This window comes from Chrysemys picta, chromosome 13 (genome assembly GCF_011386835.1).
Source record: "Chrysemys picta bellii isolate R12L10 chromosome 13, ASM1138683v2, whole genome shotgun sequence".
Classification (NCBI taxonomy): Eukaryota; Metazoa; Chordata; order Testudines; family Emydidae; genus Chrysemys; species Chrysemys picta.
Genome location: NC_088803.1, coordinates 20,807,256 through 20,951,434, shown reverse-complemented (window position 1 = coordinate 20,951,434; position 144,179 = coordinate 20,807,256). Strand labels below are relative to the sequence as shown.

The 144,179-nt window shown below is 44.1% G+C and overlaps 3 protein-coding genes and 2 pseudogenes across 3 annotated transcripts; 2 read left to right on the top strand and 3 right to left on the bottom strand.

The window, feature by feature from the left end:
- Positions 1 to 19,529: 19,529 nt before the first annotated feature.
- Positions 19,530 to 20,607, bottom strand: LOC101942244 (olfactory receptor 6N1-like). Its single transcript, XM_005309032.3, has one exon. The coding sequence runs from the start codon at positions 20,605 to 20,607 to the stop codon at positions 19,630 to 19,632; it is 978 nt and encodes a 325-aa protein (XP_005309089.2). The 3' UTR covers positions 19,530 to 19,629.
- Positions 20,608 to 24,350: 3,743 nt separating this feature from the next.
- Positions 24,351 to 28,345, bottom strand: LOC101942513 (olfactory receptor 11A1-like; annotated as a pseudogene).
- Positions 28,346 to 51,944: 23,599 nt separating this feature from the next.
- On the bottom strand, positions 51,945 to 101,181 carry LOC101942789 (cytosolic phospholipase A2 gamma-like). The gene is made up of 15 exons (XM_065565606.1): positions 101,025 to 101,181; positions 100,589 to 100,705; positions 92,770 to 92,921; positions 84,380 to 84,578; positions 80,693 to 80,810; positions 77,193 to 77,333; positions 73,674 to 73,727; positions 71,290 to 71,355; positions 67,268 to 67,306; positions 66,086 to 66,205; positions 65,585 to 65,714; positions 63,581 to 63,672; positions 60,635 to 60,789; positions 59,485 to 59,653; positions 51,945 to 55,141 (listed from the first exon to the last, which is right to left on the bottom strand). Exons 1-15 carry the CDS (start codon positions 101,046 to 101,048, stop codon positions 54,975 to 54,977), a joined length of 1,743 nt encoding a protein of 580 aa, XP_065421678.1. The 5' UTR covers positions 101,049 to 101,181; the 3' UTR covers positions 51,945 to 54,974.
- Positions 101,182 to 142,352: 41,171 nt separating this feature from the next.
- On the top strand, positions 142,353 to 143,297 carry LOC101943068 (olfactory receptor 5V1-like). The gene has a single exon (XM_005309034.4). The coding sequence runs from the start codon at positions 142,365 to 142,367 to the stop codon at positions 143,295 to 143,297; it is 933 nt and encodes a 310-aa protein (XP_005309091.3). The 5' UTR covers positions 142,353 to 142,364.
- Positions 143,298 to 143,974: 677 nt separating this feature from the next.
- LOC135975171 (olfactory receptor 5AP2-like) overlaps positions 143,975 to 144,179 on the top strand; it is an 8,264-nt pseudogene continuing 8,059 nt past the window's right edge.

Here is a 144,179-nt window from a genome sequence, read left to right as displayed (position 1 = left end):
AACTTCCTTTTCAAAACAGTCCACATTTCAATTCTGACTTCCCCCTGCTGGTTGCGGTCCCAATGGTTGAGTCAAGACACCAGATAGCAGTGGCATTCGGGGAAAATTTTCCTAAGGGCCTGAGCTGAAGCACACTGGAAATATTCCTATTGTCTGGTATCTTTACGGCTGAACACATCTTAGCCTCAGAACTCATGAGCATGATTGTGTATTATTTTACCTGCAGTGTCTGAGGTTATCACTTCCTGGGCTCCTATGAAAACCCCAGCCAAAGGCCATTGCTGGCCTTATACCTAATTTTCACATACTTACATTGCAGAGCTCAGCAGATTCCAGCCGAGTGGAAACTATAATTTAATTCTAGGGACCTGGTTTTATTCCTGGCTCATCCACTCCCAGATGCTGGGCTTGCCCTTTCCTCTCTCTGTGGCTCTGTTCCCGCCTCTGTGAAATTGTTGTCGACACTACCACTTACCATTCTCTTAATATGATTTGAGGTTTATGAAACAAGAGCTCTGCAGATGCTCCATGGCTTTCATGTAAAGTGGAGATGATACTTAAGACATGTGACAACGTTCTTTAATATCGCTGTTAGTGAGTGCTGTATAACTTATAAATGCCATAATGCTGCCATGAGAGCATGCATAACTTTCAATGCACAATTGGAAGAGAACCTAGCCATGCCTCAGTCACAGCATACTTTTATATTTCCATCTCAATTTCTGCAGAAATGGCATCAATTGTTTTTTAACAGCACGGAACATTTTTAGATATTTCCATTTTTAACTTCACACCCCAGAGATCTCTCAAATCTCTTCTGCAAAGAATCAGATAGTGTGTTCATTTATCTTCCAGGATATGCACCATTATTTCTGAGAGCCTTGTGACAACTAAAAATTATGGATAACATTTTCAAAAGTGCCCAAGGCCAGATTTTGAGAACTATCCCTGCACTTAAACCTGCAGTTAGGACTCTCAGTAACTTTGAACATCTGGCCCTGAAACAGCATGCTAACAAGCCTAGGTGGGACCACTATATTAAGGAGGTCTGCCAATACTTCTGTGGCTAAGGTTGCTGTGACAGTGTGGGGAATCCATGTTTGTCCAGTTGTTAATTCCATTTGGTTTTATGAATGTTTTTTTTTTTTACTGTAATCATCTTCCTGGATGAGCTCATCTCTATTGTATCAGGAAACATGCAACTGGTTGTGGAGAAGCTATGCCTGGAAGCAGTGACAAAGTCATCAAGGGCCATCAATACTTAATGGCTCACCCCTCACCCTGGAGTGAAGCAGTGGGCGTTTGTTCAGAGACAGTGAGCTAGGAACAGTGACCAGTCACTACCTAGATCACAGGGCTACGCAGAACATGGGATTCAGAAGCTGGATAATGTGACAACAATCCAGAGTGTGTTCAGCAAGGGCAACAGGACCAGGATATCACGGTTGCCTCTAGGTTTCCACTGAGATTAAAATTTGAAATTGCTCCATTAAACAAACCCATAGGGATATTCAGTAATCCAAAAAAGAGAACACACCCCTCGCAGGGTCTGTTGATTTCTGTAGTCACCTGTTAGATACAAGGCTTCTGATGACCATTAGAGATTTGCTATTAAAAGCACAGCTGTCATGGCTTGTTATTTCACCCTCCCCATGTTCGTAGCCCCATTGCTGCTGCCAAAAAGCACAGACAGGACTGTAATTTGGCAATATGATGTAATGATGTAACATACATGGAAATAGAGAAAGATGGTCTTCACACATATAATCTGGCACACAATTAGTGCCCAAAGCCATACATGCCCTCACCCACCACACAATAAAACGCACAACTAGAACCCAAAATTTCAACTTGCAAAAAAAGACTTTGGAATACTTTCATACGTGCGCACATGTGCAAACAGGCACATGCATAAAAACTTCTTCAGATGTGTAATCAAGAGACTCTAATAATTTTCCATTGTGTGCAGGAGCATGACTCATATACATTGTGAACATGAAATGCAAGAAATTGGGACAACCAGAAGGAAATTAACCCAGTTTGGAATTTTGACTTAATCCAGAATGAATGGGCTCAGGTTTTTGAAATGCTGAAAGTTTTTCAATGGGACTTATTCACCTAATTGCCATAGAGGGATATTTTCAATGGCAAAAATCAGGCAGATGGGTTGAAATTCCAAACTTCTATATAGTAAGATTCCAGGATTGTGATTCTGTGTGTCATTCTGAAACATACAAAGCCTAAAAACCAAAAGGAATATATGCATCCGAAGAAGTGGGCTGTAGTCCACGAAAGCTTATGCTCTAATAAATTTGTTAGTCTCTAAGGTGCCACAAGTACTCCTGTTCTTTTTGCGGATACAGACTAACACGGCTTCTACTCTGAAAAAAGGAATAGTGTAAAAGATGGAAGCACAGACTCACAGCTAATGATGAGTACAAAAGAATACCACAAGTACGTAGCGACAAAATCAGAAAGGCTAAGGCACAAAATGAGTTACACCTAGAAAGGGACATAAAAGGGAATAAGAAGAGGAATTGTAAGTACATTAGGAGCAAGAGAAAGATGAAGAAAAGTGTGGCTCCTATAGTGGACAGGAAAAGAGAACTAATAATGTATAACATCAAGAAGGCTGACAAATCAACACAACCATGTGCACACTAAAACAACTATCACACACAATAACCCCAAGAACACACAGCCCCTTACTGCAGTGCACATCTGCACAAATCAACACAAATGTCCTAATACAACATAAGAAACACAGAAATCAACACAATCATGCACACAACATAACCAACACAAACAATAACCCCAGACATCACTCTGAAAACTAGAATGTTTGTTGAGTCCACATGAAAGGATGGAAACATTTACAAGCACAGTTGAGAGCTCTTTCTGTTTAGATTATCACCAGGTCCAATTATCACTGGGATTCACAGTCTGTTATCACCCTGTTTTTAAGTTCTCAGCCATTTTGGTGCTTTTTAACACACATGAGTTTACAAATTACACTCCTGTGACAGCACAGGCTTTCAGCTACTAGAGAAGATTGCCTTCAATCTGCTTGGCATAGTGACCTGGCTGACAGGGCAGCTAAAAAGCAGGTAACATTTAGAAGAAGAAGGACCTCTGAGAAATTTGAAAAGATTAGCTCTAATTTTTAAAAGGTCTTCATTCATCCCTAGTGGATGTAAATCAAGATGTTGCTCTCCTTTGCCCTCCTTGCCTGGCTTCCTCTCTTCTTTACCCGCCCATCCAATTTCTTTAACTTTCTGTTCTTCTTCTTCTTCTTTTCGTCTATTCACCCATAACTTTTGTTTGTGTGTGTGTGTGGGGGGGGTGTCAATAAAATAGATATGGAAATAAATCTATAAAGAAAAATAAATGTGCACATTTAGAAGTGAATTACAGTAACTGAGTTTACATGAAAAATAAAATGAAGATTTAAGTTTTTTGAGAAGTTAATTAGGGAACAAGTCCACTCTCACTTACCCTAGTATAAATCAGGAATGACTGCAGTGAAACCAGTAGAGATGCACTGCTATAAAACAGGTTAGTGAGAGGAAAATGACACCAAAAGAGAGGCAGCGTCTTCTTTAATTTTTAATGTCTCTCTATAAATTCCTGCCCAGTGCAGCTGCACAGACACAGATTATCACTTTCACAGCAGCATTCCCCATGTGCATTGCAATCACCTCCATATATATTTTGGTGACCATGTGGGAATTGTTCCTAAAGAGCATCTGCTGTGATGTTGCCCAGCACCCTGAGCCGCCCTTAGTAGCAACTGACAAAGAGGTCAGCTTCCCAGAACAACACGAGGTTTTCTTCGCCATCTGATACAGGGATGGGATTTAGAACAAAGAGCTTCAATCTGTGGTGATGGAAGAGCTGAGGAGGGGTCGGCTGGTCATCAGACAAAGCAGCAGAGAGGTCAATATGATTGTGGTTCCAAAGCCATTACTCTGCAGTGACTGTGTTCTCGAGTTGTGCTCTGCCATGTTGCTGCCATGTGATGCTGGCATGCCGATGCAGCATGAGAATGCAGATGTTGTCAAAGGGCACTCAGCCTGGGGCACCCTCCATCACCCTCATTGCATGCTAGGAAGCAGTTTCAATCCTACTGTATCTCCAGTATCTTTGACGGAGTTGGACCATCTTTACCTCTTACCTGTTCCTTCTTTCCTTCAACATTTCAGGCTCTCTCTCAGTCTTTCCGCATACTGGAGAGAAGACAGATTTTTCCCCTCTTCCTCCTCCTGCATACTGCCTATCTTCTTTCCGCCTTCATCTCCCAGCCCTTCCAGGGCTGCGATCCGCCCTCCACAGTGCATGAAAAGTTCAAACCTGCTGTGTGCAGTCTGGCCATCAGGCAGAACATGTCCCCTGGCTGGGATCTGGATACAGTTGTATTGTTACTTCAGAACCCCCTGTCCTTTCCTATGTATCACCCTCAATAGAAGGGATTGCTCTTTACCAGCCAGCCATTTTTCTGCCGCCATTCTGCCATTCCGCCATTCTTGAGTGGGCCTGACTGGTATATAAGGGCAGTCAGCAGCGAACCAGCTGAGCGGCGAACAGCAGAGGCTAACAGCAGGAGTTTGCCTGGGAGCTGTCCAAGAGGAGGTACGCTAAGTGCTGCATTAGGGGGGCTGTGTTGGTGAGTATCTGAGTGCCTGCTGCTGGGACAGTTGGTCAGTTTGACCGTGTGCTTGATTGCTTGCTTGTTTGTTTGAAAAGTGTGAATTGGGAGTGCTTTGTTCCAGGTGGGCCTTGAGTGGGCCTGACTGGTATATAAGGGCAGTCAGCAGCGAACCAGCTGAGCGGCGAACAGCAGAGGCTAACAGCAGGAGTTTGCCTGGGAGTTCGCGTGGGGAGAGCGCACTGAGGCTCTCATCTGCAGGTTTCTCCGAGTAGTTCCTGCAACAGTTGAGGAAGCTCCTAAGAGGACGGTGATATGGAAGGTGAGCGATCAGCTGTTGTAACCTGCACAGGTTGTGCCATGTTTGTCTTTCTTCCGCAGGACAGAAGTGACTTTGTCTGTACAAAGTGCAAGCTGGTCTCCATATTGGAGGAGAAGGTTCGAGGGCTGGAGAAACAAGTATCGACTCTGCGTTGCATAAGGGAAAATGAAGATTTCCTGGACAGACGTCAGGAGATGCTTCTACGGCCACAATGTTCTGAAGATTCAGAGCAGGCGCAGCAGGGACAGAAGGATTGTGAGGAGGTTTGGCAGCATGTGACCTCCAGAAGAAGAAAGAGGAGCGTCCATGCACTAGCAATGGAGATACAGGTGAGCAATCGTTTCCATGTTCTCTCTACAGGTGCTAATGCGGAGAGTGGACTAGATGGCCCATCTGAGGGAAGGGAGCAGAAGGAGACTCCACCGATTGGAAGGCAAAAGATGCACTGTCCTAGGGATGCGGGTTCCACGACCACCACTCCCAAGAGGAGGAGGAGGGTGGTGGTGGTCGGGGACTCCCTCCTCAGGGGGACTGAGTCATCTATCTGCCGCCCTGACCGGGAAAACCGAGAGGTCTGCTGCTTGCCAGGAGCTAGGATACACGATGTGACGGAGAGACTGCTGAGACTCATCAAGCCCTCGGATCGCTACCCCTTCCTGCTTCTCCACATGGGCACCAATGATACTGCCAAGAATGACCTTGAGCAGATCACTGCAGACTACGTGGCTCTGGGAAGAAGGATAAAGGAGTTTGAGGCGCAAGTGGTGTTCTCGTCCATCCTCCCTGTGCAAGGAAAAGGCCGGGGTAGAGACCGTCGAATCGTGGAAGTCAACGAATGGCTACGTAGGTGGTGTCGGAGAGAAGGCTTTGGATTCTTCGACCATGGGATGGTGTTCCAAGAAGAAGGAGTGCTAGGCAGAGACGGGCTCCACCTAACGAAGAGAGGGAAGAGCATCTTCGCCAGCAGGCTGGCTAACCTAGTGAGGAGGGCTTTAAACTAGGTTCACCGGGGGAAGGAGACCAAAGCCCTGAGGTAAGTGGGGAAATGGGATCCTGGGAGGAAGCACAAGCAGGAGAGCGCAAGAGGGGAGGACTCCTGTCTCATGCTGAGAAAGAGGGACGATCATTGAGTTATCTTAAGTGCCTATACACAAATGCAAGAAGCCTGGGAAACAAGCAGGGAGAACTGGAAGTCCTGGCACAGTCAGGGAACTATGATGTGATTGGAATAACAGAGACTTGGTGGGATAACTCACATGACTGGAGTACTGTCATGGATGGATATAAACTGTTCAGGAAGGACAGGCAGGGCAGAAAAGGTGGGGGAGTTGCGTTGTATGTAAGAGAGGAGTATGACTGCTCAGAGCTCCGGTATGATACTGCAGAAAAACCTGAGTGTCTCTGGATAAAGTTGAGAAGTGGGAGCAACAAGGGTGATGTCGTGGTTGGAGTCTGCTATAGACCACCAGACCAGGGGGATGAGGTGGACGAGGCTTTCTTCTGGCAACTAGCAGAAGTTGCTAGATCGCAGGCCCTGGTTCTCATGGGAGACTTTAATCACCCTGATATCTGCTGGGAGAGCAATACAGCGGTGCACAGGCAATCCAGGAAATTTTTGGAAAGCGTAGGGGACAATTTCCTGGTGCAAGTGCTGGAGGAACCAACTAGGGGCACAGCTTTTCTTGACCTGCTGCTCACAAACAGGGAAGAACTAGTAGGGGAAGCAAAAGTGGATGGGAACCTGGGAGGCAGTGACCATGAGATGGTCGAGTTCAGGATCCTGACACAAGGAAGAAAGGAGAGCAGCAGAATATGGACCCTGGACTTCAGAAAAGCAGACTTTGACTCCCTCAGGGAACAGATGGGCAGGATCCCCTGGGAGAATAACATGAAGGGCAAAGGGGTCCAGGAGAGCTGGCTGTATTTTAAAGAATCCTTATTGAGGTTGCAGGAACAAACCATCCCGATGTGTAGAAAGAATAGTAAATATGGCAGGCGACCAGCTTGGCTAAACAGTGAAATCCTTGCTGATCTTAAACGCAAAAAAGAGGCTTATAAGAAGTGGAAGATTGGACAAATGACCAGGGAGGAGTATAAAAATATTGCTCAGGCGTGCAGGAGTGAAATCAGGAAGGCCAAATCACACTTGGAGTTGCAGTTAGCAAGAGATGTTAAGAGTAACAAGAAGGGTTTCTTCAGGTATGTTAGCAACAAGAAGAAAATCAAGGAAAGTGTGGGCCCCTTACTGAATGAGGGAGGCAACCTAGTGACCGAGGATGAGGAAAAAGCTAATGTACTCAATGATTTTTTTGCCTCTGTCTTCACTCACAAGGTCAGCTCCCAGATTGCTGCACTGGGCAGTACAGCATGGGGAGAAGGTGACCAGCCCTCTGTGGAGAAAGAAGTGGTTCGGGACTATTTAGAAAAACTGGACGTGCACAAGTCCATGGGGCCGGATGCGCTGCATCCGAGGGTGCTAAAGGAGTTGGCGGGTGAGATTGCAGAGCCATTAGCCATTATCTTTGAAAACTCATGGCGATCGGGGGAGGTCCCAGATGACTGGAAAAAGGCTGATGTAGTGCCCATCTTTAAAAAAGGGAAGAAGGAGGATCCGGGGAACTACAGGCCAGTCAGCCTCACCTCAGTCCCTGGAAAAATTATGGAGCAGGTCCTCAAGGAATCAATTATGAAACATTTAGAGGAAAGGAAAGTGATCAGGAACAGTCAGCATGGATTCACGAAGGGGAAGTCGTGCCTGACTAACCTAATTGCCTTCTATGATGAGATAACTGGCTCTGTGGATGAGGGGAAAGCAGTGGATGTGTTATTTCTTGACTTTAGCAAAGCTTTTGATACTGTCTCCCACAGTATTCTTGCCACCAAATTAAAGAAGTATGGGCTGGATGAATGGACTGTAAGGTGGATAGAAAGCTGGCTAGATCGTCGGGCTCAACGGGTAGTGATCAATGGCTCCATGTCTAGTTGGCAGCCGGTTTCAAGTGGAGTGCCCCAAGGGTCGGTCCTGGGGCCGGTTTTGTTTAATATCTTTATTAATGATCTGGAGGATGGTGTGGACTGCACTCTTAGCAAGTTTGCAGATGACACTAAACTAGGAGGCGTGGTAGATACACTAGAGGGTAGGGATCGGATACAGAGGGACCTAGACAAATTAGAGGATTGGGCAGAAAAAAACCTGATGAGGTTCAACAAGGACAAGTGCAGAGTCCTGCACTTAGGACAGAAGAATCCCATGCACTGCTACAGACTAGGGACCGAATGGCTAGGTAGCAGTTCTGCTGAAAAGGACCTAGGGGTCACAGTGGACGAGAAGCTGGATATGAGTCAACAGTGTGCTCTTGTTGCCAAGAAGGCTAACGGCATTTTGGGCTGTATAAGTAGGGGCATTGCCAGCAGATCGAGGAACGTGATCGTTCCCCTTTATTCGACATTGGTGAGGCCTCATCTGGAATACTGTGTCCAGTTTTGGGCCCCACACTACAAGAAGGATGTGGAAAAATTGGAAAGAGTCCAGCGGAGGGCAACAAAAATGATTAGGGGTCTGGAGCACATGACTTATGAGGAGAGGCTGAGAGAACTGGGATTGTTTAGTCTCCAGAAGAGAAGAATGAGGGGGGATTTGATAGCAGCCTTCAACTACCTGAAGGGGGGTTCCAAAGAGGATGGAGCTCGGCTGTTCTCAGTGGTGGCAGATGACAGAACAAGGAGCAATGGTCTCAAGTTGCAGTGGAGGAGGTTTAGATTGGATATTAGGAAAAACTATTTCACTAGGAGGGTGGTGAAACACTGGAATGCGTTACCTAGGGAGGTGGTGGAGTCTCCCTCCTTGGAGGTTTTTAAGGCCCAGCTTGACAAAGCCCTGGCTGGGATGATTTAGCTGGGAATTGGTCCTGCTTTGAGCAGGGGGTTGGACTAGATGACCTCTTGAGGTCCCTTCCAACTCTGATATTCTATGATTCTATGATTCTATGATTCTATGATTCTATCGCCTGGAAACAGCCTCTGCAATATGTGTTCTCCACAACAGCCACCCATAGCAACCCCCAAGTCCTTTCAAAGTCAACACCAAATGTTGAAGGTCTGACTGAATTCTTATTCAGGCAAACTTCCTATGATGTTAATGGTGCTACTTGCATTACTCATATTGAGGATCAAGGATTCACAGGCAAGTGAATTTTGTCCCCTGTCCTAACCCATACCCTGACACCTAATGTAACTCAATTTATAGCACAAGATTAACATTATTCAGGTCTACAAACTTGTCCCATAGTCGAGTGCAGCAGTAGTTGCTGTGAATGCTGCAGGCATGCTGGCTCCAGTATCTCATCTTTGGTTGCTCAGGAAGACCTTTGCACTTTAGTGGATGTGGTAACCTAGTATAAAATGCACCATTTATGTGCACAAGTTTCTGTCTCCCTCTAGTGTTTGGACAAAACAAATACAGCACCCTGTCACGAATTGACATGCAAAGAATGTTATTACTTTAGGCCAAGTGTTAGAGGTCTGAGTTTTTTGTTACAGGTGATTCAGGATTCAATAAATTTCATAGATAGATAGATAGATAGATAGATAGATAGATAGATAGATACCTCCCATACACATCTGTTTTATACATTTCTGGTTATAAAATGTGCAGATGACACCAAACTGAAAGGGGTTGCAAGCACTTCGAGGACAGCTTGAGAATTCTGAGTAGTATAAGGACCCTACCGTCAATCAAACCCTACCCTGCCCCTTGACCCCTTAAGCCCAACCCCTTGATCCTTTGGTCCCTCCCACCTGTCACCGGAAGTCCCACCCCATGGGGGTATTCCTTCCGGGGTCAAGGTGCCACCTGACTGGAAGCAAGGTGTGTCATGTGACCCCTCTAAGAACTCCCACCACCACCCTCTACCAATCAGGAGGGGTTTCGTCCCGATAGGACCGCCCAGAGAGGCGATTTTGACCAATTAGGGTGACTTCTGGGGTGGGGGTGACCCGCCCGGAAGTGGGTCATGTGACCCCTCTAAGAACTCTCCCCACCACCCTCTACCAATCAGGTGGGGTTTCGTGCCAACAGGACCGCCCCGAGAGGAGATGTTGACCAACCAGGGTGACTTCTGGGTTGGGGTGACCCCTCCGGAAGGGAGTTGTGTGACCCCACTAAGAACACCTCCCAAGGCCCTCCGCCAATCAGAGTGCAGCACCATTACCCCCATAAAGCCCAGCGTCAGACAGAGGAGGCCGCCATCTCTTACCAAGGACACGTGTTTTTGAAAGCGCGGAAAGGCTGCTGAGAGGAACCATGGACTCCTTCACCACCCCAGTGAGAACGTCGGACATTGTTTTAACCCCAACCACCTTTGACCTTGTGTGGAGCAAGCGTTGCATTAGCGACAGTTTCGAGGAGGAGGAGGGAGCGATCGAGGGGAGCCCTTTGGCCCAGACGTTGCTGGATACGCCGGAACCCGACCCCGAAACCCTCGTGAGACAGTCCAATGAACGTGATGGCCTCTCTTTGTCCACCCCCTCAAAGGTGGAAGGCAATCGCGGCTCGGTGGAGGCACCGGCGAACAAAGTGAACGGAAAAGACGGCACTCAGGTAAAATGAATGATTAAGAAGCGGTGGTCGAGGAGGGGTGGGTAATGGGGTAGGAACCGGGGGTTGCGTAAATTTAAAAAAAAACAAAAAAAAAACCAAGCAGTGGGGGTGCTTACGCGGTTTCTTTTCTGAAAATCTCTCAACAGGTCGACGATGCCTTTTTAGAGGCCTTTAAGAACTTACACATTGGAAGCCCTGTGGGAGTAAACATATCGTGCGTCAGCTGCTTTTGCTCATGTCTGAGACACAGATCTCAAACCGAAGAGGACAAAATGGAAGAATGAACCATCTGAGACTCCCTTATGGTAGGGGTCATGGCATCCATTTTTACAGGTGGTTGTAAAAATGGCCGTGTTAAACCAGGTGATTAATAAAACTTATTTAAATGTGTCAATATGAATGTGTTCCCTTTCATACTTGTGGTAGTAAAAGACGGTACCGGTAACAGTCATGTCTACACAGACGGCTCTGTTAAAGAACATATATTATGCCCCCGGGGAAGTTGGGAGCTTCGGCGGGGTCAACCCTCTTTTTCAAGCGGCCAGAAAGCATAGTAAAACAGAAGACAGGTAAACAGAAGACAGGTAACAGCATGGCTTTCAGACCAGGATGCTTACACTTTACACAAACCGGCTCGAATACGTTTTAAAAGAAACAAGACCACTGTTTCAGAGGTGGATGCGCAGTGGCAGGCAGATTTGGTGGATATGCACTGGTTCTCCAAACACAACAGCAGTTTTAAGTACATCTTAACAGTGATAGACATTCTATCCAAATATACCTGGGCCTTAGGCCTAAAAGACAAGACGAGTGGTGAGGTATCCAAGGCCTTTAAAGCTATTTTCAGTGAAGGTCGCATGCCTCAAAAATTACAAACCGATCGGGGGAAAGAATTTTTAAACAAACCTTTAAGTGGATTGTTAAAGCGGCATGGAGTTTACCATTTTGTTACCAATAATGAAGTCAAAGCAGGGATTGTGGAGCGATTTAACAGAACTTTAAAAACTAGAATGTGGAGATATTTTACAGCCCATAACACCTTTCGCTACATTGACGTCTTACCTGACTTTATAAAGAGTTACAACCAGATCTTTCACAGAACTATACGTACCAGACCCGTTGATGTTAACCCTTCAAATTCTTTGAAGGTATGGAAAACGGTTTACGGAGATGGTTTTAAAATAAAACCGGTTGTTGCCCCTTTTAGAAAAGGTGACCACGTGAGACTATCTAAAACCAAAGGCGCTTTTGAAAAAGGTTATGAACAGACGTTTACCGATGAGATATTCATAGTGGATGAAGCCTTAACCAGGGGCCAGAGACCTGTATACCGCTTAAAAGATTACAAGGGTGAGGCAGTTACTGGATCTTTTCACCTTGAAGAATTACAAAAAGTAAACCCCAAACGAGACAGGATTTACAGAATTGAAAAAGTTCTAGCACAGAAAGGAAAAGGGAGAAAAAAGCAGCTACTGGTGAAATGGTTGGGGTGGCCTGATAAGTTTAACAGCTGGGTGGAAGCTTCTCAACTCTGTGACATCTAGACACGAACAAACAAACAAACAAAAAAGATTCCTTCTGCAAGGACAGAGAAAGAGAGAAAAAAATGAGTGATGGCGGGTTTTACATTACTTTGCCCAGCAATGCCATCTCTGCAGTTTTTCCCCAAAACACCATCTCGAACTTTACAATACGGCTAATTAAGCCCTTGGATCTCCCGGGTGACTGGGAGGTGGGGTTAGTGGAAATACAATACCCGCACAGCTGGAATACTATCAATGAAGACACCCCTTTCGAAATTACCTTTGGAGCTACAACGTGGAATTTCATCCTACGACGAAGTTATTACTCGACCATACCCGAATTACTGGAGCATATGAACAGCAACGTGGCTCGTCATCCCGGACCGCCTGAAGTGGTCATGAACTACGACCCTGTGGGTAGAAAAGTGAGACTTAAATCTACCGATTTTATGTACGTGTTTTCTACTGACAGGGAGCTAGCTAACATTCTGGGTTTGGGCCACAAACGCAACGTCCAAAAATTCCCCTTCTCGGCAGACATCACAGGAGGTTTTAACTCCTTGTATGTATACACGGATATCGTAGAACACCAGTTTGTGGGGGACTTTTCTGTTCCCCGTTACGCTGTGTCCCGGTCCGAGGAAGGAACAACGAGTTTGTTACTATTACCTACGACAAACCTCATTACGTCCCTGTCAGTAAACACCACATTGACACCATTACCATTGAAATAAAGACAGATCAGAACAGACATGTCTCATTTTGCTTCGGCAAGTTGATCGTCAAGCTGCATCTGCAGCCGCAGAGAGAACGAGGTTTCTAAAAAAAAAAAAGCAAAACCCTATTATGGCGATCCCAAAAAATTATGGCGACCCCACCATCTACAGGAACTATTACAAAGCCCAGGCTGGATACGCCCTTCCTGGACATCATGGGGCCCCCGTGATGTACGGAGCGGGTGTGGGTGGTATATTTCATAGCCTCTTTCGAAATGCCGTACTGCTTTTGAGGAGGGGGCTAGAGATTATTAAACCCCACGTAAAAACTGCCACTCAAAACATAGCTAAAGATGTGGTAGGTCACGTCTCCCGGGCTGTTCTGGAGAAGGTGGGGAATACAGCTTCACAGGAAGGATCGGGGCTGATGTACATTAAAAGGAGGAAGAGAAAGAGAAATATGTCATACCTGCGACGCACAGGTCCCCCGAAACCCTTTAAAAGAAGGGCTTTGACACGCAGGGCCGGCCATAAGCGAAAGTCCAAGAGGAAGCCTGGACGAAAGAGGAGACGCGCTCTGCCTGATAAAAGAGACATATTTTAATCAACATGGCTTTTGTTCACTGCGGGTCTGAAGAGTGCACCAAATCCGAACTAGACTTGTTTCAAATAGCCCCTACGCAGACCAGCATCGAGAAAAGCATCTACATCGAGGTGCCGCCTCTATCGGCCATTACGGAGTCTGCCCCCATTGACTTTTTTATAAAAGGGAATGGCATAGATTATATGAATTTAAACAACACGCTGCTGTACCTGTGTTGCAAGATTGTAAAAGGAGACGGAACTGAACTCGCCGTGGACGCCGAAGTGGGTCTGGTGAATTACCCCGTGGCCTCTATTTTCAGTCAGTTGGATGTCACGCTGGGAGACCGCCTCATAAGCCAAAACAACAACTGCTACCCTTACAGGGCCTTTATAGAATCGGTGCTCAATTACAGCGACGACACCCTCGCCACGCAATTTTCCGCCGGCCTGTTTTACAAAGACACTGCTGGACAACATGAAGAAACAGAGTTGATTGGAGGGAATCTAGGGTTTGTGAGGAGTGCAAAGCTGACGGCCGCGAGCAGAATGGTAGAGCTCCTGGGCCATTTACACAGTGACCTGTTTTTTCAAGAAAAACTTTTGTTAAACGGAGTGGATGTGAAAATTAAACTGACACGCAGTAAAGACGCTTTCTGTTTAATGGGCAGTGCGGCTGAAGGCTTTAAACTGCGCATTGTATCAGCGTCCCTTTTTGTGAAGAAAGTACGGGTGGCCCCGGGAGTCCATCTGGGGCACGCGGAGGCCCTGCTTACCGCTAATGCTAAATACCCCATGGACTGTGTGGGAATGAAAGTGTTTAGCATCCCCGCGGGAAGCAGGGTCAGTAACCAGGAGAACCTGTTCTTGGGACAGTTACCCAAAATGCTTGTCCTAGGGTTAGTGGATAACGATGCCTTTAGCGGAAATTATGCTAAAAATCCCTTCCATTTCCCTGCTCATGAGAGATCCCAGACTCCGGCTTCTGACCTAGCCTGCCTCCTGATGCCTGCCTCTTGGTTTGCACTCTGGCCTTTCTTGGATTCTGACCCTCTGGTACCCGACTTGGACTGACTCCCAATACCCACTCTCACCAGTCGTTCTTACTCCCCAGGACCCTATGGTGACAAATATTGTGTCCAGATATTTGATGGGCTGTGAGTGGGAAGGATCAGGGAATGGCAGAATGTTAGTTTCCAGCCCCAGTGACTTGGCCAGCAGCAAATAACAACTGCCAGGGAGCCGGGGGGAAGCAGAGAGGAGGGAACTGAGCCTTCCTGAATCAGAAACCCTTCCCTTGGCTGGTCCTGGGACTGTGTAGCAGAGACACACCACCCCTCTGATGACGCACAAGAACAGGTAGCTTGTGTGAATAACACTCATGGGGGTCAAGGCGTCAATGAGAACTCTTGGCCCACCTGCACATTGACCTTCCCTTAATCAGTCATTTCAGGTAACAGAACTGCAACATTCAAATTAGCAGGAGATGAAGAGTGGGGATTGGTTGATTTAATTCTGATGTCACTGGGGTCCCATTTAAAAGTGACCTGAGCTATTTACCAGAGCTTGTCAATGAGCAAAATGTATTCCTAATCTAATGATTTGGCGGAACTTCTCTTAACAATTTAGCTGCATTATAACCTAATGTTTTCAAATGTGGCCTACACACATATTTCAAATGAGTTTTAACATTACGGAAAGTGTGAAGAGTAAGTTTTATTCCACTCTAAAGGTCTCTCATGACAAAGCTACAGATGACAAATGCCAAATTTCTTAAGGATCCCAATTATAAAATTTTATTCTCATGAACTAATTAAAACATTTACTTGCAAAGCCATCCACTCTTAGAGAATAATAATCCAAATTCAGCGAGGATGCACAGTATTCTTCACACATTACAGTGGGAGTAAGTGAATAGTGAATGTCTAAGGATATAGCTTCGTGTCCTAATTTTCCTCCAAAACAAGTCAGATGGCCACAGGTAGGCAACACCCAGACTCTACACAAGTCCTGATTCTGATGAGTTCAACAGTCACAGAAAGATAAATATGGGCTACTCATGTGAGGCAGAATTTGCAAGATGATATCCCCTGATTAACTCATTAATATACACATATGTATTAGCTTAAAATCACTGAATTCTTGTAAAGTCGTCAATGAGAACTCTTGCCCGCCTGTACAGTTACCTTCTCTCAAGGAGTCATTTCAGGTAATAGAACGTTACGGCGGCATTGTCGAGGATTATCCAGCCCTCTGACTACTACCCCATGCTACTCATCCATGTGGGCACAAATGATACTGCACGGTGTGACACTGAGCGGATCAAGAGTGACTACAGGGCTCTGGGAGTACGGGTGAAGGAGTTTGGAGCGCAGGTGGTATTCTCTTCAATTCTTCCTGTCAAAGGTAGGGGCCCGGGCAGAGACAGATGCATCATGGAGGTAAATGCCTAGCTGCGAAGATGGTGTCGCCAGGAGGGCTTTGGCTTCCTAGACCACGGGATGCTATTCGAGGAAGGACTGCTAGGCAGAGATGGCGTTCACCTTTCGAGGAGAGGAAAGACCCTATTCGGACACAGACTGGCTAACCTAGTGAGGAGGGCTTTAAACTAGGTTCGACGGGGACAGGTGAGCAAAGCCCACAGGTAAGTGAGGAACATGGAGACCGGGGAGATGGGTTGGAAACGAGAGGGAGTGTGGGCTATATTGGCAGAGAGAAAGGAGGGTCAGGACAAAACTGGGAGGAAAGGTCAAACCAGTATCTTAGATGCCTATATACAAATGCGAGAAGTATGGGGAATAAGCAGGAAGAACTGGAAGTGCTAATAAATAAATACAACTATGACATTGTTGGCATCACTGAAACTTGGTGGGATAATACACACGATTGGAATGTTGGTGTGGATGGGTACAGCTTGCTCAGGAAGGATAGACAGGGGAAAAAGGGAGGAGGTGTTGCCTTATATATTAAAAATGTACACACTTGGACTGAGGTAGAGATGGACATAGGAGACGGAAGTGTTGAGAGTCTCTGGGTTAGGCTAAAAGGGGTAAAAAACAAGGGAGATGTCATGCTAGGAGTCTACTACAGGCCACCTAACCAGGTGGAAGAGGTGGATGAGACTTTTTTCAAGCAACTAACAAAATCATCCAAAGCCCAAGATTTGGTGGTGATGGGGGACTTCAACTATCCGGATATATGTTGGGAAAATAACACAGCGGGGCACAGACTATCCAACAAATTCTTGGACTGCATTGGAGACAACTTTTTATTTCAGAAGGTTGAAAAAGCTACTAGGGGGGAAGCTGTTCTAGACTTGATTTTAACAAATAGGGAGGAACTCGTTGAGAATGTGAAAGTAGAAGGCAGCCTGGGTGAAAGTGATCATGAAATCATAGAGTTCACAATTCTAAGGAAGGGTAGAAGGGAGAACAGCAAAATAGAGACAATGGATTTCAGGAAGGCAGATTTTGGGAAGCTCAGAGAGCTGATAGGTAAGGTCCCATGGGAATCTAGACTGAGGGGAAAAACAACTGAGGAGAGTTGGCAGTTTTTCAAAGGGACACTATTAAGGGCCCAAAAGCAAGCTATTCCGCTGGTTAGGAAAGATAGAAATTGTGGCAAAAGACCACCTTGGCTTAACCACGAGATCTTGCACAATCTAAAAAATAAAAAGGAGTCATATAAAAAATGGAAACTAGGACAGATTACAAAGGATGAATATAGGCAAACAACACAGGAATGCAGGGGCAAGATTAGAAAGGCAAAGGCACAAAATGAGCTCAAACTAGCTACGGGAATAAAAGGAAACAAGAAGACTTTTTATCAATACATTAGAAGCAAGAGGAAGGCCAAAGACAGGGTAGGCCCACTGCTTAGTGAAGAGGGAGAAACAGTAACAGGAAACTTGGAAATGGCAGAGATGCTTAATGACTTCTTTGTTTCGGTCTTCACCGAGAAGTCTAAAGGAATGCCTAACATAGTGAATACTAATGGGAAGGGGGTAGGTTTAGCGGATAAAATAAAAAAAGAACAAGTTAAAAATCACTTAGAAAAGTTAGATGCCTGCAAGTCACCCGGGCCTGATGAAATGCATCCTAGAATACTCAAGGAGCTAATAGAGGAGGTATCTGAGCCTCTAGCTATTATCTTTGGAAAGTCATGGGAGACGGGAGAGATTCCAGAAGACTGGAAAAGGGCAAATATAGTGCCCATCTATAAAAAGGGAAATAAAAACAACCCAGGAAACTACAGACCAGTTAGTTTAACTTCTGTGCCAGGGAAGATAATGGAGCAAGTAATTAAGGAAATCATCTGCAAACACTTGGAAGGTGGTAAGGTGATAGGGAACAGCCAGCATGGATTTGTGAAGAACAAATCATGTCAAACCAATCTGATAGCTTTCTTTGATAGGATAACGAGTCTTGTGGATAAGGGAGAAGCTGTGGATGTGGTATACCTAGACTTTAGTAAGGCATTTGATATGGTCTCGCATGATATTCTTATCGATAAACTAGGCAAATACAATTTAGATGGGGCTACTATAAGGTGGGTGCATAACTGGCTGGATAACCGTACTCAGAGAGTTGTTATTAATGGTTCCCAATCCTGCTGGAAAGGTGTAACGAGTGGGGTACCGCAGGGGTCTGTTTTGGGACCGGTGCTGTTCAATATCTTCATCAACGACTTAGATATTGGCATAGAAAGTACTCTTATTAAGTTTGCGGATGATACCAAACTGGGAGGGATTGCAACTACTTTGGAGGACAGGGTCATAATTCAAAATGATCTGGACAAATTGGAGAAATGGTCTGAGTTAAACAGGATGAAGTTTAACAAAGACAAATGCAAAGTGCTCCACTTAGGAAGGAAAAATCAATTTCACACATACAGAATGGGAAAAGACTGTCTAGGAAGGAGTACGGCAGAAAGGGATCTAGGGGTTATAGTGGACCACAAGCTAAATATGAGTCAACAGTGTGATGCTGTTGCAAAAAAAGCAAACATGATTCTGGGATGTATTAACAGGTGTGTTGTGAGCAAGACACGAGAAGTCATTCTTCCGCTCTACTCTGCTCTGGTTAGGCCTCAGCTGGAGTATTGTGTCCAGTTCTGGGCGCCGCATTTTAAAAAAGATGTGGAGAAATTGGAAAGGGTCCAAAGAAGAGCAACAAGAATGATTAAAGGTCTTGAGAACATGACCTATGAAGGAAGGCTGAAAGAATTGGGTTTGTTTAGTTTGGAAAAGAGAAGACTGAGAGGGGACATGATAGCAGTTTTCAGGTATCTAAAAGGGTGTCATAAGGAGGAGGGAGAGAACTTGTTCACCTTAGCCTCTAAGGATAGAACCAGAAACAATGGGTTTAAACTGCAGCAAGGGAGGTCTAGGTTGGACATTAGGAAAAAGTTCCTAACTGTCAGGGTGGTTAAACACTGGAACAAATTGCCTAGGGAGGTTGTGGAATCTCCGTCTCTGGAGATATTTAAGAGTAGATTAGATAAATGTCTATCAGGGATGGTCTAGACAGTATTTGGTCCTGCCATGCGGGCAGGGGACTGGACTCGATGACCTCTCGAGGTCCCTTCCAGTCCTATAATCTATGAATCTATGAATCTATGAAAACTGCCGTATGGAAATTACCAGGAGAGAAAGAGTGAGGATCGGCTGAGTTACTTCTGATGTTACCATGGCCCCACTTAAGAATGAATTTCAGCTATGACATTGCTATATGCACCAGTTATTCCAAATCTAATGATTAGACACAACCTTTCTTAACAATTTAGCTTTATTAAAACAAAATGAAGCCTACATACATATTTCAAATGCGTTCTAATTGAACTGCATTTTGATTCCAGTTTTAAAATCACTCTGGACAAATCAGGAGAGAGGATAAATGTGAACTTTCTGAAAGAGCACATTTTGAATTATTTCATTAGCATGAAGTAATTCTCATATTAATTTGAAAGTCATCCACACACAAAGAATAAGTACTATATGTTCAAGGAGGATACTCTGTATGCTTCAGAGATGAGAGTGCAAATGGGGGTGCAGTGCGTGTCTCAAGATTTGGCTTGGTGTACTAATTTTTCTCCAAAACATGTCACATGACCATAAGTCGAATAAGTAGAATCTGCCCTTGGTCACAAGAAGTCCTGATCATGCTAGTCTAGAGTTCCACTGGCACAGAAAGCTGAATTAGGGCTACACATGAGTCAGAGTTTGCAGGTTCATATATCTATGATTAGCCTGAAATGCCTGTACTCCTGTAAAAGACAAAAAATCTAAGGAGAGCTTTTCTCAAGGCTTCCTTTACTTCCTTGTTTCTCAGGCTGTAGATGAGGGGGTTGACCAAAGGGGTCAGGACTCCATAGAAAACAGAACACACTTTGTTCAAGACCCTCAGTGCATCAGAGTCCGATAGTAGATACACAATGATGAGGGTTCCATAGAAAATTGTCACCACAATGAGGTGGGAAGAGCAGGTGGAAAAGGCCTTTTGTCTCCCAGTGGTGGACGGGATTCTCAGGATAGTGGTGATGATACTAACATAAGATGCAAGGGTCAACAGAAATGGAGGAAATGTGAATAGGGAGGAATGTATGACAGCCGAAACCTCCAGCCAGTGAGTGTCACTGCAGGACAGTTTCATTATTGGACTAAAATCACAAAAGAAATGGTCAATTTCGTTGGGGCCACAGAATGTTAATTGTGAAATCACAGATATTAAAAAAGCAACAGACACAAATCCACCTATCCATGACCCGACCGCTAGCTGGAGGCACAACCTGCCATTCATCAGGGCTGCATAGTGCAGAGGTTTGCATATCGCTAAATACCGATCATAAGACATCACAGATAGTAGACAACATTCTGTGCCTGCCAGAGAACCAAAGAAATATAATTGTATGATGCAGCTGGTAACAGAAATGGTTCTGTCCCCAGTCAGGAGACTGTCCAACATCCTAGGCAGCATGGTAGAGGTGTAGCTGGTCTCCAAGCAGGACAAGTTCCCCAGGAAGAAGTACATTGGGGTATGCAGGTGCTGATCAGTCACTACTAGCACAACAATGAGGATGTTCCCAGCCATGGTCACAATGTAGATCACTAGGAACAGCAGGAAGAGAAGAACGTGAAGTCCAGGGAGATCCCCAAATCCCAGGAGGATGAATTCTGTCACGGTAGTTTGATTTCCCTGGCATTTGTTTCCTGTGGGTTTCATCTAGGGGAAATAAAACAAATTCTGCCATTTAGAGTCTAGCTTCCACTGCAAAATTGTCAGAATTTCATTTCTGGCTTCTCTCTGCTTGTTGCCATCCCAATGGTTGAGTGAAGACTCCAGATAGCAGAGGCATGCTGGGTAAAATTTCAAAATGGCCTAAGTTAATTGACATTGGAAATGTTACTGCTGTCTAGTATTTCTATGGTTAAACACATCTCACCTTCAGCTTCCTGATCATGTCTATGTGTTACATTAGCCACAATATCTGAAATTATCCACTCCACTGGAATCTGGAGTGGACAGTAGAATTTGATTGCAGAAACCTGGGTTTTATTCCTGGCTTTTTCTTTCCCTGACCTTGGGCTTACACTTCCTTTCTCTGAGGCTCTGTTCCCTCCATTACAAAATAGTTGATGGTGATAGCACTTACCGTTTTCTTAATGTGTCTTGAAATTTAGAGATCTTTCTCTCTCAAATCGTAGAACTGGAAGGGACCTTGAGAGGTCATCTAGTCCAGTCCCCTGAACTCATGGCCGGACTAAGTATTATCTAGACAGTCCCTGACAGGTGTTTGTCTAACCTGCTCTTAAAAATCTCCAATGATGTAGATTCCACAACCTCCCAAGGCAATTTATTCAAGTGCTTAACCACTCTGACAGTTAGGAAGTTTTTCCTAATGTCCAACCTAAACCTCTCTTGCTGTAATTTAAGCCCATTGCTTCTTGTCCTGTCCTCAGAGGTTAGGAAGAACAATTTTTCTCCCTCCTCCTTGTAACAATCTCTTATGTACTTGAAAATTGTTATCATGTCCCCGCTCAGTCTTCTCATTTACAGACTAAACAAACCCAATTTTCAATCTTCCCTCATAGGTCATGTTTTCTAGACCTTTAATCATTTTGGTTGATCCTCTCTGGCCTTTCTCCAATTTGTCCACATCTTTCCTGAAATGTGGTGGCCATAACTGGACACAATACTCCACTGATGCCTAATCAGAGCGGACTAGAGAAGAATTATTTCTCATGTCTTGCTTACAACACTCCTGCTAATACATCCCAGAATGATGTTCGCTTTTTTTGCAACAGTGTTACACTGTTGACTCCTATTTAGCTTATTGTACATTATGACCCCCCAGTTACCTTTCCACAGTACTTCTTCCTGAGCAGTCATTTCCCATTTTGTATGTTTGCAACTGATTGTTCCTTTCTAAGTGGAGTACTTTGCATTTGTCCTTATTGAATTTCATCCTATTAACTTCAGCCCATTTCTCCAGCTTGTCCACGTCATTTAAAATTATAATCCTGTCCTCCAAAGCACTTGCAACCCCTCCCAGCTTGTTATCATATGCAAACTTTATAAGTGTACTTTTTATGCCATTATCTAAATCAGGGGTGGGCAAAATATGGCCCGTTGGCCAAATCCAGCCTGTCTAACATTTCTGACCATCCCGCCAGGCTCTTTGGGTGCGTCCTCACAAGCTCCAGGACGCTAAAAGTCCCGCAGTGCAGCAGGGCGCTCAGACAGGCTTTCTGCCTGCCATGGCCCCACGCCACTCTTGGAAGAGGCCGGATGCTGCTGGTATGTCTCTGCACACCCCCCCAGCATTACCCTCAGGGATCCCATTGGTTGGAAACCGGACAATGGGAGCTGCAGGAGCGGTGCTTGCAGGTGCCGGCAGCGCACAGAGACCCACTGCCTCCCTCCCCCCAAGGGGCATACAGAGACATGCCAGCAGCAGCTGGCTGCTTCTGGGAGTGGTGTGGGGCCACGGCACTGAGCGCTCCACTGCACCGCCGGCCGGGAGCCACCTGTGGTTAATGCCTCCTGACCAATTCATGCACCTCGCACCCCCTCCCACACCCCAACCCTATGCCTCAGGTCAGAATCCCCTCCTGCACCCAAACTCCCTCCAAGACCCTGCACCCTCTCCTGCACCCCAACACTCTGCACCAGCCCGGAGCTCCCGCCTGCACCTAAACTCCGTCCCAGACCCCGCAGCACCTATATTAATATAGTAGACATGTGCGGCCCATGATTACTTACCAAAATTCGTGGAGTGTCCCCCCTGTGAAAATTGTTGCCACCCCAATCTAAATCATTGATGAAGATATTGAACAGAACCGGACACATGACTGATCCCTGTGGGAAACCACTCGTTATGCCCTTCGAACATGACTGTGAACACTGATAACTACTCTCTGTTATTATTCCCCACCCCCCCATTGAGTAATGGGCCTATCCTGTCCCTGGTCTTCCTCTTGATTCTAATGTATTTGTAGAATGTTTTCTTGTTACCCTTTATGTCTCTAGCTAGCTTGATCTTGTTTTGTGTCTTGACCTCACTAATTTTCTCCCTACATATTTATATTATTTGTTCATATTCATCCTTTGTAATTTGACCTAGTTTCTACTTTTTCTAGGACTCTTTTGATTTTTAGATTATTGAAGATCTCCTGGTTAAGCCATCGTGGTCTATTGCCATACTTCCCATCTTTCCTACGCAGAGGGATAGTTTGCTCTTGTTCCCTTAATAATGTCTCTTTGAAAAACTGCCAACTGTCTTCAATTGTTTTTCCCGTTAGACTTGCTTTCTATGGGATCTTACCTACCAACTCCCTGAGTTTTCTAAAGTCTGCCTTCTTGAAATCCACTGTCTTTATTTTGCTGTTCTCCCTCCTACCGTTCCTTAGAATCATGAATTCTACCATTTCATGATCACTTTCACCCAAGCTGCGTTTCACTTTCAAATTCTCTAACAGTTCCTCCCTATTTGTCAAAATCAAATCTAGCCTCTCCCCTAGTAGCTTTCTCCACCTTCTAAAATAAAAAAAAATTGTCTCCAATACAGTCCAAGAAATTTTTGGATAATCTGTGCCCTGCTGTGTTATTTTCCCAACAGATGCCTGAGTAGTTGAAGTCCCCCGTCACCACCAAGTCCTGTACTTTGGATGATTTTGTTAGTTTTTAATATGTAAGGCCAAACCTCCTCCCTTTTTTCTTTGCCTGTCCTTCCTGAGCTAGCTGTACACATTTTAACCAATATTCCAGTCATGAGTATTATCCCACCAGGTCTCTGTGATGCCAACTATGTCATAGATGAGGTCATTTACTATCATTTTGAATTCTCCCTGCTTATTTCTCATACTTCTTGCATTAGTATACTGACATCTAAGATACTGATTTGACACCCCCTCCCCCAGTTCTGTCCTGTCTCTCCCTTATCCCTGATAAAACAGCTCATGCTCCCCCCCAAATTCTGACCTTTCTCCCAAGTCTCCAAATCTCCCCTAAAGGCTAATCAGATAGCATGTTCATTTCTCAGCAAGGATACAGAACCTGGGGCCACCCAGAAGATAATAAACCCCTCTTAGAATTTTGACCTAATGCAGAATACAGAAGCTGAGGATTCTGAAATGCTGAAAGTAATTTCAATGGGACATATTCATCGAATAGCCACAGAGATAAATTGTCAGTGAGAAAAATGGGGCAGATTGGTTGAAATTCCAAACATTGCCCATGACTGACTTGGTGACTATCTCTATAATAAGATTCCAGGATGGTGACGCCATGTGTCATTCTGAAGTATATTAAACCTGAAAAACCAAAAGGAATCTGGTAAAAGGTGGAAACATGGACAAATAGCTGAGGACCAGTACAAAAGTATACGACAAACACATTGGGAGAAAATAAGAAACGCTAAGGCACAAAATGACTAAAACCCAAAAAGAAGAATAATTATAAGTACATTAGTTAGGAAGGTGAAAAATAGATGACATCAAGAAGGCTGATAAATCAACACTATCACCCTCACAATAAAACAACTATCCCACACAATAAACCTGAGCACACATAGTCTCTCAGAGCAGCACACACCCACATAGATCAACTCAAATCTGCCAGCACAACAGAATCCCCACACAAATCATCACAAGCACTCACACTGCAACTCAACCAGCATACCCAATAAACCCAATCACACATAATCCCTAACTGGAACACAAATCCCTTATTTACCGCACACAAATATCAACACAAATGTCCCAGTATAACACAATCCAAACAGAAATCAACAGAAATAACTACACAGCTATACCAGCAAACCCAATATCCCCAAACATCACTCTGAACACCAGACTGTCTATTGAGTCTGTATCACATGATGCAAAGAGCTACAAGAATGGTTCAGAACTCTTTCCCTTTAGCTTGTCCCCAGGTTCCATTATCACTGGGATTCATGGTCTGTTATTGGCCAGTTTTTAAGGTCTCAGCCATTTGGGGGCTTTTTAACACAAATGAGTTTCCAAATTACCCTTGTGTGACAGAAGAGGTTTTCAGCTCCTAGCAAAGAGCTAAGCTGATTGCCTCCAGGGTAGAAGCCTGGCACAGTGACAGGGCAGCTAAAGAGAAGGTAACATTTGGAAGAAGAAGGATCTCCGACAAATGTAGAAAAAACAGCTCTAACTTTTAAAAGCTTGTAATTAATCACTAATGGATGGAAACTAAGATGTTGCTCTCCTTTCCCCTCCATGCCTTCCTTTCTCCTTCTCTTTCCCTCCCATTGAGACCGTTTACCATTCTTTTTTTATGTTTTGTGGGGGAAATCAATAAAATATAAACCAATCAATAAATATAGAGAAATGTGCACATTTAAAAGTGCATTACAATAACTGGTTAACATGGAAAATGAAATTAAGATTTAAGCATTTTAAGGAGTTAATTGGGAAACAATTCCTCCCGCACTTACCCCAATATAAATCAGGAAAAACTGCACTGAAGCCAAGAGAGATGCACTGCTCAAAAGCTGGGGTAAATGAGAGAATGACACCAAAAGAGAGGTATCTTCTTCTTCCTCGTCTTCTTCTATTGTTTAATGTCCCTATATAAAGTCCTACCTAATGCACCTACACAGACACAGATTATCACTTTCACAGCACCATTCCCCATGTGATGATTTGCAATCACTTCTATATGGTTTGGTGCCCACATGGGAATTGTTCCCAAAGAGAATCTACTGTGGTGTTGCCAGGCAACCTGAACCACCTTAGTAACAAATGGCAAAGAGGTCAGCCTTCCGGAACAACACAAGGTTTTCTCTTACGTCTGATAAAGGGATAAGTTTAGAATGGACAGCTTCAATCTGTGGGGGTTGGAAAAGCTGAGACCGAGCTGACTGGTCATGAGTCAAAGCAGCAGAGAGACCGAATATGATTGTGGTTCCTAAGGCATTGCATTGCAGTGACTGTGCTGTAGAGTGGTCCCATGCTGCTGTAATGTGATGTGGACATGCAGATGCAGCATCCGAATGCAGATATTGTAAAATCTCAGCCAGCCTCATGCCCCACGGTTACAGGTGACCCTCAATGAGCCTGATGCAATCAGACCTTCATTACCTCTTTCCTTCAACATTTCAGTATGTCCCTCACTCTTCCTGCATGGGGGAGAGAAGGCAAATGTTTCTTCCTCCTGAATGGGTGTCTTTGTTCCCTTCTTCATCTCCAAGCCCTTCCTAGGGTGTGACCCTCCTTCCACAATTCATGAATAGTTAAAACCATGTTGTATACTGTGGCCAGCAGGAAGAACAAGGCCCTGTGTGGTGTCTTGTAGAGATGTTCTGTTTCTTCAGCACATCCTGAACTTTCCATTCTATCACATTCAATAATAGGGATTGCTCCTCTTTTCCAGCCAGCCATCTCTTCTCCTTATGTCTACCACAGCCTGGAAAGTGCCTCTCCAATACGTTCTCTCCATGATAGAGATGTACAGCAACTCCCAAATGAGTGCCACACATTGAGGGACTGACTGAATTCTTACTGAGACAAACTTCTAGTGAGGTTAATTGAGCAACTCACATTGGTCACAATGAGGCCCGAGGACTCACAGACGATTGGATTTTGACCCCATGTCCTAATCCATTCTCCCTGAAACTTAATATGTAAAGGTGTATAGCACAGGTTTGACATCCCTCAGCTCTAGAAACTTGTTCCATAGCTGAGGGCAATTGGAATGTCCGTGCATGCTGCAGCCATGCTGGCTCCCATCTCTCCTGTTTGGTGGATCAGTAAGAATTCAGACAGTTTTGTGAATGTGGTGCCATAGTGTAAATATATAAGCTTGTATGAACAACACTCATGGGGGCCAAGGCATCAATGAGAACTCTTGGCCCACCTGTCTATTTACCTTCCCTTCTTCACTAATTTCAGGTCATCAAACTGAAACATTCATATTACAGGAGATGAAGAGTGGGGATTGGCAGATTTACCCCTGATGTCACCATGGTCCCAGTACGAAGTATCCTGAACTACTGACCTGACCATGAGTAAAATTTATTCCTAATCTGGTTATTTGACAACATTCTTCTTAACCTAGAGCTTCATTACCACCTAATGTCTTCAAATGTAACATACACACATATTTCAAATGAGTTCTAACATTAAAGAAAGTGTGAAGAGTATCTTTTAGTCCAGTTTTAAGATCACGCGGGACAAAACTAGAGATGACCAATGCTAAATTTCTTAAGGATCTTATTTTAATTATTTTATTCTCATGAACTAATTAAAATATTTACTTGCAAATTCATCCACTCTCAAAGGAGAATAATCCAAATGCAGGGAGAATGCACAGATTTCTTCAGACATGAGTGTCAGTCTGAAGGTGCAGTGAATATCTAGGGATATGGCTCAGTGTCCTAATTTTCCTCCAAAATGAGTCAGATGGCTGCAGGTAGGCAACACTCAGACTCTACACTTGGATTCAAGAAGTTCTGATTCTGAGAATCATGCTGTATTCATTTAAAAAACAAAAATCTAAGGAGAGCTTTTCTCAAGGCTTCCTTTACCTCCTTGTTTCTCAGGCTGTATATGAGGGGGTTGAGCAATGGGGTCAGGACTCCATAGAAGACAGAGAACACTTTGTTCAGGTCCCTCAATGCATCAGACTCGGAGACCAAATACACCATGATGAGAGTCCCATAGAAAATTGTCACCACAATGAGGTGAGAGGAGCAAGTGGAAAAGGCCTTTTGCCTCCCGGTGGTGGAAGGGATTCACAGGATGGTAGAAATGATATAAACATAGGATGCCACCGTCAATAGAAATGGAGGCAGGGTGAATATGGAGGAAGATATGAAACTAGCAACTTCCAGCATGTGGGTGTCAGTGCAGGAGAGTTTTATTATTGGACGAAAATCACAAAAGAAATGGTCAATTTCATTGGGGCCACAGAATGTTAATTGTGAAATCATAAATATAAAGATGGAAACAGACATAAATCCCTCTATCCACAACCCAACTACTAGCTGGAGGCACAACCTGCCATTCATAACTGCTGCATAATGCAGAGGTTTGCATATCGCTAAATACCGATCATAAGACATCACAGATAAGAGAAAACATTCTGTGCCTGCTAGAGAACCAAAGACATATAATTGTGCAATGCAGCCCATAACAGAAATAGTTCTGTCCCCAGTCAGGAGACCAGCCAGCACCCTGGGCAGGATGGTGGAGGTATAGCAGGTCTCCAGGCAGGACAAGTTCCCCAGGAAGAAGTACATGGGAGTGTGAAGGTGCTGATCAGTCACAACTAGCACAATGATGAGGATGTTCCCGGCCACGGTCACAGCATAGATCACTAGAAACACCAGGAAAAGAAGAATATGAAGTTGAGGGAGATCCCCAAATCCGAGGAGGATGAATTCCGTGATGTTCATTTGATTTCTCTCATGTATGTTTGTCATCAATTTCATCTAGGAGAAATAAAAGAAATTTGCAATTGAGAATCTAATGTCCATTATAAAACAGTCATATTTTCAATACTGGCTTTTCCCTGCTGGTAGCCATCTCAACAGTTGAGTCAAGAATCCAGAGGGTGTTGGCATTTGAGGTAAAAGTTTCAAAAAAAGGCCAATGTTAATTGACATTGGAAATGTAACTACTGTCCGGTATCTCTATGGCTAAACACATCTCACCTTCAGCTTCCTGAACATGTCTGTGTATTACTATAGCCACAATATCTAAGGTTATCATTGTAGATTAAGGGGAATTAAATGTCACTCCATTGGCTTCATATGGAAACCTCAGAATAATCCTGTTGCTGGGCTGATACTTCATTTACACATATTTGCACTGCAGAGTCCATCTTGCCCTGAGACACCGTGTGAAAGAACCTAGGATGGATAGTTTGATTAAGGAGGTCTCCCAATGCTTCCTTTGCTATGGTTTCTGTGACAGTTTGGGGAACTTCTCTTTGTCTATTTTATCATTCCATTTAGTTTTGTAAATGTCATTTCTAACTGGAACCATCATCCTGGATGGGATTAACTCTTTTGTAGAAGGAAACATGGAATAGGTCATGGGGAAGCCATGCCTTGGTAGCAGTGACTATGGTATCAAGGGCCATCAACACTGTATGTCTTGCACCTGGTGTAAGAGTGGGAGTGTTGAGAGATCCATGTCTACGAACATTGGCCAGATATTCCTCATATCCAAGTGCATCAGCAGCACATGGGATTTAGAGGTTCGATCCAATCATAACAATCTGGTGTCTGTTTCAAGAAAGTAAATGATCCAGGATGTTATGTCTCAAGCTAAGTTTCCCTTTGACCAATATTTGGAATTGGCCCAACAAAGAAACCCATAGGGGATTCATTAATCCAAAGTGGTGAGTTTGTGGTCTGTTTGTTGTGTGCTTGCTGCTTCACTGACATTATAATGTGGTCTAGGGTTTTTTTTTGGTGGGGGGTGGGTCTGTGTGCTCAGCCTTGGTGCCTGCTAGACATGTCTGTAGACTTCCTAATGAGGCTTTGATCCCTAGATCCTTCAGCTCCCATTAACCCATAGCCAGGGGGTGAAGCTATTCAGGGAGAACAGAGATTTAAAAAGCCAGCTCCCAAATGATCAGAGAAGCAGCAAAAAGGGGAGATTTGCAAGGGAGTTTAGAGAGGGAGTGGGAGAGCTAGATACATAGCCATGCTGTGTTGCCCAGTATCCTGTCTACCGACAGTGGCCAATGCGAGGTGTCCCAGAGGGAGTGAACCTAACAAGTAAAGATCAAGTAATCTCTCTCCTGCCATCTATCTCCACCCTCTGACAAACAGAGGCTAGGGACACCCTTCCTGGCTAATAGTCATTAATGGACTTAACCTCCATGATTTATCTAGTTCTTTTTTGAACCCTGTTATACCTATCTCATAGAGCTGGAAGGGACCCTGAAAAGTCATTGAGTCCAGCCCCCTGCCTTCACTATCAGGACCAAGTACTGATTTTTGCCCCAGATCCCTAAGTGGCCCCCTCAGGGACTGAACTCACAACCCTGGGTTTAGCAGGCCAATGCTCAAAACACTGAGCTATCACTCCCCCATAGTCCTAGCCTTCACCACCTCCTCAGGTAAGGAGTTCCACAGGTTTACTGAGTGCTGTGTGAAGAAGAACTTCCTTTTAATTGTTTTGTACCTGCTGCCCATTAATTTCATTGGTGGCCTCAAGTTCTTATATTATGGGAACAAGTAAATAACTTTTCCTTATTCACTTTCTCCACACCACTCATGATTTTATATAACTCTATCATATCCCCCTTAGTCTCCTCTTTTTCAAGCTGAAAAGTCCTAGTCTCTTTAATATCTCCTCATATGGGACCCGTTCCAAACCCCTAATAATTTTAGTTGCTCTTTTCTGAACTTTTTCTAATGCCAGTATATCTTTTTTGAGATGAGGAGACCACATCTGTATGCAGTATTCAATATGTGGGCGTACTGTAGAACTGATGAATGAAATTGTTTTTAGTTGTTCACTTTATTAATGTAACTTCATAAGTAAAGTTTATGAATGAAACAACATTCAAAACCGATTACCCCAATACCTGGCTAACTGACAATTAAGAAGCTTGTTAAGAGCCACAGTTGTTCAGCCTGCTGCCTTTGTAAGTTTCACTATCAATTCAATTCCTGCTTAAATCACTGAGGCTACATCTACACTACGGGGGGAGTCGATTTAAGATACGCAAATTCAGCTACGTGAATAGCATAGCTGAATTCGATGTATCGCAGCCGACTTACCCTGCTGTGAGGACGGCGGCAAAATCGACCTCTGCGGCTTCCCGTCGACAGCGCTTACTCCCACCTCCGCTGGTGGAGTAAGAGCGTCGATTCGGGGATCAATTGTCGCGTCCCGTTGGGACGCGATAAATCGATCCCCGAGAGGTCGATTTCTATCCGCCGATTCAGGCGGGTAGTGTAGACCCAGCCTGAGACTTGGACTGTTTCAGTATTCAGAGTAGCAGCCGTGTTAGTCTGTATCCGCAAAAAGAACAGGAGTACTTGTGGCACCTTAGAGACTAACAAATTTATTAGAGCATAAGCTTTTGTGGACTACAGCCCACTTCTTCGGATGCATATAGAATGGAACATATATTGAGAAGATATATATACACACATACAGAGAGCATGAACAGGTGGGAGTTGTCTTACCAACTCTGAGAGGCCAATTAAGTATTCTCACACTTCTTATCAACCTGTCTGTACTGGGCTAGCTTGATTATCACTTCAAAAGTTTTTTTTCTCTTACTTAATTGGCCTCTCAGAGTTGGTAAGACAACTCCCACCTGTTCATGCTCTCTGTATGTGTGTATATATATCTTCTCAATATATGTTCCATTCTATATGTATCCGAAGAAGTGGGCTGTAGTCCACGAAAACTTATGCTCTAATAAATTTGTTAGTCTCTAAGGTGCCACAAGTACTCCTGTTCTTTTTGCGGATACAGACTAACACGGCTGATACTCTGAAACCTGTCATTATGCAAGGCACTGCATTTAGCCGTATGGAGTGGAAATCCATCAACCTAATGAAAAAACTCGTACAGATACAGACAGACATCATCTTCCTTTCCAAATGCAAGCAGATGGACATCATACCAAAAGGACTAAAGGTAAAAAATCCATTACAATCTACATATCACACAGACTATGCTGAGAGACTGTGTCACACACTCTCAAAGAAACTGCGAAACCACCTAATCAGCATCCTATACAGCAAACAGGGAAAGATTAAGAATGAGCTCTCAGAACTGGATACTCTCATAAGAAACCAACCTTCCACACAAACTTCCTCATGGATAGACTTTACAAAAACTAGACAAGCCATTTACAAGACAAACTTTGCCTCTCTACAAAGGAAAAAGGACACTAAACTATCTAAACTGCTACATGCCACAAGCAGCCACAACAGTAGTTCCCTTAACCCACCCAGCAATATTGTTAATCTTTCCAGCTATACTCTTAGCCCAGCAGAAGAGTCTGTCCTATCTCGGGGCCTCTCCTTTTGTCCCTCCAGACCCATGAATATGATACAGTTCTGCGGTGACCTAGAATCCTACTTTCGACGTCTCCGACTCAAAGAATATTTCCAACATACCTCTGAACAGCATACTAACCCACAGAATCCCCCCTACCAGCACTACAAAAAAAAGGATTCTGCGTGGACTCCTCCGGACGGTCGAAACAACAGACTGAATTTCTACATAGATTGCTTCCGTCAACGTGCAAAGGCTGAAATTGTGGAAAAGCAACATCACTTGCCACATAACCTCAGCAATGCTGAACACAACGCCATCTACAGCCTCAGAAACAACCCTGACATCATAATAAAAAAGGCTGACAAAGGAGGTGCTGTCGTCATCATGAATAAATTGGAATATGACCAAGAAGCTGCTAGACAGCTCTCTAACACCACATTCTACAGGCCATTACCCTCTGATCCCATTGAGGATTACCTAAAGAAACTACACCATATGCTAAAAAAACTCCCTGACAAAGCACAGGAACAAATCTGTACAGACACATGCCTAGAACCCCGACCAGGGGTATTATATTTGCTACCCAAGATCCATAAACCTGGATATCCTGGACGCCCCATCATCTCAGGCATTGGCACCCTAACATCAGGCTTGTCTGGTTATGTAGACTCTCTCCTCTGACTCTACGCTACCAGCACTCCCAGCTATCTTCGAGACACTACTGACTTCCTGAGGAAACTACAATCCATCGGTGATCTTCCAGAAAACACCATCCTGGCCACTATGGACGTAGAAGCCCTCTACACCAATATTCCTCACAAAGATGGACTACAAGCTATGAGGAACAGTATCCCTGATAATGTCACAGCTAACCTGGTGGCTGAACTTTGTGATTTTGTCCTCACCCACAACTATTTCACATTTGGGGACAATATATACCTTCAAGTCAGCGGCACTGCTATGGGTACCCGCATGGCCCCACAATATGCCAACATTTTTATGGCTGACTTAGAACAACGCTTCCTTAGCTCTCGTCCCCTAACGCCCCTACTCTACTTGCGCTACATTGATGACATCTTCATCATCTGGACCCATGGAAAAGAAGCCCTTGAGGAATTTCACCATGATTTCAATAATTTCCATCCCACCATCAACCTCAGCCTAGATCAATCCACACAAGCGGTCCATTTCCTGGACACTACTGTGCTAATAAGCGATGGTCACATAAATACCACCCTATACCAGAAACCTACTGACCGCTACACTTACCTACATGCCTCCAGCTTACATCCAGGACACACCACACAATCCATTGTCTACAGCCAAGCTCTAAGATATAACCGCATTTGCTCCAATCCCTCAGATAGAGACAAGCACCTACAAGATCTCTATCAAGCATTCTTAAAACTACAATCCCACCTGCTGAAGTGAAAAAACAGATTGACAGAGCCAGACGAGTACCCAGAAGTCACCTTCTACAAGACAGGCCCAACAAAGAAAATAACAGAACACCACTAGCTGTCACCTTCAGCCCCCAACTAAAACCTCTCCAGAGCATCATCAGAGATCTACAACCTATCCTGAAAGATGATCCTTTACTCTCACAGATCTTGGGAGACAGACCTGTCCTCGCTTACAGACAACCCCCCAACCTAAAGCAAATACTCACCAGCAACCACACATCACTGAACAAAACCACTAACCCAGGAACCTATCCTTGTAACAAACCCCGATGCCAACTCTGTCCACATATCTATTCAAGTGACATCATCATAGGACCTAATCACATCAGCCATACCATCAGGGGCTCGTTCACCTGCACATCTACCAATGTGATATATGCCATCATGTGCCAGTAATGCCCCTCTGCCATGTACATTGGCCAAACTGGACAGTCTCTACGCAAAAGAATTAATGGACACAAATCTGACATCAGGAATCATAATACTCAAAAACCAGTGGGAGAACACTTTAACCTGTCTGGTCATTCAGTGACAGACCTGCGGGTGGCTATATTACAACAGAAAAACCTCAAAAACAGACTCCAACGAGAGACTGCTGAGCTGGAATTGATATGCAAACTAGACACAATCAACAAAGGATTGAATAAGGACTGGGAATGGCTGAACCATTACAAACATTGAATCTATCTCCCCTTGTAAGTATTCTCACACTTCTTATCAACCTGTCTGTACTGGGCTAGCTTGATTATCACTTCAAAAGTTTTTTTTCTCTTAATTAATTGGCCTCTCAGAGTTGGTAAGACAACTCCCACCTGTTCATGCTCTCTGTATGTGTGTATATATATCTTCTCAATATATGTTCCATTCTATATGCATCCGAAGAAGTGGGCTGTAGTCCACGAAAACTTATGCTCTAATAAATTTGTTAGTCTCTAAGGTGCCACAAGTACTCCTGTTCTTGTTTCAGTATTGTAACTTCTGTTCACCATTCATTACACTTGCCTACATTGTAACTTCTGTTCACTGTTTGCCATCCACTACACTTGTCTATATTGTAACTTCTGTTCACTGTTTGCCATATTGTAATTCAAATCCCATTTTAAAACACTTACTCCATTTTGTAAAAGCTGGCTCCCACCTTCATTTTTGCAAACCCTGCTGTAATCTTACTAGTTTAGGTTAGGTGTGTGAATGAGGTATGTATGGATGATGGAATCAACCTCCAGCACCAGCCTGTCCTGATGAAATAGAGTTCAAACACCAACGGCTGAAGATGCAGACAACAGCCCTAACAAAGTAAGAAAAGTCCACCCCAAAAAGAAAAGAACAAAGGTACAATAGAAGGATCATCAAAGCCAGGTCCGAGGCTGAAAGTCATGTCTGCAATTGACGGGTGATCAATCACCAAACCCAGAGGCAGCGTGACACAGCAAGACCTATAGACTCTGGATTCAAACTAAAGCCTACAAAAAGGATGGGTGAGATGGAAGATTTTGGAGGGTAACATTCTGCTGCCAACATGGAAGGGCATCGGCGCATGTCCAACAGAGACCCAGCCTTCCTTGTGCCCGGCTTTCCTGGCCAGTTAGCCACCAAAAGCTACGAACCCAAGCTGCAAACTCAAGCCACAAACTCAAGCTATGTTCAGGACTGGTAACTATACAGCAGCTGCAGAACATCTGATGGATGTTTGTGTGTGTGGATGTGTGTGTGTGTGTATAGGTATTAGTTATTGGTCATAAATCAAATTGTGTTATCATAATAAATGTGGCAACTTTGTCTTGCCCTCTGAAAAGATCCTGTGTAGTTTTGTCTGCATAACAGTATCATGGATTTATATAAGGGCAATACGATATTCTCTGTCTTATACTCTATCCCTTTTTAATAATTCCTAACATCCTGTTTGCTTTTTTGACTGCCACTGCACACCTGATAAGCATTCTCTAAACTTAGGGCAATACACCCTCCCCCATTCCTTCCACCCCAAAAAACACAGAGAAACAGTACCCAACAAAAAAAGCCGCAAAAGAAAAAATAATGCAGGCAAAAGTCCAGCAGCAGAGTCGGAGCTATCCAGTTCATAAATTAAATAAATGAAATAAATAAATTTATTGCACTGAATGCAGCATGTACCATTACCTGCCTTGTGAGCAGATGGGGTATATGTGCATTTGGTGCAAAGGAGCTTACAACCCTCAGAGACTGAGTATGGGTTCTGGATACCAGAGTGGCTGAACTGCAGGAGCTAAGGGAGATATAGAGGTACATAGATAAGACTTTCTGGAGCACAGTAGAGCAGTTCCACACTCAGTCTGACAGCTTCTGTGCTGTTGAGGAGGATGAAAGTCTTGGGGAAGGAGAACACCAAAGTGGAGCAGAGAGAAACTATCCCATAGTTGGGACCCTCCTTCCAGATGATGTCATGGCATCCTCTTGTACTGATGATACCTGTCCTAGGGAGGGATACACACTCACTAAGAAGATCCAGGAGGATTTGACCATTAGAGACATAGATAGTTGGGTAAACCACATGCTGAATTGCCTGCCAGTTGTGAAGGATGCTAATCGCTCAACACACCCAGACAGGCTTATGTGCAATGCTGGGGAGGAGCCCATGGTTGTGGTAACACATAGGTGCCAATGACAAAGGAAAAGATAGAAGAGAGTTACTGCAGGCCAAATTGAGACAGATAATTTAAGAGATTAAAGTCCAGGACCTGGTAGCATTCTCTGAAACATTTCCATTTCCTCCGAAGCGCCAGTCAGACAGGCAGAACTTCAGGGTCTCAATGAGTGGATGAGATGATAATATAGAGAGGAGTGGGTTAGATTTATTAGGAACTGAAGAGCTGTTTGGGGAAGAAGGAGACTATAGCGGAAGGATGGTATCCACCTAAACCAAAATGGCACCATATTGCTTGCTTGTAACATTAAAAATGTTGTAAAGGAGTTTTTAAACTAAGGGCTTGGGAAAATAAACAGGTGCATTACAGAAACTTGATGGAATTGTATAGTATAGAAATGGCAGAGTAGGTCATGCAATTGGGGGAATGGCACTATCTGTGAAAGAAAGTGTAGTAGATTGAAATGTAGTCAAAAATCTTAAATGAATCAGACTGTACTCTAGAATCTCTATGGATAGAAATTCCATGCTTGAATAATAAGAGTATAACAGTAGGGATATACTAATGACCGCCTAACCAAGAAGGTGAATGTGACATGCTCAGGGAGATTAGAGAGGCTATAAAAATAGAAAACTCAATAATAATGGGGGAACTTCACAAAAATGAGGATGCTGGTTCAAAGTAAATTAAAAGGAACTGTCTCCAAAGTAAAATGCCTTCAGGCTGCATGGGAACTTTTTCAAAACACCATAATAGAGGCTTGAATTAAATACATACCCCAAATAATAATAATAATAATAAAAAAACCATAGTAAGAGGGCCACAAAAAGTGCCATCATTGCTAAACAACAAAATAAAAGAAGCAGTAGAGGCAAAGGTAATTTTTGGGGGAAGACTCAACATGCTTTTTGTAAAGGGAAATCATTCCTCACCAATCTACTAGAATTATTTGAGGGGGTCAATAAGCATGTGAATAAGGGGGATCCAGTGGATATAGTGAACTTTGATTTTCAGAAAGCCTTTGACAAGCTCCCTCATGAAAGGATCTTAAGCAAAGTAAGCTGTCATGGGATGAGAGGGAAGGTCTTCTCATGGATCAGAAACTGGTTAAAAGCTAGGAAACAAATGATAGGAATAAATGGTCAGTTTTCAGAATGGAGAGAGGTAAATAGTGGTGTTCCCTAGCAGTGTGCACTGGGACCAGTACTATTCAACATATTCATAAATGATCTAGAAAAAGGGGTAAATAGTGAGGTGGCAAAATTTGCAGATGATACAAAACTCAAATCCAAAGCAAACTGTGAAGAGCTACAAAGAACATAAGAACGGCCATACTGGGTCAGACCAAAATTCGATGTAACCCAGTATCCTGTCTTCCGACAGTAGCCAATGTCAGGTGCCTCAGAGGGAATGAACAGAACAGGTAATCATCAAGTGATCCATCCCATGTCACCCATTCCCAGCTTCTGGCAAACAGAGGCTAGGGACAGCATCCCTGTCCATTCTGGCTAATAGCCATTGATGGACATATCCTCCATGAACTTATCTAGCTCTTTTTTGAATTTGAAAGGAATCTCACAAAACTGGGTGACTGGGCAATAAAATGTCAGCTGAAATTGAATGTCAATAAATACAAATTAATGCACATTGGAAAATATAATCCCAGCTATACATATAAGATGATGCGGTCTAAATTACTCAAAAAAGATATCTTGGACTCAGGGGGAGGGATAGCTCAGTGATTTGAGCATTAGCCTGCTAAACCCAGCATTGTGAGTTCAATCTTTGAGGGGGACACTTAGGGAACTAGCGTAAAAATATGTCTAGGGATTGGTCCTGCTTTTAGCAGGGGGTTGGACTAGATGATATTCTGAGGTCCCTTCCAACCCTGATATTCTATGATTCATTGTGGATAGTTCTCTGAAAACATCCACTCAATGTGCAGTGCCAATCAAAAAAGCTAACAAAATCTTGGGAATCCTTAAGAAAGGGATAGATAATAAGACAGAAAATATCATATAGCCTCTATATAAATCCATTGTACCCCCATATCTTGGATATGCATGCAGATGTGGTTGCCACATCTCAAAAAAGATATATTGGGATTGGAAAAGGTTCAGAAAAGGGTAACAAAAATGATTAGGGGTATGGAACAGCTGCAGTATGAGGAGAAATTAATAAAACTGGGACATTTCAGCTTGGAAAAGAGACAACTAAGGGGGGATATGATAAAGGTCTATAAAATCATGAGTAATGTCATTTACTCCTTCTCATAACACCAAATGAAATTAATAGGCACCAGATTTAAAACAAATGAAAGGAAGTATTTTTTCACACAATGCACAGTCAACCTGTGGAACTCCTTGCCAGAGGATGTTGTGAAAGCCAAGGCTACAACAGGGTTAAAAAAAGAACTAGATACATTCATGGAGGATAGATGCATCAATGGCTATTAGCCAGGATGGGCAGGGATGGTGTCCCTAGCCTCTGTTTGCCAGAAGTTGGGAATGGGCAGCAGGTAAGGATCTCTTGATGATTACCTGCTCTCTTCAGTACCTCTGGTGCATCTGGCACTGGCAGAAGACAGGATACTGGGCTATATGAACCTTTGATCTGACCCAGTATGGCTGTTCTTATGTTCTTATATACTTATGTTCTATAAAAACTGGAAGTTAAATTCTACTGGGCAAAAGAGGAAGGAGCATAAACTCAAGTGTGCAAGTGTAATTAGGCAGGCCAAGAAAAGAATTTGAAGAGCAACTAGCCAAAAACTCAAAAACAACATAAAAATAGCAGCAAAATTGTTTCTAAGTACATCAGAAGCAGGAAGTCTCCTAAACAATTAGTGGGATTACTGGCCGATCAAGTGCTAAAAGAGCACTCAAGGAAGATAAGACCATTGTAGATAAACTAAATGAATTCCTTTCTTCAGTCTTCATGGTAGAGGATGTGAAGGATATTTCTGCACCTGAGCCATTCTTTTTAGGTGACAAATCTGAGGAGCTCCCAGATTGAGGTGTCACTTGAGGAGATTTTGGAACAAATTGATAAATTAAACAATAATAAGTCATCATAACCAAATGGTATTCACCCAAGAGGTTGGAAGGAACTCCATTGTGAAATTGCAGAACTATTAAGTGTGGTATCATTTAAATCAGCTTCTGCAACAGATGACCGGAGGATAGCTAATATGACATAAATATTTTTTTAAAAAGTCTCCAGAAGAGATTGTGGTAATTACCGGCTGGTAAGCCGAACTTCAGTATCAGGCAAATTGGTTGAAATTATGGTAAAGAACAGAATGACCAGACACATAGATGGACTTGATTTGTTGGAGAAGAGTCAAAATGCCTTTTTAAAGGGAAATCATGCCTCAACAATTTATTAGATTTATTAGAATTCTTTGAGGAGTTCAACAAGCATGTGGAGAAAGGTGATCCAGTAGATATAGTGTACTTAGACTTTAAGAAAGACTTTGAAAAGTTCCGTAACCAAAGTAAGTAGTTATGGGATGAGAGAGAAGGTCCTCTCAAGGATCAATAACTAGTTAAAAGATAGGAAACAAAGGGTGGGCGTATGTAGCAGGAAGAAACCCTGAGACATAAGCCATTGTATGAGAGACCTGCTTACAAAATCTGGAAAAAAACAAGGCTGATATTGCAAAAGCACACATTCCTAAAAAGTGCTAAGTACAGAGTACTCACGCCAATTAGTGCTTATCCCTTATTCATGAACCCAGCGCCTTAAAAAATCAAGCCTATACCTAGAACCCAATATTTCAGAATTCAGACAAAGACTTTGGAATAGTTCCACGCACACAGAGGCACACAACCCCAGGCACACAGTTATAGAGGTCTGCGTGTCCTAGTCAGGAGAATCTAGTAATTTTCGAGTGGGTGCAGGAGCATGACTCACATACAGGGGAAACATGAAATGCAGAACCTGGGGCCACCCAGAAGATAATTAGCCCATCTTAGAATTTTGACCGAATGCAGAAGCTGAGGATTGTGAAAGGCTGAAAGTCATTTCAATGGGACATATTCACCGAATTGCCATAGACAAAAAATTTCAATGGAAAAAATGGGGCAAATAGGTTGAAATTCTAACCTTTCTTGGTGACTGACATGGTGACAGTCCATACAAATAAGATTCCAGCATTGTGACTGTGTTCCATTCTGATTCATATTAAGCCTGAAAATCAAAATGGAGCTGTACAAAAGGTGGAAAAATGGACAAACAGATAAGGATGACTAGAAAAGTATACAACAAGGATGTAGGAGCACAATCTGAAAGGCTAAGGTGCAAGATGACTTGCACCTAGCAAGGGACATAAAAGACAATAAGAAAAGGAATTATAAGTACATTAGCAGCAAGAAAAGAAATGAAAGAGCAGGCCAACTACTTAGTAGGGGACATTAGCTTATAACGAATGACATCAAGAAGGCTGACAAATCTGCACAACCACCCTCTCAATAAAACAACTATCTCACACAATAACCTCAAACACACATAGCATCTCACTGCAGCACACACCCACACAGATCAACCCAAATCTGCCAGCACAACAGAACCCCCACAGAAATCATCACAACCATTCACACTGCAATTCAACCAGCCTACACAGTAAACCCAATCACACATAGCCCACTACCGAAACACAAATCACTTATTTACCACACACAAAAAGCAACACAAATGTTCCAGTACAACACATTCTACACATAAATCAATACAAACAAATACACAGCTTCACCAGCACACACAATAACCCCAAACATCGCTCTGAACACCAGACTGTCTATTGAGTCTATATCACATGATGCAAAGAGTTACGAGAATGGTTCAGAAATCTTTCTCTTTAGCATATCTTCAGGTTCCATTATCAGTGCGATTCACCGTCTGTTGTTGGCCAGTTTTTTAGTTCTCATCCATTTTTGTTTTTTGTAATACACATGAGTTTCCAAATTACCCTGGTGTGACTGCACAGGCTTCCAGCTACTAGCGGATGAATAAGCCAACTGCCTCCAGTGATAGAAGCCTGCCACAGTGACCTGGCTGACAGGACAGCTAAAGAGTAGGTAACATTTTTAAGAAGAAGGTCCTCAGACAAATTTGGAAAAAATAGCTCTAGCTTTTAAAAGCCTTTGATTAATCACTAATGGATGAAAACTGAGATATCACAATCCTTTCCCCTCCGTGCCCGCCTACCTCCCTCTTTTTGCCTCTCATCCAAATCCTTTAACTTTCTGTTCTTTTTTGTCTTCTTTCTATTTTCCCAACAATTTCATTTTCTGTGGGAAATCAATAAAATATAAATAAATCAAGAAATATAAAGAAATGTGCTCACTTAAAAGTTCATTACAATGACTGGGTTAACATGGAAAATAAAAATGAAGATTTAAGCATTTTAAGGAGTTAATTTGGGAAACAATTCCTCTCCCACTTACCCCAGTATAAATCAGGAATAGCTGCACTGAAGCCAAGGAAAATGCACTGCTTGAAAACTGGGGTAAGTGAGAGGAGAATGACACCAAAAGAGAGGTGGCTTCTTCTTCTTCTTCTTTTCCTCCTATTGTTTAATGTCCCTCTATAAAGTCCTACCTAATGAACCTGCATAGACACAGATTATCAATTTCACAGCACCATTCTCCATGTGCTGCGTTACAATCGCCTCTATATGCTTTGGTGCCCACATGGAAATTGTTCCCAAAGAGAATCTACTAGGCATTGTGGCATTGCCAGGCAACCGGAGCCACCGTGGTAACAAACAGAGAAGAGGTCAGCCTTCTGGAACAACACAAGGTTTTCTCCTATGTCTGATAGAGGGATTGGTTTAGAATGGACAGTTTCAATCTGTGGGGGCTGGAAAAGCTGAGACCGAGCTGACTGGTCATCAGACAAAGCAGCAGAGAGGCCTGATATGATTGTGGTTCCCAAGGCACTGCTTTGCAGTGACTGAGCTGTAGAGTGGTGCCATGGTGCTGTTATGTGATGAGGACAAGCCGATGCAGCATCAGAATGAGGAGAGATTAATCAGACTGGGACTTTTCAGCTTGGAAAAGAGATAACTAAGGGGGGGTATGATAGAGGTTTATAAAATCATGACTGGTGTGGAGAAAGTAAATAAGGAAGTGTTATTTACTCCTTCTCATAAGACAAGAATTAGGGGTCACCAAATGAAATTAATAGGCAGCAGCTTTAAAACAAACAAAAGGAAGTATTTTTTCAACCTGTGGAACTCCTTGCCAGAGGATGTTGTGAAGGCCAATACTATAACGGAGTTCAAAAAAGAACTAGATAAGTTCATGGAGGATAGGTCTATCAATGGCTATTAGCCAGGATGGTCAGGGATGGTGTCCCTAGCCTCTGTTTGCCAGAAGCTGGGAATGGGTAACAGGGTGTGGATCACTTGATGATTATCTTTTCTGTTCATTCCCTTTGGGGCACCTGGCATTGGCCACTTTCAGAAGCCAAGATACTGGGCTAGATGGATTTTTGGTCTGACCCAGTATGGCCGTTCTTATGTTCTTATGGTAATATATTTTCAATATCCCAAAGTTACTAAATCTCTTCTGCTCTGATACACATGATTTGGATGATTCTCTTGGGGCTTTTGTCTGATTCATCTCCTTCTTTTTAATATTTGTGTTCTACATTTGCTGCTCAGAGTTCCTTCTATGTAAGGCCAATATAAATCTTTTTGCCATCTGCCCATCATCTATGGTCATAATTTTTATGTTCCTTAGCATGGTTATATCACATGATATCCAAGCTCAGAGTAGTCTCTGAGCCATGGCCTGTTATGTATATTTCTGTATTTTTATTTTAATATAATATAAAATTCAAAGCAAAATGAATCAAAAAGATATAGTTGAAACAAAATGTTCTGCCATAATCAAGACAAAACAAGAGAGTCAAAAAGTTGTTGAGATTGACACTTTCCAACAAACATTTGTGTTTCGATAGAACTGCATTTCCTGAGGAAGGTCACGTTTAAATCATCATCCTATTCTTCACTCCCTCACAGCCCTACTTTCATGCTAAGCACTTATGCATAAAGAAGTGGGCCTGCACGAGGTCTGAGATGTCCTGTGCACTGGCCTAACCAGACACCATGGACAAGCATAGGACATGGACTGCATATTTACAATACCTTGATAGAGAAAGGATAAGAACACACTGTCAGTGGGTAGGAACCACAGCCATTGTTCCAACATGACCATGGTTAGAAGTCAGGAGTCCCTGGTTTCCCATTCCGCCCTGTGTCTCTGTTTTCACATTAGTTTGATGACATTTTAGAAACACACAGCATAATCAAGTTAAGTGTTGCCTCTGGTCCTCCACTTCTGAGATGTGCAGGGTTCCAGGGAATTAATCCCCAAAAGATCTTAAAGAATGGACACGGATAGAACACTCCCCCAAAGCTACATGCCTTTGCTGCAAGTGAAGACTACAATTAGCTATACACAGCTCATCTGAAGACAGCAACAGAGGCTTAGGCCAATAGATAATGCTGAACAATCCATTTCCCTTATTGACCAGCAGAACCTTGAAGTTGGAGGAGGAAACACATTATAAATCAGGTGTCATCTACAAATTCCATCCCAGTAAGTTTAATTTAAGTCATCACATTTTATTTTATTTTTAAAATAAATGAAATTAAATTAAACACTGTACATCTCAAAGATAGCATTAACTCTTTCCTACTTCAAAAGTGATTTAACTCTGACTTCCTGATACTAACTTTAAAGAAGGAAGATAGAGTATGCCAATGGACAGGGACTAAGCTGGGAGCATTGCAGTGGAGAGGGACTAGAATGTTTTGTAACCAATAGAGCTAATTAAAAAAAATATGGAATGGTTTCCTATTGGAAAGTTATGTTTTTTTTGAAATCTCAGTGTTTCATAGGTATGTATCAAGATTAATGACATTTTTGATGGGAAAATTTTGACATGATTTGAAATCAAAAGGGAGTATTTTATTCAACTTTCTCATGCTATTTCATTCTAAATTGAATATTGTATTTAATGAAACCCATGTCTGCATCTCCATCATCTCAGGACCTTCTGCCTGCTGTGTTCTATTGAGTGGTGACTCCAGTGCTGAATCCAGGTATAGCCTGAGAAACAAGGAGCTAAAAGCATCTCTGAAGAAAATTATAAGCAAAATATTTCAATTAGTCCCTCACTCTGGTCTTAGTAGGTGTCTCTCTCTCTAGAGGTACGTTCACACTGCACACTTCTTTCAGGAATCAGATGCCTCTTAAACATTTTGCTAGGATTTTCAAAGGAGCTTATGAGTGTTAAGTGAGCAATATAACTTTCTCTGAGTGCAATAGTAGCCTATTTTATTAGTTTTATAAATTCTCAATATAGAATCATAGAAGTGTAGGACTGAAAGGTTTGTGGTCTAACCACTGGGCGATGAGATGTTCTGATATGGGGGCTGCCTCACTCTCTTTTGTTGAAGCTGTTCCACTGTGGATAAGAGAGACACTGGGTCCAAGAGACATTGAGAGAGCATGAGAATGACTCTATAGCCTGACAGTTAGAGCACTTACCTAGGAAGGGAGTGTGACGGGATCCCCCCAAGGGTGCAGCCTGGGACTGTGGGACCACTTAACTCTCTCCAACCTGGGCTGTCTCTCACAATGCCTTGCTAGTGACCAGCAGCAAGCCCCTCCAGGCACTGTGATCACTCAGCGCAACAGCATGTGGAGCCACACATCCAGCTGGATTGCATGAATGCTCCCAGAGCCACTCATGAATCACACAGAGAAAGACACCAGAGCCAAATCCCTCCAGCTCCCAGCACTGTACCTCAGGAATATACCGTTTTGCACTGCTCAAGATGGGCAGTGCAAATGTATTAATTGGTTCACCACTTCAGCAATGGAAAGTGGACATACACCAGCCTTTGTCAAACCTGAGCAGCTTTGTCCCACACTTCATACAAACTCTCTGGTAAAGATAAGCAATTAAACAAATTTATTGACTATAAAAGGTAGATTTTAAATGATATTAAATGATAGGCAAAAAGTCAGAGTTAGTTACCAAAAGAAAAGAAAATATAAGCACTCACTCTAGGGGGCGGAGCTTGGCTGATCAAGGGGCCCATAAAAGCGGCCACCCAGCCAGGCAGCGGTACAGCTGCGAGCAGCGGCAGCAAACAGGGCGGCTAACAGGGGAGTTTGAGAGGGAGTTCTCATTGGAGGAGAAGGTACCTGTATTTGCATCTGTCCTTGTTGTTCTTGTGTGTTCTTGTGTGTTTGTTTGTAGGGGCCGGCAGGGGCTGGGTGCTGGGAAGGACGCCGAGCCCTGAATAGGGGGCGGAGCTTGGTTGATCAAGGGGCCCATAAAAGCGGCCGCCCAGCCAGGCAGCGGTACAGCTGCGAGCAGCGGCAGCAAACAGGGGAGTTTGAGAGGGAGTTCTCATTGGAGGAGAAGGTACCTGTATTTGCATCTGTCCTTGTTGTTCTTGTGTGTTTGTGTTTGTTTGTAGGGGCCGGCAGGGGCTGGGTGCTGGGAAGGACGCCGAGCCCTGAGTAGGGGGCGGAGCTTGGCTGATCAAGGGGCCCATAAAAGCGGCCACCCAGCCAGGCAGCGGTATAGCTGCGAGCAGCGGCAGCAAACAGGGGAGTTTGAGAGGGAGTTCTCATTGGAGGAGAAGGTACCTGTATTTGCATCTGTCCTTGTTGTTCTTGTGTGTTCTTGTGTGTTTGTTTGTAGGGGCCGGCAGGGGCTGGGTGCTGGGAAGGACGCCGAGCCCTGAGTAGGGGGCGGAGCTTGGCTGATCAAGGGGCCCATAAAAGCGGCCGCCCAGCCAGGCAGCGGTACAGCTGCGAGCAGCGGCAGCAAACAGGGGAGTTTGAGAGGGAGTTTGCAGGGGAGGCAGGAGGGCGCGGTGTGGTCTGTACCCCATTCCCCCAGGTGTCGTGGGCAGGAACCCCAGCAGCCATGAGCCAAGCAGCAGCAGCGGACAGAATGCAGATGGCGACATGTGGGAGCTGTGGTATGTATATAGTCCTAGCAGGAGACCTGGAACTAAGGTATGTGTGTATGAAGTGTCGCCTGATAGTGTTACTGGAGGAAAAGATTAAGGGGCTGCAGATGCAGGTAGATACCCTGGTGGAGTTTAGGCGGGGGTTTGAGCAGCTGATGGAGGAAAGGCAAGGGGGGGCTGAAGGACAATGCCCTGTGGCGGAGGTAGAGGCAGAGGTAGAGGACGGTGAGAGGGGAATGGAGGGGGGAGAACATGGGAGGTGGAAGCATGTGACTGTGAGAAGTAGGCCAAGGAAAAGAAGGGCCAGTGAGGGGGGAATAGAACTCAGGAATAGGTTCGAGTGTTTGGATAGCGAGGTGGAGGGGCAGCAGGTGGCGACTGAAGGTGGGAGGGTGAGGAAGAAGAGAAGAGCAGCTAGTCCAAGAGAGAGAGGGGAGGAGTTGATGGAGACAGCACCAATTCTGGGCCCCGGGAGGATTCAGGAAGGCATAAGGGGGAGCATAAGGGAAGATAGGAACAGGCACAGGTCAGGACTAGAGGGATCGGAGACTAGATTACTAGATCGCACTGTTGCCAGGCGACGGCAGGTGTATGTGATTGGAGACTCTTTACTGAGGAGATTGGACAGGCCTGTGACCAGGGCCGACCCGGAGAACAGAAGGGTGTGCTGTCTCCCGGGCGCAAAGATCCGCGATGTGGACCTGCGGTTGAAAAGGATCCTAAAAGGAGCAGGTAAGAACCCCTTGATAATCCTTCATGTGGGAACGAATGACACGGCTAGGTTCTCGTTAGAGAGGATCAAGGGAGATTGTGCCAGGCTGGGGAAGACGCTCAAGGAGATAGAGGCTCAGATTATCTTTAGTGGGATTCTGCCCGTTCCGAGGGAAGGGCAGCAAAGGGCTGATAGGATTGTGAGAATAAATAGTTGGCTAAGGGAGTGGTGCTATAAGGAGGGCTTTGGGATGTATGGCCACTGGGAGGCTTTCGGGGACAGACACCTGTTCTCGCGGGATGGGCTTCACCTGAGTAGGGAAGGAAATAGACTTCTGGGAGGGAGGCTGGCTCATCTAATCAAAAGAGCTTTAAACTAGGAAGTTTGGGGAGACGGTTGGGAGATGCACAGTTAATCTCCACGCCAGATTCCAGTATGGAAAAGGTGAGTAAAAGGAGAGGAGACATAGCCGGGGAGATGAGATTGGACATAGGAAGGAGAGGGGGGACGGACACAAGGAGGCCCGCAACATATAGTGCTGCTAATGGGAGACGGGCTAAACGACATACATTAGGGTGTTTATACACCAATGCCAGAAGCCTAGGTAATAAAATGGAGGAACTGGAGCTCTTGGTCCAGGAACTGAAACCGGATATCGTAGGAATAACGGAAACGTGGTGGAATGGCAGTCAAGACTGGAACACAGGTATGGAGGGGTATGCGCTGTTTAGGAAAGACCGGAACAAAGGTAAAGGTGGGGGGGTGGCCTTGTATGTCAATAGTGAAATAAACTGTAAAGAAATAATAGTGGATGGATTAGATAACACAGAATCTGTCTGGGCAATACTCACACTGGGTAATAGGACTACTAGAGCCTCTCCGGGGATAGTGCTTGGAGTGTGCTATAGACCGCCGGGATCGACCCAGGATATGGATAAGGAACTATTTAATGTGTTTAGAGAAGTAATTACTAACAGAAACTGTGTAATTATGGGGGACTTTAACTTCCCGGATATAGATTGGGGAACAAACGCTAGTAGCAATAACAGGGCTCAGATGTTCCTAGAAGTGCTTGCTGATCAATTCCTCCATCAAGTGGTAACTGAACCGACGAGGGGGGAGGCCATTTTAGATTTGATTCTGGCAAGTAGTGAGGACCTTGTTGAGGAAGTGGTAGTAGGGGACAATTTGGGCTCCAGTGATCATGAGCTAATTCGGTTTAAAATACATGGAAGGAGTAACAGAATTAAATCAAAGACTAGGGTTTATAATTTTAAAAAGGCCAATTTTAACAAACTAAGGGGACTGGTAAGGGAAGTGGACTGGGCAAACGTATTAATGGATTTAAAAGCAGAAGAAGCCTGGGATTACTTTAAGTTAAAGATGCATGAGCTGTCGGAGGCCTGTATTCCAAAAAAGGGAAAAAGATTACTAAGCAAGAGATTTAGACCGAGCTGGATGAGCGACCGACTCAAAGGGGCGATTAGGAAAAAACAGAAAGCGTATAAAGAGTGGAAGAGGGGAGGGATCAGTAAGGAAATGTACCTAAGTGAAGTCAGAGAATGTAGAGATAGAGTGAGAAAGGCCAAAGGCCGTGTAGAGTTGGAACTAGCGAGGGGAATTAAAAGCAATAGTAAGAGGTTTTACAGCCACATAAATAGGAAGTGAGCAAAGAAAGAAGAAGTGGGACCGCTGAAGTCTATTGCCGGAGAGGTGATTAAAGACAATCTAGGCATGGCGCAATATCTTAATGAATATTTTGCATCGGTGTTTAATGAGGCCAATGAAGGTATTAGGGATACTAGCACCACTATAGAGCGGCATTCGGGATGGGGGATTACCGTATCCGAGGTGGAAACAAAACTTGAACGCCTTAATGGGGCTAAGTCGGGAGGACCGGACGATCTACATCCGAGAATATTGAAGGAATTGGCGCGGGAAATAGCAGGCCCGTTAGCGATAATATTTAATGAATCTGTAAACTCGGGGGTGGTCCCGTTAGACTGGAGAATAGCTAATGTGGTTCCTATTTTCAAGAAAGGGAAAAAAAGTGATCCGGGTAACTACAGGCCTGTTAGTCTAACATCTGTAGTGTGCAAGGTGTTAGAGAAAATTCTGAAAGAGAAACTAGTTGAGGACCTGGAGGGTAGTGGCAATTGCGATAAATTACAACATGGTTTTACGAAGGGCAGATCGTGCCAAACGAATCTGATCTCCTTCTTTGAGAAAGTAACGGATTTATTAGATAAGGGAAATGCGGTGGACCTAATATACCTGGATTTCAGTAAAGCGTTTGATACTGTACCCCAAGAGGAATTATTGGTTAAACTGAAAAACATGGGGATCGATATGAAAATCCAGAAGTGGATAAGGAATTGGTTACTGGGGAGAAAGCAGCGGGTTGTATTAAAGGGTGAACTGTCGGGCTGGAGGGAGGTTACTAGTGGAGTTCCTCAAGGTTCGGTTTTGGGACCCATTTTATTTAATGTATTTATAACTGACCTCGGAACCGATTGCAGGAGTGGGCTGATAAAATTTGCGGATGATACGAAGGTGGGAGGCGTTGTAAATTCGGAGGAGGACAGGGATATCCTGCAGGGAGACTTGAATGAGCTTGTGAATTGGAGTATCAGAAATAAGATGAAATTTAATAGTGAAAAGTGTAAGGTGATGCATTTGGGGATGACTAATAACAATTTTAGTTACAAGATGGGGACGCATTGGTTAGAAGTAACGGAAGAGGAGAAGGACCTAGGGGTTCTTGTAGACCGCAGGATGACTATGAGTCGACAATGTGACGTGGCGGTGAAAAAAGCCAATGCGGTCTTGGGATGCATTAGGCGAGGTATATCTAGTAGGGATAAGGAGGTCCTGCTTCCGTTGTACAAGGCGCTGGTGAGACCTCATTTGGAGTACTGTGTGCAGTTCTGGTCTCCCATGTTTAAAAAAGATGAACTCAAACTGGAACGGGTGCAGAGAAGGGCCACTAGGATGATCAGAGGAATGGAAAAGCTGTCGTACGAAAGGAGACTAGAGGAGCTTGGGTTGTTTAGTCTGACAAAGCGAAGGCTGAGAGGGGATATGATTGCTATCTTTAAATATATTAGAGGGATTAATACAAGGGAGGGAGAAGAATTATTCCAGCTTAGTACTAACGTGGATACCAGAACGAATGGATACAAACTGGCCGTGGGGAAGTTCAGACTTGAAATTAGACGAAGGTTTCTGACCGTCAGAGGGGTGAAATATTGGAACGGCCTACCGAGGGAAACGGTGGGGGCGACGGACCTGTCTGGTTTTAAGATAAAGTTAGATAAGTTTATGGAGGGAATGGTTTAATGGTAAAACATAGTAGTCAAGGAAAGCCAAGCAATGGTGGGTAAATAGTATAATGGCTAACGGGGTCGGGCTGGAGACTCTTGCCTATATGCTCGGGGTCTTACTGATCGCCACATTTGGGGTCGGGAAGGAATTTTCCTCCAGGGCAGATTGGCTGAGCCTCTGGAGGTTTTTCGCCTTCCTCCGCAGCATGGGGCAGGGATCTCTAGCAGGAGGGTCTCTGCCGATTGCAGTCACTAAAAACAGGATTGGGGACTTCAACAGCAGAGTCCAGGGAAGGGGTAGGGACGGTTTTATGGCCTGCAGCATGCAGGGGGTCAGACCAGATGATCATAATGGTCCCTTCTGACCTTAAAGTCTATGAGTCTATGAGTCTATGAGTAAACTCTCAACCCTATTAGATGGGTAATAGCTAGATTAAGCAGTTTTTCTTACCGTACTGGATATTGTAGTCCTTAATATAAAGATTTGTACCTTAAATATGGGCCAGTCTCCTCTGTTGGAGTCTCAAGTCTTGTTCCATGTCTTTGTTGCTTGCAGCATAGGTGGGTGAAGGAGAAAGGCCCATCTTGTGGCCACTGTGTTCTTTTTATAGCCTCAGTCCCATGTGCTTGGGAAGCACAGGTCCAGGCATGTCTGGGGGCATTGCTGAGTCTCCAGACAAGGTTGAGCAATTCCCCTGTTGTGGCCTCATGCAGGTGGGTCATTGAATTGTAGCTCGTTTGCTGGACAATGTTTGTTGATGGGTTGTTTGTCACCCCGACCGTTGTTGCCTCTGGGGCAATATGTGGCTGCTTCCCCAGCTTACAACATGTTTTAGTGACAATCATGCAACACAATTCTCATAACTTCATATGCATTAATGATACACCTATATGGACAGAGAACTGATTTTCAGCAGATCATAACCTTTTCCCTGATACCTCACAAGGCCTGCTTTATATGTAAGATCACGATTATATAAAAATGAGGAATATGGGGGGGTTACAGGGTGCTCCCCCAAGGTATAGAATGTCACAGGGAGTGGCCCAGAATCCTGCCCCCTTGATCTTTTGTTATTTAGCCGCAATGGAATAGCTTCAGTAGTAATCACTGGGGGTGCTACATGTCTGAATATCCCATAGCCCAGTGTTTTCAACACTCCCCTGAGAGGTTGCAGATCTCTGCTGAAATACTTTCTCCCCCTCAGGCAGAGGGGGGACTTCAAAGGGGGGGGTTTCTTACATCCCAGGGCAGTGCTCTAATCACTGAGCTAAAAGTCATGAGTTGGTTCCTCTTCCCCCCACTCCGGCTTCTTCCAAAAAACACGTTAAGCTCCGAACTCAAAGAGAGGGTTCAGAGCTGAGCATCCCAAGCTAAGGTAGGTGCTGAACATCCTAAGAGGCTTAGCACACAGTCCTCTCCTTGGCATCTCCCATGGTCTAGCTTGGCCAGCTCCCAGGATGGGATATCTTATATGGAGCCCATTCTTAGGTGTCTATTCCTGCCCTTTCATTGCATAGGGCCTGGGCACCTCATTCAGGATTTGTGGATCCCAGTGATTTTCTAGGCACCTGCAATTTATGTCTCAGCATTACAATGCCTAATGGCTGGTCTACACTGAAAAGGTACATCAACAGAGATGTAGCTATTCTGACCTAATGCCTGGTGTCGACAGCACTAGGTTGACGGAAGAATTCTTCCTAGCTTCTGCCTCTAGAGCAGAATGACCTACAGGACCCCTCTCATCGCTGTAGTGAGTGTCTACACTGAAGTGCTACAGCTGTGCCACTGTAGCATTTTAAGCATAGACATAGCCTATGTCCCTTTGTGAATTTAGTTCTTTGTGCTCCCACTTACTATGGAAGAATCAGACAGTGGTGGAAAAAAGTGAGACTATTTCTAGCACTGAGACACATAGGGTGACAAATTATAGGACGTTATAGTTTATTTATTTAATATTCATCATGCAGAAGGAAAGAGGGTTGTAAAATGTTATTGTCACACACAGCACAAGAACAACTATTTGGAAATTAACAAGCAATAAATTTTACCATTATAAATAACAGGCCAGATTCTAACAGAGTAAATGTGAAGTAACATCATCAGCTTCAGTAAAAACAATGAGGAGTCTTTGTGGCACCTTAGAGACTAACAAATTTATTTTGGCATAAGCTTTCATGGGCTAAACCCCACTTCATCAGATGCATGGAGTGGAAAATACAGGAGCAGGTATAAATACATGAAAATATTCGATTTGCCTTACCAAGTGTCAGGTCAGTCTAAGGAGACAATTCAATTGACAGCAGGATACCAAGGGAAGAAAAATAATTTTTGAAGTGGTAATGAGAGTGGCCCATTCCAGACAGTTGACAAGAAGGTGTGAGTAACAATAGGGGGAAATTAGTATTGCGGAAATTAGGTTTAGGTTTTGTAATGACCCAACCACTCCCAGTCTTTATTCAGGCCTAATCCTAAATAAATGTGTTAGTCTCTAAGGTGCCACAAGGACTCCTCGTTGTTTTAGCTGATATAGACTAATACGGCTACCACTCTAAAGCTTCAATAAAGTTACTCATCATTTACCAGGCATGTATATAAAATTGGAAGATTGCTCACAGCTGGGCGCAAACTTCCGTTCTTCCTTACCCTTTGTAAACTAGGAAATCCCACAGTGAAATCTTGCAGACACATTTGTTTGCTGGGCAACTGTAATATTATGATTCCGAAGAGTGTAAATTTCTGTGTTAGTGTGGTGCCATTTGATCACTGACAAACTAACATGCATGTTTGTGTGTCTTACAAAATCTATCTATCTATCTAAAAAGGACTTGGCTCCCAGCTACCATATTATGTACCTAAAGCACAGCATCAGGCCTCACTTGGATTCACCAAACCTCCACTCAGTTGTCACTGGACCCTGTAGACATCTTTTCTCAGTCGACACCTAAGTTTTGGCAGTAAGAGTTCCCTAGATGCTCTGAGCATACGCATGGCTGCCCTGCTCTAGGCATACTGATGCCTAATCCCCACAGCAGTGTGGGAACTGGGAGAAGACAGGCGTTCCTCCACATAGCTCACCTGCAGGTCCACTTTTGTAGGCTGTAGAACTGGGGAACTGCGAGCCATCAGGCTTCTCATAAGAACATAAGAACATAAGAATGGCCATACTGGGTCAGACCAAAGGTCCAGCTAGCCCAGTATCCCTTCTTCTGATAGTGCCGAATGCCAGGTGCCCAGAGGGAATGAACAGATCATTGAATGATCCATTCCTTTCTCAGTGTCTGGCAAAAAGAGGCTAGGGACACCATCCCTGCCCATCCTGGCTAATAGCTATTGATGGACCTATCCTCCAAGAACATAGCTAGTTCTATATTGAACCCTGTTATAGTCTTGGCCTTCACAACATGCTCTGGCAAGGAGTTCCACAGGTTGACTGTGCGTTGTGTGAAAAAATACTTCCTTTTATTTGTTTTAAATCTACTGCCTATTAATTTCATTTGGTGACCCCTAATTCTTGTGTTATGAGAAGGAGTAAATAACACTTCCCTATTTACTTTCTTCACACCAGTCATGATTTTATAGACTTCTATCATATCCACCCTTAGTCATCTCTTTTCCAAGCTGAAAACCCTAATAATTTTTGTTGCCCTTTTCTGAACCTTTTCCAATTCCAATATATCTTTTTTAAGATGGGGCGACCACATCTGCATGCAGTATTCAAGATGTGGGCGTACTATAGATTTATATAGAGGCAGTATGATATTCTCTGTCTTATTATCTATCCCTTTCTTAATGATTCCCAACATATTGTTCACTTTTTGGACTGCCACTGCACATTGAATGGATGCATTCAGAGAACTATCGACAATGACTCCAAGATCTCTTTCTTGAATGGTAACAGATAATTTAGACCCCATCATTTTATATGTATAGTTGGGATTATGTTTTCCAACGTGTATTACTTTGCATTTATCAACATTGAATTTCATCTGCCATTTTGTTTCCCTGTCAACCAGTTTTAAGAGATCCTTTTGTAGCTCTTCGCAGTCTGCCTGGAATTAACTATTTTGATTAGTTTTGTATCATCTTCAAATTTTGCCACCTCACTGTTTACTCCTTTTTTCAGATCATTTATGAATATGTTGACTAGGACTGGGCCCAGTACAGACCCTTGGGGGACACCACTATTTACCTCTCTGCATTCTGAAAACTGACCATTTATTCCTACCCTTTGTTTCCTATCTTTTACCAGTTACCAATTCATGAAAGGACCTTTCCTTCTCATGCTTGCTTTCTCTCTGTCTGGCCAAAATTGTCTTTAATCCACAGTGCAATGCCTTGAACAGGGGGATTTAAGACTACCCCGCCATCAGACTACCCCACTGCCCAGTGATGAGGGCACCCACCTCATAAGTAGCATATATTCTTCAAATCCCTTCCCCCATGAGGCAAAGAGAGAAATTGACCCGCGGTCTTCTCCATCCCAGGTGAGTATGCTACTGACTGGGCTAACAGTTATGAGGGAGGCCATCTTCCTCCTTCTCACATCACGGCTCAGGCTCCATTGGTGAGGTAGGCAGAGGAATGCCTGTCTTTCACAGGTCAGGAATCACTCTGGGGTTTAGGAACCTGGACACCAAGATGGTGGCTGCAGTGCACATGCCCCAAGGCTGAAACATAGGCATCTAAGGATATTTCATTGCAACAACTTAGGTGCCAAGGGAGTTTAGGCACTACAGGATTTCGCAGCAGCTGAACAAGAGTTTTGTGAATCCCAGGGGGGCCTAAATGTGGGACTGAGGCACCTAAAGTGGCAAATAGGTTCCTAAATCCCTTTGTGAATCTAACCCAGGGAAACTAACTCATTCTACTGCAGTTAGGTTTGAAATAGTCACATTGCCGCTCAGGTCCAGGCTCAGATTTTCTGTCCTTCTTGAACACGAGCAAAACAGAGACATGGTTTTAAAACTTCTTGGTGGAGGAGGACATAATCTGCTGGATCTCCTCCCGAATCCTCTCCTTGTTGTTGGATATGTTCATCTTCGCTCTTTTGAGGAGTTCTTTGACATCATCCTCTTTGTAGGAAAAATGAAAGGTGGAATACCTCTCTCTGAAGTCATGTATTTTATCTAGAAATAAAAGGGGTGAGTAAGTGCCAAAGAGAGGAAAACAGTGGTACTGTTTTACACGTTTACAAATTCCAGAAGCATAGAATCCAGGTATCTAAAGAGGCAGGGGAACAACATGGCCAACTCCTGAGGTTTTCATAGAATCATAGAAATGTCAGGCTGAAAGGACCTCAAGAGGTCACTAAGTCCAGCTTCCTGTGCTGACACACGAGCAAGTGATCCTACACCATCCCTAACAGGTGTTTGTCCAAGCTGTTCCTAAAATCTGCTATGGTGATTCCACTACATCCTTTGGAAGCCATTCCAGAGTGTAACTAACCTTAGACACTGGAGAAAGTGGCATGAAGTGATTGGGAAGGGGACAAGGTTGCCTGGAAGCCATGGGGCAAAGTTGTGCACGGTCCCTAGGACTCAGATTTGGTGCCATAGACTTGATATAAGAACAATGGACTTTTATTTGTGGGACCCTGGTACCTGAAAGGGGTGGATTTACATTGTGACCTGGCTGAAGGGACATGTCCTGGGAAAAGGTGATTCTCCAGCATAGGTGCCAACTCCATGGGTGCTTCGGGACTGGAGCACTCACGGGGAAAAACGTATCGGGTGCTCCACAGCCACTGGCAGCCAAGCTCCCCCCTCCTCGCCTCCTTCTCCTCCCCCACCGAGCACGCCGCGTTCCCACTCCTCCCACTCCCTCCCAGTGCTCCCCCCCCACTGCCTAACAGCTGTTTGGCGGCGCTTAGGACTTTCTGGGAAGAAGGGAGAGGAGAGGGGATGCGGCACACTCAGGGGAGGAGGTGTAGAAGAGGTGGGGGGTGGGGACTTGGGAGAAGGGGGTGGAATGGGGGGCGCGGACTTGGAGGAAGGGGGCGGGGTGGGGCAAGGGTCAAGCCCCCACCGGGCAGAGGGGAAGTCGGTGCCTATGTCCACCAGACCGGCCATCAGCTGGGGGCTGTAGATGGGGAAAGAGCTGCTATGCCACCCCTGGCCACAAGGAGGTGCTTTACTGGTGAGTTCCCCCTTCCCAACTCTTTCAGTTTATCTACTTTATTTCCCTTCCCTTTGAAAACTAGGGAAAATGCAGAGTAATCTGCCAGCTACGTTTGTTTGCTGGGCAGCTGTAAGGTTGATGGGAGTTAAATCCTTTTGAGGATCTGCATTTGCATTTACAGTGCAGCAGGTCAAAGCTGAATCTGTCCACTGACTCCAAACAAGTCTGTATCTCATGTAATTCACATGTCGACAGGCTAAAAGGAAGTGTAAGTGACATGAGTTATGCCCCCTTTCCACTACCTGCTGAAGGTGGGCTACTCATGCCATTAATGATCTGGATGGTGGGTGGACTGCACCCACAGCAAGTTTGCGGATGACACTAAGCTAGGGGGAGAGGTAGATATGCTGGAGGGTAGTGATAGGGTCCAGAGTGACCTTGACAAATTGGAGGATTGGTCTAAAAGATATCTGATGAGGTTCAACAAGGACAAGTGCAGAGTCCTGAACTTAGGACGGAAGAATCCCATGCACTGCTACAGGCTGGGGACCGACTGGCTAAGCGGCAGTTCTGCAGAAAGGGACCTGGGGATTACAGTGGACAAGAAGCTGAATATGAGTCAACAGTGTGTCCTTGTTGCCAAGAAGGCTAACGGCATATTGGGCTGTGTTAGTAAGAGCATTGCCAGCAGATTGAGGGAAGTGATTATTTCGCACTGGGTGAGGACACATCTGGAGTACTGCATCCAGTTTTGGGGCCCCCACAACAGAAAGGATGTGAACAAATTGGAGAGAGTCCAGCGGAGGGCAACGAAAATGATTAGGGGGCTGGGGCACATGACTTATGAGGAGAGGCTGAAGGAACTGGGCTTATTTAGTCAGCAGAAGAGAAGAGTGAGGGGGATTCGATAGCAGCCTTCAACTAACTGAAGAGGATGGAGCTAGGCTGTTCTCAGTGGTGGCAGATGACAGAACAAGGAACAATGGTCTCAAGTTGCAGTGGGGGAGATCTAGGTTGGATATTAGGAAAAGCTATTTCACTAGGAGGATGGTGAAGCACTGGAATGAGTTACCTAGGGAGGTGGTGGAATCTCCATCTGATTTAGTTGGGGTTGGTCCTACTTTGAGCAGGGGATTGGACTAGATGACCTCCTGACGTCTCTTCCAACCTAATCTTCTATGATTCTATGATCTCCTCTCAATTACACAAGGTGTAAATCCAGAGAAATTCATTTGATTTTGATAAAATATAAATAAAACAATTTAAAACATTGATCAATAAAGATTTGCACTTTTGGCTTTAAAAGCATGAATCAAATGGGCTTATTTCTGTCCTGGGTGACTCTCAATGAACTGAAAAGCAGCAAATTTAAAACTGGTGATGGGGAACTATTTTGCAGAGCACACGAGTGATCCATGGAACTCAATACTGCAGAGAACTAACAGGGCCTGGTTCTCAATAGGATTGTAGGAAGGGTTGGATATTATTTATAAATCCATGATTATATCAGACTGAATTAAAATATAATGTAAAAGATATAAACCTCCCTGCATCAGCCCATACATAAGCTAATTTTCTGGGAAAGTTTTATTCATAATTATTTATTACAGTGCTTCGTGCCCCTCCTTCTGAATCATATGGTGCTGGCCACTGTCAGAGTCAGGAAAGAGGGCTAGATGGTGGATGGTGGCAATATTTGAGCCCCTCTGCTCATTTTCACCAATGTCAAACAGGAGTAGCTCCCTTTAAATCAGTGATACAGACACATGGGGCTAGATTCACAGCGGACTTCAGGTGTTGGGACACTGAGAGTTATGGTGCCTAAGTTTTAGACCCCTAGAAAATCACTGGGATTCACAAAGGCTGAGTTAGGTGCCCAGGCTCCCTGTGCATGAATGAAGAGAGACAGGTTCCTTGGAAAGTGATCCATGAAAGCCAGCGCACTAGGCTGGGAGCGGCCTAAGCTAATCCATGAGAGAAGACCAGGAGAGGGGTCACCAAGGGAGTTCAGCAGCCAAGTCCTTGTTGAACAAGGACAAACGCAGAGTCCTGCACTTAGGTTGGAAGAATCCCATGCACTGCTACAGACTAGGAACCGAGTGTCTAGGCAGCAGTTCTGCCAGCAGATCGAGGAATGTGATCTTTCCCCTCTATTCAGCATTGGTGAGGCCTCATCTGGAGCACTGTGTACAGTTTTGGGCCCCACACTACAAGAAGGATGTGGAAAAATTGGAAAGAGTCCAGCAGAGGGCAACAAAAATGATTAGGGGACTGGGGCACATGACTTATGAGGAAAGTCTGAGGGAACTGGGATTGTTTAGTCTGCAGAAGAGAAGAATGAGGGGGGATTTGATAGCTGCTTTCAACTACCTGAAAGGGGGTTTCAAAGAGGATGGATCTAGACTGTTCTCAGTGGTAGCAGATGACAGAACAAGGAGTAATGGTCTCAAGTTGCAGTGGGGGAGGTTTAGGTTGGACATTAGGAAAAGCCTTTTCACTAGTGGGGAGGTGAAGCACTGCAATGGGTTACCTAGGGAGGTGGTGGAATCTCATTCCTTAGAGGTTTTTAAGGTCAGGCTTGACAAAGCCTTGTCTGGGATGATTTAGTTGGGGATTGGTCCTGCTTTGAGCAGGGGGATGGACTAGATGACCTCCTGAGGTCCCTTCCAACCCTGATATTCTATGATTCTATGATTCAAGTCAGGGCTGGAAGGAGGCGTCTGTCTTTACTTGGGGTTCTCAGCTGTGGAGTCAAAGACTCTTTAACCTGGTGGTTACAGTTCTTACACAGGCTGTGAGGGGCCCAGTCCCTCTACTCTGCTGACTCTCCAATTATTTATCCAAAGTGTAACAGCTTCAAGAGGGGAGGCTGATGCAGCCTTACATCAGAATATCCCACAGCTCAGTGGGAGCTCAGCTAACAAGTAGCAGATGAAATCCCTTCTCACCCTCAGGCAAAGCGGGGACTTGAACCAGGGCCCTCCACATCCTCGGTGACTGCTGTAACCCCTGCGCTAATAGTCATGAGAGAGGGCCTCCCTCCCCTGCATTTGTCAGAGCACATGTGTGGGGCCTGATCCAGCAGGCACCAGAGGCTTCTGGAGGGCGGGATTGGGCTGCAGTGGACATGACCAGAGACTGACACATAGGCACTGAGAGAACTTTCCTGCAAAAACTTAAGCACTGAGCAAATTTAGGCACCTACGGTGTCTGGTGGCAGTGGAGCAGGGGTTTTGTGATTCCCAGTGAGGCCTTATCCTAACATTTCATTGGATAAACCGGCAATGAGGTGCCTAAGTCTCTTTGTGAATCTAGCCTATAGACTTTTAGAAGAGGTGTACAATTAAGTTACCTGGACAATTTTCCTTGTTGAAGAGCGGGAAGTGCATGACAGTGGGAACGTCCTTCCCTCTGAAGATGTAGCAACTGGAAGGAGTATCTGTGTTCTTCAGCTTTTCTGGGTCTATCTTGGGAAATGGGATGTTATTTGCCTCACAGTAGTTGGCAGTTTTCTTGATGGTCTGGGAAGGAGGCAAAAGTGATTTTAAAATAAATAAATAAAAAATTACCATCTCCACTAATAAAATGTGATTCCACTAATATGTCCAGGCTAGAGAGTTAAAAATATGCCTAACCTATGGTATGGAGACATTCCAAAGAGCCCTTAAGGAACTGACAAATAGAAGGTCTCCAATGGAAACCACACATGACCCTGATGTTCTAGGTTCAATAGAAATGTGAACTGAGTTCCAAAAGTCAATTAGAACTCTGCAAGCTCACTAAACTCAGCCTCACATATCGCCATAAGTGATATTGTCTCCCTCTAGTGGCCACAGCTAGAGATTTTGTTTGAATTTGTAAAAACAAACAAACAAAATAACAACACTGGTGCTTTTGGAGCTGAACGTCTGGGTTGGATTCCTGCTTGTTACTTTGAGCTGAAGTTTTCAAGGCCACCTAATGGACTAATTTCAATGCAAACTGGTACTCCTGTTCTTTTTGCGGATACAGACTAACACGGCTGCTACTTTGAAACTTGTTTCTGTAGGTACTAAACAAATAAAAAGTGCTCAAACCTATTGATTACCATTCCGGTCATCAGATAGGACTGTGATACACACAAAGGCACACCTTTGGCGTAAGCAGTTTCCATTTTGTACACTGAGTAAAACTGAACTTCAAGGAATTTCCTCTTCATCCATAACATCCAAAGGGAAAGAGAGGTCATACTGAGTCGCTCATGGTCGATCACACTCCCTTATCCCAAACACAAGCGACCTTGGCAGAGAAAAATGTAGATATTCCCAGTATATCCTATACATCCACACATTTCAAATTGTGATCCACACAGCGCCTTCAGGGAATCCAAATTACTGCTGCTAACTACGTGTAACCTCATTGTATCATGGGTCAGTCCTGACTATTTGTGCAATGCCCTGGGCAATGGATTCTTAATCCTGAATGGGGCTTTGAGTGACATCACAATAAATAACAATAGTTACCTTGAAAGGATCCTTACTGCTGAAGTCAAAGGAAAGGATCAGTTTCACTTTCCTCTCTGGACGCAGAACAAGGGGGTAGGCGGAATTTATGCCAATGCCGGCATCGATCAGGTTGATGACTTCATCCTTATCCAAGCCAGTGGATTTAGCATCACCTGCGAATGTGCATCCAAGTATTGTTTTAGGCTGTGATTTTTCCAATGGGTCACAGTGAGGTAGGTGCCCAAATCCTCCTGAATGCCATGTGAATTTTCAAAGGTGCCTAAACTGGCAGATAAACTCCTAGTGGGATTTCCAAAGGAACCTAACCAGGTTAGGCACTGTCAGGAGTAAGGACCTGCAGCTAGTCTGCTTACATGCTAACTTAACCTCTTGGCAGTCTAATGAGCACAACTGGGCCCCCACTGAGTCACCTGATTAGCCCAAGCACCTGACTGGCTGTGAGGATCTGCAGACCTGTTCTTATGACCCATGGCTGTGAGAGTTCCTGCTCCTACCCTGTCCTCAGCCTTGCACCCACCTTGCCTTGCTGCAGGTAACTGGCTCTGATTCCTGGCCTCTGACTTTGGCTTTGACCTTCAGCTCTGATTCCAGCTACTGGTGCCTGCTGTAACCCCTAGGCCCGACTCCTGTTCTAACTGTTATGCATGACCGCCCCCATCCTCCTCACTGATAGGTACATAATTCCAATTGAAATTAGTGGGAGTTAGGTGCCTAATCTGCTGGGTGCTTCTGTAATTACCACTAGGGGGCAGACTTGCAAAGGTGGGTTGGTGCCGAAGGATACAGAAAAAAGAACAGGAGTACTTGTGGCACCTTAGAGACTAACAAATTTATTAGAGCATAAGCATAAGCTTTCGTGGACTACAGCCCACTTCTTCGGATGCATACAGAAGTGGGCTGTAGTCCACGAAAGCTTATGCTCTAATAAATTTGTTAGTCTCTAAGGTGCCACAAGTACTCCTGTTCTTTTTGCGGATACAGACTAACACGGCTGCTACTCTGAAGGATACAGAGACGCCCAATGGAATTTTCAAAAGTGCCCAGGTCCCAGAATGTTAAAGATATTTAGGTGCTGCTGTGCGTGGTGCCTAACAGATTTAGGAGACTACATCTCAAATTTAAAAAGGGATTTAGGCACTTAGGAGCCAAAACCCCATTGACAGATCAGTCATATGTTGCAACACTGAGTACAGCGACATCTAAATACCTTTAACAATCTGAGTCTGAGTGTCTAACTCCCATTAACCTCAGATGTCTGTCCGTATCTTTAGGCACCAAAATCTTGCCCTTAGCCACTTTGAAAACCTCAGCTTTAATTTTGAGAAATTAGCCTCTAAACCGGCTCAGTAGCACATGGGCATCATCTATTAACACATATTCAAACCAGCATTTGATAAGTATCCATTTTAGGAGAATCCTGGATGACTTATTAAGAAGTTCTGAGCCAGGGAAATTCAGAATCATACTAGAACCAGGCACGACTAACGTTTGCTTTGACACTAGCTCACAACAGAGTGGGGCAACCACAGCAACAATGCATTGACAATCATGGATTCAAAAAAAGCCCCACATTCCCTTCAGTTGCATTTAGTCCCTTTTATTTACTTCTCATGAACACTCAAAAAGTCAATTAGAGCTGGTCAAAAACTGAAAACAAGTAATTTCTTCCACCTCCCCAAAACTGTTGAAATTTCAAAGTTGTTTCATTCCACAGGGATGGAAGCAGATTCATTTTCTGTTTTTCATGAACAACGACAGAGATTTCAATACAATAATTCCCCAGAAAATTTTGATACATTTTTTTTCTGTGAAAAAGTTGAGTTTGGAAAATGGCCATTTTCTACTCACAATGAATATATTATTTGATAAATGTTGACGAGCTCCAGAGAGCTCATGCCTTACAGATAAACGTGGACTCTTTGTAATATCCTTCTAATAAAGCCTTATAAAGTATGTTTCCACACTGGCTCTCAAATAGCCGTGAGTGGATAATGCAAATTAAAAAATATTCAAAAAAGTTTGTTGGAACAAAAAACAGAAATTCCCTTTTTACTGCTACTTTTATGCTCTCTCGTGCACAAGAATGTTTGTAGGTCTGTGATAATTGTCATAGTCCTCAACATCCTCCCTCTGTGACCTTGAAAAAGTCATTTCTCATTTTTGTACCTCTGTTCTCCATTGGTTCAAAGGGAATAATAAGAGGTCTCTGTCTAGAAGGAAATTTTTACCTGTCATGGGGTACTAGGGTAATATGGCAATAGGAAGAACAGGAGTACTTGTGGCACCTTAGAGACTAACAAAATATGCATCCGAAGAAGTGGGCTGTAGTCCACGAAAGCTTATGCTCTAATAATTTTGTTAGTCTCTAAGGTGCCACAAGTACTCCTGTTCTTCTTTTTGCGGATACAGACTAACACGGCTGCTACTCTGAAACATGGCAATAGGGATTACCAAATACAGAATTTGTGATAATTTTCATGACACTATCTTCAAAGCTCTTTATTGGCTATAGTATAGTCATCCCCTCCCATGCCCACCCCTCTGCTGCCCCTATTGCTCATTATACCATATCACCTTCCCTTCCCAACACCCAACCTCTGCCACCCCCTAATGCCCATTATACTATACAGCTGCCCCTTCCCCACCCCCACCCTCTGCTGTCCCTAGTGCCCATTATACAGTATAGCACCCCTTCCCCACCCCCAACCTCTGCTGCCCTTAGTGCCCATTATACTTGAAGGCCATTTGTCTGAGCCAGTATGGCCATTCTTATGTTCTCACCTGCTGCTGCCCCCTGCAGCCTATTATTCAACACAACTGCCCTTTTCTCATTCCTTTCTGTTTAATCTATTCACTGCCAAAACAGAACCTTGAAAAAGAGAGCAATTCACCCCATGGATGTACATACATGTGGAAAGTACAATTCAAATGCATTTTGCTTACGACATTTGTACAGAAAGTTATGGATGCTCCCCCATCTCCAGTGGAAGATACAGATACAGATTTTCCAAAACAATTGACATGCACTTGATACACTTCCTGTTAAGGAAAATAAATAAATTAATAAAAATAAAAATCAGAGCTGAAAATAAGTAAAAACAAATAACTAGAGGAAATCTGTAGACATGTTCTTCCTTTTCCCCCCCTCAGTTTTTAGTACGTGTGAGTAGGGACAGAGATGGGTATTTGTTGATCCAAAGGCACTGAGGTAGCGTAGTGCCCCTTGTAGAATAATTTCAATAAACACAAAGGGGATTCTTCCCCTGGGGCTGCTGGACTCAGAAGAACAGGGTGTGCCTGTCTGGTTTTCTAGCTCCCAGACTGACTGACAGAGCCTGTGCTTCCAGAACATCATGATGCAGGTTCTCCTATGTGCTGGGCCATTAGGAGTGGTTGTAGCCCTCACTGAAAATGGAAGTTTCTTTGCATTTACATAGACATAATTCAGGAACATCTCTAGTATGACAGGACATGGAATGAGGATGGAGTGTGAGGTGAGAGTAGCACATGTGCATGGAACAAGGGGGTTATGGAGTGAGTGGGCAGGGGTGAAGAGTGGCTGAAATTAGTAGGCAGCAGGTTTAATACAAACACAAGGAAATAGTTTTTGCACACAATGCACAATTAACCTGTGGAACTCATTGCCATGGAATGTTGTGATGGTCAAAATACAAATGACTTAAAAAAAACCCAACTAGATAAGTTCATGGAAGATAGGTCAAATGATATTCGCTAAAATGATCAGGGGTGTAAGCCCGTGCTTGGTGTAACCCTAAACCTCTACCTGCCAGAAGCCTGGAGGGAAAATCAGGGGTGGATCTCTCCAAAATTGACCTGTTCTAAGGTCTGGGACTGGCCACTGTCGGAGACAGGATAATGGGCCAGATGAACCATCGTTCAGACCATTAGGCAGTTCTTATGTTCTTATCTGAAATCTAAGGGTAAGAGTTTTGAAAGTATTTAGGCACCTAAAGATGCAGATAGGTGCCGAGTTGGATTTTCAAAAGTGCCTAGGAAAGTTAGGAGTAGCAAGTGAATTGTAAAAACAGGTGAGATTTGTTGATTTGAGGATATTAACTTTGTATATTTTTAATGTGATGTCGACAGTTTGCATTTTAACTATTTATAAAGCTTTTATTTGCTGACTCTCTGCATCTGCTGCCATTAAATTATAGTCTCTCTCCCCACAATTTCCCACAGCTGTGAAAATGTAAAGCAATTAAAAATCGGAAAAATTAAAAACCAAATTGTACGAAGCCAAATTCAAAAATCTAAATCACTGGGAATAGACACCATTAAATTAGGCTTGAATAAAGACTGGGAGTGGATGGCTCATTACACAAAGTAGAACTATTCCCCCTACTGTTAGTCACACCTTCTTGTCAATTGTTGGAAATGGGCCATCCTGATTATCACTACATTTTTTTTAATCTCCTGCTGACAATAGCCCACCTTAACTGATTACACTTGTAATAGTTGGTATGGCAGCACCCATTTTTTCATGTTTTCTGTGTATATATATATATATATATATATATATATATATATATATATATATATATATATATATATATATATATATCTTCCTATTGTATTTTCCACTGCATGCATCCAATGAAATGGGTTCTAGCCCACAAAAGCTTATGCTTAAATAAATGTGTTAGTCTCTAATGTGCCACAAGTACTCCTAGTTATTTTTACCAGAAGAACTATCAGAACTCTTTCGGTTTTCCCCTTAAAGTGTCGGGGAGTGGAGGGAACAGTAGAAGAAAGAGCTGAAACACTCAGAATGATGAATTATGCAGAGAAATTGTTAAATTACGAATGTTCTTCCTTTTAGGACACATCTGGTTCTTTGTTCCCACCTCTGGAGCAATAATTCGGAAAGTCAAGAGGCTGGCTTTCTTTGAAAAGCCCCGTCTAAGTGACACAAGGTTTCTATAAAACTTGCCTCCATGTTCTGTTTCAAAAATCCTGCCGAATTCAGCACACTCCTCCATTCTTGCTGCCAAGGTCTTTGAACTCCAGGTTTCACTCATTTCACAACACTTCTGGTAGGAATTCTTGCCCTTGTGTTCTGCTTAAATAATGGGTGAAATTAGGTTAGATTTGGGACAAGCTTCAGATGTGTTTAGGGGCACAGGGATTTTCAAAGGGGTGTGAAGGCAGTTTCCGTGCCCAGCTCCCATGGAAAGGCAACAGGATTTGGGCTGTTAACTCCCTTAGGCCCTTTTGAAAACCTCAGCCTGTGTGTACTGGAACAGCCCTGGGCATTTGTGAAAATATTGTTATGTGGTCATGGAACCAAGCAGGCAGCAATTCATTCACCTGATAATTGGGATTACCTAAGGTGCCTAAGGAAGTCAACTTTAGACCCATTTGAAAATCCCATTTTAAATTATTAGACACAGGGACATCTAGTAAATCTAGTCTCGCTGGTCCACTTGCCTTTCAGGACTTCCTTCAGCTTCCCAAAGACTCCCTCGCAGTCTTCCCCAGCTGAGGCATGACCGTGAAACTCCAGGAGGAGGAGGGCACTCCGACAATGTGTACAAGTGCAATGAGTACCTGGGAGGAAAGAGAACATAATGTGGCCAACAGGCAGCTGTTTATCCTTTGAGCACCCAGATGTGGAGAGAGGAAAGACTCATGTCCTCAGTGCCCAAGTCTCTTGAGAGCAGGGATGAAACAGCCAGTGTAGGGTCAGACACCTGGCTGCTGAATCTGTTTGTACCTGGTGTCCTAGAACATCAGGCCGCACTTCAGTAGAAGGAGTGTAATGGTTAGAACTCACTTTCCAATGGCACCTAGCTTACGGTGTGAGCTACCTGGGGCTCTTCAAATTTTATGTATTTATTTATTTTATTAAAAATGACTGTTCAACCAAATTGGAATTTTGGTTAAAAAGAATTAGTTTTCAGATGAAAAACTGAAAACACAAATTTTGATTAAAATAATCCATTGATATATTCCAACGCCAGAAGAGACCACTGCAGTCAACTAGTCTGACCTCTTGTGTAACACAATAAACTGTATTCACTGGTTTGGTTTCACATAAATTATTTTGTTTTATTTATTTATTTTTATTTGAAAATGAGCATTTTTTCTCTCATACATTTTACCAAAAACTGAAATGTTTTACCATAACCAGAAAAAATCAGCCTCAGTTTTGGTTTATTGTCTGAACCTTCCCCAACTTCTTGCAGAAAACACTTTTCAATGCGTTCTAGTGCTGATGTGAAAACAACTTGAGCCCTGTAGAGATAAATGCGCATGCCAGGTAGAAGTGTATTCCCTATGGATTTCACCCTATAGATCTAGGATTTAGGTACCCAACTTCTATTGAAATTTAATGGAAGTCAGGCACCTAATTCCAGTAGGCTCATTTTAAAAAATCCCACCATTGATGCTAAAGTTATTCATCAGCATCTTGAAGGACTGGGGCTACAATTATCAAGCAAACCTCAGGGAGGTAGGAATTCAACTTCCATTAAATTTTACATTCTTCTGAAAATCCCATCATTAAAGAATAGACTGTCATGTGGCATGGCAGAGCTGGGGCGGGGGAGGGGTGGTAGTTAATAAAGGCTGTGAATGACAACCTGTATATCCAGCTATATAATGACTTACCTCCTCCAAGTGGAGGCATGGCCATTTCTGATGTGTTTTCTGCAAGAAACAATCAAACCACCAGTTAGAATTATGTAGTTACTGATTCTCTGGCCTCCTAACACCCAAAGCCTGCCCCTGCCAGCCTGTCCGAAATTCAAACATTAGCAGCATTTTCCTCACCTGTCAACCTGACTCCATCAGCCCCCTCTTTGGTCCCACCCTGCAGCATCTTCTTGCATCAATCTGAAACATCCTCAGTACCTAGCACAACTCCACCCAGGCCAACTCTTAACAGAATGTTGGGGTCACAATGGTTGACATTCCCATGTGGTGCAGGACTGCGATGGAATAAGGAGCCCACAAGAAACTCCTTTCAGCCATGCTGCCAAACCAACAATCATGGGTTTCTCCAGAGGTGCAAACAGAGAAGGACAGGGGAATATTCCCCACACATACTGAAATATCAACCAGTTTCAGCTTTGAGCTGCTTCTTGCTGACTAAACTCTGAGGACGCCTTTTGGGCATTCTAGGATAAATGCAACTACCACTGCTTAGCATCACCCAGCTGGTCCTGGACCTACAGAGGTAAAGGAAAGTTCACCTCCATCTGTCAGGCAGTTGAGACAGAGAAGTAACTACAAGAAACTCTGTTCCTTGCAGGGGGTTTGTACAATTTAACTGGGTTGAACTGGGTTAAGCCTGGTATGGGAGAGGTGAATCAGGCCAGTGATCCGAGGAATATAATACCCACATCTTCCATGTGTAGGCATGTCTGACAGCTGTCTTAGAAGAAATAATGCAAAAACTCATTAGGATTATATAGTTAGCTCCTCTCCGGCTTCCAACCATCCGCAGCTGGCTCTGTCCAGTCTGCTCCAAATTCAAGCACTAAAATTATCTTCCTCACTTGTCAGCCTGACCCCCTCAATGCACACTTTCATACCTCTCTAAATGTCCTTCTTGCATCAACTTCAAACACCTTCTGCACCTGGAACAACTCCACCCAGCCAATTCTTAGCAGAGGTTTAGGGTTATAACGGGTGATATTCCCATGTGGCGAGGGATTGTAATGGTACAAGGACACCAACAGAAATGCCTCTTCAGACAACACTACCAAACCTGAAGTCACTAGATTTTCCACAGGTACAATCAGATAAGGGTTAGGGACATTTCCTACTCAGGCTCAAATGACAATGAGTTTGAGGTTTGAGCCACCTCATGCTGACTTTGCCATTTGGACCCACTAGGATAAGTCCACGTACCACTGAAAAGCCTAAAATACACTGGTTCTTGTAGACCTCCCATGAGAAGCAAACCAACACCCCATTAGTATTCTATAATTATCACCTCCATGACACCTAACTCACACACCCTCCAGCCAGTCAAAAAAATCAGTCATCCTCCCCGTCCACCTAATTAGTTCAGCATAAAAACATAAGAACAGCCATACTGGATCAAACCATCTAGGACAGTATTCTGTCTTCCGACAGTGGCCAATGCCAGGTGCCCCAGAGGGAATGAACAGAACTGGTAATCATAGAATCATAGAATATCAGGGTTGGAAGGGACCTCAGGAGATCATCTACTCCAACCCCCTGCTCAAAACAGGACCAATCCCCAACTAAATCATCCCAGACAGGGTTTTGTCAAGCCTGACCTTAAAAACCTCTAAGGAAGAAGATTCCACCATCTCCTTAGGTAAACCATTCTAGTGCTTCACCACCTTCCTAGTGAAAAAGTTTTTCCTAATATCCAACCTAAACCTACCCCACTGCAACTTAAGACCATTACTCCTTGTTCTGTCATCTGCTACCACTGAGAACAGTCTAGATCCATCCTCTTTGGAACCCCCTTACAGGCAGTTGAAAGCAGCTATCAAATCCCCCCCTCCCCATTCTTCTCTTCTGCAGACTAAATAAACTCAGTTCCCTCAACCTCTCCTCAGTCATGTTCCCCAGCCCCCTAATCATTTTTGTTGCCATCTGCTGGACTCTTCCCAATTTTTCCACATCTTTCCTGCAGTGTGGTGCCCAGAACTGGACACAGTACTCCAGATGAGGCCTCACCAATGCCAAATAGAGGGGAATGATCATGTCCCTTGATCTGCTGGCAACGCTCCTACTTATACAGCCCAAAATACTCTTAGTCTTCTTGGCAACAAGGGCACACTGTTGACTCATATCTAGCTTCTCGTCCACTGTAACCCCTAGGTTCTTTTCTGCAGAACTGCTGCCTAGCCACTCGGACTCTAGTCTGTATCAGTGCATATGATTCTTCCATCCTAAGTGCGGGACTCTGCACTTGTCCTTGTTGAATCTCATCAGATTTCTTTTGGACCAATCCTCTAATTTGTCTAGGTCCCTCTGTATCCTATTCCGACCCTCCAGCGTATCTACCACTCCTCCCAGTTTAGTGTCATCGGAAAACTTGCTGAGAGTGCAGTCCATGCCATTTTCTAGATCATTAATGAAGATATTGAACAAAACTAGCCCCAGGACTGACCCTTGGGGCACTCCTCTTGATACTGGCTGCCAACTAGACAAGGGGCCATTGATCACTACTCGTTGAGCCCGACGATCTAGCCAGCTTTCTATCTACCTTATAGTCCATTCATCCAGCCCATACTTATTTAACTTGCTGACAAGAATACTGTGGGAGATGGTATCAAAAGCTTTGCTAAAGTCAAGTAATAACACATCCACTGCTTGTACTTGTAATGATATCACAAGATCCAATGGCCACACATAGAATCTAGACAAATTCAGACTGGAAATAATGTGTAATTTTTTTAACTTTGAGAATAATTTTCCACTGGAAAACCTTACCAAATATCATGGTAAATTCTCCATCACAGGCAATTTTTACATCCAAATTGGGTATTTTTACTAAAAGCAACTGCTCTATGAATTATTTTGGGACAGTTCTCTGGCCTGTGTTATACAGCAGGTCGGGCTAGATGGTCACACTGGTCCCTTCTATCCTTGGAATCTGTGACTCTCTTATGGATATTAATTTCTGCCTTTTTAGGTTTAGATTATATCTCATTGAAAGTGGTTTAAGGTAATGCAAGAAAGCCACTCTTATGCCAGAACAAGAGCGTCCACATGAGGGTTATTCTGGTATAACTATACTTGGATAACTGGTAAAACTTCCCATGTAGAGAAGTCACATATTTGCTTTCAGGGTGATTTTGTTCTGGGCAAGCATTTATCAAAAAGATACTATGTATGTTAACATTCACTAGAAAGGGGGAATGAGATCCATGAAACTCACATATATCATTAATGCAAATGGCTTGATTTAGCTCTGACTTGGTCTACACTTATAAGGCATATGTGAGTTAGTCACAGGAGTGAAAAAAACACACACATCGCTATGACAACCCCTCCTCCCCCAACTCAGTGTAGACGCAGCTATGAAGATGGAAGAGTACTTCTGTCAACGTAGCTAATGTTGTTGGGGGAAGTAATGATAATATACTGGCCAGTAGTGAAAGTAACTTACAGGACTTACCGGTACTGCCGGAGTCCTGAGGAGGGCATGGCCTCATCTGGAAGAGGCGTGGCCTCATCCGGAAGAGGCGGGGCCTCTCAAGATTTAAAGGCCCTGGGGCACCGGCTGTGGCTGGGAGCCCCAGGGCCTTTAAATCACCCTGGGGCTCCCAGTTGCAGAGGTGGCTGGGAGCCCCCGGGGCTCAGGGGCAAATTAAAGGGTCCGGGGCTCCAGCCACTGCGGAGCCCCGAGCCCTTTAAATCCCCGCCGCTGAAGTCAGTGCGGTCCGGCACGGCGTACTGGCTTTTGCCGGTACGCCATACCGAACCGGACCGGACCAGACTGGCTTACTTTCACCTCTGATACTGGCAGAAGAACTGTTGCTGTTTGCCGCATCTATGATAGGGGGGCTGTAGCGCAGCCATAACTGCTCATAGTGGTGCAGATCAGAACTAGCTCCTTTCATATCAGTGGAGTCATGGCAGGATAAACCCAATGTGAGTTATAAGAAAAATTGGCCCATGGTTCCAGAAATAGAATGACTCACCTGCTCCACCTACTGCATACTCATGTTTTCCTCTCAGTCCTCCGGAAAATATTTGGAGAACAAGCTCTGAAAACAGAAAAGAAAACATGCACATTGAGTCATTTCACATAGTTAAGGACACTAACCATATCATCTAGGACTGTGGGTTTTAACCTGTGGACCCCTAGGGATCTGCAGACCATGTCTAAGGGGTCCGCAAAAGGTTGTCATTACCATAAAATAGTGGTTTTCAACCTATGGTCTGTGGACCCCTTGGGGACTGCAGATTATGTCTAAAATTTCCAAAGCTCCTCTATTTGAAAATTTTTAGATCTCTGCAGATTCCAAAAAAAAAAAAAAAAAAAAAAGGATTGATAACCACTGAGCTAGGAAATCAAAATTCAGTTACAAGGCATTGAAGATCTGTCACCCAGGGTTTTTAAAGGGAGTCATTTTTTTTTCTTTAAGGTTTGAGGTTTTCTTAACTCTAGACATCAGGGACATGGTTTTGATCTGATCTGCATTAGTGTAACTCAGAAGGATAGTGGGTAAGGAACAGAACTTCTAGCCTGTGGGAAACTTTGGACATTCTGAAATTTGTTTTCATCTCAAATTGATTCAAAAAGTAAAAACTTCAAAATATCTTGGAGGATTGCAATTGTGAAATATTTCAATTCAGAATTATCAAAATGACCGTACTAAATATTTCCTTTGAACAATAGTGAAGCATTATAAGGTAACAAAAATATTACCTATAAATATATAATATAAAATATAAGTTAATATATATTTTAGCTAGCTAGTTAAAAAATAAATAAAAATTGAAACCAAATGAAATAATAAAATTGACACAAAATGATAAAGTCAAAACAAAATACTCCATTTTGATTTTGTAGCATTTTGAAAATTTTCCATCCAAAATCAGAATCGACACATTCCCACAAAACTTTTGATTATCACAAAGCAGGATTTTCTGGTGGAAAATGGTTTAGTCAAAATGTTTGAACTAGCTCTATTCAAAAGTAACTCTGCTGTTTTCACTGGAATTATTCCTGATTCGTGGTACTGTAAATGAAGACACAATTTGTCACTGTGGAGTTACGCCAGTGTTAAATCAGCCTGAAACCAGAATCAAACCTTAGATTTTATCATTATCTAAGTTTTATAATCTGATCATTATTTAAAAAAAAAAAACACCACCACAAATATTAAGGCCAATCTTGAGCATTTGCTTCCCTTTAAAATCATAAGTAACTAATCAGCTAGTTTCAGATTTCCCTGACACCTCTGTACAGTGGGCCTGATGTCACTTATGCTGGTATGAAGTAAGGGGAATTCCACTGATTGCTAATCATTTGCTCCTGATTTATGCAGGTGTAAGTGAGGCCAGAATTTGCCCAAGTGTAGATAGTTCCAAAATCAGAATGAAGTTCAAGATCAGGATTTCATCTCAACTGAGAATTTCAAAGCCACCTAAAGGAACTGAATTTCATTGTTCATTGCACTTGTAGAATTTGAGATGAGAAGGCCATTACATTTCACACAGATATCCCTGGTGGAACCCAGTGACCTCATTTAAACTGAGGCAGTGCTGAACTGTTGTGTGCCACAGCCCGAGAACAGGAGATACTGAGGTGCACATGAGGCAGAGGTCCTGCAATAGCAGGGAATGATTAGGTGAGACATGCCTATATAATCTCAACAGGTGACCTGCACACAATGCTGCTAAGAAAGGGGAATAAATCCCCATAGTTCATGCCAATGTGACCTGGGGGGAAATTCCTTCCTGATCCCAAATCTGTTGGACCTGTAGCATGACTCACCAACCAAGCATCTAGAAACAGAATTCTCAGTACCACCTTAGAGCATCAGCCTACCCCAGCTGCTGTCCCATCTCTAGAGGTGGCTGATTTTGGATGCTTCAAAGGAAGGCTAATAATAATTAAGAAACAGCTTACAAATGTGCACCAGGGAACAAATTCCTTCCTGATTCCTCCAGGTGACTGAAGCATGAGATTAGATTATGCCCAACTCTTCTTTAAAATTAGTGGAAATTAGGCTCCAAACACCCAAGTCAGCTTTGAAAATCTCATCTTTAGATATAATAATCTGGAAATTATCTGGAATGCTGGAGATTTTGAAAGGCAAAAAATGAGAGTTAGGTGCTCTGTCTCCCTTTGGCACCCTTGAAAATCCAACCCATCCACAACTGGCAGACACCCATGGGCTGCTTTAGGCTACTGCTACTAATACTAAGATTGTTGGACACATGACAGTATCACTGTGATAAACAGTAGGGCATTGGGATCATTGCTACAGAATGGTGCAGTAGCTCCTCCAATGGGGACCTGTGCTGATTCCACTGATGACCTGTCCATAACTTCAATATGCAGAAATGTCAGTACCTTTTAAATATTTAATGTTTTCCTCTATGCATCCAAAGACACTTCCCCATAAACCTGAAAACAAGAAGGAAAATACCTTATTTACAATGGCACAAGTAAGAGTTCATTAAGCCCTTTCCCTTTAATACTACATAAAGAGTTGCCTGGATAAAAGCCCCACTGGTAGAAAAGTCAAGGGGGCACTGGCAGGCCAGTCTCTGATGGGTTATGTGCTTTTGCAATTCGATTCACACATTCATCCATAACTGAAAAAATGTATTGTAAGTTGAGGCGGTCAACAAATTTCCAATGGAATATTTTTGCATCAGAAAATACTCTTTTGTCAAAATTTAAACTTTCCATGGGAACTTGTTGATTTTGATAAAATTTCATTTGAAAAATAAATGTGAAAGGAAACATGACCTATTGGAACAGAATCTTTCAATTTTTTCATTTTGAAATTACCTTTCATTCCCAAATGTATTGGCTTTTATAATTCAGTGTAAATGAAACTATTACAGAAATAGGAAGGCAATGTTTCAATTTTATAAAAACAGAACATTTCAATTGACCCAAAATGGAAATCATTTTGTGGGAAAGGTCAGAATTTTGTGTTTTAGTCCTGATTTGGAATATAAACAAATTTCCACATTTCCTATAAATGTAAATACCAAATTTTCAACAGCCCTAATAAATAGTATTAGTATTTGTAATATCACAGTGCCTATGTGACACAGGAATGAAGAATGACCCCATTGCATTAGGTGCTGTACAGACAAAAGAAAGAAAGACATTCCCTGCCCAGAGTTTGATAACTTTTGGAACATCTCTGCCCTATAGTCAGTTGAGAGATGGGTGTGTTAAATGTATTTATTATGTTTATAATCCTAACAGGATTACTTTTATCACAGGATCATGGAAATATAGGTCTAGAAGGGACCTTGAGAGGTCTTCTTGTGTATCCCCCCACAGTGAGGCAGGACCAAATAAATCTAGACCATCCCTGATGGATGTTTGTCCAACCTGTTCTTAAAAACCTCCAGTGATGGGGATTCCACATCCTTCCTTGGAAACCTAATCCAGAGTTTACCTACCTTTTCACTTGGAAAGTTTATTTTCCCCCTTAAGGATAAATAATTGCTTGAGTTATCATACATTAGGAGATGTATTTTGAAGAATTGTCAAAGGCACCCAGAGCTAGGATGGACTGTGTTTAATTGGTATAGTTCAAATTTGAATGAATGAATGAAGCTGGAATATTCAAAGGAAGTAAGGCAGTTTGATACCCAGGGTGGGATTTTCAAAAACAACTAAGTGGCTTAGGAGCACACATCTCCATTGACGTCAAATGATCCTTATACCGCATTTTAGGGTGTATAAGTAGGAGCATTGCCAGCAGATCAAGGGATGTGATCATTGCCCTCTATTTGGCATTGGTGAGGCCTCATCTGGAGTACTGTGTCCAGTTTTGGGCCCCATACTACAAGAAGGATGTGGAAAAATTGGAAAGAGTCCAACGGAGGGCAACACAAATGTTAGGGGGCTGGAGCACATGACTTATGAGGAGAGGCTGAGGGAATTGGAATTATTTAGTCTGCAGAAGAGAAGAATGGGGGGTGGGGGATTTGTTAGCTGCTTTCAGCTCCCTGAAAGGGGCTTCCAAAGAAGATGGAGCTAGACTGTTTTCAGTGGTACCAGATGACAGAACAAGGAGTAATGGTCTCAAGTTGCAGTGGGGGAGGATTAAGTTGGATATTAGGAAAACTTTTTCACTAGGAGGGTGGTGAAGCACTGGAACGGGTTACATAGGGAGGTGATAGAATCTCCTTCCTTAGAGGTTTTTAAGGTTAGGCTTGACAAAGCCGTGGCTGAGATGATTTAGTTGGGGATTGGTTCTGCTTTGAGTAGGGGGTTGGACTAAATGACCTCCTGAGGTCCCTTCCAACCCCAATCTTCTGTGATTCTATGATTAAGCTTCTAAATCACTTAGGTGCTTTCAGAAATCACAACCACAAAGCCCATTGAATTTGTATGAGAGTTGAGTGCCTAACTGTCCTTCATCCCTTCGAAAAATCTCCTCCCTACATACACACACATGCACAATTGCCTCATCCTTTTAGACCCTTTGGAAATTCCCTATCTAAATAAATAAATATAAAAGAACAAGACATGCTTACACTGGATATTAACTAATAGGAAGATGAATGTTCCTGGCAGGGATTTTCAAAGGAGACCATGGGAGTTAGGTGCCCAAATTCCACTGGCATTCAATGCAAGTTGGGCTTCCAAACTTCCCTAGACACCTTAGAAATTCCCAGCTCTACTGACAGAGCAGTATCTTAGGTATTTGGACACCTGACTTCTATCCCCCCGCCCCATTTCTAACCATCATGACCTTGGAGAAGCCACTTCCCCTCTCAGTGACTCAGTTTCCTTCTCTGTAAAATGGGTATCTTGATACTAATTTTTGGAAAGCATATTGATATCCATGGATGGGATGTGTTATCTATATAAATGCTAACCATTTCAGGAGGATCTAAGTGGGTTGACAAAAAGGTGAGATGGTGGAAGAAGGGTGAGCAAAGGGGGTTACATGTGAATGAATGTCATGAGTGAGATGGAAATTAGGGTGTAGGTACAGAAGGAAGATTGAATGGAGTATGCGGGGGGAGGAAAGCTGAGTAGATACAAGCAACTGGCAAGAGAGCTCTGAAATTGGGATGAGACCTACAGGATTGGGTGGCTGGAAACATTCCTAATAGGTCTATAATATGAGGTAGATCTCACACTGCATTAGAATAACATAGTGGACTTGGTGCCCCAGATTTGAGGGGTGCGTGTACTCCAGAATTTGATTAAGCCAATTGCAGCCATATTATGTGCATTCAGGCATCATGAATTAAAAAAAAAAATAGAACACTACATAGTTAAGGGTTAATTTGAACACGCAGGGCTTCTGGAGGCAAGGTCAAATGCTAGTTGTAGGTTTGAAGCTTCTGCCTTTAATATAGAAGTTTATTATGACTAAGTTTGTTAGGAAAGTTGATTGACAACTAGCTTATTTATATTGGGAGAAGTGATGACACAGTAGGGGTCACTATGATCCATGTGTTTTGTAAAAGTTAGTTACAAAAAGAACTAGATAATAGAGTTTACTTTGGGGAAATTCTCTGCAGCTATCCAGAGAGATGTTTTTCGTGACACCAGACTCCCCAGCAGGGAAGCAACTGGCCATTACCACCCTGCTGCAAAGTACTCAATACCATCTCAGATTCTAGGTAATGCTTTGGGATGTTCTAAATCTATTGCTTATGTCTGGATGTGTTTAAATCTAATAAATTGTCATTTTAGTTAAAAGCACCGCTTATTTGTATCAATCATTTATCAGATGAAAATTGATGTGTTCCCATTGATTTCATCTTGACAATGCCTGGAGTGAAACAGTTAAGTTACCACTGCTTTGGGTTCTGAAAACCCTGGGTAACAAACCTGCAATACCTATCTATCTATTGGCTGAGAATCAGGGAATTGAATGCTTACCTTGCAGGTAGCAGATACTTTTCTCTTCGCTGTTATCTTTCAACTTCCCATTCTCGAATTTGCTTCCCAAGTCTTTGGTGCACACAAATGCCCCCAGGCCAGGAAAGCCAGACTCATGAGGGGTGAATTCAAACCAGGTGCCTGTGAAACATAGATAGGGTTTATAAAAAGGCCCTTTCAAGTGCCAGCTTCTTGTTGTCCCCTTCTTGGATGATTGCAATAATTTCTCAATTCCCTAACCATTCTGTTTGCTCTAGCAGGAAATCCTACCTCTCTTTTCACTCTGTTCACCCCATGATCATTTTCAAGTCATTTTCTATGGTGACCTTCTCCATCTGGTGTTTCCTCCTTAGGCCAGCATGTGCTGTCCTTGGATATCCCAGAAGCCTTTGGGGCCACCACAGCCTCTCTCCACCCTCCCTCCAACCACCTATCTCTAACTCTGACCCAAAAGTATAAAGAAAAAAATACTCAAAATGAGTCAAATCTAAAAGTGATATATTTAACTGTAGAGCTAATCAAAAAATAGAAACATCCATTTCATATTTTCTGAAGTTTTACAAGTTCTTTTCATTTCTGAAACTGTTCCTCATTGGGCAATTTATCACAAACTTACAAAGTCACTATTGAAACAATTACACTGGTCTACAATTTTTCAGAAGTCGTCTACTTCAGAGATAAAATGTGCTATTTATTATGTATTTTGATGTGCTGAATTCAAATATGACAATTAAAACAACTGATTGGCTACTGTTTCTAAGATATTTAAGTTTTTACATTTTATGTCTATGTATATTGTGTAGATAGTAGAGTTTTAATGATAAATTTTAAACCTAGGTCTTTTCATGTGTTTATGGTTGCTTTACATGATAATATTTCACCTGTCCTGTTTATGTAACACTTTAAAAATCAGCAAAAGGGTTATATAAATAAAATTTATTATGAAACAAAAGTCAAAAAACTATTATGTACATAGTTTAGTCCTATTCAGTGTCTTCTCGGAGCTTCTTGGCCTGTCTCTTGTATTCATTAAATGGAGCATCTCTTGTCACTGTCCAGCAATAGTCTGAAAGCATTGATGGGCTCCATTTGCCCTGATAGCGTTTCTCCATTGTTGCAATGTCCTGGTGAAATTGCTCGCCGTGCTCATCGCTCACTGCTCCGCAGTTCGGTGGAAAAAAATCTAGATGAGAGTGCAAAAAATGTATCTTTAGTGACATGTTGCAACCAATGCTTTTGTATGCCTTGAGGAGGTTTTCCACCAACAACCTGTAGTTGTCTCCCTTGTTGTTTCCGAGAAAATTTATTGCCACTAACTGGAAGGCTTTCCATGCCATCTTTTCCTTGCCACGCAGTGCATGGTCAAATGCATCATCTCGAAGAAGTTCACGAACCTGAGGACCAACAAAGACACCTTCCTTTATCTTAGCTACACTTAACCTTGGAAATTTTCCACGGAGGTACTTGAAAGCTGCTTGTGTTTTGTCAATGGCCTTGACAAAGTTCTTCATCAGACCCAGCTTGATGTGTAAGGGTGGTAACAAAATCTTCCTTGATTCAACAAGTGGTGGATGCTGAACACTTTTCTTCCCAGGCTCCAATGACTGTCGGAGTGGCCAATTTTTCTTGATGTAGTGGGATTCTCTTGCACGACTATCCCATTCACAGAGAAAACAGCAGTACTTTGTGTATCCAGTCTGCAGACCAAGCAAGAGAGCAACAACCTTCAAATCGCCACAAAGCTGCCACTGATGTTGATCATAGTTTATGCACCTCAAAAGTTGTTTCATGTTGTCATAGGTTTCCTTCATATGGACTGCATGACCAACTGGAATTGATGGCAAAACATTGCCATTATGCAGTAAAACAGCTTCAAGACTCGTCTTTGATGAATAAATGAACAGTCTCCACTCATCTGGATCATAAACGACGTTGAGGGCTGCCATCACATCATCAATGTTGTTGCAGGCTACAAGATCACCTTCCATGAAGAAGAATGGGACAAGATCCTTTTGATGGTCACGGAACATGGAAACCCTAACATCACCTGCCAGGAGATTCCACTGCTGTAGTCTGGAGCCCAACAGCTCTGCCTTACTCTTGGGTAGTTCCAAATCCCTGACAAGGTCATTCAGTTCACCTTGTGTTATGAGGTGTGGTTCAGAGGAGGAGGATGGGAGAAAATGTGGGTCCTGTGACATTGATGGTTCAGGACCAGAAGTTTCATCCTCCTCATCTGACTCAAGTGAGAATGATTCTGGTGCATCAGGAACCGGCAGTCCTTCTCCGTGGGGTACTGGGCGTATAGCTGATGGAATATTTGGATAATGCACAGACCACTTTTTCTTCTTTGACACACCTTTCACAACTGGAGGCACCATGCAGAAGTAACAATTGCTGGTATGATCTGTTGGCTCTCTCCAAATCATTGACACTGCAAAAGAATAGATTTCCTTTTCCTGTTCAACCACTGGTGAAGATTTGTTGCACAAGCGTTGCAGCATATGTGTGGGGCCCACCTCTTGTCCTGATCTCCAATTTTGCAGCCAAAATAAGGGTGATAGGCTTTCTTAACCATAGTAGTTATACTGCGCTTTTATGATGCAAAAGTCACTTCACCACAAACATAGCAGAAGTTATCTGCACTGTTCACACAAGTATGAGGCATCTCTGCTCACTTTGGCTAAACAGAAATGTGTCCCTTTGCAAAATCAAACACTGACAAATAAGAGAGCACAACACTGTATGATTTCTAGAGCTGATATAGGGCAATTTGTTCAGCAGAGTGATGTAAGCTTCGTTATGATTGCATCATCCATGACTTCTAGGAATAACATGATACAATTCATATCATGTATGATGCAATACCAGCTTCAGATTGCATCATTCATTGTTTTCCCTAAAAAGCAAGTACTGTCCAAAGCCAGTTATAGATTTATTCATAGATCCAGTCAAAGATGTATTTTAGTCATTTCTGGTTTAAATTGAGATCCCTTCCCTTTATAACTCACTTATCCTCTGCCATTCCCAAGTCAAGGGTCGTATATACTGACCCAATAGCATATCTTGAAAACTAGAGCCAATCAACAATTTGAAGCATCATTTTCATTCTCAATGACCCAGAATTAGTAAAGTTTGACTACATTTATTTCAGAAGCATTTTGGCTGTAGAGCAGTGTTATGGGAATTTTTCATTTACTGAAAAACCAGGTTTGTTGCTGTTGTTGTTGTTGTTGTTGTTGTTTTAAATGAGGAACATCAATAACCATTTTGGTAAAGAGATTTATGCAAAAAAAAAACCATTTTCTTAAAAGGCCATTTTTAGACTAAAAAAAGACATTGTTAGATTGCATTCAACTCTATTAAACAGTGACTCCACCTAGTAGTGTTTACAGTAGCAGAAAGGGCAAGAGGCAACATCAATATTTATTTTTCCATAGAGTACTTGACATTTAGATGTGGTTTCTCTCATTAATATCACCAGTGTGTTATTGTTTTACCTGGGCTGTTTTCATGTGCTTTATGCAATATCTTTGCTTCCACTGCCGCATAGATGGGGTAAGGATTTGTCCCACTTGTGGAGGCATCGTCTTGTTGAGATAACTTGGTCTGATCATACTGGAAAGTTAAGAATTGATGAGCACAGAAATACACACATTTTGGTGATGTTCCCTGTAATTCTGTTCCTGTCTAATTAGTTCAGGCTAGGAATTAGAAAGACCCTTTTTGCTGAGACCATCATCATCTTCATCATTGTTCCCTCATTCTAGTGCTTTTTTTCTGTACCTCGTGGAAACAACCTACACCCCCATGTTCATCCTTATAATATGATTGTATGGTATCTAATGCAAAGTTTGTCATGTCGGGTGTCTTTGGAAGGCTCATGATGCACTGAGCATTGTTGTCATAGTGATGTTATAGTAATTGTTGTTACAGTAACGTTATAGTAATGTTATAATTTATAATTGCATGTATATAGTTATGAGGCTGAAAATGTGTCTTCATGGCTTAAAATAAGCCCAGCCAAAAACTCTCCAAGAGCAGGGAGGCAGTTCACACCTCATCAGGGCAGGTATGGGACAAACCCAGTCCAGCCTCACAGGAACAAAGGATGATGGCCTAGGCAGCAACAAAAGGATCTGTTGGACTCTCAAGTGAGTTACCCCCCCCCTTCCTTTGGTCAATTTGGGTGTGTGATGAATCACAGAATCATAGAAGATTAGGTTTGGAAGAGACCTCAGGAGGTCATCCAGTCCAACCCCCTGCTCAAAGCAGGACCAACACCAACTAAATCATCCAGGTAATGCTCACCTGGCTCTGAAGGTGGGGCAAAGCCAAGAGGAAAGAAAGAACATGATAAAAGTGATAGACGTTTGCCATGCTCTTCCTCTCTCTTCCACCTACATCTACAGACACCACCACCACCAAGCAATTGAAGTGCTGATCAAGGGGAGAGCCTGGCTGAAGGGCAATCAGCCAGCCTGTGGTAAGAAGCATATATGTTTGTAAGGGCATTGAAAGTGTTAAGATCAGCTTAGTATCAGGGGATAGCCGTATTAGTCTGTACCCACAAAACCAATGAGGAGTCCGGTGTTTGGTCTGAAGCATGTCAGAGACTCCCCTTGGGATAACAAGCCAGGTACATATCAATTTATTTGATAAATTGACAAACTCATATAAGCTTGCAGTGTCCAACGGGCATAACTGGACAGTGCAAGACTGAGGTTCCTAGGGTTGTCTCTGGGACTGGAGATACTGGCTAGTGTTATTCGGTGGCAGAATCCAAGGAGCAGCTTACATGCCAGAGGCTGTGCGTGAACAGCCCAGGAGTGGGGGTTCTCACAGCTGAGCAGGGTAAGGCTGGCTCCCAGAGTCAAGGATTGGGGTGACCTAGCAGATCACTGGTCCAGATAACACCAGAGGGGAACGTCACAGCATTGTATGGACAAACAACAGGGTATTTACAGTCCATGGTGGTGACTTTCAAATAGACCTAAGGGAATTCGGCCCAGATTTAAAAAAATATTTAGACACCTAAAGATGCCATTAGGCACGTAGTGGACTTTTCAAAAGCACCTTAGCAAGTAAATGCCTTGGGATATGTCTATCCTGGAGAAGGAAGGTCTGATTACCAGGTGGAGACACACCAGCACTAACATGATAAAAATATCGGTGTAGCTGAAGCAGCAGAAGCAGAGGGAGGGGCTAACCACCTTGAGAATGTACCTAAGTTCTAAATCACAGCTCAAATGGGTATGTTTCCTTGAACTGGGAATTAAATTTTCAGCTCCAGTGTAAACATAGCCTGAGTTTCATCAAAATGAATAGGAATTAGGGAACAGTAATGTCAGACAAAATGTTTTTCAGAGCATTGAAATAATTTGTGAATTGAGGTCAAATTTGTTGAATTCTTCCATCTGAGAAAAAATGGTAAAAAAGTTTAAATGCTTTATTTTGGCTGTTTTGAAATTAAACAGTTTAAAGTTTTCTTTTGAAATGGTATTTCACTTGAAAAATTAGGTAAATTGAAAATAAACGTGTATAAAAAAAACCCTCTGTCAAGGCTGATTCCCCACTCTGGCACTTTGAGTGCAGAAGGTGGGGGCCTGCAAGGACTCTAAAAATTAATACTGGCCACCCTAGGCTTGTATTAAAGTTACAGCTTTTCGCTGACCTTGGATTGGTAGATGCTGCCACCACCCAAGTGCAAAACCCTTTTGAGAGCCCAGGAAGATACACATGGGAATTCCTTCCTATTGGGTACCCTCAAGCGCTTTCATAACCAACCTCTGGGGAAAAGCTGAGAATGGAAAAGAAAAAAAAAAGAGAGATCAGCTGTTGCCACCAGCTAACTAAAAAACATATGCACAAACCTCTTAACACACAGAAATCCATCCTGTTCTTAAAAAATGTAAATTTTATGAAAGAAAGAAAGAAAGAAAGAAAGAAAGAAAGAAAGAAAGAAAGAAAGAAAGAAAGAAAGAAAGAATACATCTGGAAACTTAGGCTATTTCTAGGTTTTAAAAGAGCAATTACAAGGATTAAGCACCAAGAATAGCTTTCTTGAGGTCCAGTTTAAAGGTTACAAGCAAAACAAAAGCACATGGGGTTAGCACAGAGGAATCCACAAGCCATAAAGAAATAAAAAGAGATAAACCTAATCATATCTTCCTAGATGATTTTTCATACCTGTTCCCAAGCTTCTTACAGCATAGTTGCTGCCCTGTCCGCCTCTGCTCCCGATAGAACAACAACAGACAGACAAAGGGGGATTTTTTTCTCAATTTTAAAAAGTTCTAGCCTTCCCTTGGCTCTTTTGGCCAGCTGCCCACTTACTTCCTTTTACCTATGCATCACAGTGAGACTTTTTAACCCTTTACAGGTAAAGCAAGTAGAGAACAACTACCAAGAGAGATTTTATAGCTAACTGGCTGGCTGGGTGTCCATAAAAGGAAGCTATCCTCCGCCCTTCATTTATCATACCCTCCAACAATGACCAGAAACCAACCAAAAAACAAACAAACAAACAAACAAACAAAATTTGGGGTTGAATAATCTTTTAGAAAACCATCCAATGCTGATTTAAAATTGTCAGTGATGGAGAATCCACAACAATCCTTGGTAAGTTGTTTCAATAGTTATTATTCCCATTATCTAAAATCTAGACAGCTTTTCTCCAGTCAGAATCTCTCTAGTTTCAACTTCCAGCCATTGATTTGTATTAGACATTTTCTCTGCTAGATTGAAGATCCTACTATTAAAAAAAATCAAGACTGTGATTGAGACTTTCATGCCTTCTAGCTCTCTTCATATTTTGGAAAGTCAAGGATTTGGGGATCATATGCTAGGGTGAGATTTTCAAAACCACCTAAAGCATTTAGAGGCCAAACTCCCACTAGTTTTAATGGGAAATGGGTATCCAAATCCCTTATACAGCCTTGAAGTCCTCTCTTTAGAAATGCTCAGATACCTCAGTGATCTCTGAGAGCTCATGGGAAGAGGCTGACATTTACAAAGTTACCCGTGGGTTCAAATAGATTTGAAAATATTGTCAGGAGTTATTATTATACTTCTACTATTTTGCTCCTGTATCCAAGTACTGTTGAGAATGGGGGGCAGGGGGGAAATACATTAGGAAATGCATTGACTTTTCAGTGGAACCACTCTGGATTTACGTAGCAACCCACCTGATTCAATATTTTGTAGACAACGAAAGAGGCCCAGATATCAGTGAGAGAGAAGAGTTCATCTTTAGCTGCCTGGCACACAAGAGAGTACGCCTTATGAAGATCCCATGAAGATTTGGAAAGTGTATCACACAGGCGTTCTTCCAAGTCCTGTACTTTCTCTGTCCAGTCCTTGTCTTTGTAGAGGGTAGACATGCACCTTTTAATGAACCAGAAGGGATATGGCTGAGACTAAGGGAGTAGGATGGGGAATTCCCCTCCCCCTTTTAATCTTTATACCTTTTATTTTTCATACAGGGAATTCTAATGATCATCCTGGCATTGTAACAAATATGTGACTTAACAAGGACTTTATTCACGGCTGTCTGTCATCATGGCCGCTGGGAAATGTATGGCAATAACAGGGATAGAGTTAAGATCCTCTGCTGAATGCCAAGGCCCCTATGATGTATGAATAAGCCATTGTGACTCTATCCAACAGAGGGCAGTGGTGAGCACACTACTCAGGCCATTCTGAGTGTGACCCAGAGCCCAGGGCTCTTCTTGAGCTACTGGGGAAAATACATTGGAGTTCAGGGTGTATGACATAGGGAGGAGAAATTTTGATCCCTCCCAGCAGAAGGCAGTGGTCTCTCTCTCTCACACACACACACACACACACACACACACACACACACACACACACACACACACACACACACACACACACACACACACACACACACACACACACACACACCATTTCAATAGGCCACCCTTGATCACCCTTCTCATTTTCTGCCACTGTAGTTCACTTCAATGGGGTGACTATCAGAGTAAAGTTCTACTCAGCAAGCATGAGAAAGAGAGAGAGGTTTCTGAAGATTTTCCTTTCCCCATCTCTTTCTTTGTTGACAAGTCCACTCTTTTTGCTTCCTTCCAAGCCTCAATACTGGGGACCTGTCTGACTCTTCCCCCTCCTTCCCTCTGTGTATTCTAAATCTCTTGGTACATCCCAGTGAATCCCCAAACCCTTAACCATCCCCACACATTGCCCTTTTCTCACTGTCCTCACTACTGGAACCCTATCCTCTGTCACCTTGGTTTTTGTAAACATCACTTCTCTGGTCTCCACTGATCCTCACTTCTACAGCTCTTCAGTCTGCCAAGAATGCCTCTATGTCTTCTAATCATGTCACCCACCACCTTGGATCCCCAACATCAGCTCTCCATGCCCAGCTACATAGGCACTGACTTCCCCTCTGCCCGGTGGGTGCTCAACTCCCCCCCACTCCTGCCCCCGCCCCACCTCGCCTCTTCCCACCCCTGCACCACCCTCACTCCACCCCTATTCCACCCCCTTCCCCCAAGTCCCTGCCCTGTGTTGCGGATTGTGGGGGAGTTAGGGCCCTGCACCCCTCTTCCCGAGATTCACTGCGACTCTCAGCCAGCCAGTAAAGCAGAAGGTTTATTCAAGGACAGGAACACAGTCTCAAGCAGAGCGTGTAGGTACGACCAGACCCCCCTCAATTAGGTCCCTCTGGGAGGTTCAGGGAGCTTAGACCCCAGCTTGGGGTTCCCTGCGTTGCACCACCCAGCCCCAACCGAAACTAAACTCCCAGCCCCTCCCGCTGCTCCTCTCCTTTGTTCAGTCTCCCGGGCAGAAGGTGTTAATTCTCCCCACCCCCGTTCCTGGCTCAGGTTACAGCTCAGGTAGCTCCCTTCAAGGGAAGTCCCACATCCCCACTGCAACCCCCCTGCAACATTCCCAGGTCAAATCTGCCCTGCTCCCTGCTCCGTCACATCTCTCCCCCCTTCGAGACTGAACTGAGCGGGGTCACTCTGACCAGTGACCTGGGGAAGTTCAGGGCTCCCTCTCCGGGACAACGCGTCCGCTATCAGGTTGTCACGTCCCTTCACATGGACCACGTCCATGTCATAATCCTGCAGGAGCAGGCTCCATCTCAGGAGCTTGGCGTTGGCTCCTTTCATCTGGTGCAGCCAGGTCAGGGGAGAGTGGTCGGTGTGCACGGTGAAGTGACGCCCAAAGAGATATGGCTCTAGTTTCTTGAGGGCCCACACCATGGCCAGGCATTCCTTCTCGATGGCCGCGTAGTTCTGCTCCCGGGGTAGTAACTTCTTGCTCAGGTACACGATGGGGTGTCTCTCCCCCTTTTCATCCTCCTGCATTAACACCGCCCCCAGTCCTGTGTCTGAGGCGTCGGTGAACACCATAAAGGGCTTGTCAAAGTCTGGGTTTGCCAGAACTGGGCCACTGACCAGAGCCTCCTTCAGCGCCCGGAGAGCCTCCTGGCACTCCTCGGTCCAGACCACTTTGTCTGGCTTCCCCTTCTTGCACAGCTCAGTGATGGGGGCGGCTATGGCGCTAAAGTGGGGCACGAACCTCCGATAGTACCCTGCCATCCCAATAAAGGCTTGGACCTGCTTTTTGGTTTGAGGAGCGGGCCAGTCTCTGATCACCTCCACTTTGGCTGGTTCCGGCTTTAGGCAGCCGCTTCCCACCCGGTGGCCTAGGTAGGATACCTCAGCCATCCCCACCTTGCACTTCTCCGGTTTTACGGTCAGCCCAGCCTTCTGGAGTCGGTCCAGCACTTGTCTAACCTGGGATATGTGGTCCTCCCAGGTCTGGCTAAAGACACAGATGTCATCGATATACGCCACGGCAAAACTCTCCATCCCCCTCAGTAGCTGATCCACCAGGCGCTGGAAGGTGGCCGGCGCTCCCTTGAGGCCGAAGGGCAGGGTCAGGAACTCATAGAGCCCCAGAGGGGTGACAAAGGCCGATTTCAGCCTGGCATCTGCATCCAGCGGCACTTGCCAATAGCCCTTTGTAAGATCCATGGTGGTAAGGTACCGAGCACCTCCCAGCTTGTCTAGGAGCTCGTCCGGCCTGGGCATGGGGTAGGCATCGGCTACAGTGATGGCATTGAGCTTCCGATAGTCCACACAGAACCGGATCGACCCGTCCTTTTTGGGGACCAGCACCACCGGCGAGGCCCAAGGGCTGGAAGACGGCTGGATCACCCCCAAAGCCAGCATGTCATTGACCTCTCTTTCCAGGTCCTGAGCAGTTTTCCCTGTGGCTCGGAAGGGGGAGCATTTTATAGGTGGGTGCGATCCTGTCTGCACCCGGTGGACAGTCAGATTAGTGCGTCCAGGCTGGTTGGAAAACAGCTGCTGGTACAGATGCAGCACCCCTCCGATCTCAGCTCGCTGGGCAGGGGTTAGCCGATCAGAGAGGGGAATTGCTTCCAGGGGGAAGCCAACTCTTGTCCCAGGGAATAGATCTACTAAAGGGTCATCTCCCTGCCCCTCCCACTGTCCACACACGGCCAACACCATATTCCCCCTGTCATAATATGGCTTCATCATATTCACATGGTACACCCGGTGGTGGTGTGCCCGGTTCGACAGCTCCACCACATAGTTTACCTCGTTTAGTTGCTTGACAACCTTGAAGGGCCCTTCCCAGGCGGCCTGGAGTTTGTTTTTCCTCACGGGGATGAGGACCATCACCTGATCCCCAGTGGCGAAGGCGCGGGCCCGTGCTGTGCGGTCATACCAGACCTTCTGCTTCCTCTGGGCTCTGGCCAGATTCTCCCTGGCCAGGCCCATGAGCTCGGCAAGTCGTTCCCGGAAGGTCAGGACATACTCCACCACCGACTCTCCGTCAGGAGTGGCCTTCCCCTCCCATTCGTCTCTCATCAGGTCGAGGGGCCCCCTTACCCGCCTTCCATATAGCAGTTCGAAAGGCGAAAACCCGGTAGACTCCTGGGGTACCTCCCTGTACGCAAACAGCAGGTGAGGTAAGTACTTGTCCCAGTCCTGCGGGTGCTGATTCATAAATGTTTTCAGCATCATTTTTAGCGTCCCATTGAACCTCTCCACCAGCCCGTTGGATTGGGGGTGATATGCTGAGGCCCAGTTGTGCCGGACCCCACATCTCTCCCACAAGCACCGGAGTAGGGCCGACATGAAGTTGGACCCTTGGTCCGTCAAGACTTCCTTGGGGAACCCCACTCGGCTGAAAATGGTCAGCAGCGCATCCGCCACAGTGTCTGCTTCAATGGACGATAAGGGCACTGCCTCGGGGTAGCGGGTGGCGAAATCTACCACCACCAGGATGTATTTCTTCCCAGACCGGGTCGTCTTGCTGAGAGGTCCCACTATGTCCATGGCCACCTTCTGGAAAGGCTCCTCTATGATGGGCAAAGGTCTCAATGCTGCCTTCCCCTTGTCCCGGGCCTTCCCCACCCTCTGGCAGGGGTCACAGGATCGGCAGTACTGCCGGACGTTGGTGAAGACCCCGGGCCAGTAAAAGTTCTGTAGCAGCCTCTGCCTGGTGCGCCGGATCCCCTGGTGCCCTGCGAGAGGGATGTCATGGGCCAGGTACAGTAGCTTGTGGCGAAACTTCTGGGGAACCACCAGCTGCCTCCTGATCCCCCACGACTCCACTTCCCCCGGGGGAGCCCACTCTCGGTAGAGGAACCCCTTCTCCCACAGGAACCTCTCCTTGCATCCTCTCCTCATGGTCTGTCCCACACTGAGGTCAGCCAGGCCCCTTAGCTTCCGCAGGGAGGGGTCCTTCTGCAACTCGGCCTGGAACTCGGCGGCTGAGGAAGGGATGGGGACCTGCTCCCTCTCGTCGGCTGGGTCGGAAGCCCCAGCCACCCCGCGGCCTGTCCTTGGGTGTTCCCTCCCCACCCGGGAAGGGTTCGGTGCCTCCGGTGGGACATCCTTCCCAAGGTCAGGGCGTAGTGCCCCTCGCCGGCTCTGGCTACGGGTCACGACTAAGGCGGTCTGGGGGCTGCTTGGCCAGTCCTCTAGGTCCCCCCCCATCAACACCTCAGTGGGCAAATGGTGGTGCACTCCCACGTCCTTGGGGCCCTCCTTGGCCCCCCATTTCAGGTGTACCCTCGCTACGGGAACCTTGAATGGGGTCCCGCCCACCCCGGTCAGGGTCAGGAAGGTGTTGGGCACCACCCGATCTGGGGCCACCACCTCGGGCCGGGCCAGTGTCACCTCTGCGCCCGTGTCCCAGTATCCATAAACTTTCTTCCCATCCACCTCCAGGGGAACAAGGCACTCGCTCCGCAGGGACAGCCCCGCGCCAACCCTGTAAACGGAGAACTTTGAATCCGGAGCATCTGGCCCCCCAGAGAAGCTGGCCGGGGGCCCTTCTCTCTCTTGAGCAGTTGATAAGCTGCCAGCCCCTCTTGCGTGGGAAGCCTGCCCCTCGTCCGTCTGGGCCTCTACCAAGTTAACCCGGTGCGGGTTCGGTCTGCTCAGTCTGTCCTTGAGCTTGGGGCACTGGGCCCGAACGTGGCCTCTTCGGCCGCAGTAATAGCAGCTCAGGTCCCGTGGGTCCCCTCGAGCCGGTCGGTTGTCCCTGATGCTGGGCCTTCCCCGTGGGAGGGGATTCCCCATATTCCCCCTTTGGGAGGTCCCAGGGTGACTCTCTCTCTGCATCGCGGCGGGCCTGTTCCTTTGGGGCTCCTCCCTGCCACCCCCTGACCGGCTCTTTACAAACTCATCAGCCAGCTGCCCGGCGTGTCGCGGGTTCTCTGGCTTTCTGTCCACCAACCACAGCCTCAGGTCGGATGGGCACCGCTCATACAGTTGCTCCAGTACCAGCAGTTTAATCAGGTCCTCCTTCGTCTGGGCCCCACCAGCCCACTTGCTGGCGTATCTTTCCATGCGGACGGCTAGTTGCAAATATGAGATCTCAGGGGTTTTATCTTGACCCCGGAACCTTTCCCGGTACATCTCAGGAGTCAGCCCAAACTCTCGTAGCAGGGCCCTTTTGAATAGTTCGTAGTCCCCTTTCTCTGCCTCTCCCAGTTGGCGGTACAATGCCACGGATTTGGGGTCCAGTAAGGGGGTAAGGACCCGGAGTCTGTCCGCGGGATCCACCCGGTGCAGCTCGCAGGCCGTCTCAAAGGCCTCCAGGAAGTCATCCATGTCCTCCCCCTCCTTGTATGGGGCCATGATGCACTTATCAAAGCTCCGTGCAGTCCTGGGTCCCCCATCACTCACCGCAGCCGGGGGTTCGCTGCCCCTCAGTCTCGCCAGTTCCAGTTCGCGCTGATGCTGTCTCTCATTCTCCTGTCTCTGTCTCTCATTCTCCTGTCTCTGTCTCTCATTCTCCTCCCGTTCACGCTGATGCTGTCTCTCTTTCTCCTCCCGTTCACGCTGATGCTGTCTCTCTTTCTCCTCCCGTTCATGCTGACGCTGTCTCTCTTCATGCTGTCTCTGTTGTTCACGATCCTCCAGCTCCCTCAGTTTTAGCTCTTTCTCCCATTCCAGCCAATTCCGCTCCCCGGATGCCGAACGTCGCCGGGAGGCTCCTCTGCTGGCCGGCGGGCTTCGCCGGGGGGACCCCCTGCTGGCCGGGGGGATCACGGCGCCTTCGGTATTTGCTGGGCTCCTCCCCACCCTTCCCCTAGGCATAGGAAGGAGGGGTCTCGGGAAGCCCTCAGCAGCCGGCTGACCACTCCCAGCTGGGACAGACACTGGTGCCTGCGCTGCATTTGCCAGGCTGCTTCCCTGAGACACAGGGATCAGTTCATTCGCGCGATCTTCCGCCTCCAGCTGGGCAATGAGCTGTTCTTTGGTGAGCCTCCCAATGCGCAGCTGCCTCTGCTTGCACAGCTCCACCAGGTCGCTCTTAAGCCGCTTGGCATACATCTTCCTGCTGGCCACTCACCGGCCTGTGTGCTCACAGCTCCCCACAGTTCCCAGGGGGACCCTTAGTGTGCCAGCCCTTCTCGAGGTCACCGCCTCTCTGCCAGGGTCGAGCTGCAGACTCCTCCGCCCCTGGGACCACTCGCTGCGATCCCCCCGGGGGACCCTGTTACTGCAAAAGTCCTTCTCGCTGGTCACACACTCCCAGGGGTAATAACCGTCTCTCTCCCACTCTTCAGCAGGCCTGGTCCCCGTCAATCCCCCTTCGTTTTACTGCTCCCCAGTCACTTACTGCAGGAAGCGCCGTCCACGGGGTGCAGTAGATCCCGTCGCTGCCACCAGTTGTTGCGGATTGTGGGGGAGTTAGGGCCCTGCACCCCTCTTCCCGAGATTCACTGCGACTCTCAGCCAGCCAGTAAAGCAGAAGGTTTATTCAAGGACAGGAACACAGTCTCAAGCAGAGCGTGTAGGTACGACCAGACCCCCCTCAATTAGGTCCCTCTGGGAGGTTCAGGGAGCTTAGACCCCAGCTTGGGGTTCCCTGCGTTGCACCACCCAGCCCCAACCGAAACTAAACTCCCAGCCCCTCCCGCTGCTCCTCTCCTTTGTTCAGTCTCCCGGGCAGAAGGTGTTAATTCTCCCCACCCCCGTTCCTGGCTCAGGTTACAGCTCAGGTAGCTCCCTTCAAGGGAAGTCCCACATCCCCACTGCAACCCCCCTGCAACATTCCCAGGTCAAATCTGCCCTGCTCCCTGCTCCGTCACACCCTGCTTCTTCCCACTTCTGCACCACCCTCGCCCCTCCCCCATTCCACCCCTTCCCCCAAGTCCCCGCCCCTGCCCTGCCTCTTCTCCACCTCCTCCCCTGAGCGAGCCAGGTCACCACTCCTCCCCCTCCCTCCTGGAAAGTCCTAAGAGCCGCCAAACAGCTGTTAGGCGGAGGGAGGGCGGGAATCACTGGGAGGGAGGAGGAGGATTGGGGATACAGCACACTGGCGAGGAGAAGGAGGTGAGGATGGGGGAGTTTGGCTGTTGGTGGGTGCGGAGCACCCGCTAACATTTCCCAGCCCCAGAGCACCCACAGAGTTGTCGCCTATGCCTGGCTAGGAGGCAGCTGTCCAGTGGGTAGGACGCTGGGTTAAAGCTCAAGAGTTCCATGATCTAGTCCCAGCTCTGCTGTGTGACCTTACACATGTCACACAGCTCTGTTTCACTTTGCATGCTTTTCCAGACTTCTCTGCTTAAAAGTGGGATTTCCAAAAGTGACTTAGGAATGCAAGTCAAAGGGTCAGTCACAGGGTATGTCTGCCCTGCAATCAGAGGTGTGACCACAGCATGAGTAGACACACCTGTGCTAGTTTTGATCAAGCTAGCATGAGTGCCAATTGCAGTGAAGCTGAAGAAGCATGGATCTCTGTGAGGGCTTGCTGAGGTTCCTCGGCAGCCTTGTACAGCCCATGCTGTAGCCCCAGAGCTTCACTGCTATTGGTGCCTGAGCTAGCAAGGTTAAAGCTAGCTCAGGTATGTCTATGCATGCTACATCACACCCCCTGTTTTCAGTGTAGACATACCCTTAGGTGCTTTTGAAAATCTCACCCATCATGCATTGAAAATTTACAGAGATAAATAATAATAAGAATGCCCCAGTGGCCACCAACTCTGTGCAGGAAAACTGGCTCATTCTCACTTCTGCTGATATGCACCTACCAGGTGGAACCCGATACCCCACACAGATACAGGACAGCGTCCAACAGGCCCTGCTTCTTCATCTCCACCAAGGATCCTTGAAGGGCTATCATGGCCCGTAGACCTCCGCCTGATCCTAGGACAGTGATATTGGGCATGTCATGCTTTGTATCCTGGGTGAGGGAAAAGAGGCAATGACAAATGAACTATAAATGCTGAGGCATCTCTGCTATTCAGCTCTTCGTACATATCCTTTCAAGAAATTCACACAGAACCTCAAGTTCCAAGACTTGTTTGCCTTATGTTAGGAAGCATCCTTATCAGGTGCCCAATGACCTTTGTCCCATGATGACTCAAGAGCAAATCCATTTTATCCTGCATATTCAACCATAATCACACAGTGGTAGCCCCGTATCTCTTAGGGCCCTTTGAAACTCATAAGAATATAAAAACGGCCATACTGGGTCAGACCAAAAGTCCATCTAGCCCAGTATCTGTCATCCAACAGTGGCCAGTGTCAGGTGCCCAAGAGGGAATGAAAAGAAGAGGTAATCATCAAGTCATCCATACCCTGTGTGAAAGTAGAATGAATTATATTGTAAAAATAGAATGGATTAAAGAAATGCTGTATGTTCCTTTAAGCAGGAATAAGGAATGTTGAAATATAGTTGTCAGGAAGAGAAACATTCAGGTATGAAACAATTGGTCCACTTAAGCTAATGGTGGGACATTAACAGGAGATCGGTAATAGTTAGTAAGGAAATAAGATATGTATGTCTAGCCCCAGGTAAACTTATCAGTTCTGCTTCCTTTTGTTATCTTGTTAAGTTCGTGCCCTTTTATCTGTATAAATAAGATAGTTTGAGTCTTTCATGGTGCTCACATTATCTGGGTGTATTAGCAGAGCACTTTGCTAATAAACAGAGTGGTCTGACAAATTGTGAGTCCTGAATCTGACTTTGACACCTGTCGCCCATTCCTAGCTTCTGAAAACAGAGGCTACGGACACCATTGCTGCCCATCCTGGCTGATAGTCAATGATGGACTTATCCTCCATAAATTCATTTAGTTCTTTTTTGAATCCTGTTATAGTTTTGGCCTTCACAACATCCTCTGGCAAAGAGTTCCACAGGTTTCACAGTGCATAGTGTGACGAAATACTTCATTTTGTTTGTTTTAAACCTTCGGCCTATTAATTTCATTTTATGACCCCTAGTTCTTGTGTTATCAGAAGAAGTAAATAACAATTCCTTATTTACTTTCTCCACACCAGTCATGATTTTCTAGACCTCTATCATGTCCCCCCTTAGTCATCTCTTTTCCAAGCTGGAAGTCACAATCTTATTAATCTCTCCTCATACTAAAGCTATTCCATACCCCTATATCATGTTTGTTGCTCTTTTCTAAACCTTTTCCTTTGTGTTTAATGTCTTATGCACCAATCAACAGACTGGGACCAGAATTTTCAAAGGGATGCAGATAAGTGCCTAGAAGGCATTTCAAAAGCAACTAAGCAATTTAGTGCCTAACTTTACTGTCCTTCATGTTGATGTCCCTTGCTCTCAATAATTCATGGGAGTGAGTTTTTGTTTGTTTGTTTGTTTGTTTAGACAAACTTGTAATATAGGACTAGTTTTTTTTCCATTTTGAAGCACTTGGAGGAGAGGAAGGTGATCAGGAACAGTCGACATGGATTCACCAAGGGCAAGTCATGCCTGACCAACCTGATTGCCTTCTATGATGAGATAACTGGCTCTGTGGATATGGGGAAAGTGGTGGATGTGATATATCTTGACTTTAGCAAAGCTTTTGATATGGTCTCCTACAGTATTCTTGCCAGTAAGCTAAAAAAGTATGGATTGGATGAATAGACTATAAGGTGGATAGAAAGCTGGCTAGATTGTCGGGCTCAACAGGTAGTGATCAACGGCTCGATGTCTAGTTGGCAGCCGGTATCAAGGGGAGTGCCCCAGGGGTCGTCCCTAGGGCTTGTTTTCTTCAACATCTTTATTAATGATCTGAATGATGGGATGGATTGCACCCTCAGCAAGTTTGCAGATGACACTAAGCTGGGAGGGGGGGAGGTAGATACGCTGGAGGGCACGGATAGGGACCAGAGTGATCTAGACAAATTGGAGGACTGGGCCAAAAGAAATCTGATGACGTTCAACAAGGACAAGTGCAGAGTTCTGCACTTAGGAAGGAAGAATCCCATACACCGCTACAGGCTGGAGACCGACTGGCTAAGCGGCAGTTCTGCAGAAAGGGACCTGGGGATTACAGTGGATGAGAAGCTGGATATGAGTCAGCAGTGTGCTCTTGTTGCCAAGAAGGCTAATGGCATATTGGGCTTTATTAGTAGGAGCATTGCAGTTCTGCAGAAAAGCATAAAGGTGATTTGATTGTGTTACCTAGTGACAGTTTGAAAACTTGTAGCAAGAAGGAAAAAAATCCTAAACTTGTGTGTGGCAAAGGGAAGGAGAATGCCTTTGACCTTTTGACTATGAAATCTGTCAGTTTGCCTGAAAGGGAATTGTGTAGAAATCTGCCTGATGAGCCAAAGGTGATCCTGGAGGTAAGTGAGACCCAGAAAGAGCCTGTTGTTGATCAGGAAAATGGTCCTTTAGAACAAGCTGTAAGTGAAGAGGGTAAGGGCAAAATTTCTGTGAGGGGTAAATTGTTGCTTAGAAAAGCTCCTAGGGAAAGGAATCCTCGTGGTAATTTGTGCAAGCAATTTGCTGCAACTGAAGGGTGTGGAAGTAATTTAATCAAGAAAGTTTCAGTTCCTAACAGCCAGAAATTTTCTGTTGTGAATGGACTAACTTTCCTTTTGAAAGATCCAGTGTGGATTGCTTAGAAAAGGTCTCAGATGAAATGAAAAGTGTCAGGGAATTTAAACAGCCCTGTGACCAAGTGGCTGTGTCTGGCCAGCTTGTTGGGAAGACAATGGTGTTGGAACAGCAATGTCTCCATGCTAATTCTTTAAGTGAGCAGTCTGTGCTTTTTACATCTGAATGCTTAAGGATGCAGGGGAGAACAAGGAAACTGTCATTCTCAGACTCTTTGGATTTGAGTGGTATCTCTTTAAGACAGAGTCCAGCCTTGGAATTGGTAGCAGTTAAGGATCTGAAAACTGTTGAACAGGCTCCTGTCTGTGTTGATGCAAATCACCTCACTAACAGGGAGAAGAAAGACTTGCTAATAGCTGTCAAGTATCAGGGGGTAGCCGTGTTAGTCTGTATCTACAAAAACAACAAGGAGTCTGGTGGCACCTTAAAGACTAACAGATTTATTTGGGCATGAGCTTTCCTGAGTAAAAACCTCACTTCTTCGGATGCTAATAACTTGCTAATAGCTGTTAGCAAAGAGAGCACACCCAATCAGCCAGTGAATTCTGTTAAGCAAGAGAAATGAGGGTTTGATCCTTCAGGACAAGGAGGAAAAAGATAATTTACTTTTGCAAAGAGAAGCCACAGGGTAAGCCTAAAATGCCAAAAATGGTATTGGGCCAGAGGTGTGGTATGATAGAAATAGTTGTATATAGGCACTTGCAATTAATTTGTTGTTATTGCTAATGGCATAGGCGCCAACTTTCCCTGGCGCTGGTAGGAACTCACTCCTCCCCTGCCCCGCCCCAACTCCATCCTTTCCCCGCCCCTGCCCCTGCCCCTGCCCCTGCCCCAACCCCATTCCAACCCCTTCCCCAAAGTCCCCTTCCCAACACCGCCCCTCTCTGCCCCTATTGGACCCCTTCCCCAAATCCCAGCCCCAGCCCCGCCTCTTCCCCAAGCGTGCCACGTTCCCCCTCCTCCCCCCTCCCTCCCAGCCGCGCAAAACAGCTGTTTTGCGGCAGGAAGTGCTGGGAGCTAGGGGGGGAAAGTGGGCACGTGGCGCGCTCAGGGGAGGAGGCAGAGGTGAGCTGGGTGGGGAGGCGGGGAGCTGCCGGTGGGTGCACAGCCTATGGCTAATGGTGATTTTTGTAACTAATGTGTTGCTATTACCAAGAACTGTAAAAATATACAATGTGCCTTATGTTTTGGAAAATCCCTTGAACATGTTAAGAGTAAGACATAAGAACACACTTTATGTTAAAAGGCCTTATACTAATGTTTCACAATCAGTGCTTGTAAACAGTCTTGGAACTTTTCACAGGAGAAAAGACATTCCAAACCTAATGTCCTGTATGGGGAAAAGGGAAACTGAGGCACACTATCATCTGCTTTCACTGCTAAATGACAAGATTCCTATACTATGGACAACATTAATATCTACAGTAACTTGATGTTAACTTGGTGTTCACATCTCAACTGCTAGAAGAGGGCCTCATCTTCCCTGATTGAACTAACTTCATTATCTCTAGACGGATTCTTGCCTGCATATTTATACCTGCCTCTGGAAATTTCCACTACATGCATCTGACGAAGAGGGTATTCACCCATGAAAGCTTATGCTCCAATACGTCTGTTAGTCTATAAGGCGCCACAGAACTCTTTGTCACTTTTTACAGATCCAGACTAACACAGCTACCCCTCTGATACCTGATGTTAATTGGGTTCCAAACATTTGCCAGAGCTTGTTTGGATAAAGTAGCTATGTTCTTTAGCTCTTGGCAAGATCACATGAGACATACAGGAACCATGCTGCAAGAGCAGATCCAATCTACTATTCATAGATTTTCAGGATTGGAAGGGACCTCAGGAGGTCATCTAGTGAAACCCCCTGCTCAAAGCAGGACCAACACCAACTAATACATCCCAGTCAGTGCTTTGTCAAGCCTGACCTTAAAAACCTCTAAGGAAGGAGATTCCACCACTTCCCTAGGTAAACCATTCCAGTGCTTCACCACCCTCCTAGAGAAAAAGTTTTTTCCTAATATCCAATTTAAACCTCCCCCACTGCAACTTGAGACCATTACTCCTTGTTCTGTCATCTGCTACCACTGAGAACAGTCTAGATCCATCCTCTTTGGAACCCCCTTTCAGGTAGTTGAAAGCATCTCACAAATCCCCTCCTCGTTCTTCTCTTCTGCAGACTAAATAATCCCAGGTCCCTCAGCCTCTCCTCAGAAGTCATGTGCTACAGTCCCCTCATCATTTTTGTTGCCCTCTGCTGGACTCTTTCCAATTTTTCCACATCCTCCTTGTAGTGTGGGGCCCAAAACTGGACACAGTACTCCAGACGAGGCCTCACCAATGTCGAATAGAGGGGAATGATCAGATCCTTCCATCTGCTGGCAATGCTCCTACTTATACAGCCCAAAATGCTCTTAGCCTTCTTGTCAACAAGGGCACACTGTTGACTCATATCCAGCTTCTTGTCCACTGTAACCCCTAGGTCCTTTTCTGCAGAACTGCTGCCTAGCCACTCGGTCCCTAGTCTGTAGCAGTGCATGGGTTTCTTCCGTCCTATGTGCAGGACTCTGCACTTGTCCTTGTTGTATCTCATCAGATTTCTTTTGGCCCAATCCTCTAATTTGTCTAGGTCCCTCTGTATCTTATCCCTACCCTTCAGCGATCTACCAATCCTCCCAGTTTAGTGTCATCTGCAAACTTGCAGAGGATGCAATCCACACCATCCTCCAGACCATTAATGATTAATTAATGGTTAATATTAATTAATATTTAACATTAATTAATTTATTGGTGGTTAATGAATGAATGATTAATTACTAGTTAATTCATTTATGATTAATATTTTTCTAACCAAGTTTTATCTTGAGTTTGTAAAGAGATTCAATCATGTTATTGAACCTGACTTGAATAAACCATTTCTGTTATACACCAATACTAGCTGTAGTAAGAGAGAACCAAGGATGGGGAGCTCTTGGGATGCAGTCAGCGATGTTTGTGTCATCCCTTCCTGCGTCAATTTTGCATTGGGGATGTGACATTATTGACATAAACTGCAACCACTATTATATATTTGCAACAAATATTATTCAAAGGTTGTCGTGTGAGGTGTCTATGAGGGGGTTATGATTTGCTGGTTATGACTGTGCTGTCTGTATGCATGTATCATTTTTGTGTTTAGAGTTATAAGTATTGGCTCTATATTATCTGTATTTCAAACTTGTGCTATGCTTCTGGGTGACACCCCAGACAATGTGGTCTCAGCACTGCCTAGCCTGCTTGATGGCCCATTATGGACCATCAGCTATACAACTGACCCATTGAGAGAAGGCAGATCACCTTGTGACTCAGCAAGGCATGCAGGGACATGCCTATTGACCGAACTCTAAGGTTTTTCCATGCCATGTGCTGGGTGACTTGTGGTTGGAACAAAGAAAGCACAAGCCACATGGCAAAAGGACTATAAAAGGCAGCAGCAGCATCTCCATTTTGTCTTCAATCCTGTTTCTGACCTCTGGAGAAACTTTGCTATAAACTAAAGCTCTGAACAAAGGACTGAATGACCCATCCAAGCTGTGGATGTACTCCAGAGACTTGATTTAAGCCTGCAGTTTATTCCATCACTCCTACAAGCCTGAACCAAGAACTTTGCCATTACTGTATGTAATTGATTCCATTTAACCAATTCTAGCTCTCATCTATATCTTTTTCCTTTTATGAATAAACCTTTAGATTTTAGATTCTAAAGGATTGGCAACAGCGTGATTTGTGGGTAAGATCTGATTTGTACATTGACTTGGGTCTGGGGCTTGGTCCTTCGGGATCGAGAGAACCTTTTTTCTTTTACTGAGGTACTGATTTTCATAACCATTCATCCCCATAACGAGTGGCACTGGTGGTGATACTAGGAAACTGGAGTGTCTAAGGGAATTGCTTGTATGACTTATGGTTAGCCAGTGGGGTGAGACCGAAGTCTTCTCTGTTTGGCTGGTTTGGTGTGCCTTAATAATAAAGGAAACCCAGCCTTGAGCTGTAATTGCCCTGCTCTAAGCAATTTGTCCTGAATTGAAACTCTCAGTTGTGTCCTGTCAGAGGCAGCATCGTTACAAATGGTTACTGAACCCTGAGCACCAAAAAAAACCCAGGTCACTCTCCCTTCAGATGAAGGAAGAATACTGTGAAGAAGAAGCAGTGGAAGACTCTTAGGTTGAGATTTGCAAAGCCGTCAGAGGGGAGATGTTCCCAAATATGTCAGGTCCACAGGAGTTCACATCCCCCTAAGGACCACCACTTTTCAATGATGGGTAACAATCCTGGGATGTTCCTCAAATTTCTCCACCATGCCAGCTAACAGAGTAACCACGGGGGGTGGGCAGCAGTAGTTGGCTTGTACCCTCTGTAAGGTTCAACCAGCAGAGGGGGCTGTGATACATGTAGAAAGTATGTTACATAGTCACTATTCATTACTAATATTAGTAATACGTCAGACAAGTATTAGTAGCTCAACCAACTCTGTCCCTCTAATGCTGTCTATGCACTACAGTGACGGCTCTAATCTCCCCTTCCCATCTGTTCTCTGCTGCAGGCTCTGTCTGGCCTCAAAATCACAGTGGTATATACACACACACTGCAAAGAGGCTTTAGGAAGCACTGACTGAATTAGGAAGCACTGACTGAATTCACGTGAGTATGCAGCTCTCCAGAGGTTAGCCTCAGCAAGCCCCTTACTGCTGCTAAAGGGGTAGGGGCTTCTGCTTTTAGCACTGAAGGCCCCCAAGTTTGAGCCTGCCAAAGGACATAAGGTTTGTATGTCTGTGGTCATGGGTTGCCTCCCTGGTGCTTTGGGAATGTTGTATTTCAAGGGGAACATCTCCATAGAGCAGGATTTTGGAGGCATTTCCTCCCACTGTACCAGGGACCTCAATCACCATCCACATGACTAACATCCTATATTGTTCTCCTTAGCGCTATGAGGCACAATGGGCTCCTACCTCATCATGGGCAATGCCAAGGCTCTTGAGGCACTCCAGAACTTTTGCCTTTCTGTTCTCAGTGGCTTCTTTCTCACCCTTCGAGAGCTCATGGGAAAGTCGGATAGTTCTATCATCCTGCCAAAAATAAAATACAATAAAATATCTTCATCTCTCCAAAGGCTGCCATAGAATGGAGACATGGGGCCTGTGCACAAATAACACCCAGTCCCTGGAGTTTCCCCAGGATTTACTCTTTACATTTGTATTATGACTGTATCTGGAAACCTCAGCCAAGGTTACAGGTGGAGGTGGGCAAATGACTGATTTTTCGCTTCACTGAAGTTCTGAGAAATTGGGAAATAAAGTTGGTTCAAAAATTGCGAAAGTTTTGTCAAATTGAAAGAAATCTACTCTTGGTCGAACAAAACAAGTTTCTGTAGGACAAATAATTTACCTTTCTCCATTGAAATCTTTTCATAGCTTCTCCCAGATTTCCCTGTAGAGCTCCTGGTGATGTGGAATTCTTTCTTCAGTGGCAAACGTACTCTTCAGGGAACGTCTTGATGGGAGGACCAAGTCAACCTCTAACTGTTGTTTTCTTCTTTCTGTGGCTGTTTCAGAGAAAAGGAACATTTAGTATCATCCCATAGTATCATCCCATAGGGATGTCGAGTGGAATTTCCAAAGAGTCTAAGGGAGTTAGGAGTTGAAATCCTGTCTCCACCTGGAAATGTAAAAGAAAATAAGCTAACATGGAGTGTGGTTGGTTTAGAAGTTCCACTTTCCAAATACAAATAATAGAGAAAAAATGGGTGGTGGTGATGAGGTTCAGATTTAAAACAAAAAACAAACAAACCCCCCTCCCCCCAGACCCTAGTAATAACATTTCTCTCCTGCTACAACAGAAATTGACGATGGTTCATGTTCCCAAGCCTGCCCTTCTTATAAAGTGTATATATGGGGGAGAGGGAGGGAGAGGGGTGTGTGGAGATAGCCAGATAGACATTTCTGATCTTGGTGTGTCACTGTGAGCACAGAAAACAGCAAATCCCTGTTAGAAACCTTTAGGTGAGAGAAAGAGCTGAGAAAATAGACACAGCCCCCACTCCCCATTCGGGGCCCTGTTTATTCTGGTTCCATTCAGCCCAAGTGCCAGGGTGTCAACCTGACTTTTAATTTTAAAGTTACTTCCCTGTGAAAATTTGGCAGAGGGCATTGTAACTGGTAGACAGACAGCAGTCAATTTGTATGGAAATCAATTTAGGGCCCTTGCAGGCTCTGGGAAGCACTCTAGGAAGTTAAGGGGACAAACCTCATTGGAATTCCCTCCGCTCCTTTGATAACTCCAGCCCTAAATTGCATTCTGTGAAGCTCCGTCCCCACACCCGCAGTTTGCTGTGCTTACATTTCTGAACATATGTTCTACCTGTCTGTGGGCAGGTATGTGAGTGTGGGTGTCTAGACCCTGAAGAATGTGAACTCTGGATCTGCACTGGTGGTTTTCTGCTTTTAAAACTGTGTGTGTGTGTGTGTGTGTGTGTGTGTGTGTGTGTGTGTGTGTGTGTGTGTGAGAGAGAGAGAGAGAGAGAGAGAGAGAGAGAGAGAGAGAGAGAGAGAGAAAGGGGTGGGATTACTGGAGAGGACACAACTTGGCCGACAACGCTCCATGAACCCCATACAGAAGGCCTCCAGGAACACACTCAATTTGCAACTGCTGTGAAGTTCTTTTGTGCAGTTAAATCAAGAACTTTCCCTCCTTTCAGTCAAAGGGCAATATCAAAATCTAATACAAATATCTCCCCTCACAAACCCTACTCTCCAGCAAAGAAAAGCCTCCCTGTCCAGCTGCTCTGAGCTCTGCCTCAGACACACACACATCACAGACCCCCAAGGATATGAATGACAAAATATGGACTTTCCTCCTCCCAGGCTGGCAGAGATCACTCCTGGTAGAATTGATTCACAGAGCACGCAGACCAGAAACATAGTATTGGCCTGCCAGAATTTATACTGAGACTCAAGTTACTTACAGATGCAGAGAAAATAGATTTCCCTTGCTATTAGTGTGTTAATATGCAAAACATCCCAGAAGAGGGTGGCTATACTGTGTTATGCCCAGTGCAGGCAGCAGAGGGTATGGGGTAGGAAAGGGGCAGATATACTGTATAAAGGCCACTGGGGGCAGCTGAGGGTTGAGGTGGGAAGGGGCAGCTCTGCTGTATAATGGGTACTAGGACCATGTAGTGAGGCCTTATTGGAAATCCTGGGAGGTGGGTGGGCACAAGCCGACCAATGTCTAAAGGCCCCTCCCCTAGCCTTGCTGGAGGGACCACTGGACCTGGGAACCAACTGAAGATGGTGGACAACTAATGAATAACAGGATCAGGAGTAAAGCTCACAGGTTCAAAACTAGGGATCCAGGGGGAGACACCGAGCAGAGAACCCCGGACAGCGCCCACTGCTCCTCAAAGCTGTCTAGGGAGCCAGCGGACGCCACCCAGAGGAACTCTGCCTGGATGCGTGAGACCTGGGAGGAGCAGAAATAGGCCCCACAGTTGCAGAGCACCCCATCGTCAAGCATCCTCCTCCTGGTGTTGTAGATGGCCACTTTGGCCAGGGCCGGGAGGAGGTTGACGAGGAGGTCTCGAGACTTGGTGGGGCCGTGGACAGGGTGTGTGAAAAGAAACAGGTGTGTGGAAAAGTGGAGGAGCCGGAATAGGGGCTGCAACCTGATGCATTTGAGATAACCGTGCACCAGGTTCTCCCTCATGCTGCAAAAGGGGCAGGAGTCGGGAATGGGGTGAACTGTTCCAGGTACACTCTAGTGCTCACGGCTCCATGGAGGAGCTACCAACCAATGTCCCCAGTGGGCCGTGGGACCAGGGTAGAATAGAGGCTGGCCCACCGGGGTTCCTCACCCTCCACAGGTGGTAGATAGTCCTGCCATTTGGTATCAGGGCGGGACACGAGTGTGAGGAAGTGAAACGTGTGGAGCACGAGCATGTATAGTTGTTTCCTTGGCATGGTTTGGAAGTGGACTGGCTGCAGGGCATGCAGCCGGCTCGGATTGTGGAAGGGATGGGCCTGGGAGGGCTCACGGGACAGGGGCCCGATGAAAAGGTCCGGAGGGCCCGAGGTGAGGGGTGGGTGGGGAGCATCCTCTTGCAGTACCTGCTCAAGGAAAACACGAGAGGTGGGTGACAAGGCTGCCCCCACCTACTGGAGCACACATAGGGGGGTCAGGAGGGTGGAGAGCCCCATGCACCGACCGAGTGCTCAGGGATCCACCCAGTCCCCCCATCATAGTTCAGAAGGTCTCCGATTCTGGTGGTTTCTGCCAGGACCAGCCTCCTGTGCACTGGGGGGGGGAGGACTCTGCCACCTGCACACGTATGTTGGGGTTGTGTAGCAGGGGCTCCGCGAGGAGGTCCGCCCCCTCGGTGGCCACAAGAGACCTGGTCGCCGAGAACAGCTTCCAGGTCTGGAGGAGGTCCTGGTAGAAGACTGGCAGCTCGGAGAGGTCTTGCGGAAGACCCCTCGGGTGGAGAAAAAAGAGCTGCCAGTCGTATTGGAGCCCTCGGAGGTGGTGGAGGAAGGCGTGCGCCAACGTGCTCCATGTCGGACTATCTGCACCATAAAGGAGTCTCTGCAGGGCCTAGAGGTGGAAGACATGGACCTGGCTGCAGAGGCAGACCAGGTTCTGTCCTCCCTCCTCCAGAGGAAGACTCAGGACCCCTGCAGAGACCCAGTGCAGTCCTGGCCAGAAGAACTCCAGAGCGACTTTCAGGAGCCAGGCCAGGATCCCCGGGGCTGGACTCAGGATGTTGAGCCGGTGCCAGAGTATGGACAGGACTAGTTGGTTCAGTACCAGGACCCTCCCCCGCAGGGAGATGCAACAGAGCAATCCTGTCCATCTCCGCAGCCACTCACCCACCCTGGCCTCCAAATCCTGCCAGTTCTCCAGTGGAGAAGGATGCATTGCAGAAAGGTAAATGCCGAGATAGAGCAGTGGACCCACGCTCCACTGAATGGCTTGAAGCCTTGAGGAGGCCTCAACCACAGCATCAGGCATGATGGCATCAGCGGCAGGGCCCCCAATCAGGAAGGGAGGCGGCTGCCCCGCCTCAGAGAGGGGCGCACCCAAGGGCTCAGGGCCTGGTCGCTCGGCACCGGCTGTCACCACCAGGGTCTCGGCGGCCACGAGCAGGGTGCCATCTGCAGCTGGGCAGGTGGATGAATCCAGGGGCTCGCCAATATCAAGAGTGGGGGTGGTAGCCTGGGATAAAGGGGAAAGAGGAGGAGGGGGGTGGTATAACCAAGCCATCACCCAGATCGAGGCCCGCTGGCAAAGGGTCGTCCTCCCCCTGGGTGATCGGGGTCAGACCCAGGGCCTCGATCTCCTCAATGATGGAGGTGAAGTCTCCCCTCACCACCCCAGAGTCCTCCCCGCCTGCAACTGAGGCAACAATCACCTCGGCACTGATGGGGGGCACAGGTAACAAAAGGGCTGGGGGGGCTCCATCTGAGGCCTCCTCAGGGAGAGACTCTGAGAGGGGGGCGATCCCGCCCCTCTCTGCTGCCATGGCATTCCCAGATGGCTTCACCTGCTGAACTGTCTCGAGACCTGGATGTCTCTGCAGTGGTGGCCCCCCTCATGGTCTTGTTGGGGGCCTCCACCCCCTCCACATCAAGGGGGAGGTTTGGAGCCTGAGAATTCCTTTTGCCACGCTTCCTCTGCACGAGTACCCAGCCGTCCAAGGTGGAGGCGGAGGGCCTGGCAGCAGGGGCAAGGCCAGGGGGCAAGGGCGATGGTGCCATGGGATGGGGCAGCAAGGGGGAACAGCAGTGGGAAAGGAAATCTCCCCCTGGGGTGGTCCCTCTCCCATGCCTGGCAATGGCCCTGCTGCCATCTCCTCCATGGGCCCCGCTGGACTGGGAGCGGGTGGGCGGCTACCCCTGGCACCCGAGCTGGCGTGATGGCAGGAGGAGGGGCACTAGTGGGTGATCCACATGAATGACTCCAAATTGATATAAGTCACTATTTAGAGATGAAGCTTCTGGGTTTTTAGATTACTCTTTTGGTTAACTTAAAGACTTAGGGGCCTATTATGATCATCTTGTGTGATCTGCTGCAATGTATAGCTCACACAACCTGATCCAGCAATTCCTGCCTCTAACCCTTAGCTCCTGTTTGAACTAAAGCAGATCTTTCAGAAAGACAACTGTGTCCCTTTAGAGACCCCAGTGATGGGGAAGGCACATGGACTTGAGTTCAGTTATCCCCATGGTTAATTACCCTCGCCAAAAATTTCCACTTTATTTCTAGTCTGAATCAGTCTGGATTCAGCTTCCAGTCACTGGGTCTCCTTCTGTGCTTTTGTTTCAGATTAAAAAGCTGTCTAATTGTTCAAAATCATACCCCTAAGATAGACTGTGATAAATAAAGTGTGTGGGGGGGTAGCTCCCTTTGATGGACACCCAGACAGCCAGTTAGATGTAAAATCCCTCTTGGTAGCTGTTCTTTACTTGCTTTACCTGTAAAGGGTTAAAAAGTCCCCCAGGTAAAGAAAAAAAAAGTGGGCACCTGACCAAAAGAGCCAATGGGAAGGCTAGAATTTTTTTAAATGGGGAAAGAAACTTTCCCTATGTCTGTTGTTCTCTGGGCTGCAGGGACAGGGAGCAGTAATGTTGTAAGCAGCTTTAAGCCAGGTATGATTATAGATTATCAATTCATACCTTGAACCTACTTATCTGGAGCCTCAGATATGTAAGTAAAATTAGGGAATGGCTAAAAAGAAATTATTTGGGTTATTTCTTTTATTTCTTATTGGCTTGTGGACTCCTCTGTTCTAACCCCAGATGCTTTTGTTTGCTTGTAACCTTTAAGCTGAACCCCCAAGAAAGCTATTTTGTGTACTTGATTTTTGGAGTTGCTCTTTTAAAATCTAGCAAAAGCCTAAGTTCCAGATGTATTTTCTTTCTTTTAGTTTTTAATAAAATTTACCTTTTTTTAAGAACAGGATTGGATTTTTGGTGTCCTAAGAGGTTTGCGCATATGCTGTTTGATTAGCTGGTGGCAGCATCTAATCTCCTTTGTTTTCTTTCTCAGCTTTTCCCCCGGGGGAGGGGGGTAAAAGGGCTTGAGGGTACCTTGCAGGGAGGAATTCCCAAGTGCTCCTTCCTCGGTCAAAGTTTTTTTTTTTTTTTTTTTTTAATTTGGGTGGTGGTAGCATTTACCAAGCCAAGGTCAGAGAAAAGCTGTAACCTTAGGAGTTTAATACAAGCCTGGAATGGCCAGTATTATTTTTAGAATCCTTGTGGGCTCCCACCTTCTGCACTCAGAGTGACAGAGTAGGAATTCAGCCTTGTACACATCAGTAATATCACCTCCCTGCTCATCGCTGATATACCCCTGTAGGAAGAGTGAGAGGTGACAGTATATAAGTATGTCCATGGTCCAGTTAATTAATTTACATAAATTATGTTCTGATACAGCATATGATAGGAGTATCACCTGATCTCCAATTTTTCAAGTATTCTCTTTTTGGCCTTTATCAAAATAGACTTTTTTGCCTTCTGTTTGGATTTTCCCAATTTAACAGCCACCTGCAAGTGAATCAGATTAAGATGTTTTTGTAAATGCTTGCAGATAGGTTTCCAGTTTGATTCCCTCTAGCTGTGTGCCATTGGAATGCTACAAAAGATGCTCTGACATCCACATGCTTCACCCAGTCATCTCAATGGGTGTATGATCTGTGGAGGCAGCTGGAGTTGCCCTGAGTGTCATTAAAATGATTGGAGTCAGCATATCCCAATTGCATCCATTGGCATCTACCAGTTTCCACAGCGTTAGTTTGATGGTGCAATTTGTTCACTCTACCATCTCTGATGATTGCAGTCTATATGGAATACGCATTTTTTGTTGCACTCCCAACAACTGTAAACACCTTGAAACATTCACCCAGTAAAATGTGTCCCTCTATCTAACTCTACCCTAGTGGGGAGTTTCCAATGAGAGAAGTCTTGTTCCAAATATTTTTGTTGTGGCTAAAGCAACATTTGCCTTAAGAGGAAATTCTTCCATCCATTTGGAGAATGGGTCAATAACAACAGGAAGGTACTGGATTCTCCTGATCATAGTAGATGAACTCATTTATGAAAAAGCAATATGCTTCTATGATTTTTATTCTGGGAGATATTACTGCGAAAAACTGGGTCAAGGTTTTCCCTTGATCAACATATGGGCACACATCAGAGTTCCCAGAATACAACAGGGCACCAGGCAATGGATATAAGGTCTGTACTCGGATCACTGTTCTATCTTTTCCCTGCAACAACAAAGTCCATTTTGTCAGTTTAGTCTTGGACAGATCTCCATCCTTGATTTGATTATAAAACAAGAACTGGAGAAGGGTGTGTGTGGAATGTAGAGCTATTGGGTTTAAACCAATTAAAAACACAAACTGCTTGGTAGCCCAGCTGGTGACCAATACATATTTTTCACAAGTGGAATATTTAAGTTCTACTACGCTCATTCTTCTAGAGTCATAGACTATTGGCCTAAATTTCCATGCTTCTCTTTAGAAGCTACCATTGCAAGTTCAGTTGCACTGAGAGAGACCTCTAAGTGATATGGTTTGCTGGGATCTGGAGTGGTCAGCACAGGTGCTTTTATTACTTCTTGCTTCAATTTTACAAATCCATTCACATGCTGGTCTATCCAGGACCAAGCAATCCCTTTTTTCAGAAGTTTGTACAGTGGACCTGCAATGGAAGAAAAGTTAGGAATGAAGTTTCGATGGTATCCCACCAATCCTAGAAAAGATCATAAAGAAATTATATCAGTGGGCATGGGCAAGTCTCAAATTAAATTCACCTTCTGTTGAGCTCATGTTCCATCTCCTTGAGACAAGCTAATACCTGAAAAAAACTTCTGTGGAGGAAAATTTCCTCCTGTGATTATAATAGTCACTGCCATTCTTTCACACACATGCCCATGTTTAGCAAAAGCATCTCTATATTAAGTCACTTATTCATGCACATTTGCCCTTTTCTTTGCAATGTTTGCCTTTGGGAGGAAAAACTGCACAGGGCCTGTTGGCTTCATACTATCTGTCATTATGGACCCTCATTCACTCCCTCCCCTTCCTGGTTTTCATACTGCATAAGTGGAGTTGAAATCCAGAATAATGTTGCAGTAGCTACTGCAATGGGTTGAGGTGTTTTGGGCTAGCAATTCAAAATCATGGAGTTCATCTGCTGGTGCATTTCCAGCATTTCACACTTCTGAGGTTCTAGTGTTGTTCCAATCTGGTGAAGTTCTAATTATGTCCAGTTTAGGATTAGGAGGTTGATAGGCTGGGATTTTTGGGAGGGGATGATAATGATTATTGTCAGGTATGAATTGTCTCATACTGTAGTTGGTGAAGATAGTGATGAGCGTGAAGTGGCAAGCGCTTCTTCATTTAGGTGCCTGTGATTGTTATATCATGGATTTTGAGTTTGGGGGCGGCGTGGTATGGCACCTCTTGGATATGATCAGTTTCTAATATTATTACCCAACCCTCTTGAGTGATCTTGTTGGCCTTCTGCCACATGTTGTAGGCCTTCTACTTTAATTTTTGTTCTACCTGAGGCTCCTTGAACAGTTGCTATAGGAGGATGAATTCTCTTGGAACTTTTCAGTTGGGTTTGAATATAACTATAAGCTTAGACAATTCATCCAAAATATCTGGAAGGGTACTCTTGGGGTGTACATGCATCATATAATCATAGAATCATAAAACTGGAAGGGACCTCAGAGGTCATCTAGTCCAGTCCTCTGCACTCAAGGCAGGACTAAGTATTATCTAGACCATCCCTGACAGGTGTTTGTCCAACCTGATCTTAAAAATCCCCAATGATGGAGATTCCACAACCTCCCTAGGCAATTTATTCCAGTGCTTAACCACTCTGACAGTTAAGAAGTTTTTCCTAATGTCCAACCTAAACCGCCCTTGCTTCATTTTAAGCCCACTGCTTCTTGTCCTATCCTCAGAGGTTAAGAAGAACAGTTTTTCTCCCTCCTCCTTGTAACAACCTTTTATGTACTTGAAAACTGTTATCATGTCCCCCCTCAGTCTTCTCCTTTCCAGATTAAACAAACACAGTTTTTTCAATCTTCCCTCATAGCTCATATTTTCTAGATCTTTAATAATTTTTGTTGCTCTTCTCTGGACTTTCTCCAATTTGTCCACATCTTTCCTGAAATGTGGCACCCAGAACTGGACACGATACTCCAGTTGAGGCCTAATCAGCATGGAGTAGAATGGAAGAATTACTTCTTGTGTCTTGCTTACAATACTCCTGCTAATACATCCCAGAAAGTTGTTTGCTTTTTTTTGCAACAGCGTTACACTGTTGACTCATATTTAACTTGTGATCCTCCATGACTCTCAGATCCCTTTCACGGTACTCCTTCCTAGGCAGTCACTTCCAATTTGTATGTGTGCAACTGATTGTTCCTTCTTAAGTGGAGTGCTTTGCATTTGTCTTTATTGAATTTCATCCTATTTACTTTAGACCACTTCTCCAGTTTGTCCAGATCATTTTAAATTTTATATTCTATCCTCCAAAGCACTTGCAACCCCTCCCAGCTTGATATTGTCCGCAAACTTTATAAGTGTACTCTTTATGCCATTATCTAAATCATTGATCATAACCTTTCCTCAAACTGCTGGTGAAGCATTGTTAATTAACAAATCAATATATTGAGGGTCCGTTTCCTTTCCAGACATTTCATTAGATTTCCAAGCTGCATATAATCTATTATGAAACACATATGGGGATTCTCCCTCCTGTTGTCTCAGATTAGCTATCAGGGTGACCCCTGCCTGTCCTGGGTTCATATTCTGTTCTAACAGATGTACAGTGTCTGTAAATGATTTTTCCCCTTCTTGAAATTCTGGTGGCAATGTATTCCACAAAGTATTGCATGTATTGCAACTATATCTCCTTTTTTCATTGGCCCTATCATCTTTTCAGTGGCATGTAGTGTTTTTGCATTTGTTACTATTGCTATTGGGAAGGCATGACTATTCAATCCTGAAGATTCCAATTTAGAAGTTGATTCTTGTTCCTCCTTTATAGTTATATTGGGGATTTCCTTTTCCTCTTTTTTTCAAAGGAACTGGTATCCCCCAAGTTTAGGCAGCTTCTACAGTGTAAAATGTAGGTGGGAAGTTTTGTTCTAACCTTTTATACTTTGTTTTGGTTGGGGTAGGTGCCTGCACCTTGTGAAGGCCTGGCATTGGCAGGTTGTCCTGTGGGGATTCTGTTTTTGGCCAACCCTTTTGGTGTAAAGTGGGCAGATGGGAATCAGAATGAAGTATGCCACTTGTTCTCTTCCTTATTGCTTCTGGCTCAATTGACTTAAAGGTATTAGACTCATTTGTTAGGGTCACAAATTGCACAGACTTTCATCTTTCATGGGAGGCATTTATATCTAAGATTGCTTCCTTTCATGTACTTACAGCAAGTTCTATAGTTCCCTGGGTTTCTTGTAATAAGCGGCACAATTGTGAATGAGACTGAAGCACCTCCTGACTTTTTCTTCCTCGGTAAACTTTTTTGTAACAGACCTTCCCTTTCTTCACTGCAGACAGCTTCTTCAACTCCCCCTTTCACTCCCCCCCGAAGTGCCTGTCTCAGTGTCTGTATCTGATACTTCCTCTTTTTCTAACTTGCCTGAGTGTTTATTCTGTTATTCCTGTCTGCTCTTAGACCCTCAGCCCCACTTACCCAATGGAAAGCTATGTCCTAATATTGGCTGTTCTTTCCCAGGTTCCACCATGGCTTCTGGGATATGGGAAATGGGGTTATCTGGTATTACATTAATAACATATACAGGAGGAAACTGCATCTCTGTACATATATCTTTCTCACTCTCTATCTTTGGGATATCTTGGATTTGCTGCCCAATCTCACTGTAAGCAGAACACAGTCCTTTTTACCTACATGAAATAATTTATCTTCAATTAATTACACCCATACGGTCTAAAGTGGCCTTTCTTTCCATCATACTTTCTGTGTTCTCTGGAGCCATGAGCCAATTTGTAGCCTTTTATTTTATTTAAAGTGAATTTTGGAATGTGGTATTATACCACTGTGGCTTTGGCTCTACAGTGGCTATAATTTCAAGCTTAACAGAGTGAAAGTCACCTCTGCTACTTGCTTCAGATTTAGAGTCTCTCGCAACACATAAAGACCAAGGCTAGAGACCACACAGACATTTACAAGTAAAAGGTCTAGTCTGTTTTAAAAGTTTTATTAAAGTTACAATTAAAGTTATGATTACCTGAGCTTATAGAAATTCTACACAGACCTATGCACAAGTTACAAATATAGTTGTACTCACATCTCCTAGACAATGTTAGGGTCTGATGGGTCTTTCACGGATTGATCCTCAGTAGAGGGATAGTCCAGCTGGAGTTCTCCATAGGGAGCTCAATTTTCCTGATCTGGGCACCCTCTTTTTATAATATGATTCGGATTATACCTCATTAGCATTTATGCACATAGTGCAACTTGAGGTTAGGGCATGTGTTAGAAAAATGTGACTTGTAAGCAAAAAAAAAATGACTCTTACTGTTAATATTTTGCAAGATCTCTCATTGGTACATTTTTTCCCCCATAATCTTGTGGCCTAGGGTCATTTTTGGTCACATACTTTTTGTTAAGGCTTCCCCTCACACTCTCTTCATTCCTGTCAGGCAGACGGAAAGCAGAAGGCCAGAGTCGAAAGTGCAAGCAATGTGAAGTTTATTGGGGTTTCCAAGCAAACATAATTCATAGCTATGTAGCCCATTAGAGCTTTTCCTGTCCTAACCCCACCCCTGTCTTTCTTAGCAGGCTTTATCATACTAGTGGTGCAGGCCCTTGGCCCAACCCCTTACAATTTATGGACATGTTCTGGTTTGGAGGGTTGTGAGTCTGGGGACTTTGGTACCACCTCTTTTGTACCCCATGGGAGGGGTAGGGAGTGAGGTTGTGTACTGGCTAAGGCCAGGCTTATCTTTGGCTTTTAGTGTTTCTTAAACCTTCCCCATCCCCCTCACCCCTTCCAACTGGTTGCTTGACCTTGTCTTGAGGTAGGAGATGAGGCAGTCGTATACTAGTCTCCCACCAAAACCAGCAACACTTTAGCTCTATTTCTTATCTTTTCTCATTATACTGACAAACCCATCTGGTTGGGCAGGCACATGATGTCTTTGTTTTTTGTTCACATATGTTTGCAAGGATATAAGAATATCCTAATATAAGAATTGCCTTGAGAACGGTCGGGTTGATGCCTGTCTAAGTATTGCAACTTCAACAATGAGCACAAAGGACTTCGATGTAGCTGTGACAGCGAGGTACATTAAAAACACTAAAGTAAGTCAAATTTATTATTATTGTTATTATTATTAGCTAGCTAGGTTACTGGGGGTTTTTTTCGGTGTGGAAAATTGTGTCCTATTTTACGGGTTGAATAACTGAATGACATAACTCCCCGCCAATGTCCGTCACTAAGTCCGGTAATTTTGTCAAATGTCCGTCACACAATATGGTGGTGCTGACCCCTGCCCTGTAATTGTAAAAGTGTTTGCTCTTGAACGGTAAACCCAATCAGGAGGAAGCATTACCAAGTGTGAAATACTAGTTTGCCCCAGCAGGGGTTATCTACTGTCCAGCAAAAGAAGGCCCATAGACATCAGACAAGCCATTGTGAAACATCAGCAGACAAAGGAGTTTGTTGATTGCTCCCCTCACATCAATGAAGGAGAGATGTGCAAGAGCACATGTCTCATCAGGTTAGACTCTTGGGAGAAGAGCATACAAATCCCTGATGAGGAGATCTATGCTGCTTAAGATTTGGGAGGGCACAAAATTTCTAAACATAAGCAAGAATTCCCATCTCTTTTGTCTAGGTTAGCTCTAGAGGACATATAGAGCTGGCATATTACAGCAGCTCTATCACCTTTTGAAACCTAAGACTAATTCACATGTGTGTGTATGTTACCTGCTTTAACCTTGTTAATAACTCTAATTTATTTTTTCTTAGTTAATAAATCTTTAGATCGGTTACTACAGTATTGGCTATAAGCCTTTTCTTTGGGATGAACTCTAAAATGCAATTGACCTGTGGTAAGTGACCCATCCTTTGGGCCTGCCAGTAACCTAAATATTATTGTGATTTTTGGTGTAAGGGACCATCTATCACAAAGGCAAGGTTGCCTGAGTGGCAGGATAGACCAGAGTGTCCAAGGGGACTGTCTGTGACTTCATGTTAGGCTGCTGTAGTATCTGAGGAGGTTATACCTGATATGTGGTTGTTGGAATCTAAGTATACAAGTCACAACCCATTTGGGGTTTGGGTCCTGCTTCTATCAGTCTGCTGTAAGGTTGGTACTCATGTCCTTGAGCCACTCAAGACAGCATGACACCAAGTATAAGGAATAAGGATAGAAATGGTTACAAAAAAAAAAAAAAAAAAAAAAAAAAACCAGAAGTCCAGATGTGTTCCTAAGACTAAACTGAACTTAACAGATTAGAGTCTTAAGTTCAAAGATTTTTTTCTCACCACTATGGTTGCCAAGGTTGGTTGGAAGTATTCCTGGAGATTTCATCAAAGGGCAATCTTTAATTAAAGATTAATATTCAATTCCTGGAGAGTCCAGGACAATCCTTGAGGGTTGGCAACCTTACTCATCATAGTCTTTCTTCCAGGGTGGCTGGCCTGTCCTTTAGCCAGGAGACCACACATGGACCTCAAAATGCTGGTTTCTTTGTCTCTTCAGGTGAAGGGTGTCAAAATGGCTTTTTCTCTCTGCTTATAACCTCAAAGTTTTGTCTTTGTTTTCAAAGTCAGGAAACTCCTCTGGTATTCAGTGTGCACCAGAGAGCTGATGCCATTTTAATAATTCTATCTCTGTTGTGATAGCTAAGTGGCTATTGCCCCCACTTGCTAGTTTAATGGTGTTGTTTACCTTTTATGTAAATGTACTTTCTTTGTTTCTCCTGGCTTCATTTACATTGGAGACACATTCAAGCACCCTGGTCCACAATGCTTTGTCTAGGATGGGGTGAATTCAACCTTATGTGCCAAACACATTTCCAGGACATATTTGTAGCGTATTTCTAGTCTGTGTGTCAAACTGCTCAATATAATGGGATGGAGTCTTGTTAACTATCTGTTTTGAATTTTGCCCTTGTAGTATTTGTGTTATACTGGAATTTTGTTTTGAGGGTCCACTGCTCAGATTATCTACCCTTCAAGTATGTAAAATCACTAGGTGGTTTTATACAAAGTAATAGTTCATTATAAAGGTGCAGTGAACCCTTTAAGCTAAGTTATTTGTCAAATGAAGGAGTATAATGAAAATAGGCTGTCATAAACACCTCAGGTTTTCAGGGATAGTGAAAGTACAGAAGTTATCAACTTTAAAGCTAGTAAATGCCCATAACATCAAGTCCCACAATGTTGTACTGGGAAAGAGAAGTAGTAAACTGCTAAGTGGGACTCATCACCATGTAATTTTATCAGGTTTCCCTGCCACTTTTATGGTTTCTAATCCACCCTCTGGTTCTAATTCCGGTCATGTGTACTCTTGGCACCGTTGGCCATTTTGAAAAAAAAAAAGTTTTTATTTTTGTATTGGGGAATGTTAAGGGTGCTTGTGTGCCTGTGTTTTGACATGATAGGCTGAGTTTGGGAGGGAAAAACATAAAGTAAATAGAAATTTTAAAGGGATTTTAAAAATAAAGAATAGAGTTGAGAAAAGCAAGAGAACCTGTGTCACTGAGCACATGGCAGTAAGAGATTCAAAGAGGATTTTTAAAAGTGCTTTAAAGAAGGGAAAAAAAGGGTCATTTTGAAAAAAAGAAAAGCAAAAGGTTTATTAAATAAAAGAAAAAAATAAGGTTTCATAAAGAAAGAGGAAAATAAAGAAATTAAAGTATAGAGAGGAAGTTGTTTCAAAAGGTTATGAAAGAAAAGAGTTTTTAAAATATAAAGAATAGAGCGAGAAATTAAAAAGGGTTATTTTGAAATAAATTAAAGAAAAAAGGCAAATTAAAGAAAATAGAGATTTCTATGTTAGGTTGAGAGAAAGTTTAGTAAGCACGTGATAGGCAAAGAGAGGAGGAGAAAAGATAGGGAACACATGGAGAGAGAGAGGAGCAAAGAGGGTTTAAAAAGTTTATTAAAAAAGGCTTATTTTGAAATAAAACATAGAGTTGAGAAATTCAAGAAAGAGAGGATTTCAAAGAAATTAAAGAATAGATAGAGAGCCTGTGTCACTGAACACAGGGCAAAGAGATTTTTAAAGGAGAGAAAAGACAGCACATGGCAAAGAGATTTTAAAGAGGAGAGAGAGAGAAAGAGAGAGAGAGTGAAGGAATGAGCTTACCCAAGCAGCTGCCCCTAGTGAAATGACATATGTATTTACATATGTGTTTCGATAAAAGAAATAGCATGCAGCGAGCCCTATTTGAAGTAGCATGTTTTTTAAAGGTGTTTCTTTTTGCAAAAGCAAAGGCTTACAATTAAATAATGAAAACCTAAAGAGATGCTAAGTTTACTTAATTTTCATCACTAAATAATTATCAACTCTGCGACACAAAGATTTTAGTCTAGAAAAAAAATCCTGTGTACAAGAATGTCAATTGTAAAAAAATAGCGATATAACCATTTACAATGCATTTAACCCATTCTTTTGAACTGTTTTATAATAAATTTTTAAAGGAGAGAAATTATGTAGCAATGGGTCCGCCCTCCTGTTTTTCCTAGAAGAAAACTGTTCAAAGGAGAACAGGAGTACTTGTGGCACCTTACAGACTAACAAATTTATTAGAGCATAAGCTTTCGTGGACTACAGCCCACTTCTTCGGATGCATATAGAATGGAACATATATTGAATCAAAATACTCAAAAACCAGTGGGAGAACACTTTAACCTGTCTGGTCATTCAGTGACAGACCTGCGGGTGGCTATATTACAACAGAAAAACTTCAAAAACAGACTCCAAAGAGAGACTGCTGAGCTAGAATTGATATGCAAACTAGACACAATCAACTCCGGTTTGAATAAGGACTGGGAATGGCTGAGCCATTACAAACATTGAATCTATCTCCCCTTGTAAGTATTCTCACACTTCTTAACGGTCTGTACTGGGCTAGCTTGATTATCACTTCAAAAGTTTTTTTTTTCTCTTAATTAATTGGCCTCTCAGAGTTGGTAAGACAACTCCCACCTGTTCATGCTCTCTGTATGTGTGTATATATATCTCCTCAATATATGTTCCATTCTATATGCATCCGAAGAAGTGGGCTGTAGTCCACGAAAGCTTATGCTCTAATAAATTTGTTAGTCTCTAAGGTGCCACAAGTACTCCTGTTCTTCTTTTTGCGGATACAGACTAACACGGCTGCTACTCTGAAACCTGTTCAAAGGAGGTACATAAAAACTGACCCCTCACCCTTCTTATTCAAAAAAACGACCCCTGACTCCTCCCCCCCCTCCGTTTAACACTTTTGCTAAACATGCAGTGTTTAATTATATCAAATAAAGTTTGCTGTTAAAGTTTTCACAAATGCACCAGTCTTTAATGTTTCACCTAAAGGCTTTAGATTTATACAACAGACAAATTAGCTCATGTAAAAGAGTTAACACTTTTTACCAGGGATTTTTTTCCCCCACCACACACACTTCCTTCTTTGAGAATGTTTTTCAAAGTTGAAAACAAGGACAAACAAACTTTTAAAACATTAATTAAAGGGAACAGGCATGTAGATTTCTTTGTTTTAGTTTTGTTAAAGACACTTGTGAAAGTGATCTCAAACTTCCTTATTTCATTTACTGGAAACTGACTTTAGCTTTGTAAAGGGTGAATATCATTTACAATAAAAGTGTGAGAGGAATGAATGAATAAATAAATATCCCCCTCCCTTGTTATTTGAAGCTGATAACTACTGAAACAAAATAATGTTAATTAGGAAGAAATCTTTATGAAATTTTTAAAACAACAAAAGCGAAGGTTTTGTGACTGCATGAAGTTCAGATATAGCCTATCCGCACCCACCTTCCTGATTTTTTCCCTTCCATTTAACACTTTTGCTAAACATGCAGTGTTTAATCATATCAGATAAAGTTCTTTATATGTTTAACATGAAAATACAGCATGGAATGAGCTGTAACATAACAAGGCATCTTTTAGGAATGTTTTATATGCAGTGAGGCCTATTTGAAGAAGCAAACTTTTTTAAAAGCTACAGTGATAGTATAGGCTTAAAATTAAATAATGAAAGCTTAAAGAGATGCTAAGGTTATTTAATTTTCATCATTAAGTAATTATCATCTCTGTTGCAGTAGTTATCAGCTTCAAATAACAAGGGAGGGGGATATTTTTCTTACTCCTTCATGCAGTTATTCATTCCTCTTAAACTTTTACTGTAAATGATATTCATGCCTTACAAAGCTAAAGTTGGTTTCCAGTAAATAAAATAAGGAAGTTTAATACAACTTTCACAAGTGTCTTTAACAAAACTAAAACAAAGAAATCTACATGCCTGTTCCCTTTAATTAATATTTTAAACATTTATTTATCCTTGGTTTATATTTAAAAAACATTCAGAAAGAAAAAGTGTATGTGGTGGGGAAAAACAGACTCCTTATCTGTGGTAAAAAATGTTAACTCTTTTACATGAGCTAATTTGTCTGTTGTATAAATCTAAAGCCTTTAGGCAAAACTTTAAAGACTGGTGCATTTCTTAAAACTTTAACAGCAAACTTTATTTGATATAATTAAACACTGCATGTTTAGCAAAAGTGTTAAAGCGGGGGAGGTGCTGGGGCGGGGGAGGGCGGTTTCTTCAAATAACAAGGTTGAGGGGTCAGTTTTTATCTACCTCCTTTGCACAGTTTTCTTCTAGGAAAAAAGGAGGGAGGAACCTGCTGCTTCATAATTTCTCTCCTTTAAAATGTTATTGTAAATGCTGGGGATATGACATTCTCCCTTTATGCAGCTTACGGCTAGGGTCAATTTCCAGTAAATGAAATAAGGGTTAGGAAAGAAAAATTCTGAGTGGTGGGGAAAAACAGGGTCTTCTTGTAAAATATAAGCTTTTCCTTTTAATTTTTTTAAAAAGTAGCCTCTTTTTCTATAAGCTGTTTTCTTAGTGTCATCCAGTACAAAAATCTGCTAATATAGCTTTATTCCTATCATGCAGTTATGTTATTTCATGTTAGCAAAAGAATTAAAATGGGCATATGACATTCTCCCTTTATAAAGCTTACAGCTAAAGTTAATTTCCTGGAAATTAAATAAGGGTGTGTGTGTGTGGGGGGGGAGGTTGTGAGGTATGGAAAAGCAGGCTCCTTATCTCTTGTAAAGGGGAGAAAAAAAGTTAATTCTTTCACATAAGCTGCTTTTTCCTTTTAATTAGCTGATGTTTTGTATAATTTCTTTACAGAAGTTTTCCTATGGGCAAAACTTTAAAAATCAATCCGGTGTACTTCTTTTTATGTGAGAAATAGAACATCTTTATTTCGCTGTTAGCAAAAGAATTAAGAAAAGAGTTTCTTACATTTCCAAACAGGGGGAGGAGGAGGTGGCGGCTCTTGTTTTAAAATCTTGGAATGATATGATTGCTCAGGAAGAATTCATTCTAACACAACGCTGTAGAACAGGTTCTGACTGGTCCAGCATGGTTTGCCACTTAGGGTCGCTGCCCCTGAAAAGTTATCATTTCACTTGAGGTAGCTGCTTAGATACGCTCGCTGCTTTGCCCTCTCTCTCTCTCCTTTAAAATCTCTTTGCCCTGTGTTCCCTAACCCAGGCTTTCTATCTATTCTTTAATTTCTTTAAAATCCTTCCTTTCTTTAATTTCTCAACTCTAGACTTTATTTCAAAATAACCCTTTTTTCTAAACTTGTAAAACCCTCTTTGCTCCTCCCTCTGCCATGTGTTCCTTATCTTTTCTCCTCTTCTCTCTCTCTACCATGTGCTTACTAATGTTTCTCTCAACCTAAGAAAGAAATTTTATTTTCTTTAATTTGCATCTTTAATTAATTTCAAAATAATCCTTTTTAATTTCTCTTTTTTTATTTCCTCTCCTTTTTATTAACCTACTTTTTTTCCATTTATTTAACAGAGCTTTTGCTTTTCTTTAATTTATTTCAAAATAACTCTGATTTTTCTCTAAAGCACTTTATAAAACCCTGTTTGCTCCTCCTACTGCCATGTGCTTAATGACACATGTTATCTTGCTTTTCTCAACTCTATTCTTAATTTTTTTTTAAAAAAACCCTTTTTAATTTCTCTTTTCTTTAATATTTCCTGCAAAACCCAGCCAAACATGTCAAAACACAGGCAAGCAAGGACTCCGAACATTCCCCAATGCAAAAATAAAAAAAGATAAGTTTTTTTTTCAAAATGGCCGATGACACCAAACGTGTCCATGACCGGAAACGGGACGAGGGGCAGGACATAAAACATAAAATGGGTATGGAAACCTATCAGAATTACATGGTCATGAGTCCTATCGAGTTGTTTACTGCAAAGGAACATGTTCTTACAGGTATCCAGCAACAATACCATATCCTCAGAGGAGACCTAAGCCAAAGCCAGCTGACAGCATTGTTCCTCCTCTGCAGCAGCCTTTATGTCTTGACAGTTGGTTTGGGGAGGCACCCGGCCAATTAAAGGCAGACTCACAAACTAAAATGTGCGTACCATGTAAAGGAAGCTAAGAAAACAGACTTTGGGGTAAACCTCCAGTTGGTGAACTCTAATGCTGGAGTAACTGTGGTCTGAAGCAAGGGGCAGCAGGTGACTATCAGGATACCTTTGGTGCACTAGTGCAAATACACCCTTTTGTGCACTGGTATCATCTTTGAAGCAATATGATCTTGTCCTCAGATGGCAATATACAAAACTTTGTGAAGACTAATAATTAAATCATGGACAGCCTTGAGTTTATTGCCTAAACTGATGCATCTAACAAGGGCATACCAAGTAAAAGTGCAACCCTCAGCTATGAGCTAGTGGATGTAACCATGCCACCCTTACTAACCTGGAAAACGGTCTGTCCTCTAATCAAAAACTCTAGGGTTGGATGTGGCTACACCTGTACAATGAGTAGTAGTGTGTACAGTGTGCCATACATTAGTTCTGCATACAGTAAATGTGTTAAGCACCTTCACAATAGGTATTAGGTAATAACCTATAATTTTAGAATGGGAAAAGGTCCCACATTTAATCAAGGATTAACAGTTTGCTAAATTGTATTGTTTAAACTGTTTTAAAACATGGAACAGGCAGAGCCACTTGCTTAATTCTGGTCGGAGAGTGCCACTGGGAGCAATTCAGGTATGGGTTCTGTGACACTGCACCCTAATTAAGACTCTTCTTTAACAAAGATTACATCATGACACCTCTTTGCCTATGTTCAGTCCAGATGAGTATGTGTTTGGTCACTTGGCAGCTATCCACTCAGTAGATCACGTTGAAGACAATGTCTACAATGACTTCATCCATGTACCTCCTCTGGTAGTGTATCACCCAACTTGGAAAACTCCACCGATGGCCTGTTGCTCTGAAAAGGGGGGTCAATATATTGGTGGGTATAATATGTTTAAGGTGGACACACCACGGGGTGGCTGGAAGGAATGCTCCAACAGAATCCATCGTCGTCGGATTCTCTCAGGATAACTAAATAAGAGGTTTTTATGAGAAGGGTGACATATAGTGGACATGGCCAGTATTCCAGTATTGTAATAACCAAATATCAAAGATATTTTATAGTCAATTGGAGTTCAAGGTCACAGGATCAAATTTTATGTCAAACCCCAAAGACACTTATACACACATACTATTTGGGCAGGTGCCAATTCCCCTTTATCTGTTATCTATTACATTGTGTGTGATAGGGTTCGTTAACAATCACCCAATCAAGAGGAGGGGGGGTCTGTAGCCCAAAGGACTAGCTTGCCTTCATTATCATTATATTTACCTGCTTTTATTATATTCAGCTGTACCACAAGAAACCTATAGTGTCCTATATTGTGTAAGACATTAGCTGAAGCATAAACTAGCATAGGTGTGGTTAAGTAGGCTGTAACCCTGGGCATAGGTCAATGGTTACCTTTAGATGTTAAGAACTAAGGAGCACTTGCTCAATTGTAGGAGTTAGAATGCTCCAGTAAGGGATACCACAAGGAACATGAAAGTAGTATCCACACGTCCACTTGAGCAAGGGGTGAAGGATATTGTTTGTCATTTGGTTGTGTGTGTTCTCTCTCCGTGCTGTGCTGGCTCTGCGCAAATAACCGACACAGCCGACCTCAACTGAAATGCCCAAGCAGACCGCCAGATTCTGATTCTATAGTGAAGGCGCACGGCCAGGTTTATTGTTAACGAAGCATGGTCCTAGTATCCCGTAGACTCTACAGGACCACTAACACATGTATGCCCATTACAATGGACCAGCTCAGTTAATAGTGGGACTTTCCATTTTCCTCTAGGCGAGACAAAGGGTTAAGGCAAGTTATCCCAACATTTATAGACTGAGACAAACAATATGGGTTAAACAACTTACGTGTTGGTTTACGTGTTTCATGACATGTTTGTTACCTCCCCTTGTACTTTTTTCCTGATGTTTCAGACAAAACATCCCTATTCACAACCTCTCTTTGTACTTTTACTCCTGATGTTTCAGACAAAATATCACTACTAATCACTTTTGTCAAACCATTTGATCATGTGCTAGGCCGGGGTGTTCTTGTGCTTAACATTAAAAAGGTTGCAGAGCAGTTTTTAAACTAAGAGATTGGGGAAATCTGATTGCTGCAGAGGAGCACGTGGATCGGACAGACACTTCTCTTAGAGGAGAGTCTATTGATAGAGATTCTCTAGGTTTTAGTCAGGAGGAGAGGATGGAAGAGGATAAAGTATGGGCCAGATCAGATGAGAAACATTCACATAAAAAATAATCTGACACATCGGAAAGGGCAGACAAATAAAAAGTGTCAAGTTTTTAAAGTGCGTGTACATAAATGCTAGAAGTCTAAATAATAAGATGGGTGAACTAGAGTGCTTCATGTTAAAGGAGGATATTGATATAATAGGCATCACAGAAACTTGGTGGAGTGAGGACAATCAATGGGACACAATCATTCCGGGATACAAAATATATTGGAAGGACAGAACAGATCATGCGGGGGGAGGGGGGAGAGTGGCACTATATGTGAAAGAAAATGTAGAATCAAATGAAGTAAAAATCTTAAATGAATCCACATGTTCCATAGAATCTCTATGGATAGTAATTCCATGCTCTAATAAGAATATAATAGTAGGGATGTATTATCGACCACCTGACCAGGACAGTGATAGTGACTATGAAATGCTAAGGGAGATTAGAGAGGCTATCAAAATAAAGAACTCAATAATAGTGGGGGATTTCAATTATCCCCATATTGACTGGGTACATGTCACCACAGGACGAAATGCAGAGATAAAATTTGTCATTACTTTAAATGACTGCTTCTTGGAGCAGCCAGTATGGGAACCGACAGAGGGAGAGGCAACTCTCGATTTAGTCCTGAGTGGAGCGCAGAATCTGGTCCAAGAGGTAACTATAACAGGACTGCTTGGAAATAGTGACCATAATATAATAACATTTAACATTCCTGTGGTGGGAAGAACACCTCAGCAGCCCAACACTGTGGCATTTAATTTCAGAAAGGGGAACTATGCAAAAATGAAGAGGTTAGTTAAACAGAAATTAAAAGGTACAGTGACTAAAGTGAAATCCCTGCAAGCGGCATGGACACTTTTCAAAGACACCATCCTAGAGGCTCAACTTAAATGTACTGTATACCCCAAATTAAAAACAAACAAACAAACAAACAAAAAACAATAAAAGAACTAAAAAAGAGCCGCTGTGGCTTAACAATCATTTAAAAGAAGCAGTGAGAGATAAAAAGGCAACTTTTAAAAAGTGGAAGTCAAATCCTAGTGAGGTAAATAAAAAGGAGCATAAACACTGCCAAATTAAGTGTAAAAATGTAATAAGAAAAGCCAAAAAGGAGTTTGAAGAACAGCTAGCCAAAAACTCAAAAGGTAAGAACAAAATGTTTTTTAAGTACATCAGAAGCAGAAAGTCTGCTAAACGACCAGTGGGCCCCCTGGACGATCTAAATAAAAAAGAGCACTTAAAGATGATAAAGTCATTGCAGAGAAACTAAATGGATTCTTTGCTTCAGTCTTCACGGCTGAGGATGTTAGGCAGATTCCCAAACCTAAGCCATCCTTTGTAGGTGACAAATCTGAGGAATTATCACAGATTGAAGCGTCATTAGAGGAGGTTTTGGAATTAATTGATAAAGTTAACAGTAACAAGTCACCGGGACCTGATGCAATTCACCCAAGATTTCTGAAAGAACTCACATGTGAAATTGTGGAACTATTAACTATGGTTGGAACCTGTCCTTTAAATCAGCTTCTGTATCCAATGACTGGAAGATAGCTAATGTAACACCAATATTTAAAAAGGACTCTAGAGGTGATCCTGACAATTACATACCAGTACATCTAACGTCAGTACCGGGCAAATTAGTTGAAACAATAGTAAAGAATAAAATTGTCAGACACATAGAAGAACATAAATTGTTGGGCAAAAGTCAACATCGCTTCTGTAAAGGGAAATCATGTCTTACTAATCTATTAAAGTTCTTTGAAGGGGTCAACAAACATGTGAACAAGGGGGATCCAGTGGACATAGTGTACTTAGATTTCCAAAAATCCTTTGACAAGGTCCCTCACCAAAGGCTCTTATGTAAATTAAGTTGTTATGGAATAAGAGGGAAGATCCTTTCATGGATTGAGAACTGGTTAAGACAGGGAACAAAGGGTAGGAATAAATGGTAAATTTTAAGAATGGAGAGGGGTAACTAGTGGTGTTCCCCAAGGGTCAGTCCTAGGACCAATCCTATTCAACTTATTCATAAATGATCTGAAGAAAGGGGTAAACAGTGAGGTGGCAAAGTTTTCTGATGATACTAAACTGCTCAAGATAGTTAAGACCAAAACAGACTGTGAAGAACTTCAAAAAGATCTCACAAAACTAAGTGATTGGGCAACAAAATGGCAAATGAAATGTAATGTGGATAAATGTAAAGTAATGCACTTTGGAAAAAATAACCTCAACTATACATACAATATGATGGGGGCTAATTTAGCTACAACTAATCAGGAAAGAGATCTTGGAGTCATCGTGGATCGTTCTCTGAACACATCCACGCAGTGTGCAGCGGCAGTCAAAAAAGCAAACAGGATGTTAGGAATCATTAAAAAACAGATCGAGAATAAGACGGAGAATATCTTATTGCCCGTATATAAATCCATGGTACGCCCACATCTTGAATACTGTGTACAGATGTTGTCTCATCATCTCAAAAAAGATATACTGGCATTAGAAAAGGTTCAGAAAAGGGCAACTAAAATGATTAGGGTTTGGAACGGGTGCCATATGAGGAGAGATTAAAGAGCCTAGGACTTTTCAGCTTGGAAAAGAGGAGACGGAGGGGGGATATGATAGAGGTATATAAAATCATGAGTGGTGTGGAGAAAGTGAATAAGGAAAAGTTATTTACTTGTTCCCATAATATAAGAACTAGGGGCCACCAAATGAAAGTAATGGGCAGCAGGTTTAAAACAAATAAAAGGAAGTTCTTCTTCACACAGCACACAGTCAACCTGTCGAGCTCCTTGCCTGAGGAGGTTGTGAAGGCTAGGACTACAACAGTGTTTATAAGAGAACTGGATAAATTCATGGAGGTTAAGTCCATTAATGGCTATTAGCCAGGATGTGTAAGAAATGGTGTCCTTAGCCTCTATTTGTCAGAGGGTGGAGATGGATGGCAGGAGAGAGATCACTTGATCATTACCTGTTAGGTTCAGTCTCTCTGGGGCACCTGGCATTGGCTGCTGGGCTGGATGGACCTTTGGTCTGACCCATTATGGCCATTCTTATGTTCTTATGGCCTGCTCGAATGTGTTTACATATTCAGTGTGTTTTAGCAATGCTAGCAATACCACTGCTGAGTTCATGTACTGGATCCTGAGTTGCCAGCAAGCATCTGCTTTTGACAGGGTCTGATTGTTGCTCATAGGATAACTTTTGTTGACTTTGGTTCAGGCCTCAGGCCTTGCACTAGGCCCATGCTTCAGGCTCTCTCTTTCTAGTACAACGCATATGATCATGAGCTGAAATGGTAGTTACACTTATAAGTATGCTAACCTATAGAAGAAGGACACCTCAACATTAGTAGGATGAGAAAATACATATAAGTAAAAGTGGAAAAAACCCTACTGAATATTCATTAGATATAGTGGCATCAACATAACATATTATTAAAGTTGCATCCCAGCCTATGGACAGTAGGGGAGAGAAAAGATGTAACTCTTGGAAGGGGCTAGAATGATGGCCCCTGGTGATGAGGAGGAAGAGGATGGTGATGAAGAAGATAATTGCTAACATTTCAGACCATCCTGGGAAAAAGGATAAAGGAGTTTGCGGCACAAGTGGTGTTCTCGTCCATCCTCCCTGTGGAAGGAAAAGACCCGGGTAGAGATCGTCGAATGATGGAAGTCAACGAATGGCTACACAAGTGGTGTTAGGGAAAAGGCTTTAGATTCTTTGACCACGGGATGGTGGTCCGAGAAGGAGGAGTGCTAGGCAGAGACGGGCTTCACCTAATGAAGAGAGGGAAGAGCATCTTCGCAAGCAGGCTGGCTAACCTAGTGAGGAGGGCTTTAAACTAGGTTCACTGGGGGAAGGAGACCAAAGCCCTGAGGTAAGTGGGGAAATGGGATACCGGGAGGAAGCACGAGCAGGAGAGCATAAGAGGGGAGGACTTCTGTCTCATACTGAGAAAGCGGGATGATCAGCGAGTTATCTTAAGTGCCTATACACAAATGCAAGAAGCCTGGGAAACAAGCAGGGAGAACTGGAAGTTCTGGCACAGTCAAGGAACTATGATGTTATTGGAATAACAGAGACTTGGTGGGATAACTCACATGACTGGAGTACTGTCATGGATGGATATAAACTGTTCATGAAGGATAGGCAGTGCAGAAAAAGTGAGGGGAGCTGCATTGTATGTAAGAGCAGTATGACTGCTCAGAGCTCCAGTATGAAACTGCAGAAAAACCTGAGAGTCTCTGGATTAAGTTAGAAGTGTGAGCAACAAGTGTGATGTCATGGTGGGAGTATGCTATAGACCACCAGACCAGGGGGGTGAGGTGGACAAGGCTTTCTTCTGGCAACTAACAGAAGTTACTAGATCACAGGCCCTGGTTCTCATGGGAGACTTCAATCACCATGATATCTGCTGGGAGAGCAATACAGCAGTCCACAGACAATCCAGGAAGTTTTTGGAAAGTGTATGGGACAATTTCCTGGTACAAGTGCTGGAGGAACCAACTAGGGGCAGAGCGCTTCTTGACCTGCTGCTCACAAACAGGGAAGAATTAGTAGGGGAAGAAAACGTAGATGGTGTCGGAGAAAAACAGAGTTCTCACTATTTGTTTAGGTATAGCAAGTCAGATGCTTTATTAACTCTCACAATTGCGCAGAGGGAGAGAGCTAAGCAGGTCTCTCAACAGGTAAACAATTACAGCAAGCATTTATACCTTTTGTTACAGACAATAATGAGCAACAGTTGCATTTTGTTTATACATAGGCCATCTTGATATCTCATTTCCTCACTTGTTTTGACTCTTGCCAACATACAATATTTTCTATACCTTATCTACACAAGGTCTTCTACACCTTATCTATACCAGGTCATAATGACTTCTTACACAGTTCTTTCTCACCTGCCTCACACAATCCTCGCTTCTACAAATCTCGCGTTATCAGGGTTACAGTTAGCCTGACTCTTGCTAACGAACTGTCATGTATTGCATCCCCTTCCTGTCAGTTCTTTCTCTGCTTCCACAACGGGAATCTGGGAGGCAGTGACCATGAGATGATCGAGTTCAGGATCTTGATACAAGGAAGAAAGGAGAGCAGCAGAATACGGACCCTGGACTTCAGAACAGCAGACTTTGACTCTCTCAGGGAACTGTCGGGCAGGATCCCCCGGGAGAATAACATGAGGGGGAAAAGAATCCAGGAGAGCTGGCTGTATTTTAAAGAATCATTATTGCTGTTGCAGGAACAAACTATCCCGATGTGTAGAAAGAATAGTAAATATGGCAGGCGACCAGCTTGGCTTAACTGTGAAATTCTTGCTGATCTTAAACACAAAAAAGAAGCTTACAAGAGTGGAAGATTGGACAAATGACCAGGGAGTATAAAACTATTGCTCAGGCATGCAGGATTGACATCAGGGAGGCCAAATCACACTTGGAGTTGCAGCTAGCAAGAGATGTTAAGAGTAACAAAAAGGGTTTCTTCAGGTATGTTAGCAACAGGAAGAAAGTCAAAGAAAGTGTGGGTTCCTTACTAAATGAGGGAGGCAACCTAGTGACAGAGGATGTGGGGGAAAATAAATGTACTCAATGCTTTTCTTGCCTCTGTCTTCACGAACAAGGTCAGCTCCCAGACTACTGTACTGGGCAGCACAGCATGGGGAGGAGGTGACCAGCCCACTGTTGAGAAAGAAGTGGTTTGGGACTATTTAGAAAAGCTGGACGAGCACAAGTCCATGGGGCCGGATGCGCTGCATCCGAGGGTGCTAAAGGAGTTGGTGGATGTGATTGCAGAGCCATTAGCCATTATATTTGAGAACACATGGCGATCGGGGGAGGTCCCGGATGATTGGAAAAAGGCTAATGTAGTGCCCATCTTTAAAAAAGGGAAGGAGGAGGATCCGGGGAACTACAGGCCAGTCAGCCTCACCTCAGTCTCTGGAAAATCATGGAGCAGGTCCTTAAGGAATCAATTCTGAAGCACTTAGAGTAGAGGACAGTGATCAGGAACAGTCAGCATGGATTCACCAAGGGCAGGTCATGCCTCACTAACCTAATTGCCTTCTATGACGAGATAACTGGCTCTGTGGATGAGGGGAAAGCAGTGGACATGTTATTCCTTGACTTCAGCAAAGCATTTGATACGGACTCCCACGGTATTCTTGCCGGAAAGTTAAAGAAGTATGGGCTGGCTGAATGGACTATAAGGTGGATAGAAAGCTGGCTAGATCGTCGGTCTCAATGGATAGTGATCAATGGCTATATGTCTAGTTGGCAGCCAGTATCAAGCGGAGTGCCCCAGGGGTTGGTCCTGGGGCCTGTTTTGTTCAATATCTTTATTAATGATCTGGAGGATGGCGTGGACTGCATCCTTAGCAAGTTTGCAGATGACACTAAACTGGGAGGAGTGGTAGATACGCTGGAGGGTAGGGATCGGATACAGAGGGACCTAGACAAATTAGAGGATTGGGCCAAAAGAAATCTGATGAGGTTCAACAAGGACAAGTGCAGAGTCCTGCACTTAGGACGGAAGAATCCAATGCACTGCTACAGACTAGGGACCGAATGGCTAGGCAACAGTTCTGCGGAGAAGGACCTAGGGGTTACAGTGGACGAGAAGCTTGATATGAGTCAGCAGCGTGCCCTTCTTGCCAAGAAGGCTAATGGCATTTTGGGCTCTATAAGTAGGGGCATTGCCAGCAGATCGAGGGACGTGATCGTTCCCCTCTATTCGGCATTAGTGAGGCCTCATCTGGAGTACCGTGTCCAGTCTGGGGCCCCACACTACAAGAAGGATGTGGAAAAATTTGACTCTGGTCCAGTGGAGGGCAACAAAAATGATTAGGGGGCTGGAGCACATGACTTATGAGGAGAGGCTCAGGGAACTGGGATTGTTTAGTCTGCAGAAGAAAAGAATGAGGGGGGATTTGATAGCTGCTTTCAACTACCTGAAAGGGGGTTCCAAAGAGGATGGAGCTCGGCTGTTCTCAGTAGTAGCAGATGACAGAACAAGGAGTAACGGTCTCAAGTTGCAGTGGGGGAGGTTTAGGTTGGATATTAGGAAAAACTTTTTCACTAGGAGGGTGGTGAAGCACTGGAATGGGTTACCTATGGAGGTGGTGGAATCTCCGTCCTTAGAGGTTTTTAAGGTCAGGCTTGACAAAGCCCTGGCTGGGGTGATTTAGTTGGGGATTGGTCCTGCTTTGAGCAGGGGGTTGGACTAGATGACCTCCAGAGGTCCCTTCCAACCCTGATATCATATGATTATGTGAAAGTAGGGAACCACCCATGGACCTCTGGGTCACAGTCCAAAATCAACAAGCTGAAATTCAGTACAGCACAAAATACTCCCAGCTCCTCCAGCTTTAGCCACTTGAATTCAGAAGAACATCAAATGACCCTGAGGCTGAGTACTGAAGGGCCCCCCCAGCACCTATCCCAGCTAAGCCATCACCATCCTTAGTCTTTGTGCTGGGACTCCTGTCAGAGACATGGATCCATATCTCTGCTGAAATGAAAGTGGCTGAGACTCCTCCTACTCTGGTGTCCATTACATGGATTCCAGCTGAGCAGGTGGCCAGGGAGCTGTGGGATATGACATTCAGCAAAGAAAGGCGATCATGAGAACTTCCTAGGAACTGGGAGTAAAAGGAAATAACCTTCTAGAGGTCCATGGGTGGTTCCCTACTTTCATATAATCATATGATATCAGGGTTGGAAGGGACCTCTGGAGTGGAGAAACAACAGGTGTGTTGAACAAGAGGTGGTCTTTAAACAACTCTGCCAATGCTCTTCACTCCCAACCCTCAGCCCTCTCCTAGCTTAGCCCTTTCTTCCGTCCCCTCCACAAGTCTTGCTGGTAGTCCTAAGCCTCAGTCCCCTGTTATCCCAGGCTCCTCCGTCCCCACACACAGTGCCAGTTGTGCACCCTGATGTCTGACACTGAGAACTGTTTCCATTCACTACTTGGCTGTGTGTGGGGATGCCCCTTTCACTGTGTGAGTCACATGGAGCTGTCCATGCTGATACGCTCTGCATGTCAGTCGGGCTCAGTGCGAATAGGCTGATACAGGTGAGAGGGTTTCACCCTCTAGTCTTTTGTGTCCCCAGCCCGTCAGCGTAGAGAGGCAAACCTCTTGGGAGCTGGACCCCTTAGCCCAGTGGGAATCAAAGCCATAAGTCCTGGCTTACAAATCAAGCCCTGAGCTCTGGTTCCAGCACCCCTGTCTGATAGGTCAGAGACAGGGTGAGGGTCTGGGCTGAGGAGCTTGTCTGGGCCCCTCTGGAGTGATCCATTCCCCTCAAACTAGCCTTAATGTCTGAGCAGGTACAAGTCTTCCTGGTACACTCTGCAGCCCTTCTGAGCATTTCCTTCTCCTCTTGGCTCTTCATCTTATCCTCTTCTGAGGTGCTCAGAGCTAGGACCCACCCCTGGGCAAACACGGTGGCACAACCTCATGTCATGATTAGATCAAGGTGTGTTTCTGCCAACCCTGCAGAGTGATCCCTTTATGCTGAGGGATCCCTGGGAAAAGGGCATTTCCTTGTGGGGACAGCAGTGGATGGAACAAGTGAAGGCCTGATCCCAGCCCAGGCCCCTCTCTTCTAGCCCCCACTACCTGCCTTGGCAACCCAATGAAATCCACTGGGGTCTTTCCCCTGGCTGTGCATCAGGGCCTACATTGACATAGGGAGTATGATTTTAACCCAGTTTTGAAGAGGGTGCAACCTAGGCACAGAGATGTGGGATGGCTTCTCCAGCATCACACAGTATGTATCTACACTGCAGAGTCCACTCTGATTCTGACACATGTTTAATCCCAAAACTTCCACCATGCACAGGGTTGTAGTAATTTAGATGGAATATGATTTTTTTAATGAGTCACATGTGTTAACAAGACCTTCTCACTGTCCAATGTTAAACAGTTTTAAACATGGTTTAGGGTTTGGTACCCAGAGCCCTGGGCCTGCTTAATCCCATGGCAAACACACCATTAAAATCCTTTTGTTAAAGATACAGAAAAAGAAGGAAAAGCAATTGAAGCCTTTGAAATGTCAGGTGTTAAGTCAGGCTTTTAGTTTAACAACAACCCTGGTTCACTTTCCCTCTAGCTGGAGAGTCTCTGTAAAGGGGAAAAAAAATCCTCATTTGACAGTCTCTTCGTTGGTATTAAAACATCTGAACTCAACAAAATGAAATTCTAGACAAGTATAAAATTCTACACACTACACTGTGTCCTTCTTTGGCAAATCTTCAGATAAAAACAATTTCCTCCCAGATCCCGTTCCCCAAACACACACACTCCTGGAGCTATTCAGTGCCCTGCTGGACTAGGGCCAGATTGAACAAGAGCGGGCAGTGAGCCCCAGGGCCTGCGGAGAAGGGAGGAGGGAGTCCTCAGTGGCCAGAGCACAGCAGGGTGGGAATTAGGGGGAAGGATGAATCGCTCTCAGAAGTCTGGGGCTAAGGGGGAGTTATGGTGTGGGGCCACCCAGGCATGGGGATTTGGAGCAGGGTACAGGGTGCTGGATTCACTGCCCAAATCACAGGCTGCAGTGATTATTGTGTGATGTGATATTTCCAGTTTGTTTTATTGTTCCTAGTCTCAACCCATGGCAGACACAGGCCGGGGAAATCAAATGGACATAACAAAATTCAATCTCCTGACATTTGGGGAACTCCCTGATCTGAAAATTCTTCTCTTCCTGGGAAACTGTGGCTGGGAACACCCTCATAATTGCAATAGTTGTGGCTGATCAGCACCTTCATATCTCCATGTACTTCTTCCTGGGGAACTTGTCCTGCTTGGAGACCTGCTACACCTCCACCATCCTGCTCAGGCTGCTGGCCAGTCTCCTGACTGGGGACAAAACTATATTTTTCAATGGCTACTTCACACAACCGTATTTCTTTGGTGCTCTGGCCTCCCATGAGACAACTAAAATACCTTTGAAAATCTGCCCCTTAGCCTGAGGTTTTCAAAGCTGTGTGAGTGAGTTAGATAAAACATCCCCATTGAAATTAAGTTGCAAACTCCCCCGGAAAATCTCAGCACTCATCTTAAAAGAGAAATGGAGATGCTCTGCGTGGATTTACTGAAGCAGAGCATTTATGGTCCTGTCCTGTGTCCATGTAACGCAGAACAAATGGCAGTGAGGGTATGGATAGTTCTGTCAAACTCTTGTTTTCAGCACTGATACATACAATATGATGGTATCTTTTCTCTTGGCAGGTGACTAAACATTGACCCTGGAGGAGGCGGGTGTGTAATGTCTGATAGCGCACAGAGCTGACACATTGCATAAGGCATACAATCCACTAAATATCATAGCAAATCCCTGCATATACCCCTGTTGTACATTGTTTCTCTATATTTTGCAGTGCGGTTGTGGATGTATTGGTCCCAGGATACTGTTTCTCTGTGTTTGATAATAAAATCTTGTAATCAAATGCAGAAAATCTAATGAAAATAAAACACAAGGCATGACATTATTGTAAGATTTGTTGATATTTTATCATATGCAGCTAAAGTCAAAATGGAGAATCCTGCTGGAACTCAAGTCTGTGTTGTCCAATTGAGGAGAAAGATCGGGGTGTGAGGTGGCCATACTTTTTTCCCATTTAGGGTGGTTTAGCCAGGAGCCAATTGGAATGGAGACAAAAATTGCACAAAATGTTTATTTCTGTGACAGAAAAAGCCATTTTACATCGAAATAAATATTTGGGCAAAAAATGACTCTCTCCCTAGGTTCAAGATATGTTTGCATGTAACTGCAGGAAATCTCCAACACCTGAAGTAATGCTATTTCCATCCCCATCATGTGGGCCTAGTAAACTAACTGCTGTTAACTACATTCCCATGAGCCAGATGCAGACTGCCAGGCCCTAGCAGTGATCTCTGGACACATCACCAGGCAGACCTTTATTGCTGTTATCTGGGCCAAGCCCTGCTAAGACCAGCTCTTGTAAGGCAACTGCAGACATCTCACAGGGCCCTTGGAAGCCCAGAGGTTTGGCAAAGACAAGGAATCAGACTTAGAGCCCAGGTCAATGGGGACAGTCCTGACCCAGCTGAGGTGTTGCAAGGGCAATAGGAGATGTGGATAGATAGAACTGAGACCATTTCAGGGGCTGGCCTGTGAAAAGGTCACTGAGAAGGGACTCTGCACGTGGCACTGCAGGGCAGTGTACACTTTGCATCCACCAGCTGCACAGAGCAGTTCAAAGGCAGGGAACTGCTAAAATGAGTGTCCCCAAAATTGACTGCAACAAACGCAAGGCCCAAGAGGGCTAGTTCACAGTGCAGGGTGCCTAGTCAGCCCCAAGTACCATTGTCGGCTCTACTGCATGCAGGGCCCTCTCCTCACCGAGTGAGGCAACCTACGGCGAGAGAAAGCTGCTACCACCTTGTGACGAAGTGGGGATGTCCCCTTGTTATGTTGTATGTGAGCCTATGTGAATCTTACTGTTTTGCATGAATGCTGTGTGTGCCTCAGTTTCCCTGTGTTGTGAACCAATGTCTAGGTGGTGGGAATAAGGGGGTGTGACTTTTGTGGAGGCTGCTCCAGCTGCCTGCACAGATGCTATAGCCACCCCTTCCTAACCTGAGACCCAGGAGGGGAATGTGACCAGGTGACTCTTGGCCCAGGAGGTGAGACAAAGGCCGGAAGAGGAGCAAAGGGCAGGGCAGGGGCCAGGCAGCTGGAAGTGATTCACTCTCAGCTGGCTTGGGGTGCAGGGCAGGACCAGAGCCCTGGCTCTGGGCTCCTCTCCCCGCAAGATGGACTTGGCTGAAATCTGTGCTAACTGATAGCTGATATCTGTGCTAACAAGTTCTGTCCTACGCTGTGTTCCTGTTGACTAATAAACCTTCTGTTTTACCAGCTGGCTGACAGTCACGTCTGACTGCAGCATTGGGGTGCAGGGCCCTCTGGCTTCCCCAGGAGTCCCGCCTGGGCGGACTCGCTGTGGGAAGCACACGGTGTGGAAAGGGATGCTGAATGCTCTGAGGTCAGACCCAGAAGATCAAAGCTGTGTAAGCTTCTTGCCCTGGAGACAGTATGCTCAGAGAGAGAAGACTGCCCCAGAGTCCTGACTGGATTTGTATGGAGTAGTTCTAGAGCATCACTCCAGTGACAGTTGACAGGTGTGAACTGCCTCTTTGCTCTTGGAGAGTTTTTGTCTGGGCTTATTTTAAGCCATGAGGATACATTTTCAGCCACATATCTGCATACATGAAATTACAACCTATAACATTCCTATAATATTAATTACTATAACATCACTATAACAACAATTCTCAGTGCATCATGAACCTTCCGAAGAAACCCGACATTACAAACTTTGCATTGGATACCACACAATCATTTTAGAAAGATAAAAATGGGGGTGCTGGGTGTTTCCCCGAGGTACAGAGCATCACACGGGTCTCTTCTCCTAGTGTAATAATATCTCCTTCAATGAATGCATTGTCCAGACGTTCTTCTTCCATTTCATTGCTGGTGCTACGGTGTTGTGCCTTGTGGGCATGGCACTTGATCAAAACATTGTCATCTATAAACCAATCAGGTATTTAACTATCATGAATAGGTGTGTTTGCATGGTGTTCATTTTAGGTGCATTTCTGGGGAGATTGGCTCTCTTTGCTATTCAGACTGGACTTTTTCTCCACTTATTCTGTGGCTGTTTGGAATATCCTCTTTGAGTCAATCCAATAAGTCTTAGACCACTGGGAAAGTTCCAGAAGACTGGACTAACTTTAATGTTGTGCCGATTTTTAAAAAGAATAGACAGGATGACCTGAGTAATTTTAGGCCTGTCAGCCTGACATAGGTCCCGGGAAAGATAATGGAGTGGCCGATAATGGACTCTACTAATAAAGAACTAAAGAAGGTTAATGTTATCAATGCAAATCAACATGGTATTAGAATAATAGAATATCAGGGTTGGAAGGGACCTCAGGAGGACATCTAATCCAACCCCCCCGCTCAAAGCAGGACCAATTCCCAACTAAATCATCCCAGCCAGGGCTTTGTCAAGCTTGACCTTAAAAACCTCTAAGGAAGGAAATTCATCACAGAATTCATTCTCCTGGGATTTGGGATTCTCCCAAAAGTGCAGATTCTTCTCTTCCTGGTGTTTCTAGTGATCTACATTGTGACCATGGCCGGGAACATCCTCATTGTTGCACTAGTTGTGGCTGATCGGCACCTTCATACCCCCATGTACTTCTTCCTGGGGAACACAGCCCCCTGCACAAGGCAGTCCACAGGAAAACTATGACCATAGTCTGAAAGACCTATAGTCCCTCCTTAAAATGTTTCAGATCCGCAGCTGTTATAAATCCACTGAAGTCACTGGAGGTATGTCAGTTTTCACCAACTGAAAAACTGACCCTTAACTTTAAGAACAGAACGACTGACTTCACATTGTGAATTCTTTAATTAGTTCCAAAAAAAAAGATTTACCTGGAAGAGACGATCTGAATTCTAACTTCAACTTTTGTGTTTTAATGGCTTATATTATCTGGATTGAAGCTGGGATTTTAAAGGGGATTTAAGAGTGGTAGGTTCCCAAATCTCATTGACTTGCATACCTCACTCCTGTGGGCCGCTTTGAAAATCCAGAAACAGGAGTGGGGATGTGCAGTCAATGTCAAACCATAAAACTTAACATGTTATATTTTGAGGTTTCAAGGGAAGAGATCCGATCAGCTATGAACCATCCCTTCGTCCCTGGTATTTACTCACCAGGACACAAGCAGATCCTGTTGAACTGAGCAAGACCTACTCATATGGGACCTATTCCAATGGCCACGGAACTCAGTGGGAACCTTTACCAATTAATTCCATGGTCATTGGATCAATTCCAAAGTGAAGGGAGAAATTCAGGTTCCAAGAAGGGCTGGAAAACAGAGAGGAAGGAGAAAGTACTCACCATTCAGGAAGAAGAAGAAGAGAGAACAAACATCTTCCCTCCCCTTCAGCATGCAGAAGGGATGCAGAATTTGGTAAGGAAGAAAGAGAGAGGAAGAGAGAAAGAGAAGTATTAAATCATGGTTGATAGTTGGCCCAGTATATCCAATGTTGTCACATAGGGTCAAAAGTGTCCCTTGTGCACCTTCCTGTCAATGTCTGCATCCTGATGTTGCATTTGTGTGTCATAATATTGCCTTAAGTTAGCATTATTCCATGGCACAATCACTGCAAAGCAACAACAGAGACCAGGATGGTACAGCTTTTCTTTGCAGCTTTGTTCAGACACAAAGGGACAGATTTTTAAAGATATTTGGCACCTAGTGGGATTTTCAAAAGCACCTGGGCACCTAAAACCCATTGAAAATCTGGCTAGATACCTAAATACCTTTAAAAATCTGGCCCAAAGTGACTCTCCATTTCCTTTAGTCTTTATCTTCAGTAATCTAAGATGTACATCTGCAAATCCACTGCTGTGTGAGATGGACCCAGACACTCCTTGCAGGATTCTGGATGTTTTACTTCTTTCCTCTCTTGTTACTAAGGGTGGTTGGGGTTGCTTGGCAACATCATAGCAGAATATCTTTGGGGATAATTCCCTTGTGGTCACTAAAACATATATAAGTAATTGCAGTATGGCACTTTGGGAATCCTGCTTAGATTGTGCCATTTGCTTCTATCCAGGTGAGTTAGGCAGAGATTTGTAGGGGGGACATTGGGGGAAACAAATTTTCTGTTTCTTGTTTCCACTGGCATTTCTAGTAGATAATTAATGGATCATGTCTGAATCAAATCAAAGCCAGCTGGCCAGATCCTAAGCATGTATAAAGCAGTACAGCAAATGCAGAATTCAATGGAGCTACACAGATTTATGCAATCTGGGGGTTTGGCCCGTTGACTCCAATGTAGTTATGGCTGATTGACACCATCTGGGTACCTGGTTCAATATGATTAGGGTGTGTTTGTTTGAGTTTGTGTGCAGTGTATCTAACACATATGTTCATTTCCTTTCACATGTGTTTTCATGTGCATGTGTGTGTGGCTAGACCTGTCTTTGTCTGGGATTTGTATGGATGTGTTTGTAGATATGTGTGGGTGAGATCATATTTGTGTAGTTTATTTTGTTGATATGTTTGTATGCATGATTCTGTCTGCAACTTTCTGTGTCATTGGGTTTTTATGATCATATCCTTGTGTCAATCACATCTGCATGTTCATAAGTGTATGTCTGACTGCATTTGTCTGTTCAGCTGTGTCATTGTGATTGACTGTGGGTTTCTGTGCAAGATTGTCTGTTGTGAATGTATGTTCATCTATGTGTGTTTAATTGGTTTTTGAAGGGGATTTTCCAAAGAAACTAAATGAATAAGGAGCACAAGTCCCACGGAAATGCCAGAGACATGTATCTCTGTCTTTCCAAGCAAACCCCACCCAAAATCTAAGGATGTGTGTTGGCAGATTGTGTCTTTGTGCTCATGTGTGTTTGTGTGTCATAGAATCATAGCTTTGGTTAGGGCCTTGAGAAGTCATCAAATCCAACTCCCTGCACTGAGGCAGGAACAAGAAAACCTGGAAGGTCCCTGACAGGTGTTTTTCCACCCTCTTCTTATACATTTCCAGTGATGAGGATTGCACAACCTCCCTTGGAAGCCTATTCCCTTATTTCACGATAGTGACAAGGTGGGTGAGGTAATATCTTTTACTGGACCACCTTCTGTTGGTGAGAGAGATAAGCTTTCAAGCTGACACAGAGCTCTTCTTCAGGCCATTATTTCATGAGGTTATTGTTATTTTTATTTGTATGTTGTGTAATATGTGAAGGGTATTGGAATTGGAAAAGGTTCAGAAAAGGACAACAAACATGATTAGGGGTATGGCATGGCTGCTATATGAGAAGAGATTAATAAAACAGGGACTTTTCAGCTTTGAAAAGAGATGACTAAGGGGGATATGGTAGAGGTCTATAAAATCATGACTAGTGTGGAGAAAGTAAATAAGGAAGTGTTATTTACTCCTTCTCATAACACAAGAACTAGGGGTCACCAAATGAAATTAATAGACAGCAGGCTTAAAACAAACAAAAGGAAGTATTTTTTTCACACAACTCACGGTCAGTCTGTGGAACTCCTTGCCAGAGGATGTTGTGAAGGCCAAGACTATAACAGGGTTAAAAAAAGAACTAGATAAATTCGAGGAGGATAGGTCCATCAATGGTTATTAGTCAGGATGGACAGGGATAGTGTCCCTAGCCTTTGTTTGCCAGAAGCTGGGAATGGGCAACAGGGGATGGATCACTTGATGATTACCTGTCCTGTTAATTCCCTCTGTGGCACCTGGCATTGGCCACTGTTGGAAGACAGGATACTGGGTTAGATGGACCTTTTGTCTGACCCAGTATGGCCGTTCTTATGTTCGTATGTAGTTTTAAAGAGGACAGGATCCATTGTTCTCCATGTCCACTGAAGACACAACAAGGAAGAATTGTTTTTATTTCCTGCTAGACAGTTTCAGGTTAGATATTAAGAAAAACTTTCCAACTATAAGGATAGTTAAGCACTGGAACAGGTCATCTAGGGAGGTTGTGAGATCCCCGTCACTGGAGATTTTTAAAAAAACAGGTTGGACAAACGCCTGTTAGACTTGATCTAAGTTTAGTTGGTCTTGCCTCAGCACAAGGAGCTGGACTAGATGACCTCCTGAGATCTCATCCAACCTTACGTTTCTGCGATTCTGTGTCTATTTATATCTGTGGATTTGTTTGTGTCAGACTGTTGTGCTTATATGTTGATGACTAAGGCCGCAATTTTCAAAGGAAGTGATGGGACAGATTTTTAAAGGTATTTAGGCACCTAGTGGGATTTTCAAACCTCTAAGTGTCTAACACACATTGAAATCATTTGGTCCTTAGTGATTTTGGATGCCTCCATTTTCAGTTGTTTAATCTGTGATGCCTTTAAGGGGGCTGATTTTCAGAAAGTACTGAGCACCACCCACTGCAAAATCATGTCCCTTTACAGTGACTTAAATTGGGCCACTCTAATCTTTTAGACAGATTTGAAAAATCTTACTCAGAGGGGGAGATTTTTCAAAGGCACAAGGGATAGCTAGGCATCCAGCTCCCATTTCAAAGGTAGCTCATGTCTTTAAAAATCCTCCCCCTCCCCCAGTGCAAACTCTGAATGCCATATTAAATATGTTATATGGGCTTCTGCTCATCTGGGCAGCCCCATATTCTACACTTCCCATCCCTCCCTTATGTCTGCCAGGCCTCTGCATCCCAAGGCAAATCTACAGTTCCTGGGAACTCAGTATAACTTAACTAAGCATGAGAGTCAGGTCTTGTCTAAATAAACACTTAGTTTGCCACAAGCTGGGGTGTTTTACTGTGCACAAAATATCTAAGTGGATGCTGCTGCCGTGCAATAATAGCTCCCGAGTGCACTTTCAGCTACTCCTGCTGCAAAGCAGGCTAGATCAAAGCACACTAGGGGAACTGTTAGCATGTGGCAGCAATGTCCAGACATACTCTGGGTACACAGCAGGCTAGTGTGGAGTAGGTTTACACCCCATCACTAAGTGTCCATGTAGCCAAGCTCTTAGTGGTGGTCTGAAAATCTTGGGGCTTGTGTGCTTTACAGCACAGGTGGGAGATGGATATTAATTAGGTAAGGAGGGGAGAGTACAGGGTGGCCCCAGACAGGAAGGACATAGAAAGTGGGCGAAAGAGAGACAGACACTCATAGAAAGAAAGAAAGAAGGCTAATACAGTCCTGATAAAGATGATGATGATAGATAGATGGGTGTGTATCAGATAGCTAGATAGATAGAAGTTAGTGAGTGCTTAGCAAGAGATAAGGGGAACGAGTTGATTCATTCTTCTACCGCTGAAAAGTATTATTCGGTTTATCTATGTCATATTCAGTGATGTACCTGGGTATGTACCCAGGCGGGATGTAGACGAGGAAATGGTGTGCACTGGCTGGCTGGGTGGTGGCATGGAAAATGCACAGAGCTGGCAGTGGGAAAGGTTGGTATGAAAATGTTCCACACACCAGCCATGGGAGAGTGTTGCAGAGCTTTATGAATTTAGTACCAGATCTGTACAGAAGGACTGTCCTGAGACAGGATTCCTCCTGTATTGTCCAGCCCTGAATTGCAATAGCATCCCAAAGCCCTATAGATAGGGGTTAGCCTTTCCTTGATCAATGAGGAATTCAAGTCCGCAACCCAAAATTGTATTGAGTAGAAATAGCTAAGGACACAAAACCACAGACATGCACAAACGTATACAGACACAGTATCCACACATATATGCTACTGCACTTACACACATGCAAACACAATTAAACACACACACCGACACTACTACAAATACACACATAACACACACAATCATATACATGCACATTGAAACACACATATGCAGATGCTACCAGAATCAAACAAAAGCACACACAACTGATCAAACACCTACATACAAATTAGCAAAAATTCATAACTGTGTGCATACACAATTGAACACCAATAGACACTACCACAATCACACAGAATCACATACACAGTCACATACATGAAAAACACCACACACAGCACAACCATATCCATATACAATAGAAAATAGGCACTACTGCAATCACACACACACAAACAAGCATAGACATAAGAACATAAGAACGACCATACTGGGTCAGACCAAAGGTCCATCTAGCCCAGTATCCTGTCTTCCAACAGTGGCCAATGCCAGGTGCCCCAGAGGGAATGAACAGAACAGGTAATCCTCAAGTGATCCATCCCCTGTTGCCCATTCCCAGCTTCTGGCAAACAGAGGCTAGGGACATCATCCCTGCCCATCCTGACTAATAGCCATTGATGGACCTATACTCCATGAATTTATTGAATTCTTTTCTGAACCCTGTGATAGTCTTGACCATCACAACATCCTCTGGCAAGGAGTTCCACAGGTTGACTGTGCTTTGTGTGAAAAAAATACTTCCTTTTGTTTGTTTTAAACCTGCTTCCTATTAATTTCATTTGGTGACCCCCTAATTCTTGTGTTATGAGAAGGAGTAAATAACACTTCCTTATTTACTTTCTCCACACCAGTCATGATTTTATAGACCTCTGTCATAGTGCCCCTTAGTTGTCTCTTTTCCAAGCTGAAAAGTCCCAGTCTTATTAATCTCTCCTCATATGGCAGCCATTCCATACCCCTAATAATTTTTGTTGCCCTTTTCTGAACCTTTTCCAATTCCAATATATCTTTTTTTGAGATGGGGTGACCACAGCTGCACGTGGTATTCAAGAATTGGCGTACCATGGACTTATATAGAGGAAATATGATATTTTTGTCTTATTATCTATCCCTTTCTTACTGATTCCCAACATTCTGTTCACTTCTTTGACTGCCGCTGCACATTGAGTGGATGTTTTCAGATGACTGCTGCTGTATATTGAATGGATGTTTTCGGAACACACACAATCATATATATACACAATAAAACTCTCACAGACACAAACACACACAACCAGATACACTAACACAATCATGCAATCAAACACAAATACACACATGAAGAGACACACAGTCACACTTTCCTGCCTTTATATTGCACAATTTAAGCTGAAATTATCTCCTAAAGTGTTCTGTCTTACTTCATAAACAACCTAAATCTGAGTTTTTCAAAAGCTACTTAAGGGATTTAGATGCCCAGTCCCCATAAACTGTAATAAGGACCGGGCATTCAAATCCTCTATGTTGCTTTGAACTTCAGCCTCATTCTTTAAATGTATTCCCTTTCGAGTCATCCCTCTCAGCTGTGAAAAAAATGGCAAATGAAACTGCCCCAACTGAGTTCATCATCATGGGGTTCTCCATCCTCCAGCAGCTGCAGTTCTCGCTCTTTGGTGTCTTCTTGTTCACCTACCTATGCACCCTGGTGGGGAACATCTTCATCATCATCATCGTCTGCACGGATGCCCAGCTCCGCACCCCCATGTACTTTTTCCTGGGGAACCTCTCTTTCCTTGACCTCTGCTACACCACCACCAATGTCCCCCAGATGTTGGTGCACCTGCTGGTGGAAAGGAAGAGGATCAGCTATGCAGGCTGCATTGTCCAGCTCTATTTTTTCCTGGCCTTTGTGGGCACAGAGTGTATCCTCCTGGCAGTGATGGCTTATGACCGCTATGTGGCGATATGCAACCCCTTGCACTACTTGGTCATCATGAGGAAATCCCTCTGCTTCCAGCTGGCTGGTACCGCTTGGGCCAGTGGCTTCCTCAACTCTGCGGTGCACACATTTTTCACCTTCCGGCTACCCTTCTGCAGGGCCAACCAGATCAACTACTTCTTCTGCGACATCCCGCCCCTCCTCAAGCTCTCCTGCGGGGACACCTCCCTCAATGAGATTATCCTACTTGCCGCCGGGGTCTTCATTGGGTGGATCCCATTCCTGTGCATCGTCCTGTCTTATGTTTACATCATCTCCACCATCCTGAAGATACGCTCCACAGAGGGGAGACTCAAAGCTTTCTCCACCTGCGGGTCCCACCTGACCATTGTCCTGATGTATTACGGGAGCTCCATCTTCACCTACGTCAGGCCCATCTCCAGCTATTCGCTGGACAATGACAGACTGATCTCAGTGCTTTACAGCATAGTAACCCCCATGTTGAACCCACTGATCTACACCCTGAGGAACAAAGATGTGAAGGGGGCTCTGAGAAAAGCTTTCATGGGGAAATTGTGTTTGCAATGAAAGTGGCAAATTTCCCCCCATTGGTCTAGGGGGCCGCTCACTGTTATCTGTGCTAAAGTTCTCTCCTTTGTGCTTTCCTATCTATGTTCAATAGAATTGCTGAAAACACGAAAAAATAAAATTTACAATAATATATAATAAAAACCTAGACATTATTTTCATTTTGAACACTGAAACAGTCCCATTTTTGTTTTGTTTTTTTATGAAACTTTGTACTGTATTACTAATTACAGGGTTTTCTATTTACAATATTTAAGTGAAATTGTATTCAAAATAATTCAAAATGGTTTGCACAATTTTTCATGTACTGAAACTGCTTAGTTAAATAAAAATAATAATAAACTATTTCAATAAATATTTATATCACAAAAATAATTGCAAACACACACACACACACACACACAGAGGATATATGAAAGGCTCAAACATGTTACTGATCAGTAGGGAAAGGGGGGTTGTGAATATTTATGGGTTTAATTATTGACCCTGTATTAAAATTCTAACTTCATCAAATTTATAGTGCAGAGGTTTTGTTTATTTTTTTCTACATACAGTTCATGGACTTTGCAGAGTGGGGAAATCAAACAGTGACAGAATTCATCCTCCTGGGATTTGGGGATCTCCCAGAGCTGCAGATTTTTCTCTTCCTGCTGTTTCTAGTGATCTACATTGTTACCATGGAGGGTAACATCCTCATTGTAGTGCTAGTTGTGGTTGATCAGCACTTGCACACCCCCATGTACTTCTTACTGGGGAACTTGTCCTGTTTGGAGACCTGCTACACCTCCACCATCTTGCCCAGGATGCTGGCCAGTCTCTTTACTGGGGACAGAACCATTTCTGTTAACAGCTGCGTCACGCAGTTCTATTTTATTGCTTCTC

What these genes read in the sequence shown, in the direction of transcription:
- LOC101943068 (XM_005309034.4), top strand. Translation starts at nt 142,365, where the DNA reads ATGGCAAATGAAACTGCCCCAACTGAGTTCATCATCATGGGGTTCTCC.
- LOC101942244 (XM_005309032.3), bottom strand. Translation starts at nt 20,607, where the DNA reads ATGAAACCCACAGGAAACAAATGCCAGGGAAATCAAACTACCGTGACA.
- LOC101942789 (XM_065565606.1), bottom strand. Translation starts at nt 101,048, where the DNA reads ATGAAAAGATTTCAATGGAGAAAG. An exon ending in GGGGTATCGGGTTCCACCTG is followed by an intron (nt 84,579 to 92,769) that starts GTAGGTGCATAT and finishes GTTCATTAAAAG; the next exon opens with GTGCATGTCTACCCTCTACA. An exon ending in AGCACATGAAAACAGCCCAG is followed by an intron (nt 77,334 to 80,692) that starts GTAAAACAATAA and finishes TATGTTTCACAG; the next exon opens with GCACCTGGTTTGAATTCACC.